The 144,179-nt window shown below is 48.0% G+C and overlaps 1 protein-coding gene across 2 annotated transcripts; it reads right to left on the bottom strand.

Annotated features, from left to right (window-relative positions):
* Window positions 1-29,987: 29,987 nt before the first annotated feature.
* On the bottom strand, window positions 29,988-130,360 carry SNTA1 (syntrophin alpha 1). Of its 2 annotated transcripts, XM_006277256.4 has the most exons (8): window positions 129,993-130,358; window positions 113,817-114,002; window positions 41,277-41,478; window positions 37,290-37,497; window positions 36,282-36,412; window positions 32,936-33,132; window positions 31,489-31,676; window positions 29,988-30,706 (listed from the first exon to the last, which is right to left on the bottom strand). In XM_006277256.4, the coding sequence occupies exons 1-8, from the start codon at window positions 130,255-130,257 to the stop codon at window positions 30,614-30,616; spliced, it is 1,470 nt and encodes a 489-aa protein (XP_006277318.1). In that variant the 5' UTR covers window positions 130,258-130,358; the 3' UTR covers window positions 29,988-30,613. The 2 variants fall into 2 exon arrangements, with proteins under 2 accessions (XP_006277318.1, XP_019337879.1); XM_019482334.2 differs by lacking the exon at window positions 113,817-114,002 and having other exon boundaries at window positions 129,993-130,360.
* Between the last annotated feature and the right edge of the window lie 13,819 nt (window positions 130,361-144,179).

Here is a 144,179-nt window from a genome sequence, read left to right as displayed (position 1 = left end):
TTGCCTGCAAGAATGCTGTGGGACACCTTACCAAAAGCCTTGACTAAAATCAAGGTACACCACTTCCACCAGTATCCCTGCAACCACAGAGCCAGTCATCTCATCATAGAAGGCAATCAGGTTGGTCAGGCATGACTTGCCCTTCGTGAATCCGTGCTGACTGTTCCTAATCACCTTTTTCTCCTCCAAGTGGAAGGAAGAAATGGATTCCTTGAGGACCTGCTCCATTATTTTTTCAGGGACTGAGGTGAGGCTGACTGGTCTGTAGTGCCCTGAATCCTCCTCTTTCCCTTTCTTAAATGTGGCCACTATGTTTGCCCTTTTCCAATCATCTGGGACCTCTCCTGATTGCCATGAGTTTTCAAAGATAATGGCCAATGGCTCTGCAATCACATCAGCCAACTCCCTTAGCACCCTCGGGTACATCCCATCTGGCCCTATGAACTTCTACACATCCAGTTTTTCTAGGTAGTCCCTAACCTGTTCTTTAACCACTGAGGGCTGTTCACCTCTTCCCCAAGCTGTGCTGCCCAAGGAGTCTGGGAGCTGACTTTGGCTATGAAGACTGAGGCAAAAAAGGCATTGAGAACTTCAGCCTTTTCTGTATCCTGTCACAAGGTTGCCTCTCCCATTTAGTAAGGGACCCACACTTTCCCTATCTTCCTCTTGCTACCAATATACTTGTTGAAACCCTTCTTCTTATCCTTGACATCCCTCGCTAGCTGCAACTCCAATTGCGCTTTAGCTTTCCTGACTTCATCCCTGCATGCCCAAGCAATGCTCTTATATTCTTCCCTAGTTATTTGTCCAAGTTTCCACTTCTTATATGCTTCCTTTTTGTGATTTAGTTTACTGAAGAGTTCCTTGCTAAGACAAGCTGGTTTTCTGCCAGTCACTCATTCCCTCACCTCATGTAAGAAACTGTGAGCAGGGAACAGTGACAAGGGAACAAGAAACTGAATGAATGCCTGAATACTGACAGAACTGACCTGCTATTCATAAAACAGGGCCACTTAACACTCAAGTGGGCTCACAGAGAGCCACTTGCAAGTTTTACATAAAACTGGAGAGTGAATAAAGGGTGCTCAGGGGACAATTATGATGTGCTCTGTATAATTGCTCAAATAAGGAACTGCCTATTTTTCTGGTATTGCATCTCTAAATCCTGTTTGGGCCACCACACAACATCATGCCTCTGTGGCCCCAGGGGAATTTCCTAGACACCCCTGCCAACAATCTTGCCCATCATAGAGTGCAGGTGGAGGGGAGGGGAGGAGGTATACATTGCCCACCATAGATGACAGCATTCAGCATGGCAACCTGGGCCGTGCTGCCTCTGTCACCAGGCTCATCATTAACAAGAGAACCCTTGGCCCAGGCCCCCGTGGGCCTGTGCATTAACCTGACACTGGCACAGAATTAATAACTGCTTCTCCGCTTTAAGTGGGCTCCCAAGCATGGTTTCACTTGGCATTTAAAGCAGTACAGGGTTGTCCAACTCACTGATTGCAGGTTTTAGCATGCAGCCATCAGAGCAATTTTGCCTGGTGTGCACACCCCTACTCCTCATCCCCCACCCACTAACCTTTAGTTTTACCAGGGCATACATAAGCCAAACATGAGTCTTGTGCCAGGGCCAATGCCAGGGAAGGGGCAGGCCTGGTTCTGGTTGGTCGGGAGATCAGGCAGGCAGTGGACTCCAGTAGCAGTGTCTGGATCATTGGGTCACAGTGCCCGAGTCAGTGAGGTTGCCAAAGGTTCTTTTCTTCAGTTTGACTCTCCATAATCGGCCCCCCTCTCTTCCCACCGGTGGCACCAAGTGCTTCAGAGCATACCACTCACTGGCTTCAACAGACCTTGCAACAGTTACTGAAAATATGTTAGCAAAGCATAGCTCCCCAGACTTCGCAAGAAACCAGCCGCTTTGAGGAACCACTGCTCCCCTCCACTAAAACATCCCTTTTTGACTTGCTGGGGCTGCATTTTTCCCCCAAGTCCATTTATTCACTTGGCAGTTTTACAGAAACCCAACAAGCAGTAACAAGCAGTTAATGAGCCTGCAGGATCATTAAGCATGCCTGCCCGCTTTAAGAATATGGAGACAGTTCTGTCTGCATTCATTTCCTCACAGCTATGACAGTTTCATAGTTGGAAGGGTTGCAAGGGACCTGAGCAGATCATCAAGACCAACCCCCTGCCACGGGCAGGAAAGAATGCCGGGGTCAAACGACCCTGACAAGGTGCCTATCTAGCCTCCTTTTGAACCCCCAGGGTAGGAGCAAGCACCACTTCCCTTGGAAGTTGGTTCCAGATCCTAGCCACCCTAACTGTGAAGTAGTGCATCCTGATATCTAGCCTGAATCTACTCTCCGTCAACTTATGGCCATTATTTCTTGTTACTCCCAGTGGTGCTTGGGGGAACAGGGACTCTCCCATTGCCTGCTGGTCTCCCTTGGCTAGTTTATAGATGGCCACCAGATCCCCTCTCAGCCTTCTCTTGTGGAGGCTGAACAGGTTCAGGTCCCGTAGCCTCTCCTCATAGGGCCTGCCCTGCTGCCCCCTGATCATGGGAGTGGCCCTGCTCTGGACCCTCTCCATGTTGTCCACATCCCTCCTGAAGTGCGGCACTCAGAACTGGACACAGTACTCCAACTGTGGCCTGACCAGTGTCACATAGAGGGGGAGGATCACCTCCTTGGACCTGCTCGTGATGCCTTCCTGACTGCATCCCCACACTGGTGGCCCATGTTCATCTTGGAGTCTATAATGACTCCAAGATCCTTTTCTGCCTCTGTACTGATGAGAAGGGAGTTCCCCAGCCTGTAAGTATGCTGCTGGTTCTTTCTCCCTAGGTGCAGTACCCTGCACTTGTCAGTATTGAATCCCATCTTATTCTCATCCGCCCACCCCTATAACCTGTCCAGATCCAATTGCAGCCTATCCCTCCTTTCTAGCATGCCCACTTCTCCCCACATCTTAGTGTCATCTGTGAATATGAACAAGGTGTTTTTCACCCCCTCGTCCAAGTCGCTGATGAAGATGTTGAACAGTGCGGGCCCAAGGACCGAGCCCTGGGGGACCGCACTGCCCACATCCTTCCAGGTCAAAAATGACCTGTCCACCACCACTCTCTGGGTGCAGCCCCCCAGCCAATTGGCGACCCATCTCACTGTATAGGCATTGACACCACAATCTCTTAATTTTTTAATGAGAATGAGGTGAGAGACAGTGTTGAAGGCCTTCCTAAAGTCCAGAAAAACTACTTCCACCGTGACACCTGTGTCCAAGGATTTTGTGACCTGGTCATAGAAGGCCACCAAGTTGGTCTGACAGGACCTGCCTTTAATGAACCCATGTTGGTTGCCCCTAAGCATACATTCCCCTGCTTGCCCCTCACAGATGTGCACCTGGATAATTTTCTCAAAGAGCTTCTCCAGGACCAAGGTAAGACTAACAAGCCTATAATTTCCTGGGTCCTCCTTCCTCCCTTTTTTGAAAATGGGGACCACATAGGCCCTTTTCCAGTCCTCTGGCACCTTGCCAGAGCACCATGAGTGCTCGTAAAGCTGTGCCAGGGGTCCTGCAATGACCTCTGCTAATTCCCTCAGCACTCTTGGGTGGAGGTTGTCAGGATCTGCTGATTTGAACACATCCAGTCCCACCAGAAGTTCTCTGACTAGGTCTTCTCTGACCCTGGGCCTGGCTGTGTCTCCCCTGGGACAATCCTGGTGGGATCCTGGTGAGGGGGGATGACCTGGTCCCTGCTCAGAAAAATGGAGGCAAAGAAATTGTTAAATAGGTTAGCTTTGTCGTCTGGTGAGACCACCAGATTTCCAAGCATGTTCTGCAAAGGTCCACGTTAACCGGAACCTTCTTTTTACCCCCTATGTATTTAAAAAAGGATTTCTTCTTATCCTTGATTCGGGTTGCTAGTCCCAGTTCTACCTCAACCTTGGCCTTCCTAACAGCCCCCCTACAATCCTGAGCAACGGTGGTATAGTCCTCCCTGGTGATGGCCCCTCCCTTCCATTGGGTGTACGCCTCCTTCTTAGCTTTGAGACGTTCCTGGATGCTTTTGGTGAGCCATGGGGGCTTTTGAGCACTCTTGCCCCCTTTGATCCATGTGGAGATTGTCACCCTTTGGGCTTGGAGGATCGTCTCCTTCAGGAACGACCACTCTTCTTGGACTCCCAACTCCCCACCCCTCTGGGACCTCAGTGCCTCCCTGACTAGTCTTCTTAGCTAAATGAAGATCAGATTAGGATGGCATTATGGGGCAAGACAATTCTTGGGCTCCCTGCCTGACCCAGCTGCACCACCAAGGGCCCTTGTTTCCACCAACACAGGAAATGTATAGGCATGACAACATTTACAACTTTATTTATCATCCCATTTCCCCATAACTGGGTGAGACCACACCACTCACATGCCAAGGAAGGCATCATTTCCTGCTGCAATGTCATCCTTGGTATCAGGGGGCAGGGACATGTAGCACCGTGAAAGGTATGTGTCCAGCCATTGACAGAGGTTGCGTGGCAGTGCCAAAGCAGGAGTGCAGGTGCACATGGGGTACAAGCAGGATCAGCAGCAGCAGGGCATAGTGGCTCGGGCAACCTCTAACCTGCAAAAACAGCTCATTGTGTACCACCTGGGGCACACGCAGCAGTGGCATGCTCGGGGCACATTGGCATTGCAGGGGACGACTGTCCCCGGGGCACCTCCCTGGACAGGCCCCCAGAGGGGATGGTGGCTGCACGGCCAGTCCCTCGCATCAGTAGTCCTGCAGCCCTGTATGCCCTCAGCCCAGGCACCAAGGGCTGGGCAGCAGTGGAGCAAAGCAGTTGGCCTGTATGGGCAGAGAGGGTGGGGTGAAGAAAAGGATTTGAAGCAGCGGCAGCAGTTACCTGTGGTCATCACCCAGTGGTCTGCCAGCATCAGTGGACCAAGCTGGAAAGGGGAAGCTGATTTGGCAGCCAGATGGCCAGTTGACTTACCATTTTCACTGGGCACCCCTTTGCATAGCCGAGACCCGATCTGAGGAAAGGCAGTGGAAGGCATATGGAGCAGAGCATCTTATCTGTGAAATACTGCCAAGTTTCACAAAAGGCTTCTGTCCCTTGACTCTGCAGAGCCAATATCTGTACATGGAGGAGAGTCCAGCTCAGGGTCCTGAACACCTCAAAGATGCATGCAGAGAGGCATGGTGTGGGGTGGTCCAAGAAGGCTTTCCACCTGTAATGAACATCCAAAAGCCAGTTCTTTTTTTGAGTACATATATTTAATACAGTCATCATGGGGGGATTTGGGCAGAGGAAGACTTCCCCAGAGGTTTTCATGTAGCCTGAACAGAAGTGTTCTTTTTGCCTGAATGAGTGTTACAGGTGACTGTGGCAGGGCACTTCCAGTGCCTGCCACTTTAAGGTTTTTTGCTGGCAGTAGAGCAGCTGGCAGGTGGGTGCTAGCCTCATTAAAGCTAGCACATGACCCTAGGAGGACCCTGGAACTGGTTGAGGAGACGGAGCAGCCTCCATTTTAACCTAGGCCCTCAGAGAAAGAAGGCAGTTGGTGCTGAGTGGGCCAGCAGGCAACATCAGGCTGAGCTGCACCTGGAATATCTTGGACATAAGGGCAGGAGCTATGTGGATCGTTTGGGAGCTCCTGGTCCTGAGCATGACTTGAAACTGAACCCTGTTGGGAATAGATGGTCTAGTGGGGCTGTTCGTGGTGGAACAGTCCCCCAGAAATGCCAGGCCAGTTACCACCCTGGTGAAAGGTGAGGAGGGGTGCCTAAAAACCCCAGCCCCTGCCTATGGGTGGCTTACCAACAAGGGAAGAGCCCTGGGCCAGGCAAACTCACAGGGGGACACCTGAGCCCAGTGTAGTGGCGCCAGGCACGGCAGCAGCCACCTGAGCCCCATGGGATGAAAGACCCCAGTGGCCCAGTGAGAGGCTGGGAGCATGAAGCATACCAGGGAGGGGATGAGTGTGGCCCCAGGGAGGGGCAGAAGGCCCAGTGATGGGCCGAGTGTGTAGAGTGGCCCAGTTAAAGACTAATGGCCCTAGTGAGAGGTAGAACCACTGACTTGGGGAAACAGATGTATTGGATGGAATAGTATGGAAATATCGGATGTGACAGAAATATTGGAATTGACCAAATGGCAATACTGGATGTAAAACAGAAACAGCTGCTAGGAATGGGACATGTGTAAGGGGAGGTCCGAGCATGTACTTAGGCCCTTGTTACTAAGAGGTCGAACAATGGACAACCTCCGGCCTGAGAAATAACATTCATATTAATTTCATCAAGGCATGACAGGCGAGTGAGGTCGGGGGTTAGCCCAGAACAGGTGGGCGGCCAGCACTGAGACCTGACCCTGAAGGGCCAGCCTGTTAGTGACCAATTCATGCTTAATATATCAATCATGTTTAATTATTGAAATAAAAGTTTCTATGTGCTTAACTTCATGTTCCATGTGTATCAGTTTCAAGCCAGGCTCCTTGGATTTGTTCTCCTCACTTCCAAAATAATAGCAGTGTCGCAGGGCACTTAGGTGCCCTGCTCCTAAAGAGGGGAAACTGCCGGGGAAAGAGCCCTAGCAGTGAATAAGGAGCCCAGGTGTTCATTGACAGGGCAACTGGAGGAAGCAAGAGATCATACCTGCCAGCGGTCAGCTGACCAGAAGGGGCAGGGCCTGGCTCCCTTATAAACCCAAGGAGCTGAGGCCAGAGGCAGTTCCCTGCCAGCAGCCCAAGAGGAAGGAGCTCTCTGCTGAAGAAGAGAGGAAATGCCTGCTGAAGGAGTAGTACATGACATGGCTGTGGGATGAAGAACCCCGGTAGGCAAAGCGTGTTTATAGCTGGGTGGCTTCTGTTTATGTTATAGCCTATGGGCTCGAGTTTGTGCTACTGTTTACCACCGGTGGTTTGGGTGAGGTTATTAGGGGTTGGAGGAGGCCTTATAGGGGACTTATGGTAGTGTGAGAACCCCAGCGCCAGCAAGGGTGCAGCATTCAGGGTGCACAGACCCCAGCCCCAGAGAGGGGCAGTTGAGAAGCCCCAGAGAAGGGGACAGCTTTACTGGTGAGCCCCAGAGAGGGGGCATTGCTGAGAAACCCCAGTGCGGGTGCGGTCAGCCCCAGAGAAGGGGGTAGCAGTGCGGTGAACCCTGGAGAAGGGGGTAGCAGTGCGGTCAGCCCCAGAGAAGGGGGCAGCATTACTGAGGAGGCCCCGAGAGAGGGCGGCATTGTAGAAGAGCCCCGAGAGAAGGGCGGTTTTACAGAGAAGGCCCCGAGAGAAGGGCAGTTTTACAGAGAAGGCCCCAAGAGAAGGGCGGCTTTACAGAGAAGGCCCCAAGACGGGCGCGGAGAGAGAGAGAGACAGGGCTGCCGAGAGCCCGAGTGCCAGAGGGAGTGGAGACAGAGACCGAACAACGTCTATTCCAGCTGCGAGGCTTGGGGCATGGTGAGAGGGGTGGTTGGAGCCATGCATAGCCCATAAAGCTAGGGTGCCCGAAGCACCCATTTGCAGGTCAGGACCCACAAGGAGTCCGGGAGTCCACGGGGCCAGAGATTACAGCAAACCATGTCCAAGAAGACGTAAGGCAGCCTCCCTAATATACTGAAACATCAAAGACTTGGCGGGCGAGAATCTGAGGGTGCCCTTGCGATAACTTGGCATGGGAAGGGGGCCTTGAGATCATGGCCCTCCAGTAGGATCCCACCTGTGACAAGCAGTTAACAGAGTGGTTTAACCCGTTAACCCATTGAGGGAGTTGTAAAACTAGAAAACCTGTTAAAATTGCAGGTTGGACCCGGGGGGGGGGGGTGATAAAAATAAATTTGGGGAGCTGGGGGAGCACAGCCTAGGTGAGCACCCTGGCCAGGGCCATGTGTAATGGGTGCAGGTGACCATGCAGGCAGCGGCTGCCCATGGCTATCTGCTGAAAAGCCATGTGGAGCCCGCATAAGAATAAAAAAGTTATGATGACTGGGTGCCATTTGCTGTTAAGGGCAAATTAAAGCACTCCTGGGTGTGCACATTAGGCACCCAAGTGGCTATTAAGCCCTTGCAGGAATCAGGGGTGGATTAAGGGGAAACACAGCACACTGATTCACCCTGGCTATGGATATGAGGGGGTGGAGGGGGGGGGGGGGGGGACAGGACAGAGTCATCCATGCCTACAGATGGTGGCAGCTTTCTGGGGATGTGTGCTGCCTGCAGACAACATGGGTGGTCCTGCTGTTTGTGTTCAGCCACCTGCACTAGTTCTGCTATGGAAGTACAGGACAGCTGGTGTTGGGTCTACACCCCTACCACCATCCAAACTCCATTCCACCACACCCTGAGCTACTAAGGTACCCCATTCTGTGCAACCCCTTCCCCTAGCCATCATCTACAGGTGAAGCAGTCCTCTTGCATTACTGCAATGTGTCTGAAGCAAGCCAGGGTATGTTTGGCTTGGTTATGTCACCCAGCACCCAAAACCAGACATGTACAAACTGTTCCCATTACAGCTAGCAGACATGGATAAAAATTCATTTTTATTAGACAACAGCAGGTAATTTATCAACAATAATCTTAGCATACCTGAAATAATGCAGCATGCCCACTCCCTAATTTCCTAAATAAGCAGAAGCATTACCAACTAAGAACACCTCTCCCAATATATGCTCTTCTTTCCCAGCCATGCACCCTCTGTCTGACCCTCCCCTTCCTCCCTAAAGTGTAGTGACACTCTCCTGGCCCTGCTAGAACTGGGGTGCCCTTGCTTGCAGACAATGTGTGTGTACCTGAGGTTGTCGCTGGGGGAGGTTGGGGAACAGGCTTAGTGGTGTCACTTTGGGTCACCTCCTGGATAGATGCAGGCCTAATGGATCTCACATGTTTGTTCCCAGAGGGGGAGGAGAGCGAGGAGGCTGCTTACAAATCATGGCCTTGGTCTCATGCCTAAGGATCTCTTATCTAATCATTGCACAGGTCTCAAAATTGGAATGGCACCATAAGGCCAGCTCAAGGAATTATTTTGTGCTGTCAATGATATCCTTTTGAAATTCCCTAGTTCTGGTCATGCTTTCCATTTTCCTCTGTTTAGCCTCTCTAAGTACCTCCCAGACTTCATCCCGCTAATATCTATGGTGGTCACTCGTGATTCCGCAGTCACCACCAAAGACTCCATCATGCTTTCTCTGGAGCATTGCTGCCTGCAACAGAATTCACGCATTTGCTCTGCCCCAGTGTGAGCTGGTGTCCATGGTTCAGGTGCATTCCTTGGCTTCAATTGGGTGCAGTATCTTGTAACAGGAATGGGAAAACAAAGTATTTGTAGTCAAAGTTATCGTCCCCGCTTGCTAAATGAAGAGAAGCTTAACCCTCACCTAAGCAACTTGCAGAAAACCCACGGCACATCCACCCCACTAGAAGCAAAACATTGCATGCCTGCTATAGTCCCACAAATCAATATAATGCCCATTCCCTAAAAACTTACAAGTCCCCAGGCGTGGATCCTCTGGTGTCTCTGGAACAGAAACTGATTTTTGGGTCTCTGGAACTTCGGCTGTGTCACACAAGTCCCGGTGGGGTGACAGCACAGTTGCATCAGGTACATTCTCCTCCTCCTCTGCATTCATTGGCCAAAGTACTGGGAAGACTGTTTCCATGTTGAGGATAACTTGATCTTGGATGTCCCCATCCACCAGCTCCTGCAAGCTGTCGCCCCATGCCTACAACATGTTTCCTGTAGAAGTGTTAGAACAGGAGGTGGACTCTTGGCTAGGTGTGCCCTTCTGAACTCCTGTTGTCCCGAACAAATGGAAACAAGCCTCGTCTGCATCCTTGGCAAGAATGATGGACAACTGTTCACAGAATGGTGAAATTGTGCGTCTTAACCCAGAATAAGAGTTTTTGTCCTTGGCCAGATGAAAAGCACATTTCAGGGCCTTGATCTTGCTGTGGCACTGTGTCTAGTCCAGTTGTGCCTGCGCACCTTCATTTCTTTGGCAATTGCCATATAGATGGGCTTATTTAGTCTGTTCTCCAGCTGCTCAGTGATCTTTTCTTCCAGCCAAATATTGATCAAGTCCTTAAGTTCTTCCCGGGTCCAGTTGGGGCCACAGTTTATAAGTGTATCTGGATCCTGCTCCATAGCCTGCAGACTTGACTTGTTCTTTGGCATCGACATCAAGAATTTTTTCTTGGCCAAAATGAGTCAAGAGAGGGCTAGCTGTGGTGTCACCAGAGTTGCTAGATCTGGAAAAGTTTTTGAGCAGTTATATAGACACATGTTTAAAGAACCTTTTCTGAAATTCCATGTATGCATATCTATGAAGGTGTGAACTGTGTCTTAGTACCAGCAGTCAGGGGAATCTGCTCAACTAACCTTTCCTAACGAAACACCAGTGATATGCATAGCCTGCCCCAAATTGTCCCCCATTGTTCAAAAGCATAGATCATAATGGCTCACTGCCAATTGGACCCAAAAGTCTTTGACTGGCAGCTCTTCCTTCATGCACACATCCCCACCGTCCCACCTATCAACCACTCAACTGTTCTGAGGGTCTATTTGGTGTGAAGTGAAGGAAAAATTGGGGTTTATCCATTCAGTGTTTGGCTCAGCGCCCCACTTTTTACCAATGAGCGATTGTCAGATTTTGGGGGGTATCACCCAAAACCCTAAAACCCCAAGTTTTTGGAGGAGGCTGGCTTACAGGGACCTGGTGTGTGTATCAATAGAAATGGAGCAGGGCTGTTAATGCTGCCCTATTCCAAAACCAGGTGTGGATCAGGTTTTCTTTGGACCATCGTCACTGCGAGATCACCTGATGATTCTGGCACCTCCATGCCTGACATAGGTATTGATGTGGTAATGGGAGTTATTCAAACATAGCTCTGACCCCACACACCCAAATTTTTTTTTTTCTTGGCTTATTCCAAGATGGGGTACATTGATGGGATGATACTTCTTAGTATGCCTATTCATTGGTCCAGTAAATGCCAGTATCTGCTCACCCAGCTGTATGACAGTTTTCTGGGGTCATTCTACAACCTGCAAGTTCTTAGTGGATGGGCAGGACATGACCTCTCCCCCCTCCCCCCAGAGGCCAAAAGCTCTGTTGAGCCTACATCCAGCCCACAGCCTGACCTGTGTTAGAACTGAATTGTAAATAGCAGGGCAGTTATCATGCTAATAGATTCTTTTCAACAGACCTAGCTATTCAGCTGACACCCCCCCCCAGCAAACCTTGGTGCTGCTGTGTGCTAAACAGCCACCCTTTGATCAACCCTGAAGGAGTAAGGAGGACCAAATGCTGTTGGATGCCCTGGAAATGTCCATGGATGCAATCAAGAATCACAGGGTCTGGGCCCATGCAAGCAACTTTGATTGGTGGGACAGAATCGTACTATTGCCTTGGGGTGATCAACAATGGCTGGAGATATTCTAAATGAGCAGGGAGACATTTCATCACAAAATCTCGATGCTGGGGCCACAAATTGTGAGGCATGAGATTGTCATGCACCAGCCCATAGTGCCAGACAGGAGGGTGGCCATGGCCATCATGAAACTGGCCACCCCAGCAGCCTCTGCTACATTGGGAACCAGTTTGCCATGGCTCCCTGCGTAGTCAGGCTGGCAATAGGTGAGGTATACCAGCTGCTGCAGGATGTCATAATGAACAACTTTATTTGCCTCCATAACCCCATGGAAGTTGTTGATGACTTCTAGGCCATAGGGTTCCCCAACTGCATGGGTGCATTGTATGTCCCCGCCACCACCTGCGGAGGGTTTGGGATTGAGAGTATGGTCAGGGGTAGAAAGGTAAGAAAGATTTATTGACTTAACAAAAACACAACTACGTGTAGTAACAAAACAAACAATAACAGACAAAAGCAATTCACGTCCGCAACTTATCGGCAGTCCCCTCTGATGCCTGATACACAGCAAGCTTCTCTTTCCACAAAGTTCAGCAAAGTCAGGCGTCCGTGAACAGCACTGTCTGAAGGGTACTGGGAAGGACCCTGGAATGCAGTCTTTGGGCTCCTCGAGGTCCACGGGCCCACTGATCCAGGCAACAGCTAACTAATCCTTTTCACAGAGCTGTATCTTCCTTCTGAATGGTTTCCAGATATTCCAGTTAATTTATAGCTTCTGAATGATACTGATAACAAATGACCACTCAGATTCCCTTTACTTCAACTGTCCTTAGACTGACCAATTAGCAATACAAGCCTTGCATTTCTTTGATAAGGTCATTTTAACTGCACCACAGGGCCTTACTACTTCTAGGCTTTGCTAAATTTACTAGGCCTTACTTTATACAAGGCCTCACTACATCTTAAACTTTAATTAGGCTTTTAGCAACAACATATAGCTTAATATCTAAACAAATACAGAAAAACACTTGGTATAATCTTCGTAGAGCCTTCGGCAAGCACCTTTATCACACAGGCACACCTTTCAGCTGTCACAATTGTACAGTGCACACATCCTAGTGTTATCCCCACTGCAGGAGAGGCAGTCAATCACAAACAGGAAGGGATTTGCCTCAGTGATCCTCCAAGCCATGGTGGATCACCTCGGCCATTTCACTAACATTTATACAGGCTGGGAAGGCAACGCACATGATGTGTATGTCCTTAGTAACTTACCGCTGCCTCATATGTTGGAAAAAGGACAATATGTGCCTGGAGTCCCCAATAGAGTGATCCCAGGTGTTGTCATCCCCCTGCTTAGTATAACAGATATAATCTTACCCCCTCCAGCCTTGAATCGTGAGGCCATATGGAGGACATGTTACAGACCCACAAAAGATGGCATTCAACTATCATCTCAGCAAATGAAGGATGACTGTTGAATGCACCTTTGACCATCTCAAAGCATGGTGGAGGTCACTGAACTATTGGCTCAAAGTGGAGCCAGAAAACATAACAGCTTTCATTGTGGCAGCCTGCATGCTCCACAGTATTTGCGAGACCAGGGGGGAGGTATTCAGTGAGTCTTGGGCTAAGGAATCATGGGAGGCAGTGGGCAGACAGAGACATGGGCAGGCAGCACATGGCACCCCCCTCCTCCCCCATCAGTATGCAGATGCTGGTTGGGTGGCCATTGTGCGGAATTACCTGGCTACACATATGGCAGCTGCAGATGGAAACAATTTTCTCTATGCTGATGAATATGTTACCATTACCTACCGCTGAGTGTTTCTATGAATAAAAATAAAATTTTCATTGCAACACAACACTTCTGTCTGCCTCATAAGTACATTGTCTGTAGTGGCGGGGAGGAGGCTGCAGTGATGGGGGGGGGGGGGGCAGGGGAGGGGCAGTGTGGGGCTCCCTGCAGGCAGCTGCTCCTTCCTACAGTTACTTGAGCTATGAACAGCTGCTGCTGGGGCTGTGGCAGGGCATGGGGGGAGGAGAGGAAGATGGTGCCTGAGGCAGGCAAGAGGGTGTCAATTTCAGGTTGTCAGCTGCAGTGCTGGAACCACAGCCCATGGTGCTGTTGGTGGTGGCCCACAGGTGTTTCCAGCCTGTGCCAGGACCCAACTCTCTGCTGCTGCTTGACACCTGGCCCTGCCCAACACCCATAGCTTCCCTGGATTTGGGAAGTCCTGGGACCAGATGGGCACCATTTGCTATGAAGTGTTAATGAAAGCGCTCCTGGGCGCACACATTAGCTAGAAAAGCGCTTATTAATTCTTTGCAGGAACCAGGGGTGGAGTATGGTCCAATGGGGCAACTGACAATCAGGGCCTTCTTTGGGGAGCCAAAGGCAGCATGGCCCAGGGGGGCACCCTGGCCAGGGCCATGCAGGAGGGGCAGGGTGGATGACCACGCAGGTGGCTGCAGCTTGGCCGGGCTGCCTGCTGCCAGTCCAGGAACTCCCATGAGTCTGTGCTGTGAGCTCATGCACTTGTGACCGCTGTGGCAGCACAAGGAAAAAAAAGTTATGATGCCTGGAAGCTCCAGACTGCAGTCCTGTGAATGGGCAAGTGCCACTTTCTGTTAAGTGTTCATGAAAGTGTTCCCAGGAGCATACGTTAGCGGGCAAAGCACTTATTAATTCCTTGCAGTAACCAGGGGCAGGTTATAGGCTGACAGAGCAACTGGCAATCAAGCCCCCACCTTGGGGAGCCAGGGGCAGCATGGCCCAGGGGGACAACCTGGCCAGGGCCATGAGGGGGGAGGCATATAACTGTGGTCATGGCTTGGCGGGGCTGCCTGTTGCCAGTCCAGGAACATCTATGGGTCTGACAGTGCAGTGAGCCTGTGCACTTGTGCCTGCCATGGCATGAGTAGTAATGTGTCTCCAAATTTCCCTTATTGTCCAGAAAGCTATCTTTAGCAGAAAATCAGTTCCTGTTGAGTGTATTCTGCTCTGAGGCTTTAACATAACACCTAATTGGACTTCAATAGGTCCTCAATGTTCTGTTGCTATTTGTAAAGCTGTCAGGCTTTTGCAACAACCATGGACTCTATGAACAGAACAACCAATTCTGCTCTGAGCAATTAACATGCCAATTGTAGTTTAACTGCCTCCCAAAGTTCAATGGTCTAGCAGCAGGCTTGGGTGGAACAGATCCAAGACATACAGCTACCCCCCCCCCAGCCATGCATTGAGGCAGGTGTGGCAACAAGGGCCCTTATTCCCCACAACCCTCTCCCCCACCATATTCTTGTCCTGCTGTCCCACACACCCTTCCCCCCCCTAAAAATTATTACCGTGTTGATGCTGCTGTCACCCCCCCCCCATAGTAGTTATCATTCAGAGACCCACTGTGGTGATGCTTCCCCCAACCGCACCCATCCTAGTACACACCCCGCCACCTGTAACATTGGGAACAAGAGGCAGAAGTGCAGCAGGTGGTATGTTCGCCATTCCAGGGGGAGTGGGTTCCTTGGCACAATTTAACATGTTAGCATTTCAGGGTAACTTGTGTCTCTCTTACAATTGCCCTGCAAACATCCCTATCTTGAGGCGGATGGTCGATGCAGCCAGCCAGACACCTTCAACAGTATATTTAGCTGCAAAAAGAATGCATAGGTATGGCCAGACAATGCTTGGAGAAATCTCCCATGGGAGATTTTGTAGCCTCTAGGGGGAGGCAAAAAAAGATGAATTTTGGAGTATGGGGCAACCCCACGTCTTCTTTCTTGCCCTACACTGAGACAACTTCCCTGAATAGTGTCAGTTGTTCACTGATCTTCAGGGACTCCAAAGTCGTCTGCCAGTTTAAATATTTATTTTAATTTATTTGTGTGTAGTTGTGGGATAGGGGAGTGGGTATAGGGTTGTGTTTTCTTGTTATGCATTTTTGTTTGTTTATTTATAATTAAAATAAAGTTTTATTTTTGTAAGTTTCTGGCTTTACAATCAAGGTACACTTAGCATTGCTTTACCGATATGCAGGGCATCTGTCTTGTGGGTTGCAGCTGATGTTGGTGGTGGGGGTCTCCATAGAGAGGCCACTAGTGTGATTTTGTTTGGTGTGGGGGATGCTTCTGGCCATGCTTTTGGCCCATGGGGAGAGGCAGCTGGCTGAAGGAGTCTGCTGAAGGCAAAAAATTTAGTAGCAAATCAACAGCAGCTGGCAATGGGACCCACAGGGGCAGGAAAAAAGGTAGAACCAGTAAATCTGGTTTAAAAAAAACAACTGGATCATCTGGGAGGGATGGGGAGGGGTGACTGCACACTAAAAAAAAATTAATTTAATATGATGCCTACAGGCTACAACCTACAGTCCTGGGCCCAGGCACCCAATTATTGCTATTAATGGCAAATGGGGTGGATAACATGCCAATGGGACCCCTGGCAATAAAGACCCACCCCCCATTCTGGAGCCAGGGGCAGCACGGCCAACCCAGGTGGGCATCCTGGCCAGGGCCAGGCATGGGGGGAATGGTTGGCGGGGGCACAATTGCCCATGCAGGTGGGGGCAGCTTGTTGGGGCTGCCTGCTGCCAGTCCAGGGACACCCATGCATCTGACTGGGCTGTGAGCTCATGCCCTTGTGAATGCCATGGCAGCACAAAGAAAAAAAAACTTATGATTGGTGGCTACAGGCTGCAGTCCTGTGAATGGGTGCATGCCATTTCCTGTGAAGGGCAAATGAAAGTGCTCCAGGGTCCCCTTGTTAGATGCCCAAGTGGTTATTAATTCCTTGATAAAACCAGGAATGGATTATGGGCTGATGGTGCTGTTGGCAATCAGGGCCCACCCCTTTGGGAGCCAGGGGGGCACCCTGGCCAGGGCCATGTGAGGTTGCCTGTGAAGCCAAGAGGTAGCTTGGTGGGGTTGCCTGCTGCCAGTCCAGGAATACCCAAGGGTCTGACTATGCTGTGAGCTCATGCACACGTGAATGCCATGCCAGTACAAAGGGAAAAAATTATGATGACTGGTGGATAAAAGCTGCAGTCCTGTGAATGGGCAGGCATCATGTGGTGTGAAGCGTAAATGAAAGTGCTCCAGGGCACCCCCACGAGGTGCCCAAGCAGTTAATAATTCCTTGATGGAATCAGGGAAGATTATGCATTGATGGTGCCATTGGCAATCAGAGCCCCACTAAGGAAGGCAGGGACAGCATGGCCCAGTGGGACACCCTGGCCAGGGCCATGCAGGGTGGAGGCAGGTAACCATGTAGGCATCAGTGGCTTGCCAGTGCTGCCTGATGCCAATCCAGGAGCACCTGTGAGTCTGACTGTGCTATGATATCATGCCCTTGTGCTTGCACAATGAAAAAAAAACAAGCTATGATGCCTGGAGGCTACAATCTGGGGCGGACAGTGCATGCCTCCTCATCTCCAGCCAGGCCAGGGCCAAGGGCTAGGAGCAGATGTGGGGCTCCCTGCAGGCAGCTGCAGCTTTGGAGAGATGCGTTTCAGGAGTGAGAGGATTAGCAGTTTGCCAGTGCTCCCTGCTGTAATTGAGTACCAAAGAGATCAGTAGGGTGGATTGTTAGGTGGCATCTCCTGCTGTTATTTGCCATGAATAGCACACTGAACTTTATTCGATTTAAAAGCTGTCACTTGTACACAGTGATGGAACAAATTTAAAACATACTGTGTCAATTTTAATAAACCCATTTAATTTAATGAGAATCACACCCCCATCACACGTACAAGCACCCTAGAATGAGACACAATAAACAATCCACCCCAGAGTACCATTTTTACAGTGTTGCTTGTCAGAGAAGGATTGAATTTTAAGGCCTTAAGTACTACCCACTGGGTGCATCCACACATGCAATTAATGTGAAGCCATAAACTCTGGAGTAGTTAGAGCTACAGTAAACTGCCTCCGGGCACAGCATCTACATGTGTGCCCAGGAGAGCAACGATTTGAGCTGCACCTATTCAGCCAGACTCTTCTGTGTGTTTAGGAGAGGTTCTTGCTAGAGCTGGTTAAAATCCCTTGACTCAAAACTTTTTTTAGATAAAAAGTAGGCTTTTTGAAAAAGAAATGTTGCTGTCTTGCAAAAAACAGAAGTTGCCAAAACCTACACAAGCTTCTGACTTTGATATTTTTCATTGAGCATTTTTTTTAAATAAGCTAAAGTCTTGTCTCCTCTCTTTTTCTTTGTTTCTTGATATTTTAGGTAAAATATCACTTTCTAGCACTTCTTATTCGCATTGGTATCCAGGAGCGGAACTTTTCATTGTATTAATAATTGGGGCGGGGAGTGGTGGTTGTCTATGCATCTTTAGTGGATAAGAAGAAGGCAAGAATTCTGGCCTTTCTCCTAAGCCAAAGTCATTCTAAAGGTTAGGCAGCAGGTCTTCCCATCAGGCTAATCTCTTGAATGGCACTGACTTTGGAGACTGTGTTGATTTGGAAGATGATCAGGGACTAAACTAGCCTTTGACCCCACCGTGCTTTGTGCCTGCCGTGAAGGCAAAAGGATTTAACAGCTGGTCAAATACCCTTGAATTTTATTATGAGGTACAAGTGCCACCATGAAGAATATAATAGGAAATTCAAGAAATGGAAGAAACTGTACAAATGGTTGTTTACTTTGTTTAATGTAACAGTTACCCAGGTCAGTGTGTCTCCGATTTTGTCTTGTCTTTGGAATTACTGGTTTATTAGCCTTTAGTAACTGCACCACACAAAGACTGATCTTTCATAAGTCAGCATTTGTGCCCTGTGACATGCTTTTAATTCTTCATTAGATTCTTAAGCAATAGAAGAATAGTTACGAGTGAAACCACAGGCCTTTCCTCTTCTTAGTACGTCTCACCTGGGATGTTCTGAATAGCAGCAAAGGATGAGGCCCAGAACCTCTGATCCCAGCTCACCTCAAATCCTAGCCCTATGTCTGTCTGTGAGGGGATCATTAGGACTTGGAAACTGGGAAACAGAAAAATGTACTGTATTTATTTGAAAATGTTTTCAAAATGGCATATTAAGAAAAAAGTTTAAGAAATTGCCTGAGCAGGCAACAGCTCAGCTATAGTGTAGTCCCTTCCAGAAATACTTTGCAGCTAGAGTCAGTGCTCGTTTCCTCACTTCCAGGCTCGCTTTCTCTCACACGGATAGAAATCCAAATGAAAGAAGGATTCTGAACTTTTACTGAGCATGAAGGAGTTGAGGGCATGGGGCTTGGTCTATTGTAAAGAGGGGAGTCAGACTGTGAACCGTGGGGTCCAGGCATCTCCAACGTTCTGGGAAATTTGGGTCTGGGGGTTCATTTTGGCCCATGTCATGAGTGCTGTATAGTGGCACCTGTTACAGCTTTATAATCCCAAGGCACCACGACTGTAGCCAATTGTATCAGTCAGGTGCTGGGTCTCTCTCTCTCTCAGCATCCACAAGCCCTGGAGTCAGTTTTGCACACACATCTTCATCAGGTCTCTGCTAAGCTCTTGTAACTGCCTAGCATGGCAGCAGAACCCACTGACTCCTCTGGCTCATGAGCTGCACTGCTTAGACGTGGAAATAAAAATACTTTTAGATTACCTTTTGCCAGGATGTTGGGATTTATGAAACCTGCTCATCAACCCTCAACAGTTCAAGGAAGAAATCAAAGTCCCTTTTCATTCCACCTGCTATTTAACAAAGACCAAGTGTCCCCTAAGGAAATATCACTCTCTGAGAAATGGCAATTTAAGGCTGGTCAGCTGAAGTCCCTTATCTTCCCAAGAAGGTTCCTACAGACAGGCTGTGTGTGGCACATACACTGAACTCAAGTAGAATAGTTTGTTAGAAAGACTTGATATGTCAGCACGTGGGCTCTGGTGAGGAAAAGGAGAGCATAGGTGTAGGTCTTGGTGACCACAGGAAACACTATAGTCCTGGGAAGTGCACACTTTTGTCCAGAGTCAGGAGTTTAACCTCAAAACTGACTCTGTAGCACCCGACTTCCTGCACACTGCATACATCAGCCTTATAGAGACTTGCAATTAATACCCAAACAAACGTGATATGGGATTTGCATAAGTTTGCATCTGAGTGTATAACTGAAATGTGAAGAACAAAAACTGCCCCACCCTCCCTGCAGGCTACAGCAGTGTTATATTATAGTTTACAGATGGGGAAAATGAGGCACAAAAAGAGGAAGTGACTTGCTCAAGGAATCTCTAGCCAAACCCATATGTCCTATTTCCAAGTTCCTAGCTGTAATCACTAGACCACATTTCTTACCCAAAGGCCATTTAAAGAGTAATGTAGCCTGGAGCAGAAAACAGCCTTAATAAGAGTTTCTTCCGAGACCATTTCCATCCGCTCTTAAGAGACCCCCCGCCCTAGCTCAGCAGCTTCCAAACTATGGTACATGTACCACCAGTAGTATGCAGACCTGGAAGTGGTACGCAGAAGTCCAGGGGTAGGAGCCACACACACCTAGAACCCCTAAGCAGCTTGCTGCACATGGCCAGGAACACAGCACCATCTGTGGAGTAAGTGTTTTGGGGGGAGGGGGGTAGATCAAGGCCCCCACAATGAAGGAGATAGGGGTTTAGAGGCAGGGGCTGGGATGAATGGGCCCCCGGGGAGAGTGGTGCAATGGTCAGAGCCCAGGCGGCTCATCCACAGGGGGGGGGGGGGGGGGGACTCCCTGCCATTGCTCGCACTCCAGGGCAGGGGGCACATGACCCCCCCCCCCAGACCCATGCGTGGGGCAGAGGAGTTGCTGCTCCACACTGCCACTGGCCTGGGAGCCTCACACGATGCCACGTGCTGAATGCACCACATTCTCTTCCTGCCTGGCAGCGGCAGCCCACTGCTTCCCGGGGGTTTTCTCCCCTTGGGCCGGCTCGCCCCATCCCCACAGCAGGGCTGGTGCAAAGCCAGCCTGGGCCTTTCTAGGAATGCAGGTGGGCTCCCCTTGCTGTGCGCACCTCAGGGCAGGCATAGGGAGCACATGCCCCCCTGATTTGTGCGCAGGAGGAGGCAGGCTATGTGCTGGGCTCTGCACATGGCGCTGCCTTCAGACCTGCACAGGACACTAGGTGCCTGCTGCTGCTGGGCAGCCAGAGGCACTCAGCCAGTGTGCGGAAGACACATGGCGTCCTGCGCAGGTCTGGAGGCAGCAGCAGCATGGTGCAGAGCCCAGCATGCAGCGCACAGCCTGCTTCCACCCATCTGGGGGGCATGTGCCCCCCATGCCTGACCCAGAGTGTGCACAGCCCCTCTCCCCCCACTGCTGCAGCTGCCTTCAGACCTGAGCGGGACACCGTGTGTACAATGCACTGACCAAGTGCCTCTGCCTGCCTGGTGGTCGCAGGCAGATGGTGTCCTGCCCAAGGAGTCCCTGCTGTGGCCCAGAGGGCTCCACCCTGCTTGCACTGCATCTGAAGCACACAAGCTGAGCAGATAGCCTCCCCGAGCCTGGTATCCTGCCCGTCAGGCAGTGTTTCCGTGGGCAGGGCGGCTGCGCCCCACCCCTGCACAGCTGCACAGCCTGAGTTAGGCCCCACCTCCTGTGCCACTGAGCACCCCCACTGCAGCCTGAGTCTGCAGAAACCCAGGGCAGCCCTCGCTACCCACCTAGCCCCCACTCTCCTCCAGCTGCCGCCTTCCCAAGGGCTTGGCCGGGCCAGCCTGCCCGCAGTGCCCCTGCACCTGCTCTCCCGGCACCTCTCTCCCTCTCTCTCTTCCCTCTCCCTCCTTTCTCTTCCACCTCCTCTCTTTCCCCCTGCCTCTCATCCCAACATGCTTAACAAAAAAGAATACACAAGAACAAAGGTAGTACATGAGGTTTTATTTATTGTCACCAGGTTATCCAATTTTTAGAAAACCTGGTATTTACTGCAAAGAAAAGAAGCAATATTTATGATGATTAACTCTAGTATGCAGCTCATCCTGCCGTGTACCCTCCGCCCCAGTTTTGTTTTTCTGGTGTACCCACACTCCAGCACCTTACAGGGTACACATTGCGGTTATTTCGGTACTCTGGCCAAAAATGTTGTCTACCCCTGGTTTACACTCTCTTTTTTCCAATTTGCAATTGTTTTATATGGCTATCGTAAATGATAAAACAATGTTTTATGATTACTAAATGTTTTGATGTTGTTTTAATACAGGGGTTTTCAACCTTTTTGACCCCCAGTGGCTGGTCGAAAAGTCAGGAGTCCCCTAGTGGCCAGATGAGCAGGTAGTTCCCCAGCAGCCATTTGGCAACCAAGGTGGGGTTCCCCCTGCAGCTGATTGGCAAGCGTGCCAGCAGCATGGTAGCAACAGAAGTGCTGGTGGTGCAGCAGCATACCTGCTGCTGACTACCCCCTAAGGCCATCCCAAGTACTCCCAGGTAAAATTTGCTGATGGTTTGTAAGGCTGTATTGTTTCAAATTGGTGGTACTCAGTCTGTCAGAATTTGGGAAATGCTGCCTTAGCTCATTATTCACTGGCTAGAAGCTGGAAGTATCCCTGAGAAATCAGTGTCTCTTTCACTAGTGTCCTCCTTAAGTAAGGAGTCAGAATGCAGATAGCACAAAAGACTTGTGTGTTAACTTCTGCAGAGAACTCCATTTACCACCAGATATCCAAGCCTCGATACAAAATTCAGAGCACACAACCATAAACAAGACACATAAATGATCAAGGCTGGCAGACAGGCCAGAGCCGAAGTGCCCTTATGCATCTAGAGTGGTGGTGCTCAGTCCTGACAGGCTTAGGAGCCTCCTGAGCCATCAGTGTTAACACAGGAGACCACAAAACATGCATACATCCCAAAGTGAACTGTTGTATGTTTCATTATCCATGACTGCAGGAGATGTATCCTCAGGGTATATACTACTAGAACACTCAGATAACATTTTTCACAAAGAACCGGATAGTTCCATAGTAGCTAGGGCCAGGAGGGACCTGAACAGATCATCTAGCCTGACCCCCTGCCACAGGCAGGAATGAATGCTGGGTTCATAAGACCCCAGACAGGTGATCGTCCAACCTCCTCTTGAATTTGCCCAAGGTAGAGGTGAGGACCACTTCTCTGGGAAGTGAGTTCCAGATTTTGGCCACCCTAACTGTAAAATATTGCCTTCTGATCTCTAACCTAAACCTATTCTCCATCAGCTAATTACCATTGTTCCTTGTCATCCCAGGTGGTGCTGGGGAGAAAAGGGATCTGCCTATTTGCTGTTGATCTCCCCTGATGAGTTTGTAGGCAGCCATCAGGTCCCCCCTCAGCCTCCTTTTGCTGAGGCTGAACAGGTTCAGGTCCTTCAGTCTCTCCTCGTAAGGCCTGTCCTGATTCCCTCTCACCAAGCAAGTGGCCCTCCTCTGAGCCCTCTCCAGGCTGGCCACATTCCTTTTGAAGTGTGGCGCCCAGTACTGGATGCAGTACTCCAACTGCGGCCTGACCAAAGTCGCATAGAGGGGGAGTACCACCTCTCTGGACCAGCTTGAGATGCATCTCTGGATGCATGACAAGGTATGACTGGCCTTGCTGGCTGCAGTCTGGCACTGGTGGCTCACGTTCATCTTGGAGTCAATAATGATTCCAAGAACCTGTTCTGCCTCTGTGCTTTCAAGAAGGGAACTCCCCAGCCTGTATGTATGCTGTGGATTCCTTCTCCCAAGGTGCAGCACCCTGCATTTATCTACATTGAACCCCATCCTATTCTCATCTGCCCACTTTTGTAGTCTGTCTAAATCTCCCTTCAAGTGTGTCCACCACGCCCCACATCTTAGTGTCAACAGCAAACTTGGACAGTGTGCTTTCCACCCCCTTGTCCAAGTCGCTGATGAACATGTTAAACAGTGTGGGCCTGAGGACTGAGCCCTGGGGTACCCCACTGCTCGCATCTCACCAGGTTGAGTACAACGCGTCCACCACTACTCTCTGGGTGCGCCCCATCAGCCAATTTTTTACCCATTCAACTGTGTGTGCATCGATGCCACAGTCGCTTAATTTATTGATGAGGATGGGGTGACAGACAGTGTCAAAAGCCTTCGTAAAGTCTAGAAAAACTACGTCCACAGTGACACCATCATCCAAGGACTTAGTTACTTGGTCATAAAAGGCAATCAGGTTGGTCTGGCAGGACCTGCCTTTGATGAACCCATGCTGATTGCCCCTGAGCATGATCTCCCCTGCAGGCCCCCCACAGATGTGCTCCTTGATGATTCTCTCCAAGATCTTCCCGAGCACCGAGGTGAGGCTTACAGACCTATAGTTATTTGGGTCCTCTTTCCTCCCTTTCTTGAAAATTGGGACCACATTAGCCAGTTTCCAATCACCCGGCACCTGGCCAGATGACCACGAATGCGCATACAACCAGGCCAAGGGCTCCGCGATGACCCCTGCCAGCAAGTCATCCAGCAAGTTTGCACATACTATCAACTGCAGGGATACATTGGCATTAATTAGGTAACTAAATACCTATCTGTGGACATAATCATGGAACGAGACACCTCAACAGCACTTCACTCCCTTTTGGACACCCAAACGACCCTTATTTTTTTACTTTTCCCCCTTTTCTAAAATGTGAAGATTCACCCTAACCCGCAGATGGAAAGGAATGTTTAATTTTTTCACATCTGTATAGTGAACTCCTTCCCCAGAGATTCCCACCCTAAGGCAGTCATGGCACTATATCATAGTTCATCAGACACTGTTTTCTGGAGGGAGTTGTTAAGAGCCATATTTTACACCCCACCCCCACTCCAGCCTCTTCCCATGTAACACTGTATTTACATCCCTCCACCACCCCCTTACCCTTATTTTAGTTTTAAAATGTTTTTACTTCCATATTTTCCTAATTATTGTGGTTCCCAACATTGCTGTTTTATCCTTTGTTCCCCTTATAATGTATCCCATCCCTTTTTTTTTCTTCTCCCTCATATTATTCAGTCCCACTCAAATCCTTTTAAATATCATTACGACTTCTCCCAGTCTCCTTGCCCTTTGGTATCTTCTTTCTCCAGGGCTGAACAGTTTGCCATTCAGTATTATGGTGTTGCTTCTTGCTGTCTGTGTCAATCTCAGGCTAGATTCCAGGGTGATTTCCATTTACTTTAGTTTCTCAAGGATGTTAAGACATTTTTTTTCCTTCTTTATAATGTCCTGCTGTTTTTGATGTATAAATGTAAGTTTCAAAGGAAAAGTCCATCTGTATCTTATATCTGCTTCTTTGAGAAATATTGTAATTTCACTCAGTTTCTTCCTTCTCCTTAATGTTGCCTATGACAAGTCTTGAAACACTTGTATTTTATACCTTCCCAGAACAGGATCAGAAGACTCTCTAACCTTAATTACAATCTACTACTTTTCTTCAAAGCAGTGTAAATGCAGTACATGTCTCTGGGTTTGCTTGAACTGGGAAGACTGGAGAGAGCTCAGTGTGCTCTGTCTACAAGGACTGTTGCCTTAGTTCTTAGCTGTAGGAAGAAATGGAATACCTGCTTTAAATACTCTGCTGGATTTCCCTTTTCCACACCTCTTTTATTCTTACATTATTTCTTCTCCCCAGCTTCTTTCATCTCTTCTTTGATTTAATCAAACTTTGCGTCCAAGGAAGAATTTAAAGTTCTGATTTCTGAGATTAACCCACGAAAGTAATCTCTGGTCAAAGAGGCTGTTCTGTCTCTCTTCTAGGTAGCCTGTTCTGTCCTGTTTCCCGTTGCAGCAGCCATCTTTGATTCTCCAGGTCCTGCGAGCTGTTGTGAATGAGGATCTTCCAGGAGGTTTCAAAGGAAGCAATTTTTCAGAGTGATCCCCTTATGCAAGGAACACATTCTATAGAGGAAGTGTTTTTGGGGGAGTTAAGAGGTTTGGGAATTAGTGATGTTGGTGGATTGTGCTGCCTCTCTTCTGGAAGTCTAGCTTCAGGCAGCTGGGGGTGCAGCTGCTCTGGTAGTGACATGTGACTCATCATTGTATTTAATATGAGAGACAAATAAGTGACCTTGAAAGGGGCTAGTCTGGTACCTCAGGCCAGCACCCAAGCTAAGACGTAGGCAGCTTTGTGAGTGTGCAAAAGGAACCTGCATATCAAAATGCAAACTTGTTGTTGATGGAAAACGTCATGTATCCTGCATTCATAGAACAACACCCCTGCTAGTCCACCCCAGCCAGAACACTGCTCCTGGCAATAAATGGAACACAAACAGAATTAACAAGTTAGGCCAGTGCAGGGCATTGATTTCCACATTTCCTGGACATGGTCCTGTTCTTCCTATCCTAGTTGGGGAAGACTTCAATCTTTGTCTCTTTCTCATCAATTTCTGGGATAAGCCTGGACAGGGAGATTCTGTCTCACAAGTTAGGAGAGCATGTTAAGAAATGGGAACACTTTATAAGCTTTCTGTGGGTTGTATCTGTAGTCTTTGCTCAGGGATTTTGGTTCTCCCAAAATGATGAATTCTGCTTCTAGCAGTTTGGTCTTGACTCATCAACAATTCAAGCTGTTAATGACAGAATGAAAATGTGACAGGATGAATATTGGGGTCCTTCACCCTGAGAAGCAGCTTCCCAAGAGGCTACAGTACAGTATACTTGCCTACTGCAGGCCCCAGAGCAGTTATTCCTCTCTGTCCCTCAGCCACATAGGGAGGGTGCTCCTGATACTTTCCTCTGCAACAGTGTGAGACCCACTTACCCAGGGTGGGATTTCCACTTTATCTTCAGTTTCCTAACACAGTGCTCCTCCTACCACGCTACAGGTCAGACAGTGTCCCAGGGGTGGCCAACCCACAGCACAGGAAGCCTATGTATCACACAGCAGACTGGGGAAGGAAAAGGGAACATGACAGCAGATAGTGCAGGGAGCACCAGACAGGGAGGAGAAAGCAGAGCAAGATTGAGCAGGGGAGAGATCAGAGTGCCACCATCCTAGCATACCTGCCAAAAAAGTGGCCCACACTGAACCTTGCATTTACTATTCATTACATAAAGAGCAGGGCAGAGAAGTTTCTGCTTCACTGGGAGAAGGGTCCAAGTTAGAGCCCAGAGCTTACTCTCTGCTAAAACAGCAGCCATCACACTAAGCCACACAAAATCCAGCTCCTGGCCCCATAACTCTCCCTCTCCTTGCAGTCCAAGGGGTCATTTTCAAAAAGCACTGGAGAGGCTGTTTAGATCATGCGTAACTTGTGGTGCCATGGGACAAACACTGTACTTGGGAGGAAGAGTGATGCAGGTTCCAGTCTTCTCTGGGGAAAGCAGGGAACTAGAGCCTTGTCTCCCAGGCAAGTGCTCTTACCACTCAGGGCAGGGCTCTCCTTCTCCTTCCCTTCTCCTAGATTAATACACAACTGGCCACTGCTGAGCCTGCTCTGCATGCTCAGTCCGAGAAGCTCATAGTTCTTGTCAGGAGTCAGTGCCAAAAACACCCGGGAACGTAGCTAGACTGGCACATCAGCACACAATGGGAAACAGAATCCTGCCTTAAGTCCTTTTGTCAATCTAAATCCTAAATTCGCCAACTCCCTTTTGAAAAAATGAGATTTATGCTGTTACTGAAGCACTTTTGTAACTGTCCCCTCCCCGCTTACCCCTGAGCAATGCTTTGCTTTGTTTTTGTTTTTGAACAAACTTCCCACTTTTCACTTCAGGTTTATAAATAGCCCCTCCTATAAATTACATGAATGTATGTGATAAGCAAGATGTGCATTTTCTCTTCCCCAGCCTCTCACAATAGGGAAAAACATGTGGATAGCCGCTGTAGCATTTTGCTCCCCATCTGCTCTCATTCCTCTCTGTCATACTACAGATGCAACAAGTGAGGCATCGGCTTCAATGCAATGTCACCTTCTCTTCATAGGAGTAATCATGATCCTTGCAATTAAATACTGAGCGGGGAGGGAAACAGAAACGATAAGAGAAAGAAGCTGGATAAGTACTGTTAAAAACACTTTTATAAAAACCCAGAGACAAAAATAAAGCAGCCATGTCAGTGCTCTTAGCTGGGATTAGGCTTTTCTGTGGATCTGATGCCACACACGTGGTGGGGAGAATATTTTACATGTCATGTTAGTTATTAGCCTAACTAGTCCCAAGTGCAATACAATCTGCAGGTGGGAAGAAATGGCTTCACCTACCAGAGATATAAGCACTTGTGGTGCACAACTTAGTGCTGTTCAACACCATGTGGCAACAGCCCACACCAGCTGAGGACAGAGTGAAGAATATCACACCCAGCTGAAACTGTAGAAGGAAGATTCTGTTGACAGAACTGGAATTTAGCCAGGACTTCAGGAATACTACTGCTTTTGATATAGGGTGCAGTGAGATCACAAGTTATTCGAATCTCCCTTCTATGTTTCATCTGAACAACAGCCCTCTACTAAGACCCTGGACCCTACTCTTTGCTAGTGGATTGGATCATTAAAGAGAAAAAAGATCCCCTCTCTTAAAGTCACAGATAGTTCTCATGGATGTCTCCCATGCTCATTACAACTGGACTCACTCCTACTTTGTTTTGGAGAATGAGTAATAGCACTGCACAGAGACCTTTGGTTTTCAGAGCTGGTTGTTCTGAAGCTATACTAAATGAAATGATGCAATGTCAAAGCTCTGTAAATAGCAGTGGAAGATTTTTTCTTCCTATTATAATGGAAAAAATAGTGGAGACTGATAGCTTCCAACATTATGTGAGCTTTGATTCAACGTACCTGCTTCCTTTAAGGTTCTTCCATATAGCAAGTACTTCCACACTTTCTCATCCCTCCTGAAGCACAGGTGGAACAAGAATGTTGCTGCACCTCATTTCTGTATTTACCACCCTGGGAGAAGGAGTCCTCCAGGCTGGGGACTTTGCAGGGTTCAGCAGGGCTCCAGATAGTGCCCTTAAGATTCTTAGTTGCAAGACTTACTAATTTTTTTGTTGCTAATAGTTAATTTTTCCCTAAACTTTCAACAAACTCTTTCCATTTTTCCTTGAAAAATCGGAAATCATAACATTTTGCTGAAAAAAGAACCTGTGGAAAACATTTCAGTTTCTCCGTTTAACTGAAAGAGTGGATGAGTTCAAGGCAGATGAAAATTCCCCCTGGATATTTTTGTGTTGGCCAAAAAGACATTTATCATTTAAGTAATACTTTAATGGGTAGTTTCTTCCAAACTTATCTACTGCCTCAAAAATGACCCTCCCCTTAAGAACCTGTCCAGCACAGAACCTCAAGGACTCTTTGTTTTGCAGAAAGCAGGCTTGACAGAATTTCCATGCTGCTTGAAGCCAACATCTTCTATAGGCCTAGCCACTGACTTGGCTAGAAGCTGAGGGCTTAGGCCAAAAAATCTAAATTTTGCTATAACAAATGAAGTGTGGAAGCCTAAAATAGCTTAGCATCTCTAAAAATAAACTAATTAAAGCACTTCAATATATATTTACCTGATATTAGGCTCCCCATTTGAAAATATTGACCTCTTCTGAAGCCCTCCTTCAAATTGCAGTGTCTGCAGAATTAAATAGGGGTGAAGCTGGGAAGAGGTATGAAAACAAAATAGGATTCTGAAGGAATGACTCTGAATATCTTTTAAACGGCCTGGGGTAGCATGGTTGTAAAAATGCAGAATTCTACAGAAGTAGAATTCTGTAATTACCTGTGTAGACTCTTGGAACCATTTATTTTCCACAATAGATGTGCAAGTATCTTTAATGCTGATTATCATAAGTACTACCATACTGTATCAAGCAAGAGTGAAACTAGCCCACAATCCTGTTCCTGAGAGTGACAAGTAGTAGATTCTTCAGAATGGAATAAGAAACATGGCTTGGGTAGAATGCCATACTCTTGTCATTTTCTTCCAGGCACCAACAATTGGCTACAGCCCTGTCATGTATAATAGCCTCTGACAGAATTCCATTAATTTATCTAGTCCCGCTTTGGAGCCAGTTATGCCACTGTCCTTCATAACGTCTTGTGGCACTGAATTTGTTTTAAACCTGACACCTGACTATTTCATGAGGTGTCCCCTAGTTCTTGTATTATGAAGCATAGTAAATAATGGTTCCCTACTCACTTTCTCTAGTTATTCAGCACTTAATCCAAATCCCTAAATAGCTCCTAAACTTTGCAGCCCAGTAATATTAAAATCAGAAACCTCCCCTCTCTTGAAACTTCTCTCTCAAAAAAATCTACGGATAACTGACATTTTAAGTCTCTTGAACATGTTTGTTGGAATGATTTTTGTGCAATATTTAGAAACCCTTCTGATTAGAAGCTCGCCGTTCCTGTCACATGCCTTAAAGTTATACAAGTTATCCTTTGGCAAAAAAATATTTGAGGCATTAAATTATTTGGCATTTGACTTTGAAATAGCTGATTGCTACCATGCAGAATAAAACAGGAAACAAATCTTAGCTTTCACTGCTTGTGAATTTGTTATGTTTATTTCCCCCCCAAAAAAACATTTCATGCATTAACTTTTGGTTCAGAAAACTATTTTTGCTCACTCCCCCACCCCATCTGACAGTTCCCCCCCCCAAAAAAAATTAAAATGAGAAATGAGATTATCAAGGGTACAGGAGTTAGCTAAAGAAAAATAATCCTACAAAGCTAATTAATAAAAAGAGTTTTTAAATTATGGCTCCTATAATTAGCTACGAAGTTGAAAAAGTTGGCAAATATATTTAATACTTTTTAGTTCACATCTGTTAAACAAGACAAAGTTGGCTCAGGTCTCCGGTCTGGGTGTTCTCTAAATAGGTTTCTGGGAAAACAGTGAAGTGTATCTAATCTACCACAATTTAGGTTTACAATGGGGCTAGACATAGAGGGACAGAAAGCTAACACTTCATCATTTATAACTGGGCCATATAAATATAAAACATTGATACAAACTGATTCTTTGTACAGAAAATATCATCTTGCAAGGCACTAGAGTGGTGGGTTGTTGGGTGGTGCTGTGACTTAAATGGATATTTTTCAAGCTTGTTTTGAGTGATGCTATCAGAAATGAAAACATTCGCTGCTGTTGAATAACATCCCAGAGTTGTCCCATCTCTATGGTCAGTGAGTGACTCTTCCCATTCCAATGCTGCCTGAAAGAATCCCCATCAATGGTGCTTATTACTTCAGTCTTCCTGGATGGTTAGTGGTTTTCCTTGGCTGTCATGTGTTACCTGGTCATTCTAGTCTCATCTGAATGGTTTTTGTTTTGGTTAGGTCATGACAGAATCACCATAGTGCACAGATCTTGTGCGAGTTGGATTCTTCTCTCTGGCTGCTTCCTGTGTCCCTATGCCAACAACCCGAGCCGGGTCACTTTGGCTGATAGGAATGAGTGGATAATGAAGACAATGGTCTTGGGGCAGGAGTGAAGGTCCAGTTGCTGCAATAAATGGGATATTTGCAAATGGTGAGTGCTTTGCTCAGAGCATTCAGCCTTTGCTCTGTTAAAATCAATGGGAAGGAGGACATGAATGATCAGGAAAGTTAAGTTGGTGGTTTAACAGCCCAGAAAAGGGCATTCTGCTTTAGAGCCTCACAGGCTGCTTTCCTCTCATGGACACTGCCCTGAAGAGATCCAGGAGCCCCTCTCCAGGGATTCTGAACAGAGCAACTAATACCTCCTCCCTAGGAGATGGGAAACTGCTGCCTTCCTTCATGGTGCAGGTGTGGGTAAATGTAGGCTATAGGTCTCTAGTAAAGAAAAACTGACAGCCCAATGTGATCTCACCTCACTGTAACATGCCCACAGCAATGCTCCAGCACATGGACTTCTCTTTTGTACTCTCCCTCTGGAAGCAGTTCCGGGAAATGAAGTCATCTCCCTGTGCCTGAGCCCAGCCAGCACAACTGCTCTCCCTCCTCACACTGCACCTGTGCCCTGATGGGGCACTGCTGCTTTGAATGCAGTGAGCCTGGTTTACTTGTACATCAGCAGGATTGTTAGCCATAAACATCTTGCACTGTCCATTGCCCAGTTAGTGCCTGGCTTCCTACAAAGGACCCTGTGGCATGGCAGCTACCCTCCTTCCCCATGACCCCTTGCCACTGGACATGCACTCTGTCAACTCCTGCTGCCTGGCCCTCCCTCTTCCTCTCTGAGACTCCAGAGGGAGCACACAAACAGCAACAGCAATACAGAAGCTAGAAGCAAAGCCAACGCACAATCTCTCCCTCTGAGGCGCCAAAGTCCAGGTAGAGCATCTTGGTTCCATCGTCTGAGGACATCTGCAGCTTCTCAAATGGCTGCTGCAGCAGGATGGTCTTGCTGAGGCCAGGCTCCATTGTGAAAATCGTGAAGCCCTTGTCTATGTGGATGGACAAGGTGCAGTCCCGCCCATTCCATGTACAGGCTGAAAGAGAAGTGAATCACCCAGGGTCAAGGCTCTAGCATGTCCTGGAATCTCCCCTGCCTCCACCATCCCTCTTGGCTGCAAGGCCTGTAGCAGTTCATAGTTACAGAGCACCTGGGGGTTGTCCAGGACTGGGGCAGAGTCTCATTCAGCATACAGTAAATTGTGATGGTAAGGTGAGATTGGGCCCTGCAGGGCTCAGGGGAACACTGCCACTGATGCACTTTGTCCTGAACCAAAGCCCGAAATCAGAGCTTTAAAGGAAAACTGCTTACTGTATTGCACCAAGACTGGAGTTAAACTTTTGGCCCCAATCTTCAGCTGGCAAAGAGTGGCATAAAGCCCCTGATCCTAGGGGAGCTGCCTGGATTTACCTGAGCTTTGGATTTTGCCTATCCTGGTTTTAAAGCAACAACTACATCAGCCATGGGGGTCAGAACTAAGTTTGAAATGGGCCCCACCCTGAGCTTCCTCCCTGGGCTCTCTCCAGCAGGCAGCTTGTCAAGCTGTTTTGTTCCAGTCTGTTTGGGGGTAAGTTTGATACTCGGCCCCTCCTTCCCCCAGTAAATCCCAGCTGAGCTGGATTCATGCCTGGACAGCTTCTCCCTATGTTGGATTCTCTCAGAGGCTTGGAGACCAGGATGATTTCCAGTAGCATGGGGCACTGTCTGTTCACTTCTGGTTAAATGCTGGCTAGGCTGGAGTAGATAACAAACTGCCCTGCTGGTCACCACTGATGGCCAGGTGGCAAAAGGTCCTTACTGCACATTGCTCAGTTCCTTACCTGCAGGAAGCAGTTCTTTGCCACCCTGGAGCTTAACAGTTTCACCCTGCAGCCCAATGCCCAGAGCCCCAAATTACACTGTAGACCAGCAGAGTATTACTCCTGCATCCCTCACACTAGATGCCCCACTGCCCTGCTGCCTGTTACCCTTTGTCTATCCCAGTGCCCCAAGCCCGTTGGCTTCTCACTGCCACTGTTCCTGATTGCTGGCATTCTGAGGGGACCCCCATGGCAAAATCCCTAACTCACTTTACACATGTGCCCCTGACCTTCCACCTGAGTCCAAGCTGCTTGCCTGCAGGAGCAGAGAGATGGGGAGCTGAGAACCCAGGGGACTCATTCATAACACAGTGAGACTGGGACAGCATGACCTTTGTGGTATTTGACTTCTCCAAAATCTCTGCAGACCTGTCTCTGCCGCCCTCCCTCAGCTTGACTGTCTCACAAGCTCCCCAGAACCTCCTCACTTCCTGACCTGTTGAGACTTCCTGAATGAACTCAGCCGCGCTGTGACAGCCGTCCACCAGGATTCGTGTCCATATTGCCAGGTCGCGGTGTGTCTCCACGCTGAACAAGTGGGTCTCCACCCCCTTCTTGGTTCCAGTCCGCAAGACAAATGAGAGCTCTGAGTCATAGAGGAGGGAGCTCTTGGATGGGCCAGAGTGCACAAGCCTGTGTGAGGAGTGGAGAAGGGCCCTAATAGTATGTGACTCACTCTGCACATAACCCCTCCCTAAAGTCACTGACTCCACTTCCAGGAGTGCAATGGGGAGAGCTCAGTATGCACTGGAGGAAGAACGGCCTGGTTTTTGGCAATCCCCAAGACTCAGGTTATCTGGGTTCAGTTCCCTGTTCTACCTCTGTCTTCCTGGGCAAGTCACTAGGCCTTGTGGGCCTCCATTTAGCATGTAGCAGTAGGGAAAGCTGCCATGACCTCCCTCCCAGGAAGCCATTCAGGTCAATGGGTTAGTAGTGGGAAGGTTCTCCAGGGCATATGGCAGACGGAAGTGGTCTGTAAGGCACCCATTACGCTGCTTATTTCCTTTCTGCACTTCATGCTCTGAGGGGGGAGGTGACTTGACCAAGTCAGGAGGTCTGTGGCAGAATGAGGAATGGAACCAGTTCTCCTGGCACCCAAGTTAGCAGGCTGGCCCCAAGTCAGCCACTGCACAATGTTCATGCTGCCCCCCAGTGGAGAGAGGGGCATCCAACTAGAACACAGTTTTCACTGAGGTTTTGAATTAATAATGACAACAGTTGAAATGTGATTAAGTTTTTAAAAAGCAGAAGGCCACAATCCCCTAAGTAGGGCAACTCTGCCAGCCATTTTTATCCTGCAGTGACAAAAAAATTGATTTATAAATATACAGCAATGCTATGCTCTGGGGAAAGAAATCTACATTTCACAGTGTCCATCCATACTGTTGGTTCCTTGCAAGCAGCTTGAAACCCAGCACTGTAAATCCATGTGAGCAAGGAACTACCAGCAGACAATGCCTGCGCAGTAGGGCTGTGCAAAACAGGCCCTACTCGATTCGGATTCAGCCCAAGTCAAGGGCAGTGATTCGATCTATTGATTCAGATCACTGTCCCCGATTTGATTCGGTCGATTCTGAATCTGAAGATTCGATGCTGATTCGGTGAATCAGAGATTCGGACACAGGCACAGCTTTAAAAGTTTTTTTCTACATACCTTGAGGTAGCAGCGTAGCTCATAATTGCTGCGGTGCTGGGGCAGATGGTGCATCCCACAGCAGCGCGTAGGGCTCTCCAATACTTCTGGTCCACTTTTGGATCTGCCGAGGAGCGCACTGGGGAGCCCCCGGTTCTTCTGTGGGACGCTGCATCTGTCCCGGCACCACAGTGTTCAGAGCCTCTGCTACCTGGAGGTACATAGAAAAAACATTTAAAGGTGTATCTACGTCCGAATCGCCGAATCTGTCCGAATTGATTCAGATAAATTAAAGCGTCCTCTGATTCAATTCATATTCAGAGATTCGTCCACTGAATCAGGCCAAATCTCCGCCGAATCAAATCAGGGACCAGAACTTTGCACAGCACTACTGCACAAGTGTGTGACTTCCTTTTCTACCCTCCTCTAGTTCTATTCATTTGCAAATTGTTCCTGCAATACAAGAAATTCACCAGCAGATGCCGCTATACCACCAGGCATGTATCATACTCCATACACTCTGCTTGTACAGGCCTGTCTACTGGATCTTGTTAACAGGATGAATCCTTGTCCCTGACTACATGTGCCTCTGTCCCACATAGAAATATACAAAGAATGTGAAACTGAACCTCCAGCAAACTTTATATCCAAGCAGTGACCCTGACACATAGCTTGGGCCCTGCGTTTTGAGTCCATAATGCACTACTTCCCTCACAGTGCTTTTCCTTTGAGAACCTTAAATACATGAACTTTCAGATCCACTTTCCCCCCAACCCAAAACATCATTATGTAGGAATATCTAATCAAGAAACAGAGACCTGCATCTGACTATGTTATCACAGAGCCCCCACAAAGGAGAGGAAGGATCATAGCAAAAACTATTCTGAGCATTTTGGGTGGAACCCTCCACCCCTTGGACTGGACAGGCTGTGACACTTGCTCAATCCATTTTCCATTGCAGGAGGAGAGCCAACATTAGCAACATGGCTATATTAACATAGGTGTGGACTCGGTTGTATGTGGTTGCTTGCGGCACCCAGGTTGTTAGTGTCTGATTTTACTGAGTGCTGCAGCAGTTTATTCTAGAGACACTATTACTTTTACATTGGAAAGCTCCCCTTGTCTTACAAGCCTGTACATGTGTTGCCAGTATTTTCAGGCCCTGGCCACCAGAGGGCAATTTAGTCTTGGAAATATGGGATAAATGACCAGAGTTTGTTTAATCTTTTCATTTACATTAAACCTTAAATTCAAATTAAATTTTAATTCTTCTCTTAATTTCATTTCTGTTTCTCTATGAAAGAAACTACTGACTGAGTGCATGAGGGGAGAGGGCATCTCAGAGCACTGTGCTGCTTCCAAGGGTAATGGGGAAGCCAAGTTTACTGCTTGATGAATAGAAGCTACCTGCTAATCCAGATACTCTGCAGAATCGTGGTCCTAGCTATGGGTTAGATGAAAGACACCATGAAAGACACATTTAGGGGAAGGTCTGCCTGAGGAATCATAATGAGGCTGGTTACCACAAGGTAGTTAGCAATCACCAGCTGTAACAGAGCCCCACACTCCAAAATGACCCAAAGCTGGCTTATGTTTCCACATCTCATGCATCCCAGGTCTCTGCTTGACCCTGCTTTGCTATCTGAGCCTTACTGGGATCTGAAACCTGGTTCAAGATTTTAGGGTGGTAAACCCTGTGGCCTGCAGCTTATGGCACAACTCAGGCAAATTCAAGGTTTAACTCTCTCCCCTGAGGTTCACTGGCTTGAGCACCCTGTGGCCAGGCCCTCTGAAAATGCTTAGGCACCCCCCAGGCACACTTGTTCTTCTCTCAGTAGAACAGCTGATACTTCCACAGGGTTGGAATAGCATCCAAGCTCATAGCCCCTAATCCTGGGTGCTACAGAGCCACATTCCTTGCTGAACTGGCTTTGGCAACATCAAAACTACAATTAACCTCTTCTCTGCAGCCAGACCTATCAAGAATATGTAGCAAAACATACCCAGTAATGTGGCAGGACAGGGGCAGGAGCAAAGGCAAGGGCTATGGTGGGAACCAATAGCCATAGCACATGTTGTCCTGGCACACACAGCTGGGCCAAGGATAGGTGGCTCCCTGCACCTGTAGCATCAGAGCAGGCTCACATACCTGGTGGCTATGAGAGGGTAGTTGTGCATTGGCTTGTTCAGGGTGTCCCTGTGTTGTGGGAGGCTGCAGTAAAACAGAAGGTCCTTCTCTGTGAGGATGGCAAGAATGTTCTTTGTCCCACTGCTGGGGAGCTAGAAAACAAAAGGTAGGCGGAAAATGGAAGGGCAGAACCAAGGTGTCCTGGGAAGAAGCTCCTGTCTAGAGGCACGTAACAGGAAATGACATATACATGGCAGTGGGAAGCCCACCAATGTGTGTGATGAGCAGGGCTGCAGTGGGAACTGGAGAAAGGGAGGGAAGGAGCCCAGTGTCAGGGAGTGTGGGGGGTGCAGCTAAGGTGGAAATGCTGTTTCCTGTGACAACACCCAGGAGCTCTCCCCCCCTGCCCCTGGCCAGACAGAGTTAAGAAAGGGCCATGCAATGTATTCAGTGAACTGGGCCCCTCTACAAGGCAGGGATAACCCACAGAAATATCCCTCTGCATCAGAGCACTGAGGTTTCCACTCTGATCTCCACCCCAGCTGCACCCCAGCACACCACAAACCGTGGAGCCCAATTGGCCATACTAATGTATGTGCACAACTGATCCACCTCATTTGCCAACTGCAGTGAAGCCACCTAGCATTCAGTCAGTGGCATTCAGTTGCCATGAAAAACTGGGATACTACAGACCCTAGAGACCTCAGTTTGGATGGGTATGATCCCACCAGGATGAGTCACACACTGCTTGGGTGCCCAGGGCTGGAATAGAAGAGGCTGTTGGTTGGGATTGGGGTACATCAGTGGTGCTGTGAAGGGGCCCAGGACAAATATTGCAGGGGCTGTAGGTCAGGACTGAGGTGCACTAGCAGAGCGCTGGGTATTGTGGGAGGCACAGAAGATGTTAGTGACAAGGGCTGGGCTACCTGCCAGAGCTGTGTAGGAAGACCTGAGCTACCTCCTCTTCTATGCATCACAATTTCCCCCCGCAACCCAGGAATGTCCAAACCCAGCATATGGTGGGGGCACCTGCTCAGTAAGCCAGCCAACATGCTTGATCTCTTTACTTCCAGCAACCCCAGCCCCTGCCAGCAGGGCTCGCAGCTCCTCTTTGACTCTGGGCAGCAAGGTGTTAGCGCTGGTCTGAATAGCGTTGAACCAGGACTGGGCATTCACTTCGTCCTTAGCTCTCAGGAAGAGGGGAATACGTCCATCTGCCGAGCAGACTTCCAAGTACCTGCAAAGAAGCAGCACGCAACAGAGTGGGCTGGTGGCCAGGCTCCACTCAGCAGAACTGTGGGGCTGGGAAGTGGGAGGCAAGTACATGGGCTGTAATCAATACTGCAAACCCCTCCCACTGACACCACTCCCCTCTCCAGCTCTGCTGACAAGTTTCCCTTTGGAAGCCCCATCACTGCTGGTTCAGGGCACCCTCCAATTTTCTCCATAGATTAGTGGCTGGTAGATGCATGCTCTGAGATCTTCTTCTCACACAGGCATAATTTGGAACATTCTCTTGGCCCAGAGCCCATCACAGTCAGCAGAAGTTGGTGTAGCAGGCCTCACAGATTCTAATAGGACCCAAAGCAAGACAGGGCACCTAGAGGTGGTCTCTTAGCATGTGCTATACTTGGTCCTGAGGCCTCCTGTGGTGTTTCTCCTGCCGGGGACTCAGAAATGTGTTGCAAGAGAGAAGGTCTCCATTTTGCATTAGTCATTCTTGTTATGACAGTCAGAGGGGCCAAAGCAGCACAGGACCTGGAGCACAGGGTGACCCTGGCCAGGGCTAAGTGAAAAAGGGGAACTGGGAGTGTAAAGCTCAGAGGAGAAACCATAACACTGCTCAAACCCTTAGGAAACAGGGTCAGAGCAGAGCTCAGATCATCTGTCCACCAAGTCTAATACTTCACTTCCATCAAGTACCTGCAGGTGGTATTTCAGAACCTTCCAACTCACAAACGGTGGGCTAGTAGAGGGAGAGCTTCCATCCTCACTCGTTTTCATTGTTCCTAAAACATGAGGTTGGCTTAACTCAGCTTATGAAGAGTCAAAAACTTGTCCAACCACCTCCTACCTGGCAACACTTAACTGCCAGCAGCAGCAAATTTGGTGACCTTCAGAGTTATCACCTGCGTGAGGACAAGCTGTAATTAGATGCCACCCCTTCCATTGGGCCTTGACTTCCTGACCATCAGTTTTATCTCACTTATCCTTGTCTTCAGACTGCCTGAAGACAGACCCAGGTAACAGAGCCATGCGGAGATCATAACAAGGCAAGTTGTTCATGTGCTCCCTGACCCAAAACCTTTTCTTCTGCTTTTTCCCCTTCTCATTTGCCTGATCTTCTAGACTTGCAGTAAGGCTATAAACTGAACTCTCCACCAAGCTCTCAAAAAAGGATTCTGCCAAAAAGTGGAGAAATTGACCAGGCAATGTCACCAGCTGGCCTTTGTATTGCAGGGAGAAATGCTGCCTTACTTGCCCTCATCTGGACAGATAGGCATTTCACTGGAAACCCCCATGAACTGTTCATATCATCTTCTGCACAGACTGGTGACTTGTGTCTTAATGTTAAGCTGAAGTGAGGGAACTTCACAATGGAGCATGAGTTTGCACTCAAGACACAAACATACAAACTGCAGGGCAGTTGCCTGTTTCTAGTATTTCTTCCTGCCTTCCATCTTCACCACCAGGTGGCAACAATGTCTGTGGATGTTTGTGCTCTCCCTCTCTCACACAGAGCACAGAATGCAACTACCAGACATAGACTGTTAAACACAGCTAGAAATTACCTCAAATTGGGGCAGATTCTATTTCACCTACTAGGAGCATAAGTAGATTTAGACATCTAAGTGAGATTCAACTCCATCCTGCTTGCACCCCTGAAGACTATTAATGCAAAAGCTGGGTGGGTGTTTCTCACTGTTTTTCTGAGACTTAATTTTGAGGGTAAGATGGTAAGTTACAAAAGTGGATTCACTAATAGATTTTTCAGGATTTGAACAGGGTGGAACAGAATCACACTTAGGTACCCGAGTCCACTAAGATGCCCAGTAGATGAGGAAGAAAATCTAACCCTATATTCCCATTCAGAATGAATCTGACTGTCAGTAATAAAATACACAGAAATGGCAAGAAAATGTAGAAGAACTTATTTCCCCTGCTTTCAGCTAGGTGTGATTTGTAAGGTCATGTTATCAGGGCATAACTGATGACTGCCATGTACACAAAACAATGTTTATGAATCCCTAAAGTGCCAAGGGTTTTGGTCCAAACAACAATTCTTCTGCATAGTCCCAATGGAAGGCACACTATTTGCTGTGTGTTGTTTTCTCATTTAAAAAGTTTTGTTACTCCAATCAAAGAGGGAAAATGGCATCAGCTGACTCCTGTGACCAGTCCCAATGCATGCATATCAGATAACAAGCACTGGAAGGACATACTTCACAGACATGTTGCTGTCTGACAGATTCTATGCAGACCACTTAGCAAACAGTAGAGGAATACAATTTGGTCTAATTTGATTAACATTTTTGTCAAAAAAGGGCAAAACCATTCTGATATTTTTTCCCAAGATTTTATTTTTGGCCAACTATAGTAAATCTTTGTGATAATGAACACATCCCCCCAAAATCAAGACAAGCTCAAAATGCAGCCAAATTTCCTCATTTGTAGAAAATAGTCCTAACGAGCAGCTTGGTCTCCCCTTCTTTCTTCATGTGGTCTGATTCCCAATAAAAAAATCACTGGGAACTGAAAGCCAAGAGTGCCCAAGTGCATACATTGTCACTAAAACCTAAGAATTCAACAATTTAGAAGCTGGGGCTGATGGGAGTGCTATGAAAGGCTTGGAGGAAGCTTCACTATTTATTTTTTCTTTTCCTTGGTAGCCAAGTTTTCTAGCCCCAAGCACATACAGTAATGTGATTCCAGTGGAGATCCCATTTAAATGTCATTTCCTCTGATGTATATCTGTTTGCCTTGTTTGCTAATACATATAATTCTCTTTGACTGTAAAGATGCCCCCTGTTAAAGTATATGCTTCGAGGCACATTACCCAGGAGAACCTATACATAAAGGCATAGTTAGAAGAGTAACAAGGGATGGGTGAGCAGGGCCCCAGACTTAGAGGGGACACCAGAATGGTGGCCGCTCTGAGGAGTCTGTGCCATGGCAACAGCAGTCATAGCAGCCAAGAGGCAGGGACCCCATAATGCTGCTGCAGAAGCAGCAATAACAGCAAGGCATGCAGGCTGCACTGCAGCAGCTGGAGACTTTGAGTCCTTGGGGCAGGTAAGGCTCCTCCCCCCCTACCCCCTTCCCAGAACTCTGCAACCTGTTCTGTGCTCAGCACACCCTCCCTTCTGGTACTTGGTGGTGATGGCAGGGATTTGCCCAGGGTGAAAACCTTGCTGGTTCCACCTTTGGACGCAGCTATTCAAATCCCATTAGCTGGACAGACAAGAAAGCATGTGACAGGCAGACCCTGGAGTGCCACACACACAGGTCTCTTTCCTGGACAAGCCCAGGAAGTGACACACTCAAATGCAATCCCATGGAGCTGGAGGCTTGAGCCCGATTTCCCTCCCATTGGTTTTACACCAACCTATAACCATTGCCTTTCCTGGCTAGCTTTATAATTGCTCATAAAGAGCATTTGCATGACCCCAGTATTGATTCAAGATTGTGGCATACAGGATTCAATGGGCCTTTTGCATGTGCAGCCTGAACTCACTGGGCTCACTCGCCTGTACAATGCTGTCAGCAAAGCTGCTGAACTTTTTCACTAACATGGGGAGGGACGTGGTGTGATCCGGTCCCCCATCCCCCCTCCTGTCTCCTCACCACTCTGGAGAGATACTGACCAAGGGCCAGGACTGCTTAGTCATCCTCAGACCAGCATGACTCTCTGCCTGGGACAGGTAATGGCAGGGTTTACAGGTTGGAGCTGGGAATCTGAGCAAGAATCCCCTCCTGGATGCCTCCCTAAACATGATTGCCCTAGGACCAGGTTACCTGTGCTCTGGGTCGTTGGGGAGACATTTCCTTGACACATAGCACATTTTTAAGGGGATGTTCTTCCCTTCCTTGAGGTCTCGCAAGGACAGGATGGGGGAGGCTTGCTTCTGAAGGGAGGCAGCTGGCAAGGGGTCCCAGCTGACTGTTGCCCCAGAGGAGGAGTTCTTGAAGTACGGTGAGATCTCCCTCATGTATTTCACTGGAACAGAGACACATGGACACAGTTACAGGCCAGTCACCATTCAGAGCAGGTCCACACTAAAAGTGTTCAACCACCACAGCTTCCAGGGATTCACCCTGCTCACAGCCACAGGGCAGCTATGGTTTTGTATGTGTGTGTTGAACAGAACTAAGCATGTTGCATGGATGATGCTAGCTTTACAAGGAAACTCATGGAGTAACAGGGAAATACTGGAATGTACGCTGCGACCAGGCCACTTGGGGGCTGTCTATGCTGTCTCCCTGGTGTTTCCAAGGAGCATCTCTTTCTCAGGCACTCCTATCCACCCACTCCCACTCACATAGGTTGGAGACAGAGCAGGTAAGAAGTGGAAAACCCCCAAAGTGGCTGCCCTGCCTCAGTCAAAATTGGCACATGCAAGTATGCATGAGTAGGCATAGTATATTCAAGAGTGATACTACCCAGGAGTACTGGGCACACCCTATAAACAGACCCTGAGTAACCCTGGGGCTCTGCATGATGAAGCCTGCTGGCCCCATAGGCTGCTCCCAACAACAGGGGCCATGGGCAATTCAGGCTCCTTGACAAATCCTTCCTTACTCTGCACACCTCCAAGCCTGGTCCCAGAACCTGCCTTTTCTCCAATGCCTGTCCTGGATCTTACCTCAGCCTTGTCCCCCTCTTTTCTATTTCTGCCTGACTGCCTCCAATTCCTTAAATTCCTAAGCTCCTGGTCTCTGGCACCATCATGACAATTTCTGGATCTCAGACCCTGGCTTGGTTCCTGCCTGGTCCCTGCCTTCAACATTCTGATTCCTGACCACTGGCTCACTCCTGACTCTGACTCTACCCACCGTACCAGACTGCCCATAGTTTGACCTTAACATCTTCAGCTTCTTAGTTGGCCTTGGGCATTTACCTGCTATTGGAATCTTCCCTGGGTTTGGGTCCACTGTCACCCATTGACAAATGCACTTGGTAAAGACAGACATTTACCGTTGCTACACTCACTTGCTGATGCCCTGGTTCCATTCATCAGTCAGAATTTCAAGCACAAGGCACCCAGAGTTGGAGTCAGGTTTCTAGCAGGCTCAGCTCCCACACAAGTAAGTGGTCAAATTTTTTAAAGAGTTTGGTACATTGAGTGCAGCACGTTTGTGAAAAACTGGTTCCACTCAGGGCAAAAATGTAAGCATCTACTTTATTTTTTTCTATAACCAACTAGAAGACAAGAGGCAAGACAACCAACACAACAAAACAGATCTCCAGAAAACAAATTCTGTGGTGTAACCTATAGAACCACCCTTTTTCTCTTTCTGAACACTAATCCAGGATGAGTGACACAAGTTCATGGTCTTGAGCATGCCTATAGTGGTCTAAACAATGTTTCAAGTCTCAGGTGATCACAGCTTTTAATGTGCCATATCATTCTAGTGAATTTCTTACTCTTCTGTCCCCACTGCAAATGCAATGTGATTTTAGCAGCTGGATTCTCATAAAGAGCTAGAGCAGGGGTAGGCAAAATACGGCCTGTGGGCTGCGTATGGCCTGCCAGGCCATTCTATGTGGCCCATGGGGCCCCTAAAAAATTTAGAAAATTAATATTTATCTGCCCCTGGCTCATATCAAAGATGACAGGGGGCAGGGGCAGTAGGACCCAAGGGAAACCCTGGCAGGCTCCTGCAACAGCAGATCCTGCCCAGCCCCCCCTGCGCGAAGCCCCTGCCTAACAGGGGCTTCCAGCCTGGGACTGTGGGGCTGTTTGTGCGCCAGCATGGGAAATTCAGGAGAGAAGGGGGCGGGGCAGGCAGGGAAGGACCCTCAGGGCCCGGCCGGTTCCTGCTGAGCCCCACAGTCTGGCCGTGCAGCCGGGAACCAGCGGGTGGGTGGGAAAGTGGTGGTGGGGGCAGGGGGAAGTGGAAGCAAGCAGTGTGTGGGAGCACGGGGTCTGTGCCAGTGTCCCAGGGCCCCGAGCAGGGCGGTAGGAGCATGGGGCTCGGGCTGGCAGGGGTCTGTGGAGCCGGGCTGGGCTGCACCAGCAGGGAGAGGAGGGAGCTGTCCCAGCTCCATAGAGCCCCTCCAGCCGGGAACCTGCGCTCCTGCTGCCCTATTCTGGGCCTCGCCAGTGCTGGCCCCAGGACACCGGTGTGGGCCTCGCACTTCTGTCCGACTGCCACTGGCTCTCACGTGCCTGCTCACTCCCAGTGACCTGCCCCAGCCCCTCGGTACAGGTGGGGAGCAGTGCACAGCCCCAACCCTGTGCTCGCCCGTGGGGAACGAGTGGTGCTGAGTGCGAAGAAAAAGTGCACCTCCTCTGTGGCCGGTGCTTCCTGCTTGCAGCCACTCGCAGCCTGTGCAGGGCTCTCCTGCCTTTCTGCCACATCACCGCCACCCCACAGGGCAGCGGTGGCAACAGAGAGCAAGCACTGGCAGCCTCATGTGCCCTTGGAGCAGCTGCAGCATGGGGCGCCAGCCATGGGGAGGGGGGCCCGCTTTTCCCCTATGTTGAGCATCAGCTCATAACCCAACACCGCTGCTAGCCTGGGTCCTGTGCCAGTTCTGGGGTCACCCGTCTGGGCTGAGATGTGGCAGCAGCAGCTTGGCAGAAGCTTCTGCTCAGCGTGGAGAAAAGCGGCCCCTGCTGCTCAGTGCTGCTGGGCAGTGTTTGCCTTGGCCACCTGCCCAGAGCCTGCACTGCACTAGGCTGTATTGTGGCTACTTCACTACCGCATCTCTACTGACCAGTGGCTGCTCCACACAGCCACTGCTGCCATGCTGGGCAGCAATGAGGCAGCGGTGAAACAGCCACACCACAGCCTAGTGTGGTGCAGGCAGCGCTGAGCAGCAGCTTCTGGGGAACAAGCTGGTGCTCAGCGTGGGGGGAAAAGTGCCCCCCGCCCCCTGTGGCCAGCGCCCTGTGCTACAGCTGCTCCGAGCCCGTGCAGGGCTACCTGTGCCTGCTCTCCGGTGCCACCTCTGCCCTGCAGGGTGGCGGTGACATGGTGGAGAGGCAGGACAGCCCTGCGCAGGCTGCAAGCAGCTGGAGCAAGCAGCACTGGCCCCGGGGGGGGGGGGGGGGGGTGCTTTTCCCCCACGCTGAGCACCAGCTTGTTCATCGCAGGTGAGCATGGGGTTGGGGCTGCACACTGCTCCCCATCTGTACTGCAGGGCTGGGGAAGGGGCAGTGGGAAGGAGTGGGAGCATGGGAGCCAGCAGCAGCCGGGCAGGAGCACAGGGCTTGCACTGGTGTCCCAGGGCCAGCAGGGCCCAGAGCAGGGCAGCAGGAGCCCGGGGTCCCAGCCAGCAGGGGGTCTATGGAGCCAGGCCAGCTCCCCCCTCTCCCTGCTGGTGCAGCCCAGCCCGGCTCCACAGACCCCTGCCAGCCCACGCCCCAAGCTCCTACTGCCCCACTCTGGGCCTCACCGGCGCTGGCCCTGGGACATAGGTGCAGGCCCACACTCCTGCTCTCTTACATTCCCCCCCTGCTGCTTTCCCCACTTTCCTGCCCACCCACTGCACCACATGGCTCCCATACCCACATCCATAGCCACACACACATCCCCACAAACCCCCATATGCAATCACTTCTGCATATACACCACAAATGCCCACAAATCAGGACAAAAATATATTTTTTAATTAAATTAAAATATATTATTATGGATATTTGATTTTTAGTATATTTTTTTCCCCCCTAAGATGGCAAACCCTCTTCCCCAAAGGTGTACTTCCAGGGGCAAGGGGAGGGACTTCCAGTGGCAAAGGTCAGAGGTTAGGCGGCAAGACTTCTGGTCCCAAGATGGCAACCAGGGGGCAGGGCACCCATCAAGGGGTGGGGCTACCCATGCAGCCCTCAACAGCTCGCCAAAACTTGGTAAGCGGCCCTTCAGCCAAACTAATTGCTCACCCCTGAGCCAGAGTTTCATATTAGGGTCTCTTAAATCAGCTGCAGTGATTTTAGTGCCTGGCTCCTGTGGACTAGCATCGTTTGAAAGCAGTGCAAGCTGCTGCGAGACAGGGCACATAAAATCTGATCAGAACTCAAAGGCAATCAGAATGCTGTGACTGGTAGAGCCCCATTTCCTACCAGTTACAAGCACTACAGAGGAATGGTGGATGCTTCTGGGAAGCTGAGAATCAGATATATCTAGCCCTGATGCTTGGCAAGATACTGAACCTAAAGACAATTGCTTGTCTTAGCAGTGCTTTCTTGACACCAGTCCATGAGGAATGTAAGCAACACCAGAGCCTGAAGCAGTGTCATTCTTAATCCCTCCAAGGGTATAAATTTGATTCTGGTCCTAGGATGTGGGAAATTCATTCAGGCTTTCCAAAGCCCCACTACTTCTGCCCAGAATTTCCACTATTGCTCTGTGAGTAGTTTGAGAGTCACCTCTCTGAACTCCTTCCTTTCACTTGTTTAATACATCCAACCACCACTAGGGGGCTGCTATGAAAATGACCTCCTCTATCTTCTGTGCTCAACAGACCTGCTGATAAGCAGCTGAAATCTGCCTTTCATGAATAAATGAGTTTTAACAATCTGTACTTTTGTGTAGACCAGAATCTCACATGCCTTGAGGTCCCCACCACAGCTAGGTGATCCCAGAGGTGCAAGTGAATGGGGTAAGAGTGGGAGGACCTGACTACAGGGCAAATGAAACCAGCAAAGACTGCAAGATGGAGTGCAGAAGCCTCTGCCCTACCAACCAAGGGAGTAGGGTTAACAGTGTAGCACACAAACAGGATGGCTGAGACCTCTGGGGATACACTGGCCTGGTGGGACAGGGCCTTTTCAGCCTGGAAGCTCAGTGAGGATTTGGGCAGTGGTGACTACTAAAACCTGTCGCTAAACTCCAGCCAATTTCAAACTGGCTTCAAGTTACGGCCTCTGGCTTTCTAGGTAGGCAAAAGTAACAGTGCTCATTGGAAGGGGCAACAGGGATACAGAGCAAAGTGTACCTTACCCCAGGGTTCATCTGGCCCAAGGGGCCTCTCTTCTAGGTTTGGTAGCAGCACATCGTAAGCTGTTTCATGGAGAAGTTGGACCTGGATCACTGGAGTGATGTACCACAAGCTGCCTCCTCACAGGGAATGCGGTTACAGAAGCCAGGGAGTGACACATAGTTTATTTTTGTTCCTGCCATAATTATACCAGCCCCAGCCAGGCTGCCAGCTTCTCACTGACTTGTCATTCCTCAGCTTCCCCAAGACGGGACATTGGGCCCTCAGGTTTTTTCTTTCCACCTGCCCTGTCCGGGGAGCACAACTTGCTCTGCAGCCTGGCCTGACCCCACCCTGCACCTGTTTGTCCCAATTGTTCTGGGGAGCATCTGATGTGCTAGAGTGTATAACAGCACAGCCCAGTCCAGGGCTGAAAAGCATGTTGGTAAGCTGGGGGACTCTGATTTACCTTAAACCAGGAAGGGGTCTGGGACAGAAGTTCCATAAACCGGTTTGATACAAATCTGTTAAGTCTGACACTACATTCAACCAGGTTTATCTTAAACCAGTTTTGGCCATTTTGAAACTGGTTTACATGCGCTGAACTTGTGTTCTGTTACAGCTTTAAACCAGTTTCTGATCACTTTAAACCAGTTTATGTGTAACTTCTGTCCCTAGCCAAAATGGCCGAAACTGGTTTAAGATAAATCTGGTTGAATGTAATACCAGACTTAACTGATTGAGATCAAAATGGTTTATGGAACTTCTGTCCCAGAACCCTTCCTAAGTTAAATCAGAATCCCCCAGCATCCCAGCATGCTTTTTAGCCCTGGACTAGGCTCTGCTGTCTTCTCCAGAGAGCAGGGCTGGCCCTGCCCCTCTGCTCTCTAGATGGAATAGTGAGAGCTGGCTGACAAGGGTGTGGAGATGGAAAACCAGGCTGGGGACAGCAGCCAGGTCTGTCTGAGTGTTTGGGGCAGACCCTGCCAGACCTTTCCCCACTGGAGGAGAGGGGGCATGGGTGGGGGGCAAGGCAAGGCAAAAGCCTGAAAGGACCTGCCCCCCCACCAGGCAAACCCCTGATGGGGTCTGGGAGGGCCTTTAATCCCTCCTTCACCAGCTTAGTGTACTGGCTCCAAGCCCTGCAGGACCTGACTGAGAGGTGGGAGGTGTTGGCAAAGACCTAACACAATCATCACATATAAGTGCTAGAGACAAAGGAACAGGAGAGGATCACAGATAGCTTGAGCTAGCATGACCAAAGAAAGCAGAAAACTACATTGGTAGCAGCACATAGTAAGCTGTTTCATGGAGAAGTTGGGCCTGGATCACTGGAGTGACATACAAGCTGCAAAGGCAAAGTAAAAGGTGGGAGACTGGAATATCTAAACAAGGCCTTTCTGAATACCTGGCTGTAAGGGGACACTATGCCCTCAGGATTATGTAACACTTTTGCAAGGCTTTCTCTTGTCTTTTTGGTTTATTACATTCCATTTTAAGTTAGACCAAGCTGTGTACTCTCACTGTGTTTTACTGACCTGTATCTTAGCTTAGGCAAAGGTTTTTGGTTGTTCTGTCTTGTGCTTGAGATTGCAAAGTGCTGTGTTCAATACATGCATGCTTCAGAGATAGGACTATTCTTGTTCAAGCTTTTATGAATTCAGTGCTACTACTTTTTTCCACACCCCCACCTCCTCAGTCTGGCAGCAGCTCCCCCCCCCCCCCCCCCCGCCCAAGCAAACAAAAGGCAGGAGCAAGATATCAGCTTTCAGGTTTCCAGTTGGTAGATTTTGCTTCTTTCTTGTAAAATGATGAAGATTTTAGTTAAAAATTGGCTAAATTTGATATCTTCCATGTTTCAGGGATACAGGGTTTTTTTTAAATGAAGACTTCACCATTTTACAAGAAAGCAAAATCTACCACCGGGAAACCTTAAGATGACACCTTGCTCCTGCCTTTTGTTCAAACTAAATTGGCATTTTCACAGAGCTAAGAGAAACCTCAACACAATAGAAATTCCTTGCCCAGAAAAAAGTTCCATCTTAGATTCATTGATTGTAAGGCCGGAAGGGACCTTGGAAGATCATCAGATCCAGTCACCTGTACCAAGCAGGAAAGATAACTGGGGGTCAAGGTGACTGTCTAGTCTCCTCTTGAAGATCTCCAGGTTAAGTGATTACACCACCTCTGGAGGGAGCTTATTCCACAGTCTGGACACCCTGACTGTGAAGAAGTTTTTCTTAATGTTGAGCCTGAATTGGTCTTCTAGGAGTTTGTGGACATTACTCCTAGTTTTTCCCTCAGGTGCCCTGGTGAACAGTTGCTCACTGAGCCCTTGATGTGCTCCTTTTGTGTAGCGGTAAGCTGCTACCAGGTCCCCTTCTCAGCCTTCTTTTCTTCAGGCTGAAGAGTCCCAGATCCCTCAGCCTTTCCTTGTATGGCTTGCCAAGAAAGACTCTGATTATACGGGTAGCTCTTCTTTGGACTTTCTTAAGCTTGTCCATGTCCTTGTTAAAGTGTGGTGCCCAGAACTGGACACAGCACTCCAGCTGCAGTCTCTCGAGTGCTGAGTAGAGCAGAAGAATCACCTCCTTGGTTTTGCTGTCAGAGTATCATTTGCCCTACTGGCTACAGCATCACACTGGCGGCTCATATTCATACTGTGGTCTATTAACCCCCAGGTCCCTTTCACTCATGGTGTTAGTCAGTTTGGTGCGACCAAGCCTGTAGGTGTGTTGGGAGTTGCTTGTCCTGAGGTGGAGCACTTTACATTTCTTGACATTGAACTTCATCAGATTCCGATCCGCCCAACTTCCCAGCCTGTTTAGGTCCACCTGTATCTGTAGCCTATCTTCAAGCATGACCATGCTTCCCCATAACTTGGTGTCCTCTGTGAACGTGGCCAGTGAGCTCTTCACCCCTGCATCTAAATCATTGACGAAGATGTTGAATAGTACTGGACCAAGCACCAAGCCCTGCGAGACACCACTGCCCACTTCTCGCCAGTATGACACAGATCTCTTCACTACAACTCTCTGGGTCCTATCCTGCAGCCAGTTTCTCACCCACTTGACTGTCTCGGAGTGAAGCCCACAATCCTCCAATTTTCTCGTGAGGACATTGTGGGATACTAGAACAAAGGCCTTTGGGAAGTCAAGGTATACAGCATCAACCTGCTCTCTCGTGCCCAGGTGACAAGTTTCCTGGTCATAGAAGGAGATGGGGTTGGTAAGGCAAGACCTGCCTGCGATGAAGCCATGCTACCTGTCATTCAGCATCTTACCTTCTGCAAGCTTATCACAGATAGACTCCTTGATTAACTTTTCTAGGATTTTAGGAAGTTAGGCTGCTTGGCCTATAGTTACCCGGGTCCTCTCTCCTGCCCTTCATGTGCATGGGCACAACACTGGCCCTCTTCCAGTCCTCAGGGTCTTCTCCAGAGTGCCATGAGTTGTGGAAGAGTTTCACCAGGGGTTCCACAATGACTTCAGCCAGCTACTTCAGCACTCTCGGATGAAGATCATCTGGTCCCATGTATATATCTAATTTTTTTTATTGGTCATACACCAATTCTATGGTAATAGTAGGAAGACGATTATTCCTACCATGCTCTGTACTCTACCTGGCGTTGTTTTCCCCTTGGTTCGGTGAAAGACTGAGGCGAAATAGTTATTTAGGAGTTCAGTTTTCTCGTGGGTGCCGGTAACCAGCTCTCCTGAGTTGTTGAGCAATAGCCCCACACTCCCATTTGTTTTCCTCCTGTTACCTATGTACCTAAAGAAGAACTTCTTGATTAGCAATGATTCCCATTGCTAATCTAAGTTCAGTTGCCACGTTAGCCTTTCTTATCTGTTCCTTCCAAATGCAGGCTGTCGTGGAATAAACCTCCTTGGGGCCCACCCTGAGCTACCATTGTTTATAAGGCTCCTTCTTCTTTCTTAAGAGGATCATGATTTCCCTGTTTAGCCAAGATGGCTTCCCAGACCTTCTGTTACGTTTTCTCCACATGGAAATAGACTTCCTTTGTGCTTCAATGATTGTGTCCTTAAGGAACAACCACGCTTCATGCACACCTTTCATCTTTGATCCCTCATTCTGCACCAGTTCCCCTACTAGTGACCTAAGCTTGTTGAAATTTGCATTTTTGAAGTCCAAGACTTCAATCCCGCTCTCAGATTTGTCTGCCTGACATAGGACAGTGAACATGATGGTTTCATGGTCGCTGTCACCCAGATTTCCTATTATATTTAAGTTGGTCACCAAGTCATCTCCTTTGGCCAGGACCAAGTCTAGGGGAGCGTCACCTCTGGTTGGCCCATGCACCTCCTAACTTTCCTATGAAATATGAAACATCATAGCCAGAAGGAAGCATATTTCTACATCCTGCTTGCCACCAGACAACTCTGAGGTAAAAAGACTGCTCTCAGAAGCTGCAGTGATGCAAGTTCACATCTACGGCGCTTGCTGAAAAAATGTATTTACCTAAACTCTGTGGAATATTGAACCAGGAAGGGCTGAGAGCTGGACCTGATGTGGTGCTCCCTGTGAAACAGCTTGGCAGAGTAGTGGGAGGAGGCAGGGTCCAGGAAATGAGTGGGTGAGTCAGACCCAGGCAGAGCACAAGCAGAAGAAAGATGCTTGAGGATGTCAAACCCAGAAACAGATAGGACCCGGAAAGCCTGCAAGAAGGGCTCTGCACTACTGCCACTGCACAGTTCCTGCTTCCTGACACTGGAGGTTGCAAGGAAACCTCTGACCCAAAGCAACGGCCCACTTGAGGGGGTTATACTCTTGCTGCTGAGGGATGGGTTGCACTCTTGTTACACTCCCATTGTTGGGGGATGTGTTCCCTGACCCCATAGCTCCAGCCTCACAGGAAAGCGTCCTTTCTATTCATCACCACAGGACCAGATTAACGCATAGGCAAAGGGACCTAAATGAAGAAGGGGCCAAGTTGTGCTTATTTTACATAATATAATTATTGAGTGAAAGAAAGTTATATAAAAAATTAATCTTCAGCTGGGGGCCCACATGTTTGTCTGTCTAGGGCTCACTAAAGGGTTAATTCAGCCCTGCATCCTCCATGACAGCTCTGAGGATAAGCTGGCAGGTGCTGAAAGGAATAGACTCCCAGTAAGTCTGGCAACATGGGGACACATAGCTGTTGCAGTGGAACTCTTCCTCCTGTTGCACAGCTCAGTCTTAGCTTCAAACTGACTGGTCCCATCCATCTGCTTAATTTACCTCCACAATGTTTGGCAGCCTGAAGAGCAATAAACCCAATCCCGCTCCTTATTCCCAGGATCTTTAATTACTCCAACGCTGCTAGGTCCTAAGCTCCAGGGAAAAAAAGTAAATCCTAAGAATGATCCAGTCAGCCAATACCAGATTGGTGCCTTCCCTCCTGTTCATGAGTAAAACTCTACACTTCCACTGTAGCATGACTGATGGAGCAGGAGTGGCAGCCCACAACCAGACACCTGACTCCCTCTATATCATATAGGTCTGCAAGGCTGCAACAGCAGGCTAGTTCCCTGGCTATGTTTAGGTCTTCGTAAATATAGGGTGACCACCTTTTCAAAATGGAAAAGCAGGACACATGCCCCCCTCCTCCCCCGGCCAACAGCATGGCCAGAGTAGAGTGGAGGCAGGGTTGGGCTGCCCCCTGTGGACTCAGAGCTCCCTGCTCTGCTACCTTTCCCCTGGGAGCCCCCACTGGCCAAGTGCCTCCTACCCACCCAGCAGCAGAAAGGGGCACAACTCCACAGCACTGCTGCCCCCTCTGCTGATGGGTGGGCAGGGGGTGCCTTGACATGGTGGTGCAGCAGCATGGTGGGGTGGGAAGCAGAGAGTCTATGGGGAGAAGAAGCATGGAGGGTGGGGACAGATTGAGGCCCCCCCCAGTGAGGGAGTGGAGCAGAGACTGGGGCTGGGGGTGTTGCCGAGCTAGGGAAGTACATGGGGCTGGGGCAGGGGCATGGAGCAGGATTGAGTCACAGGCAGCTCTTCTGGGGGAGGCAGCTCCCCACCACTGCACACCCCCCTGAAGGGTGGCATGGGAGGCACGTGCCACCTCCAGATCATTGATGAAGATGTTGAAAAGCACTGGTCCAAGTACCGAACCCTGTGGGATCCCACTGGCTACCTTCCACCATGTCGACACAGATCTGTCTACTAGTACTCTCTGGGTCTGACCCCGCAGCCACGTTCCCACCCATCTGATCATTGAATTATTGAGCCCATAGTTTGCTAGTTTTACCTAGAGAGCCTCATGGGACACCAAGTTAAAGGCCTTCCTAAAGTCCAAGTAAATGACGTCGACTTCACCTCTCTCATTCAAGTGGTGAGTAACCTGGTCGTAGAAGATGAGGTTAGAAAGGGATAACATACCCAAAACAAAACCACGCTGGCTGTCATTCAGAATTTCACCTTCTACTAGCTTATCGCATGTGGACTCCTTGAGCAATTTTTTGAGGATTCTTCCTGGGATTGAAGTGAGGCTGATTGGCCTGTAGTTCCCTGGCTTCTCTCTCCTCCCCTTCTGAAGATGGGCACAACATCAGCCCTCTTCTTCTGGGACCTCTCCTGAGCGCTACCAATTCTCAAAGAGGTTTGTCAGTAGTCCTGCGATGACTTCGGCCAGTTCGTTCAGCACTCTTGGATGGAGTTCATCCGGTCCTGCTGACTTACAGATATCCTTCCACTCTAGCTGTTCTTTCACCAGCTCTACATTGACTGTTGGTAGGTGATCATCCCTACTGTGACTATTCTGCATCATATTTGAATTCGGCAGGCTATCACTCCTAGACTGATGGAATACAGATGTAAAGTACTCGTTCATGAGTTCAGTTTTTTCCTTGGTGTCAGTGATCAGACATCCATATGCATTGAGCAGTGGTCCCACATTTCCACTGGTTTTCCTCCTGTTATCTGCATACCTATAGGACTTGATTTCAGTTGCTAACCTGAATTCGGTCACCGCTTTTGCTTTTCTAATCTATGCCCTACAGGTGTGGGCCAATCTTATACAGTTTTTCTGGATCTAATTAATAGCAATGACCTGGAGCTCCCTAAAGACAATGCTGGATAAATACCTAGGGTAGCAATAGAACCTGTCTGTGACTGGGCCTATGACCAGTCCCTTAGACAAATGCAAAAGGAGAAAGATGCAGAAGGAATATCATTTTCTTTTAAAAAGAGTTCCTTCTTTTCTGGTAAGCAAAACCAGAGATCCAGATTTCCACCCCCAATGCCATGCTATCCAGCCAGCAAGCAAGAGTGTTTGGACTCCATTTACATTGGGTTACTCAAAATTTTGTGAAAGGACAGGCACTCAAAAAAAACCAAGGCTGGCAAGAAATGCTTGTGTTTCACATACAATGGGCAGGCTTTGCTGTCTCTGCAATATGAAACCACCACCCCTAGCAACAATAAACAAACAAACCACACAAACCCCCAGCCAGAGTTTGGACACAGAAAGGGCCCAAGTACTAGAGACTGTTGCCATGAAAGTTATGGGAAAGGTGCTGACTAAGGCTAACTAACAGATGGACAGATGTATGGACAGATGTGTGCCTCTTTATGTCATATGGATTATATCAAGGATTATTCTGCTCACAAACAAGCATGTTCTGGGTGTTGTGTTTCTTTTAATAGCTTTTAATAAAGTCAGGTATTTCTGGATGGGGAAAAATTGGAAGAGCTCTGGCTCTCAACACCATTGTGCTATCAGAGCAGGGTTTCAGGTACCTCCTCTCCAGCTGGAGATTACTTCAGGGAGCACCCAGTGTACCTCCTCATGGATTTCACTCTGGAAAGGAATGATTTGTAACCGTGTTGGGAAAAGAGATACATGAATGTCACATAAAAGGGAACCAAATCCTGTTTTGTTCTTTAAATGGCCATGCTTCCGGCTTACAAGATCAGGGGCAACCACATCATCAGTGGCAGGAAAGGTAAACCCTCCTGTGACGTGACAAAAGTGTGTGTCCTGTATGTATCCACACATGCTTGCACTTGATCCACATGCTCTATGCACCAGCTCACACATGTATTTTCCTGCATGCTCTGTAGCTTTGTCTGCAATGACCTTCACTCTTTGCTGCTGTCACTGCAGCTGTGCTAGAAACTGCCCCTTGTAGGGGAGTGTACAGCAGTTCTCCCTGCACTGCTTGTACTTAGGGATGCAGCAAGGATGGAAGAAGCTCACCACCCCTTCTGCATTCCAGCAGTGCACATGCAGTGTCTACAGGACCCCTAGCCATTGATAAAAAGGCCCCAGGGCTCTCTACAGAGTGCTTCTGAGCATGGTTGACACATACAGCAGAGGGGAGTTGGAGTTAGTGAAAGAATCTGGTCATTTTCACTACCACTTCCCTTGTCTTTTTTCCCCCACATTAATTCTTTCTTTTAACCAGAGTTCCTACCTCCAGGGCAGCCTGCATGAGCACCATGAGTGTCACACAGTCTGGCGGGCACAAGCCAGAACATAAGCACATTTGTTTTTGCTGTCTGAATTTCTTTCTCCCTCACCTCTTCTCACAGAGTCCCCCAGGTACCAAACAAGGCCAGAACTGTTGCCATTCAAGAGGCACATTCAAGCCACAGTGGTTAGGTGGGTCTGAACTTAGCCCAAAAGAATGTTCCTGGAGGTTTGTACATGCCACAATATTGGCCTTTAAAGCAGCTTAAAAGCCCTTTTGCACCACTTTAATGGCACTGCTGTTTACACTGTCAGCAGCACATTGCACATTAAATGACTTTGGGACGTAACAAAATAAAACATGTCCGAGGTGTTTTAGTTTGCTACCTTACAGTTGTGGAGGGAAGCACCGGACCCCGTGCAGCTCAGGGGCTGTGCAGGCAGCCTGTGCAGGCAGCCCAGTGGCAGCCTGTACAAGCAGGCTCCACTGAAGAAAAAAAAAAAAAAAAACCCCAAAAAGCAGTGAGCTTGATTTTTTTTCTTTCCCCCATCCCTGGAGCCTATCTGCCTGCCTGTCTGAGCCACGCGGAGGCCCAGTGCTTCCCTCTGCAGCGGCGGTGACCCCCGGGACTACCCAGGCTGGGTGCCTGCAGGCTGGTGCCGCCTGGGGGGTGCCACCGCTGCCATGGAGGGAAGCACCACCCTGCCCCACGCAGCTCAGGCACCACTCAGCCCGCTTCCCAACCCCCCCTCCACCACCGGAGAGGCAGGTAAAGATTAGGCCCGACCCTTGTGTACTACTTCTGTTTAATTTGAAGCGGTGTTTTTAAAAACCCACTGCTTCAATTTAGGGAGAATCAAAGTGAAGTAAATCCCCATGGCACATACAAGCAGCCCGTCTCTAGCAGGTAGTGTGCCAGTGTGATGTATGTTTGTATGCCGTGTGTGGTTAAGCGGGATGTACATGCATGTGGCAATGGATGCATGCCTAGTTTGATTGTCATTTGCATGTGTGTGCTTCCATGGGGGCATCTCATACTATGTATGTATGCATATACCACGTGTCTATTCCCAACTGCTGTCCATGGGGCAGGACATTCTTATGCTTGTGACATCAAAGAAAAACCTTGCTGGGGTTTGGAAAAATAGTGGGGAAACATGAGACGAGTTGAGTGGAAACTATTTCAAATCATGATGTGCACTTACTTTGCCAAGAATTAAGTTCTGAAAACTTTTCCAGCGCTGCCTTTTTGATTTGGGTAGCTGATGAGGAGCATGTAAGGCTCTGATCTGAAGAGAAATGCTGGAGAAGAAGCCTAAAGTTTGACACTACAGTAACTAGAGTATTTCTTACACTCATTTCCAAGCCATGATGAATGTTCTGCCTGTGCAATCTGTTCTTAGACCACCAACAAACTGGCACTTCAAAGGCACTAGGATGCCAGCCAAAATAACTCCAGTATGGCCTAGCAGAGATGCTCTAAACACTCAGACTCCCCTGGCTGATACAGAAAAGAATAGTTTGTGTATGCAAATCCCCACATTTGTATTCATTTTTGTTGGAAAGGGATATCAGGTTAAAAGAACTGGAGTTGGAAAGAGGTTCACATGTCCAAAAGTCGATAAACCAGAGTCACCTTGCTCAAGGATAAACCTTCACAGAGCTACAGGATGACACATTTGTATCACAAGAGGAATTCACTGGGGTTAACAGCATCACACAGTGGTATAGGACCAACTGCAGAAGCTTCTTCAGCCTGATGAATGGTGTTTGTACCTGAAAGCTTGCAAAGAAGATTTTTTCCAACTATTTTAATTGGTCTAATAAAAGATATTGAATTTACCCAAAGAACCTTGCCTGGCAGCATCACACAAACACCCGAAGAAAGGAGTCTTTGCCATTTGTTGGCAATATTGTCTAGCAGTTGTAGTGGTGGCCCAGCACTCAGGACTCTTCTACAAATGCCTTTCTGCTACCGGCTTAATGCTTGACCTTGGGCAAGACACTTCACTTCTTGATAATTCTGTTTCCCAATACTATGAAGCTTATTTCACTGGTGTTTCAAAATGCTTGGAGCAGTTTGAATGAAAGATGTTACAGAAGTGCAGAGAAGAACTACTGTGCAAGATAAAGAGCAAAAAGAAAAATTAAATTGATGAAATGCTATCAAAGAATGCCATTGTGTTTCAATACTAGCTAGCCTGTGGCAAAGCGCTGCACTTCAAATGATACAAAGGCTTTTCTTATCAGTAACTTCTCACTCAGACTGAATCCTCCCTGTGTAGGGGAGTAGGCCTTAGTTTCTCACAATCTGTCTAACATCCATCTGTGCCTAGGTTCACTTGAGAAACGTAACTACAAAATTCCCAATATTCCCTCCAAGTTCTGAAACTCCTGTAACCTCCACCAGAACCTCAGCTCCTCCACACACTGCCTGCATGCCATGGAGATGAGACAAGACTGTCTTTCAAAGCCCTTCTTTTTTCCTGCAACTTCACCCATGATCCCAGCAGAGTTTAAAATCTGGTGATTTGTATGGAAATAAAGAGCTGACAATAAACTGCAATGATTTCCTACCCTATGGCACCAATTTGCTTAATACATAGGAGAGAATCCAATTTCACTTTATACACCCAATCTGGATTTACCCAACTAGACTTATCCAGCTGCACTATGGCCAAGGAGGTATGTAGTTCTGTATGCATGTAATAGAGCATAAATCCCAAACTTGTAGTCTGACAAAACAGGAAAAGCAGGAGGTCCCTTCTACCTTTTAGCCCAATAGCCTTGGGCTAAAGAAAACTAAGAAGCAAGAAGTACAGGTTCTAGACCTCCCCCTTCCCTTGCCCAGAGATATTTAGACCCCACGTCTCTGACTTCACAGCACATTAATTTAATTACCAGGCTACAAGTCAAGCATCAGCCAAACCCCTCTCCAGCCTCCCCCCCCACCCCGTTGAAGCCAAGCCACTGCACCATGCATTTACTACTATTCATTACTTAAAATGGATGAAGAGCAATGGGGAAGTTTTTACCCCATTGGGTTCAATGGTTCAAGTTAGAGCCAGGTCCCATTCCCTTCAGAGCAGCAGTCATCTCAATAAGCCACCCAGAATCTGCCTTAGTATCTTGTGTCTGGCCCCCATGTCTCCATCTCTTGGCTTCCTGAGCTGAGGGGAAGCCTCAAGAAGGGGGCTATCTAACACCAGATATTCATGGGTTTTTGCTTTGCTACAGTTTTGTGATTTACACTCACCCAGATACATGAGTACAGAGCCACATGCCTACCTGGCCAGACCACAGCCTACTGCACATGCTCTGTAATCATCTTTATACTTGAGTGTCCATATTGAACATGAGACAAGATTTCAAACTGTGCCTAAATGCACAGCATGGCACTTCTGTGGCTGGCTAACATCCATCTGTGTGTGTAAATTGCAATGAGATTCAGCCTAGGAGATTCCTAAGAGAAGAGCTGTGTGGGAGTCCTACAAGTTATTAGGGTAAGCTCCACTATTCTTCCACCCTGCTAATACCATAAGTAAAGCATTATCTTTGTGGATCTACTTTCCCACTGTCAGGAGGGCTGCTGGCTGGCTGAGAAATTAAAGAATTCACTTGGTAGCTAAAAACAATGAAGTCTTTGGAAAATTATTCTGATTCGCTATACAGTCTATAGAAGATACAAGCCTTTGGGATGTGATTCTTCTTTTGCACCTGTTGACACGACTCTACTGCCTTTCTCAGAATTACTCATGGTTCATGTCACTGAAAGGGACAGAAGAACAGACCCTTCACATATGAGAGGTTTTGCACTTCAGTGAGCTCTTTGTAGCACCTCCCTATGGGGAATCATCAACTAGAATAGAAAAAGCAGCCTGGGAAGCAGAGGGCAACAGTGTCACTGATGAACAAGCAAAAACAACAGTGCAGATGGGATGTCCATCACAAAACAGAAACCCACTGAGCTCCAGAGCACCACAGAAATGCACAAGGTGATGCCTAATGACACTCAAGCTAATGGCACACTATTTCACCAAACTACATGCTACGTCTTACCATAAGAATATACTAAAAGCAAAATCAGAGCTAGGCCCAACCCACAGCCTGGCTCTGAATGCTGAACTACAGAACTGCTGTAAATGAACTTTGCAGCTAGCCAGTTCCATGAATGGGCTGAATCTGTTTCTTCCTCCATCTTCTGGATGTTCTGGTCCAGACCTAAATAAAATCCAACTGTGATCTTGTTGGTTTATTTCTTTGCCAGCACACTGGGTACATCAGTGGTGATCAGTAGATATAAGGTCTGCTCCAGGCCATTAAAGACAAAGAACTCAAGTTTATGCCTGAATCCATGGCCCAATGGGTGAAAGTGACTGTACTGTTACATTTTTACCTATGCAGTTGGCCAAAGAGCATGAGTGCTCTTCCAGTGGCAAACAGAGCATGCCTGTGTCACAGAGGAGTCAGCGCACCCAAATAACAGTGGAGGAGCTGAAATTACCAGGATTAGTTGTGTGGAAGAAGGGAAAAAATGGAGTTGAATCTCCATTATGTGTAAAGGTGCAAAACATGTATTCAGCTTAGGCTAAAGTCAAAAAGACATGACCCGAAACTGCCAGGCTAACACAGACTGAGACCATCCTGTCCTAGTCTAGTAAAAAACAAAAACTTAGCACAAAAGTAACCACAAACCAGCCTGCTGAGTCAGCCCAAAAAGGGAAGTGACCCCTGAGGTTACAAGTCAGGAGACCCTTAAATCTACTAACAAAGATAAATTGAAGACCTGCGCGTTACTAACAAAGTCATGGCAAATGCTGATTGGTATATGTCGTAGCTATGCTTATGATGTCATATTTTCTATATGAACTCGCCTCACCTGTTGTACGGGGTCAGACCTCTTCACAATTCTTCAATTGTGTATGAGTCTGTCCAGAATGCATTCTCTAATAAACCAAGCTTCTGCTGACCTGACCTAAAGTTTGCTGCATGTGTTTACCACGACGATTTCCTGGTGCCGTGACTCGGATCCACGACAGATTGAGGAAGGAGGATTGCAGACTGCTTCCCCCGAACCCTATGGCGCCAAACTTAAGAGGTGAGAGACCTAATTTAAAATCTCTAATGGGGTTTCGAAGGAAGGTTGCCTGTAGGCTCCTGACTTAACCGTGGTGACTGGATCCAAACCTTATTGAATACAGGTCAGTTTAGAACCTTACTGCCGGCTAGAATTTTTGTCTGGTAAAGGATCCTATCGTTGTGTCTGGTAATGTACGTTGTATTCGGGGAGAAACTGTTTAAAGCACCTTCATCCAACAGCACATCGGGCTTGTAGTTAATTAACTAAAGGCGGTGTGGGGGAGGAGGTCGGGCTGACTGAATGAATGTGTGGGGTGTGTGTGTGTGTGTGTGTGTGTGTGTGTGTGTGTGTGTGTGTGTGTGTGTGTGTGTGTGTGTGTGTGTGTGTGTGTTCAGAAAAATGAGCCACTGACCAGGTCTGGGACTAAGGCTGGGTCTAGCCGCCCCGATTCTGCCTGATAAGGTAGCGTTGAAAGCAAGGGGGCCCAGCTGAAACCTCGTGACCCAGTGGACAGGTGTCTGAGTGATTTTGTCTTTTCCAAACCCCTTGTCCCAGTAGCTTCTGCCAAGAGCAGGAGTGAAAGGATCCCTTTTGTGTTTCCCTCCCTGCTTCCACTGTATGAGCCGGTGTCGGGTCAGAAGCCTTTTGTCTGGGCAGTAAGAAACTGCGGGGCAAGGCACTGAGCAGCCCAGACTTCTGTGGCAGTGCACTGTGTGTGCCTGCCACTTTAAGGGCCTGGAGTTGGCAGCCTCCAGGTGCCTGACGAGGGCAGCCATTTTATATAGGCAAGGGCTGCCTATATAAACAAGGCAGTTTGGCTGCAGGAGGCCAGGCAGCAACATTGCCTGGCCAGAGGGCTGCTGAGATCACCTGGAGGTAAGGGAGAGCTGCAAGGGGTTGGTAAGGAGGCTCCTGGTCCTGTGCATGACTTGAAACTGCACCCTGCCAGGAGTGGGCGGCCTGGTGGGGCTCTCAGTGGCGCGGGAGCCCCCAGGAAATGCCAGGCCAGTTATCACCCTGGTGAAAGGCAGGTTGGGGTGCCTTAACCCCTAGCTCCCACCACCGGGTGGGTAACCCTGTTTGTGGAGGGGCCCAGAGGGCGGACCCTGAGAGAGTGAATGAGTACTGGGCGTGGTGCTGCAGTTGCCCCTGGGAGAAGGGGAGTAATGGCACGGTGTGGCCCGGATAGAGAGTGAGGGGCTAGAGACCCAGCCCGAAGGAGAGAGTACCCTTGACTGGCCCAAGCTGGGGCCAGGACCAGGAGGGTCAAAAGGGCCAGGGGCCCACTGCGAGGGATACCCAAGAGCCGGGGACCTGGGGTTCCGACTGGCCTGGAGGTGGGCCAGGGCAAGTGGCTGAAGGTCCCGGGGGGACCACACCCGAGGGGAAAGTAGCTTCAGGGGGGCTAGGTAGCCTGGATGACGGCAGAGAGGCCGCCTGATAGGAGGGGATCATAGAGGGGTCCTGTATGGATGATTCTGGGGCCCAGTGTGGGGCGGGTGACTATGTGAACACCATGATGCCATCTGCGAGGCTTGGGCTGCGGTATTGGGGAGGTAGGAGCCGCAGAGAGTGCCCCCTGGCATCAGGGCACTAAAATGGGTAACCTCCCGCTTAATTGACATCTTAATTGAATCAATTAACATCAAAGGCATGGCAGGCGAGATAGGTGGGCGGTTGCCCAGAGACAGGTGGGCGGGCCATGGAGATCGGCCCCCAGGTGGCCCCCTGTCACAACGTCCTAAATAAGCCTTTCCTGTGTCTTCCTATGTGATTGAAAATGGGGATAGGTCAGTCGAGGAACTCTGGCATACTTTATGTATACACACTATTCTCCCGAGATTTGCAAGTATCTGGATAAGTGAAACCAGTATACTAGGGATGATCCCGTGAAGCAATTTCCACAGGAAGGAACATTTGATCAAGATAAAGTAGTGCACTTACAGGGGGCTTTAGAGTCCCAGAGATCTAAGACGTCACAAAGTCAGTGGAATGTTTTGTTTTGTCTTGCTTTTGTTTTTTGTTTTTTTTATTGGTATGAAGAGATGTCTAAAAGACGTTCTAAATCTCAAAATCGAAGTCTAAAAGATTCTCAAAAAAAAAAAAATTGAAACGGCAGTTAAAAGCTGTTCGGGAGAAATTGGCTGCTCCCCCAAATTATATGCCGGCCACCGCTCCATTGTATCCAGCTTTGCCTGGGGCACCCCCTTCAGAACCAGCAGAAGACATCCTTGACTTCTGTCCAAATCCCGCTCTTTTGGGACTCCCACATCAGCAACAACCAGTTCAACATCAGGCTGCAGCCCAGGCTAGTAACTCATCAGCTGAAATTCTAATACCCACAGAGTCTGTTAGTCCAGACTCAACTACCTCTCCTGCTGCTCCGACATTCAAAAGGATGAATTTGGGCCTGGAGAGATCCCCTATTAATCTTAGATCTAGTAGTGCACAGGTTTATCCATTAAAACAAATGCCAGGCATCAGCACGAATGGAGCAAACATAATAACTGTGCATGCACCCTGGACACCAGGTTATCTTTACAATTTAACCCAGAAATTCCCTAAAATCAGGGAGGATCCAGAAAAATTTCAAGAAGAATTACAAATTGTTATAATCCAACATGGGCAGATATAGACCAACTTTTACAAGCCATTTTGCCCAAAGAAACTAAAAGGTGCCTCTACGCTTCCTGTTCATAGCCAAATAAAGACCCGGGAACTGGTCAGGACTTTATTGACAAAAGAAAAGCTTTGGTTCAGGCAATTACAGTCTGCCCGAAGAGGGCAGACTAGACCAAGATAAATACTTGTAAGCTACTGAATTTCTTTTTCTACCTCATTCTCCTAAAACCATAAATGCAGTTGGTATAGGTGGACAACCTATCCCACATCCCGTCTCTGAACCTGTATCTGTCTCTATTGGTCCTTTGTCTGAGAATCATGCCTTTCTTAGTCCCTGTGCTCCTGCCAACCTTCTTAGAAAGGATTTGCTGTGTAAACTGGGATGCGTAATTTATTGTAGCCCAAAGGGTGTTTACCTTGAAGTACCGGAACATAAGGAAACCGAGGTTGTGGCTTTGCTAACTCAGGCGTACTCTGATCCTGACACTTCCGTCTTGCAAGAGGAACTGTTGGCTCGGGTACCTCCACAGCTGTGGTCCACCCATGGGAATGAAGTGGGGCACATGCTGAGTGCTGAACCAGTGCGTATTACTTTAAACCCTGCCAATCTACTTCCTCGTGTCCCGCAGTACACTATCTCAAACGAGGCTGAGGAAGAAATTAAGCCTGTCATTTCCTCACTCCTTGAGCAAGGGATTATTGTCCCAATACGCTCCCCTTGCAACACACCTATCCTACCTGTTAAAAAACCTAGTAAAAATACATATCATTTTGTACAAGACCTCCGAGCTGTAAATGCTGCTGTTTTACCCGCTTTCCCCGTGGTCCCTAACCCTGCTACTATTCTTTCCTGTATCCCTTCTGACACTGCTTATTTTACAGTAGTAGACCTTTGTTTTGCTTTTTTCTCTATCCCCGTCCATGAGGATAGCCAGTATCTGTTTGCATTTACTTATCAAAGACTCCAATATACCTGGACAAGACTCCCTCAGGGATATACAGAATCTCCCACTCTGTTTTCCCAGGTCCTAAAAAAAGGACTTAGATTCTATCATGTTCAAAGGGGGGTCCACCCTTGTTCAGTATGTTGATGATCTGCTGTTAGCCTCACACACTTTAGAAGCCTGCAAGCAACATACTTTGATACTCCTTACGGCCTTAGCTCAGAAGGGCTACAAGGCCTCAATCTAAACTACAGCTTTGTAAGCCTAAGGTACACTATTTGGGGCATGATATTTCAGCAGGAGAATGCCACCTTTCCTCTGGTAGAATTGAAGCTATCCTTGGCATTCCCAAACCTATGACTAGGAAACAAATGAGGGGATTCCTAGGTGCAATGGGTTATTGTAGACAGTAGATCCCAAGTTATGCTGCCCTCACAAAACCCTTGCAGTCACTTACCCGTGATACCACTCCAGAACCTCTACCTTGGACTCCTGAAACTGAGCAAGCATCTGCAGCCCTTAAACAAGCCCTCACTATTGCTCCCGCTCTTAGACTCCCTAATTACAGGAAACCTTTTATTTTGTTTTGTCATGAACGGAAAGGAATCGCTTTAGGAGTACTTACTCAGCTGCATGATAAAAAGCATCGCCCAACTGCGTATTATAGTTCTGCCCATAATCCTGTGGCTACGGGATTTCCCCCTTGCCTCCGTTCAGTAGCCACTGCAGCTTTATTAGTTAAAAGAGCCAATACTCTAGTTCTAAGACACTCTTTAACCGTTGCAGTTCCTCATGCTGTAATGACTCTTCTTCTGAAGGGCAAGACTCGGCATATTTCCAATTCCCGTCTTACTAAATATGAGAAACTTTTGCTGTTAGCTGCAAACGTAACCTTAAATCACTGTTCAATTTTGAATCCGGCATCACTTTTGCCAATTGCCTCTGATGGTGAACCTCATGATTGCCTATCTGTCACAACTCAATTGTTAACCCCTTGAACTGACCTTAAGGACATTCCTATCCCAAACTCTGACCTTGTTCTGTCTGTAGATGGTTCCTGCCTTAGAAATGATGCAGGCAAACTGGTTGCAGGATATGCAGTATGCACTCAGTATGCTGTTTTAGAAGCCTATTCCTTACCTCAAGCTCATTCTGCTCAAGTTGCTGAACTCATTGCTTTAACACGTGCCTGCATCCTTGCGAAAAATCAAATTACAACCATTTATACTGACTCTAAGTATGCTTTTGGTGGTGTTCGTGATTTTGGACAAATTTGGAAACAAAGAGGATTCCTCACTTCATCGGGAGCCCAAATCAGTCATGGCTGTTATGTCAAAGAAATTTTGGAAGCTGTTCAATTGCCCTCTGCTATTGCCATAGTTAAATGTAAAACTCAAGAAAAACCCTTTGATGTCACACGAGGAAATGATCTGGCAGATCGTTCTGCCAGAAATGCGGCCCTTTCTGGCCCGCAGGCTCCTAACTCTGTTTTTGTTTATTTTTCAGCAAACCAGTCTCCTCTGGCTAGTCTCTCAAACCTAGCCTTTCTTCAAGATCAGGCCACGAAAAAAGAAAAACATGACTGGTTAAGTGCAGGGTGTTCACTGCACCCTGACTCTGTATGTTGAGAGTCAGCCGCCTGGTAGCACCTAGAGAGCTTTTGCCATACCTTGCTTGTCTAACTCATTCAGAAGCCCATACCAGCAAGGGAGGCACGATTGCTGCAGTACAAAAGGATTGGTTTGCCCCAAATTTTCTTTCCATGGCACAACAGTACTGCAGCTCCTGTCCCATCTGTTTAGCTTGCAACATTGGGCAACGGGTAAAAACGACACCCGCAGCCCATCCCCCTCCATGGGGACCATTTGTGAACTTGCATATTGATTTCCTGCAACTACCTAAGTGGTGTTCTTATGAATATATTCTTGTTATTATTGATATGTTCTCTGGATGGGTAGAAGCCTACCCATGTGTACATGCTGATTCTATTACTGTAGCAAAAAATATTGCTCAAAGAATTCATCCTTAGGTTCGGATTGCCCCTTGCAATAGATAGCAACAGAGGCACCCATTTCACAGGACCGATAGTAAAAAAACATCTGCCAAGCACTCAACATACAGCAACATCTACACTGCAGTTATCATCCACAGTCAAGTGGTGCTGTAGAACGTAAAAACTCAGACATGAAAACACGCATTTCAAAGATCTGTGCTGAAATAGGTCTCAAATGGCCTGATGCACTGCCCATTGCTCTTATGCACATTAGAAACACTGTCAACAGAAAATATTGATTAACCCCTTATGAAATACTCATGGCACGACCCATGAGAGTGCCAGCTACACCACCTGTAGCCCCACACCAAGCAAACCTACAACTGACTGATAAAACTGTGCTAAATTATTGCAAAGCATTAATAAAGTATGCTAAGTCTGTTCACTCTCAGGTCCAAGAAGCTTTACCTCAACCACCGGATGTTCCTTGTCACAGCCTTGTGCCAGGAGCTTGGGTCTACGTAAAGGTTCATCAACGGAAAAACGCACTCCAACCCAGATGGAAAGGGCCCTTTCAAGTGCTTCTGACGACTAACACTGCTGTTCGTTGCCAAGGTCATTAGATGCGGACTCACGCCTTGCACTGCAAGAAGGTATTACCACCAATGAACCCTGAGGCAGCTGTATTCCAACCAAGATTGGAACCTTTCCCTGAGGCCAAAGACAAAGACCGTCAGGACCTCACTCAAGCAAGTGAGGAGTATCAAGGCGCAAGTGATAGTGACCTCATTGATAAACCTAACACCCTGATCCAACTAACCCCATCAGTTGGAGAGCCAAAGTATCATCTGCGTCCTCGGAAGACATAAATGTTTCCATTTGGAAGATCCCCACCTCAGCCCAGATCCAGAGCCGAAGATATCAGCCGTCTAGGCAACCTAAGCTCAGAAAACGAGAAGAAACTTTGGTTGCCATCTCGGGTGTGGTTAGTAGTAGGATTTGTTCTACTGGTGTGGGTATTATTCGCTGTTGAAATATTTTGTCCTTTATGTCTTTAAGACTGAATCAATGCTATTAGCATCAAGGTGAACAAATAGACAACGAAAACCAGAAGAATTGCCTGCAGAGACAAGCCAAACAATACCTGCCAACATGTTTTGTATAATAAGACTGTTCAGATTACTATTAGCCTTGCCATTGCCAGTTTATTCTAATGTTTATCTGCACTTCCTACAAAGGGTAGCTATGGCCTTAAATGCTTCTGACTGCTGGATTTGTGGACTCACCCCCAGAGCCCATGATGAAGGATTTTTAATGATATCCGCGGCCCTTAACTTTCATGAACCTAACTGCACATCCTGGGAGTCTCAACAATAAAACCTGGAATGATGCAGAGTACCTTAAAGTAATTCCAGAACAAGGTTATTTTTGTTGGGTCCGAAACCAATCCCAGGTTCAGAATTATTCAGTAGGACTTAGCAGTTGTAAACATTATTCCACTTCCAAAGGTATTTGGATGAACAATCACAGACGTAACAGAACATGGTGTATGAGTTTCATAAATTGGTATTCCTTGTACAATGAATCACGCCCTGGATATTCAATTAACTGTACCAAAATCTGCTTACCCAATGTCACCCTGTAGGATTGCTCCCTACCAGGAGGACACTGCTTTCGAAATGGCTTCTCCCGTGAGAATGATATATTGGGCCGTCCTAGCCCCTTCAGCGGTTGGTTTGTAAAATATGTGAACTGGAGGGTTGATAAACATACAGCTAACACTCCCTGGAGAGCCTTAAAGGGAACTTATTGGGTATGCGGCACAAAGGCTTACCATTTGTTGCCAAAGAAGTGGTTTGGCTCTTGCTATTTGACCTGGTTAACTCCAACGGTAAGAGCAACAAAGTTAATGGAGATAGAAGTATGAGACTGTTAAGTCTCAAAGGGGGGATTGTGGAAGAAGGGAAAAAATGGAGTTGAATCTCCATTATGTGTAAAGGTGCAAAACATGTATTTAGCTTAGGCTAAAGTCAAAAAGACATGACCCGAAACTGCCAGACTAACACAGACTGAGACCATCCTGTCCTAGTCTAGTAAAAAACAAAAACTTAGCACAAAAGTAACCACAAACCAGCCTGCTGAGTCAGCCCAAAAAGGGAAGTGACCCCTGAGGTTACAAGTCAGGAGACCCTTAAATCTACTAACAAAGATAAATTGAAGACCTGCGCGTTACTAACAAAGTCATGGCAAATGCTGATTGGTATATGTCGTAGCTATGCTTATGATGTCATATTTTCTATATGAACTTGCCTCACCTGTTGTACAGGGTCAGACCTCTTCACAATTCTTCAATTGTGTATGAGTCTGTCCAGAATGCATTCTCTAATAAACCAAGCTTCTGCTGACCTGACCTAAAGTTTGCTGCATGTATTTACCACAACAATTGGATGACTCAGGATTTCCTGAAACTGACCCAAACCACGCCATTTGCTGCTGCTTCCTTTGCAGCTACATGAGACTCCTCTGCTTACACTGCTTCTTCCCAGCACAGCCCCTCCAAAGCGTCCCCAGTTCCGGGGGTTGGTGCGGACCAGAAGGGCTGCTATCTCACCAAAGGGAGGGAAGGGGGATGGGCTGGAAAAAATTCCATTGCCAGGAGCTACCACTGACACGTTTTGCTGGTCAGTGCACATTGGAAGCCCTGTTCCCAGCATCCCTCTCTCTTTCTGCCCAATGCTGATTTAAGAAGCTTCAGTGTTGATGTTAAATACTGAGGACCAAAGGAGAATGACCAGAGGACATCAGCCCAACCACGCACCCACTCCACAAAGCTAAGGCCCCAAGCTGGCAGGACCATTCAGGGCATCTAAACCATTATCCCCAGAGAGGCTGGGAGAGCAAACGATGACGCATCCCCACCACAGTCCCTCCACTCTGGTGCCAAGGCAGCAGGCCTAGGGGGGCATCAAGGAGTGTTTTCCCCCAGGAAAGCAAACCAGACTGGTTCTGGACTGACAGTGCTGTGTATGTGTAACACCCCACTGGGTCCAGGGCACTGCTCTGGGGTCAGGCCAGTGCAGCAGGGGAGGAGAGAGCTGGGCTGGAGCCAGGGGAGTCGGTCCTTGCACCCTGAAGGGACTGAGGCAGTAAGCCAGAGCTGCCTCATGGGCTCCTGGGGCATGACCCCCCGCCCCCAACCCTGGTCCCAGGAAACAAATCCCATTCCCACTCTACTCTGCAATGCACAAAGGCATGGGGAGTGGGGGACTTGCCCATGGCCATGCAGGATGGCAGTGGCAGAGCTGGGGCCACTGGTCTGGGGTCCCAGTAAGAGACTGAAATAGCCCTAGTCTGGGGTCACAGTAGGAGACTGGAACAGCCCCAGGCTGCATTGACCCATTAGCAGCAGCCACATGGCTCTGCCCAGTGTCTGAGAGCTCAGGTCTGGAAGAGAGAAGCTCGTTCCTCCCAAAGACGATGTCCGAAGGCCAAATCACCTCAGATCCCCCTCCCAGCACTCCCCGGTTCTCTGTAGGGGCCAGATCTGGATCTCCAGTGCCCAAGCTGCTCAAAACCATGCCCCAGCCCCAGCCTCACAGTTGTGAGCCCAGAAGCTCTGGGACTGGAACTGACCAAATAAACTCAGGAATAAGGTTCCTGGGCTCTGGGCAGCTGCAGCCGAGAGGCTGGAAACAGCTGCACTGGGCTCCGGAACCCAGTCATCAGCTCTGTATGGGGGCGTGCATGCATGCCTTGGAGCAGACGGTGGGGAAAGGGCTTGAGGCAGTCTCTCCCCCACTCCTGGCACAGAGCTAATGACTGGGCTCCGGAGCCCCGTGAAGCTGTTTATAGCCATTCTGGGCCCTGGGCAGCTGTAGCAACAGGCAGGCTGCAAAAAGCTGCACCAGGCTCCGCAGCTCCAGCGTAAGCTCTGCGCTGATAGCGACTGCGTGCACACCTCGTGGTAGACAGCAGGGCAGTGCAGCAACGCGCCCATACAGAGCTAATGACTGGGCTCCGGAGCCCAGTGCAGCTGTTTGCAGCCTCCCAGCTACAGCCAGCCCCGGCTCTCTATAGCTGCTGCCAATCATGGAGCCTGGGCTGTTTGCAGCAGGCCTTGCAGCCTCCCAGCCACCTGCTGGGAGCAACCCAGGCTCCATGGCTGGCAGCAGCTACCCAGAGCCGGGGCTGGCTGTGGCATGCTGAGCAAAATGGCCTCGCGTGCCATGCTCGGCACACGTGCCAGGGGTTGCCAATCCTTGATCTAGACAGAGACAGAACATTTTTTTCTGATAAATGTATGCAGATGATACAAAGATTGGTGAGAGAAAAACTAAAGAGGATCACAGGTTAATGTTACTGACCAATCTGAATCACCTGGTTAAAAGATCACAGTCCAACAAGATACATTTTAACACAGTCAAATTCAAGGCAATGCTTCTGGAACCCAAAAGCAAAATGGAGGTTCTGGCTTGAGAGCAGAAACTCAGAGAAGAACTAAGGGACCATAACAAATTATCACCTACACAAGAGCTCTCAGTGCATAGCTCTAATGGTAATCCTTGACTACATAAAAAGGAACAACAAGTACAAAAAGGAGAGTACTCCTGCCTCTGTATATGACTGGTAAAAGGTAACTGCTAGAATACTGTACGCAGGTCTGGCATCTGCAATTTTCCAAGGAGGTGGAAATACCAAAATGGGTGCAAAGGGTACTACAAAAAAAGATTCAGAGGACGGAAAATCCAGCTTATCAGAGAAAAGGTTGAGAAGCTATTTGATCGCTAAGTATAAAAACTTCTACATGGAAAAGATACCTGATAGTAGGAGCATTTCAACCTTGATGAAAAAGGTATAACCTCAGTGGCTCAAAGATTAAGTCAGATAAAATCAACCTTGAAATAAGACACAAGCTCCTAGCCACGAACGTGTTTACATTTTTGAACAGCCTACTAAAGGAATCACCATCACTGGCAGACTTTAAGATGGGAGTGTCTATCTTTCTAAAAGATACACCTTAATCTAGCTTCTTGAAAAACTGTCTGGCATATGTATACAAGAAATCTGACAGTCAGTCACAGTGGTCTCTTTTCAGAGTTAGAATCTATATGACTCCTGACAGACAATACGCTTAAAACATGATTAGCGGTTAATTTTGTCTTAAGTAGTGACTTGGCCACACATTCAATTAGTTAATGGTGTGATAAAATGAGTAATAAGCCACAAAGTTATTACACAAAATTTGTGCAATAACTTTGTGGCTGGTTATCATGTTTTTAATTGAATGTCTAGCCAATGTCCAGCCTTTGAAATACACAGGAGCCTGTCAAGACTACCCATGTGCTCCAGAGACTAGAAGGCCCCTCAACTGACTGATGCTCCGCTGGATGGAGCTGTTAGATCAGGGGCAGACAAAATATAGCTCGTGGGCTGGATCCGGTCCACTAGGCCATTCTATCCGCCCCATGGGGCCCCTAAAAGATTCAGAATATTAATATTTATCTGCTCCTGCCTGCCTGTCAAAGATGACAGGAGCCCAGGGCAGTAGGACCCAGGGGAAGCTGGCAGCAGAGCCCAGAAGCAAGGCCCACCCAGCCCTGCCCCCCCAACCCCACCTCCAAGCCCCGCCCTCACCAACAGTCTTTACCTAGCAGAGGCTTCTGGCCTGGTACCCTGGGGCTGTTCCTGCCTCCCTCTACCAGAGAGGGAAACTCAGATAAGAACCAGGGGGGGGGGAGGCAGGAGCAGATTGCAGGCAATCACCCCCTGCTGAGTCCTGTGGTCATGGCCATGCAGCTGGGAGCCACTTGGTGCTGGAGCAGCCAATAACAGGCAAGAAAGCAGGGAAATGGCAGCTACAGATGGGGGGGGGGGAAGGGGCAGCAGCACAGTGACAGCTGGGTGGGAGCACGGGGCCCAGGACCCCTGCCCCCCCTCCAGCACAGCTGGTGCTGGACCCTGCACTCCTGCCACCCCACTCTGGGCATGGCCAGCTCGGGCTCCAGGACAGGAAACTGGCACAGGCCCCGCACTCCCACCCAGCTATCAGTGCATTCATGCGCACCTGGTCACTACCCCTTCCCCTCACCTGCACCTGCCATTTCCCTGCTTTCCTGCCCGCTGCCGGTCGCTCCAGCACCACATGGCTCCCAGCTGCGTCACTGGGCCATGAGAGAATGGGGCCCACACCGGTACCCTGGGGCCAGGAGCAGAATGGGGCGGAGGGGTGTGTGCAGATGTGGGGAGGGAGGAACAGAGTGTGTGTGTGTGTGCGCGCGCACGCACATAGGGTGAATCCCACATGAACCCCACCATACATATGCATCCACACCCCCCTCACACTGCCATAAACGCAGACCCCCATACCCCTCACACGCCCCAGGCACACTCCCCCCCCACACACAACCCCCCACAAACCCACACCCCACATATCCACACACAAACACACACACTCCCTCACCCCACACCTGCACCCACCCCCACACCCCCCCACAAACCTATACCCACCCCTCCACAATATACAAGAGTAAGATTTCATTTTAAGATATTGTGCAATCACCTCTATGTACACTACATAAACACATGTAAATCAGGATTAAAATATTTTTTTAAATCAAATTAATGAATATTGTAGATGTTAGGTATCCAGGTATCCAGCTATAAACTGACTGCCCAGAGGAGTTTTCCACCTATTGACTGACTCCTCTGTGAAATCCTATAAAATATGAACTTTCATTTCTACAAGCAGAACTTTTACAATCTTTTCTCCAATGTCTGATGAAGGGTGTTTGCGCCCGAAGGCTTGCAATTAAAGAACATTTTTTGCAAAAATCTTGGTAGTCTAATAAAAGATATCATCTCTACTACAAGTTCTGATCACCTATTGTAAATGTTCGGTTTTTTAGAATATAATTGTTCTGGTTCTGAGAAGGCAAAACCCCTTGCTGAAAGGAGTACTTCTGGGAGAAAGGGGAAAGACTTCAGGTGGCAAAGTGGTTAGGGGCTGGGACTTCTGGTCACAAGATGGCAACCAGGGGGCGGGGCACCTGTCAAGAGGCGGGCCATCTGTCAAGGGACGGTGCTACCCATACGGCCCTTAGCACCTTGCCAAAACTCGGTAAGTGGCCCTTCACCCGAAATAACTACCCACACCTGTGTTAGATGGGTGCACTCAGAGCCAAGCTTCCTACTTCCTGGTGCAGGAGGAGCCATGTGTAGCATGGCAGGAAATGTGATTGTTGGGATCCCACATCACATCCCATCATGCCTTTACTTTATCATCCATCAGGAGCCTATGAATCCATGAGAGTTGGTCTTTATGGCATGTCATGAGATAGGAATAAGGAAAGACTGAGCCAGCTGGATGCCATCTTTAGTGTTGTGAACAATTTTTAGCAATATCCCTAAAGCCCTGGCTCCTGGAGTCAGGTGGTTATGTGAGACTCTCAGCTTTCAGTAGATAAACATCATTGTGCAGCTATCATGGGTGTAAAAAAAGCCAAAAAAATTTCACGCTAAAGGCTCAAAGCCAAGTCAAAGAAAAAGAGCCCAAATGCATCATTTAAAAAACTATAACGCTCCCAATTCTTAAACTAACTCTGTAATTTCTGAGGTCCTTTTTCCTGGTTTTAAATGACATGGGAAGGTGAGACTGGCATCCTTGACTTGGCATGTCCTTTAGATCCCACCTCAAGGGCATGTGTAAATCACCATTGCCTGTATGGCTCAGGTGTTATCTGTGGAGAGGGAAAAGATCAGCAAAGCTATTCTAAACCAGTTCCCTGGGCAAACACTCCTTGCCAGAATGAAGGTGGCTTTATTTTGGCATCAAATCACTTTTATGCTGGGATGGAATCCACCCAGCTATCCACCCTAGAATAAATAAATGATGGCAACAGTTATCCCAGAACAGCTCTGTCAGGCAATTTTCTCCATGTAGACAAAGCCTAATTTCCAGCCCTCTCACTGTCTACACAGTTTGTGACAAAAGCCTAAAGTGCTGGGATGATACCAGAGATACACCTTGGGTTTGTATAAGCTTCTTGGTTGCCCACTCTACTGAATGAGTATGAAGAAGTTATTAATGTGCCCACAAATCATGCTAAATCTCCAGAATCACCAGAAATCCCCACTAACAAAGCATGGTAGAGCCTGCTACAGTAGTGGGGATTTTCCAGTTGAACCAGCATGATCTGGTAGAAAGTACCTGCCTTTGCCCTGCCCCCCACCCACCTCCCTCTGCACACACACCCCTGCCTTAGAGGAAGGAAAGATAAAAAGCCATAAAAGTAAGTATGCATGTAAAATGCTTTACAAGGGCAGGTCAGTATGAACCTTATTCTACATACGAAGAAACTGAAGTAGAGGAAGACAAAGCAACATATCCAAGATTACAGTAGCAGTCAGTAACAGAGCTGAGCTTTCCCTACCCTGTCTACCAGGCCATGCTGCCTCCAGTTACAGGCCTCCCTGTGACACACCATCTCCTGTCCCCATCTTTGCTACCACCAGCCAGACTCAGAGCAATCTCACATTCTCTCCCTCACAAGCTCTTGCAGAGGTCCTTTTTACTTTTCATCCAGCCAGGTGCTTGCAGCAGCCCTTTATGAATGACCACAACATCCAAATGCTTCCCAGACAACTTCTCCCTCTGCTTGTGTCTCTGTGCTATCATATGCAACCTCCCTCAATTTCAGTGTGTTACTGCTAACACTCATTATCCTGGCATGTTACTATAATGGCCCTGTCTTTTTGTTTCCCTCTCCAGCTCCCCTTCTTCACTGCATCAGACACAGCCATTGGTTTGTAAGGCCCTCTATAGCCTAGCCTAGCCTTCCTTGCCAGCTATTAGACAGTACTAAATCAAGGGTGCCTGCCTTTGCTCTGCAATGCCAGGCCTCACTACTTTTTCCTTCCATGTTCCTCTCCAGCACCCCTTTTTGTGAAGCTCCTCCCACAGTCCTCTTTGCTTGGAAGAAGCCATGCAAAACAACCAACATGCAGTGCAGTGAACCTTTGCAACACCTCCCTGGTTACTGTTCTGATGCCTCAAACTCTGATGAGGGCAAAGCAAGTGGGCAAGAGTGTAAGTGAGATGTGCTTACGGTGCTACTCAAGACTGTTTCATTGTTTGCTTTGTCCCATTCCCTGCACAGATTCTCAGCTCTGTGGGGCAGGAACTGCCTCTTTATTATATTGGTGTCATGGGGCTTGGTTCCCAACTGCAAGTTCCAGCTCTTACTGTAATAGAGACCCAGCTGGGCCAGGAAAGTCATGATATATAGTTAATCAGGTTACTTTCCTCTGGGAATATGTCTGGGTAAAGAGCAGGAGAGGTCACAGGCATGTCATGTGGTGAATCAGGGTAAGTGTGTTCCCCTTGTGATTGATGTTCCTAGCGAGGCCCGCATGCCAAGCGTGATGCCTTTTGGAACATGCCCGGCGTGACCTGATACACTGCCAGAGAAAGGGATGATCTATAAAAGGAAATGAGCCTGTGAGGCAGCTAGATGAATTACTCAAATGTCCCACTACCTCAGGGTGGAGCAGAGTGCTTGATGAGGTGATGTCTAGGCTGGGATCCTCATGTTCTGTGCCTCCTGTTATAAATAGCAGGCTCCTGCTCTGAGACATTTGATCTGTTCTCCAATTTCTCCCTTAGTCATTAATCTTGGCAGATAGTACCTGTCAACAGCACAGTGCCTGGGAAGTAGCAGGGTTTCAAAAAGAAAAAAATCACATTTTGAAACAAACAGAACTTTTAAAACTGCTCCAATGAATGGCATGGCTTCCAAAGGAACCCAGGACTTCACTGTGCATTTATGCTGGTGTAAATCAGGAGTGGTTTTACTGAGGTCAGGAGACCTACATTGGTGTAAGTGAGATTAGAATCAGGCCCACTGATGAGAAATTAAAAAGTGGAAACAATATGCTAAGGCCATAGCCTCCATCTATGGACTCCTGGGGGAGTCTATACGTGAAGGTAACACTTTGATGTGCAAGAACACAAACACAACTGCACGGGTATTTGCAAACACAAATATTTAAGTTGCATGTGCAATCAGCCATACCACCAGCTCTTAGTGAAGGCAGGTTAAATGAACCGAGGACTCACCATCAGCACTTGAGGAGAATGGCTAGACAGGCAGCTGTTTATGTACATAGTACATAATTTTAAAACATTCTGTTTCCCATGTTAGCTAGACATAAGGAAGCATCCTATGGATATTTAAAGGGAAGGAATCATTTTACCATGAACCAACTCTTAAGTTTCCGAAGATTTACTGTTTTCTGCTTCACAGAGTTTCAGCAGGAAGTCCAGGGTGTAACTCATGTTTTTCGAGTTACTGCTTTTCATTAATGAGGCTTTCAAAGAACTGTGTTAAGTCCACAAAAAATCTCAGGGGGAGAAAAATGATGGTAGAATCATCATAGAATATAGTAGTAGAGCTGGAAGGGACCTCAAAATGTCATCTAGTCCAGGGGATGGCCCATGGTCCACATCCATCCCTTGAAACAACATTATTCAGCCATGGAGCTTGGAAGCTTCTGTGGCATTTTGGCAATCAGGGATTTCATCCAGGCAGCAGGGAGGGCAGTACTATGGAGGGGAGGGTGTGGGACAACAATGACTTCAGCTCCACATCTAGCTCTTGCAGTAGCGGTCTGGGCCAGGTTGGAAGCATCATGCGTTCAGAGCTAAGCTCTGTTAAAGCAACCCCCTTTCCAAAACATTGCCAATCCTTGATCTAGTCCAATCTCCTGCTCAAGCAAGGATCATCCTTGACTAAACTATCCCAACCATGTGTATGTTGTTAAAAATGCCCAAGGGCAGAGATTCCACAACCTCTCTGGGTAGCCTTTTCCAATGTGTAACTACCCTCATGGTGAGAAAGTAGTTAAAGGCTGCTATCAAATCCTCCCTCAGTCTTCTCTTCTGCAAACTAAGTAAATGCAGTTCCCTTGGCCTTGTCTCAAGAGTCATGTGCCCCAGCCCCCTAAACCATTTTCACTGCCCTCTGCTGGACACTCATGAACTTGTCCACATCCTTTCTGTAGTGGGGGCTCCAAACTGGACGCATACTCCAGATGTGGTCTCACCAGCGCCAATAGAAGAGAATAATTACTTCCCTCGGTCTGCTGGCAATGCTCCTACTAATGTAGCCCAGTAAGCTGTTAGCCTTCTTGGCTACAAGGGCACAATGTTGACTCATATCCAGCTTATTGTCCATTGTAACCCCCCAGGTCCTCTTCTGCAGAGCTACTGCTTAGCCAGTCTGTCACCAGCCTGTAGTGGTCCATGGGATTCTTCCATCCTAAGTGCAGGATTTTGCACTTGTCCTTGTTGAACCTCATGAAATTTCTTTTGGCCCAATCCTTCCAATTTGTCTCAGTCACTCTGAAACCTAGCCCTACCTTCCAGCATATATATCTACTACTGCCCCCAGCTTGGTGTCATCTGCAAACTTGTTGAGGGTGCAATCCATCCCATCCTCCAGATCGTTAATGAAGATACTGAACAAAAGCGGCTCCAGGACTGACTGCTGAGGAGCTCCACTTGATACCACCTGCCAACTAGACCTCAAGCCATTAATCACTACCCATTAAGCCTGATGATCCAGCCAGCTTCCTATCTATCTTTCATCCAACCCATACTTCCTTAGCTTGCTTGCAAGAATGCTGTGGGAAACTGTATCAAAAGCCTTGCTAAAGTCAAGGCATATCATGTCCACTGTTTATCCAAAGACCCAGTCATCTCATCAAAGAAGACAATCAGGTTGGTCAGGCATGACTTGCAATTCTTCTCCTCCAAGTGCTTAGAAATGTATTCCTTGAGGACCTGCTCTGTGATTTTTCCAGGGACTACAGTGAGGCTGACTTACCTGTAGTTCCCTAGATCCTCCTTCTTTCCCTTTATTCAAGATGGGCACTATATTTGCCCTTTTACAATCGTTCAGGACCTCCCCTGATCACCATGAGTTTTCAAAGATAATGGCCAGAGGCTCTGCAAGCACATCAGCCACTGATGACGTGTTGAGCCACTGATCACTACTTGTTCAGCAGGATGATTCAACCAGTTACGTATCCACCCTACAGTACATTCATCTCTTCTGCAAATCTTTAGCTTACTAATGAGAATGTTGTGACAGACAGGGTCAGAAGCTTTGCTAAATTCAAGATATGTCATGTCCACTGTTCTCCCGTAATCCATACAGCCTTATCATAGAAGGAAACCTTCTTATGCCAACTGCCTCACATGCATTTCATGTCACGTCTTCTGGCGTTGGCTTTATGGATACAAACAAGAAGTCACAGGCATTAGCTCTGCAGAAACAAGAGCATGAGCTGGAATTTCTTCTTGTTCATGCATCTCTGGCAAACTCCACTCCACAACAGTTACATTATGAAGGATGCTTAGTCCTGGAAGGGACAAGGAAGGAGAGTCAAATCCAGCCCTGAGGACTAGGGATCTGAGTGTAAAATATTAGCTGAACTGTCAGAAGAAATCTTGCTGGAACCTTAAGATCCTCGGCACTTCTGGGTGCTGCAGGACACCATTTTAAATGAAAATCCCATGTATTTATTCACTGTTATGTTATCAGGGAGCAGTGGTGTTTGGCACATCCTTCAACAGCTTGTCGCAAATAGGGTAGAAAGTGCACAAGCGACAGATCTCTAATAGATGATTCTATTAGAATCAGCCCACAGAGCGCATGCTATCAAAGGCACTGGCAACTGCTGCTGCTGTTAAATCAATGTGTAGGATTCTATGATACAAGATGTTAATGACTTAAAGCCACTTATAAAGTACAATGTAGTTTAATATATAGTAAACTGATTCTAAATGGAAGAATCATCAATGAAATCTGCCACTGACTTCTAATAGTGAGACACAGATAAGGACTGCAATGAAAACTGCACACTGCAAGACACTGCTGAGGCCAGCCAGCCAGAGTAACAGTCATTGATGAAGGGGACTCAACCAATTCACCTGAGATGAAAGGGGTAAGAAACACACCGTATCTCCCTCCCCAACTGCTCAGGAAGAGGCAATCCCTGAACAACATACCCCAGGAAACAAGACCATACCATGTAATGGCAATAGCTTTCCCCTGCCTGGATCAAAATGCACAAGTTGCCATGGAAGCGGCCTCAGGTGGACTGTCTATGCCTGGCACCTGCATTTGCTACCGAACTCCATATCTATGCCAGGCAATATGGAAGCCGACAGAGAACCAAGATACACAGAACCTCAGAACAGGGAGCAGGTGGTGACCCTAGCAGTCGGCCCTTGGCTACAGAAACTCAACAGAGGCACTTGTACACATGACAGGGCTTAATCCGCATTAAATTAAATAGGTTTACTAAATCTGAAATGGTTTATTTTAAAACATTGCATTAATGTTTGCACGTGATAGCCTCAACAACAAATTAAGCCTGGTACACAATTCCACAGACACAATGGTACAATGTGTACATTGGTACACAATGTTTGCACAGACAATTAAAAACAACAAGTGAAGATGTGAAGCTATAATGAACTGACTCTCCCACCCTCTCCCTTGGCCTCTGCAACCCCAGAAAATGTCCACAGTCAGCTTGGGATGCTGCCCATCTTTGTTGCCTTGCATATCTGCAAAATGCCAAAAGACAAACAACTCCTACTGAGAACAGGCAGGAATGCTCTGTGCTGGAAGAGCACAGGCTGGGCATAATGCTGGCACTGGCAAGGCACTCCCCAGGGAGATTACTCCCAGCACAAAGGGTATGGAGGCATGCAAGATGCACCCAGAAGGGAAGGAAGAAAAGAGAGAGTTGATCCAGTGCCTAGAGTTCTAGCCTACAAGTCAGGACACCAGGCTCCAATTCCCTGCTCTCCCATAAACAGGAAATTGGAGCTTGGTCTCCTGACCTGCACCTCGGGACCTCTGTTCCCACCTATATAGTGGGAATAATAATGTTCCATGCCCTGCAGGAATGCTGCAAGGTGGAAAACACTGAAGGCTAAAGAATTGTGACAGTACAGAGGGGAAGACTGAGTACAGGAAACAACAGTACTCCCTGGCAGCAGTACCAGGGATGGGGTATTGAAATCAGGCTGCCAGCACAGAACAGGAATGCAGGTGGCTATGGTGGCTTGATGTTTCATAGGTTGTGTGCCTAAGAAATCATCAGATGAAGGGAGAGCACAGCTCAACAGGCAAATCCCCACCTTAGATCATTATGAGATCCTCAGCTGCAGGACACTGCATAAATGCCTGGTGTGACTAACACCCTGAGCTGATGTCAACTCTCATTCCATGAACCATATGGGCATGAGCTCACCTTGCTCAACACCATTCTGTAGCCCTGTCGGTGGGGGCACAGGCACAGAGAAGCTTGCAGGTAACCTGTTCACCTCTGTCCAGCCCTTCACCCACCTCCCTCCCCCCACTGATCATTGCCTTGCCCCTTCACTCTCATAGAGAAACCTGGCTTTAAACCACTTCACTTCACTAGCTACAGTAGGCTCTGTACAGGGTGTGGTGCCAGAGCTGGGCTCTGCTGTGACTAGGGTTTGATGGAAACATAGGGAGAAGATGCAGTACTGGTTGCTCTGACTGAGCTCCAAAGGGCATCAGCAAGGGTGCGCTGCACCCCTGCCATTCAGCAGTATTCCAAAGCTCATGGCAGCTGGCTCAAGATCACGCAAGGGCAGTACAGCAGAGCTGTACTGAAAATATACTCTCAGTCTCATGGCTCCTAGCCCATTGCCTTTGCTTCTGCTTTCTTCCCAGGAGTAGGAACTATAGCAAGCAGGCAAAAGCCCAGAGAACAGCCCTTTATGTCCATTTTGTTGGAGCAAGTTCCCCTGTTGGCTACAAATGTCCAACTCAGGATCCTTAAAATTCTGGTTTATTAGGTGGATTGAAACACTGTAATGAAGTCAAATCATAAACCTTGGGGCTGGTCCCCCCCCACACACACACGCACATGCGCACACACACAGTAGCAAGCTACAAGAGTCAGGTATGCCTATCCCACAGGCACTGGAGTCTGCCGTCAATGGCCATTCAAGGCTTCTTTCAGCATGGTGTTATCCTCCAGAAGGGGGTTGCCAGCTGGTCCTTCTGGCTGGACAGGTCGGGTGCTGGTCAAGTTGGAGATCAAGAGGGCATTGCTGAGAGTCACTTTTCACTGCTTTTTATCTGTCCTTGGCAGACTTTGGTGACTCCCCAGTTTTCAGGTTTGCCCAATCCGGGGTTGTTGACCCTTGTGGGACTTCCCCCTCAGTGGCTACTGGATGGCATCTGTCAGCCCCAGGGGTCGTCCGCATGTATGTGCAGGTTTGGAAGTCCGTTGATGAATTTCGAATAGGGCTCTGGGAGTGGTCGATCTGGAGATACTCAGCCCAAAAGTTGGTCCCTGGCATTGATTAACTCAGACCAGGGCTTCTAGCCCTTGAACAGTGACGTTTAGAGAATTCCCGGTTGCTACATTGTCTCCTATTGATTTCTTCCTTGGTTGATCTGCGGTTTTCCTAGGTATTAATTGCTGCCTGCTACTGTGTTACCCATTCAATCACGGATTCAATCGCTCTTTCAGGGGCCTGCCTGATACAGGGAAGCTGCAGTTTGATTCCTGCCCTTGTTAACATTGTTACAATGTATAACTTACTTCTGAAACTAAACACATTTAGTTAAAAGGTGAGGAGTATAAAATATAAGCTACAAGAGTAATGCCATGGCACACAAATAGATAAAAATACCAAAATACAAGGGGAGATATAAAATACACACATACAAACTTTAAAACACAATTCCTTATCTTATACTGAAAGAAAGAGGAAGGAAGAAAAGGTAGAAGAAGAGAAACATATCCAAAGAGGGGAGACCAAATGCAGGCAAGAGGAAAAGGGGTCTTTCTGCAACATTATTCCCCCTCTTCTGCTACACCCCTAGTCAGTGTTTCTGGAATAGAAAAAACTCAAGACTCCCTCCACTCATGGCTATTACCAAGTTAGGAATGCAATGGCAAAGTACGTTTGCTATCATTCAGAGGTGCTGCAGCAGTGATGGCATTTTGAAATCTGTTGTACACCAGGATGTGTTCTAGTTGGATTCACAAGATTATTGTTTATAACCGAGCTCCACAGGTTAATGCACTTAACGGGTACTATGCACCAAAATGAAATTACGTGAAGAAGATCCTGCCTCCCTGTGAAAGACGCTTGTATCATATTGTCCACTGCCAAAAATGCCAAGAGAGACAATGCTGGCTACAATATGGGAGTACAGCCATGTGGCATTCTGCCACTGATAGGAATGGGGGGGGGGGGGGGGGGCTGAGACTCTCTCACTGTGCTCCCAAACCATTTCTCTAATCTAATTCCCTGCACACGTTTCAGTTCTTTGAAATACAACCCTTCGAACACAGAACTGTTGCATTACTAAAGAATCTACATTCATTTGATTGCCAGACCTCTTCTGGATGCTTTGATTGCAGTCCTCCCTCATAAAACACTACTTCTCCCCATAAAAATTTCCCCCAGATCCAACCCAAATATAGGCTAGTGAACAATTCCTTAATACTGTTCTGTAGCAGTATTGTTCCAAGCTACAAATCAAAAGATTTATTCAAACAGAGATGCACTAGAACAGTGATTCTCAAAGTGGCGGTCCGTGGACCAGTGCCGGTCTGCAAACCACCGGTCACCAGTCCGCAGCAAGTTGCCAGGAAAGAAAAAATATATTCGCCGTTCCACAGCGAGTTGCCAGGAAAGAAAGATATATATTTTCAAAAACATAACATTGATATGTCATAGCGCCACAGTTCGTACGTTCCAACACTCCAGGTGACGTCACATTGTGTGAGGTAAGGAAAGAGAAAGAAACAGCCGGTCACGCATTTGTGTAGCGCTGTTACATGCAGTTGCTGCCACCGGCTGAACCGGGCACCGGTCCCTGACCCACTGGAAAAAAAATTGCCAGTCTGCAACATCAGATAGTTTGAGAAGCACTGCACTAGAACATGCACTGATCTCATTAGATTTATGCTATACAGGCATCCTAACTTGTTACTATGCTTATACCTTGAGTCTAAAAAGTACTCTGGAAAAACAGGGCCCTTCCCAGCCAACTTCTTCCCCACACGTAAAGCTGGATGTGGGCTTTATACGAGTGTAGGTGCTGCTGCAATTGGAGTAGGATGCAGAATGCCCCCTGCAGGCTGAGGAAGACTGACACAGCTGCTCTGTGGCTGCTACACACAACTTATTTATTTATTTATTTATTTATTTTTACTTATTTTAGATAGAAGCAAAAAGGACAGTGGACGAGAGCAGTGATGCTCAACCTTTTTGGCCGGCAGGTTGGATGGTCAATGCCCAGGCTGTCTGCAAGTTGGATCTGGATGGTGGTCCCAAACTGGCATGGGGCAATTGTGGCAGGGCCCTACCTGGCCACATGGAGGGGAAGGGGGCATCCCTGGTGGGAACGGGAGAGGGAGGGACATGGCCCAACCCTACAGGGGAAAGGGGCATGGTCCAGCCCCAACCCAACCCCGAAGGGGAGGAGGCACGGCCCAGCCCAAACCCACCCTCCAGGGTGGAGGGAGTGTGGCTCAGCCCAGGGGAAGGGGTGGAAGGGGACATGGCCCAGCCTCAACCTGGCCCTAAGAGGGGGGACGGGGGGAGGGGGCTTTAGTCAGCCCCAACCTGGCTCCACAAGGGGAAGGGGGCAGGGTCCAGCCCCAACCCAGCCCCATAAGGGGAGGAGGCATGGCCCAGCCCAGACCTACCCTCCAGGGTGGAGGGAGTGTGGCCCAGCCCAGGGGAAGGGGTAGAAGGGGGCATGGCCCAGCCTCAACCTGGCCCTAAGGGGGGGACGGGGGGAGGGGGCTTTAGTCAGTCCCAACCTGGCTCCACAAGGGAAAGGGGGCAGGGTCCAGCCTCATCCAGTCATGGGGGTGGAGGGAGGGGACATGGCCTGACCACCACCTGCTGCATGGGCTAGGGTTTGCGAATTTGGTAGCGGGGGAGGGTAGCTGTATTTATTTTGGTGAAATTGAAGCTCTTGTCACTTGCCCTGCTAACAGCATCTAGGAAACTGACAAAAACATCAATTTCACTAAGCAGCTCTAGGACTCTCCCATCATCCCTGGCTCTAAGACAGGCCTGCTAGGTGCCTCCATCCTGGAGAGAAGGACACAGCTTCAGTGGTCCCCAGCTCTGAAGCAAACCAGACTGCAGATGTGCCAGAACAGGAGATCCTAACACTTCCCCTCCAGGGCAGATCAACCAAAAATTCAGATGCAGGTTCTGGAAATTCTGCCTTGATTTCAGGGAAAGATCAAACCTATGATATACTGAACAAACTATTTCAGGGCAGTAAACTAGCATTTATATGAAAAAAACTGGCAAGAAAATCTTATACCAGCTCTAACAGAGGATACCTGACGAAGGGTGCTTGTGCCCAAAAGCTTTCAAATAACTTTTTTCCAACTTTTTAGTTGGTTTAATAAAAGATATCACATCTAGCCAAAGAACCTTGCCTGCCTGTACCTTTGACATTCATTTGCTATAGAGATGATTGTGACATCACAATCTGATAATAAGACTAAACATGTTATAAAAGCAGAAGCTGAGGCTCTAAGGTAAAGTTAATCAAAAAAGTCAAGAGTTTTTCTTTATGGTTCTTTCTCAGCAAAGTGTCCTAACCACTAGTTCAATAGTGAGGCAAGACCAATAAATCCCTCCACCCTTCTAGTGAAGCAGGGCTGAAACTGATACCTTGGGATCTACGGGGAGACACCCTGACCTTTATCCACAGTACATATAATAATCCTAGATGGTCCAGAGAATAAACAGAGTTAAGAGAGAACAAAGCAGGCAGCCACAAATCTTCAGGGAATGTATTATTCCAACAAAGATATATTGTTGGATCAGCCAGAGAGACTTAACCTTCCTGCCAGCCGCCAGAGTTGCACACCATTGTTCTGGAGTATGTTGTTGTTTTCCAGTACCTGTTTTCTCTCTTCATGTCAGTTAAAGCCATTATGCAAGACAGAAACTTAACTGTGTTTATTGGCTCTTGATTAAAGCCCAAGTGGCCTCCAGTACAAGCATGAAGTGAAACAAAGTAACCACAGGATTCACTTAAATCTTTAATGGCTTATTCAGCAGTTAAAGCCAAATCAACAAAATAAACAGTACAATGCTGCTCTTGCAGATGTGCTATTCAGTGAGTCTAGGAAGCTCTTTAATGAGGAAAGGTAATACTTGAATAATATTCTCAAGCACAGGGACAGCATCTAAACTTAATCATTAATAAATAGAAAATAATACTCAAATGGATAGAAGTCATCATGATGTAGATTGGTGACATAAGCAAATCACCCGACATGTAACACCACCTGTTACAAAATATTCTATAGCAGTGTTTCTCAACCTTTTAAGTAGCAAGTACCCCCCTAACTTCTGAAAATTTTAATAAATACCCCAACACTCAATTTTCTAGGGAATTTTATATTTACAGACATATATATATATATTTTACATATGTGCCATATGTTGGAAAAAGGGCTGTATATATAAGGCCGTGATATGACAGATGTCCAATCTGCTGTGGGTAGGGTTGCCACCTTTTATGCCAGGGGTGCACAACTCAAGTATGTACCTGGGCTAGAGGCGATATTGGCCAAAGCTAGGAGGGCTGAATGCCAAATTATTACTAGGGGATTTAAAGTGCCACACACCAAAATTTTTCCCATAGTTTTGAGAGAAGGAAGGGGTGAGAGAGAGAGGAAAAGAGAGCGAGACAGAGAGAGAGTTTTGGGGTACCCACATACCCCCCGCCTGTGTCTCGCATACCCCCAGGGGTATGCATACCACAGACTGAGAAACTATGCTCTATAGTATTTAGAAAGCTATGTAGAGATGCATGTGGCAGTATAGCAGAGTTTTGGGAAAAAGAGATGGTATCTGACAATTTGGTTATCATGGTCACTGCAGAGAGGAGACTCTCTGGTCCCATCTGCTTCAGGTAACCCTGAGTTGTAACCTGAGCTGGATATATTCCCGAGGGAGGGGGTAAACCTGCTCCCTCTGCCTACGTGACTGGCATCACATCCCTGGGTGGGGGCCTTAAACTTGTTATTATTCTAAGATATGCCAACTTGACTGGGAAGGGGCTAAAGATCCTGCCAGTCTACCCAGCAACCAGTGATGCATTTCAAATTGGTTGGCTGGCAGCCAACAGTTGCTGGCCTTCATTGGATCAGGTAAATGAGATCATAAGGGCTATGTAAGTGAAGGACTGCCCAAGAGGAGGGGCAATAGCCATAATGAGAACTCAGAGAGAAGCTGGATTATCTGAAACTCGCTCTCTCTCTTGAAACTCATGGTCAAGGAACTGTTTGCCTCCAGAGAAAATCTCCACCTGCCTCTGGATGATACTTGTCTGTAAATTACCTGATATCTAACTAGATATATAGCTTGCAGTAACTCAGATGCATGATCAAAGGCTACCATTCCACTGTTTGCTCTAAGGTATTTCTACGATATTGCTCTAATCTGTACCCTATTCCAAACCTACTCCTTGTAACCAATACATTTCTCCTTTGTACCTAACATGGGAGAGAGTCTAGATTATGCCTCGGGGTCCCCTTGGTTCAGCTGACTGAGGGAGACCACTATTTGTGTTTCAGACTGAGGGAAGCACCCCAAGTTCTTGTAGTAGGTCAAGTACCCTCAAGGACTACTAGGCCTGTGTTTCCCAGAGGGCACAGGTCCCAGATCAGTCCAGACTCTGGATGGTGGCAGTGTTACCCCCAGGCTTGTGGGTGTGTTTCAGGAAGGGGGTCGGCCAGATGTAAGGCACCCCCAGGGAGGCACTCGGAGCCTGGAAGGTGGTCAGGCACAGTGGAGTGGGTGGCTCAATGCAGGAGCATCCTCTACTGGCCCACCACAATGCACACAATTCATGAGAACACACAAGCTCCAATAATCCAGTTGATGAATTATTCAGAAGGCAAGTTTCTCTATGGCCTAAAGGCATTTCTGAATGGCTCACCCAACCAAGCAGGTAGGAGCCTAGTCATCAAATGAAATAAAACCAAGTGCAGAAGGTCAAAGCTCAAAGCTGTCTGGCAAATTATACACAAAACTCAGATTCCATGTAACACATTTCTAGTCGAGGTGCCAAAGGTCCATTCTTCTCACTCACAGGAAGCATGGCTCTCTATCAGAGGGCAAGCGCAGAGGCAAAGTAGAGAATGCCAACCCAAGAGCTTGGGTTTAAATCCTGAATGAGACTGTAAATGGATGTGAACATCCCAAATGGAAGTGCTACCTTTCCCTGCCCCCACCCAACAAGGTCCCAGAGTGTGTCACAAAAGCACCTCCCAGGTTGTAATTGCTGGCTGTTAACGAGGAGATGGCCAAAACTGGGAGAGAGTGCAACAGAATTAAGTTAACTTAATGTACATTCCCTATCACTGATGTGAGATATGGGGATGCATTGAATTTGCATGTGTGAGTCTAAAGTTGCTTTCTGTTGAATCTGCAAATACCAATGCAGGTATAGTTTTACTTCAAGTTTACAGCATACGCTGTGCCTACCAGTCTGGCAGCACTTTTTCACAAACACATGACATGCCTGGAGTCATATTTTTATGGAGGCACTGGAACAAACATAACTGACTACAGTGCAAAGCTTCAGGTCTATAGGTTGGCTGTATAAAGTACAGACATAAGATGGTAGTGATGATGAGAAAGGTTCCTCCTGCACCAAACTGTCAGATATGCAGAAATACAACATTTCTTTTCTTCAGTCTACCTGCTTGTATGAAAAGACAAGCCCCTGCCCCAGGGCTGCCATTATCCCATCCCTTGTGCTCTGGCCAGTTTACAAGCACTGAGATTTCTAGACACAATGGTGAGATCCTGCCAAGCTACTTGGGAAATCAAAGATCTGCTAGTCATCTGATCAAACAGGGTTAGGACCTATCCTAAAGTCTGGTAGTTTTAACTGTCTTCCAACCAAGTCACAGACTGCTTGGGGGCTCGCCCTTTATTTAGAGGAAAGAGGAGGAGAGGGCTGGTATGCAACTGGACTTACAGAACTCTTGATCTGGTCTTTTAAGGCTGTAGAGGTGTAGACTCCTTACACACAATCACATGTAACAGAGTGGGGCTATGAGGTTGCCCCACCTGATGTTATACCCAGGGCCGTACCAGTTGATGTCACTCCACTTCCCTACTTTTCAAACACATTGCAATGTAGCAACTGGGTGATATTCCCTTCACTAGTCACACTGAAAGTTTAGGCCCTGATCAGCAGAGCATCTGGATTATGAGCCTCCCTCTCCAGTCTGAGTGTTGGAATATAAAGGTTTCCGGTGACCTGGGACAGAAGAGGCAGCTAAAGCTGGAATTTTCTGATGTTTGCTCCCTCTTCCCAAGTAAACAAGCTCGTCTATATGAAGAAGCCTACTACAGTTTTTACAACTGGCCTAGCTCCAGTCTTCTCTCAGGAACAAGAAGACCCAGCCACGTATTCAGCATGAACACATTACATTTCATTGTCTGGGAAATGCATTTTGGATCTGACTGAACCAGAAAAACTTGCTGTGGAAGAGAGCAAGCTCTTCCCAAACTGAGATCCCAGGGGTGGAACTCACTGCCTCCTGGGAAGGAGCTGTGCAGGTTGCTGGGAGCTAAGCTCACCAAACCAAGCAAGCCCAGTCTAAGAAGCCATTATTGGAGGAGCATGGGAGCCCCCTCCAGTGCTCAGCAGCAATGATGAGGTTAGACAGATGGGAAGCATGGCTTTCACCCATTTGAGTTCATGCTTTAAATAACAGGCCTACACACAAGCTCACAGAGGCCTAAAGATGAGAGCAGAAATATATTTGTCACTCAGAGAAATGCCCCTGGAAGAATGTGAAAGAGATTAACCCTTCCATTGCTGGTCCCTGGCAGACCGCTGGCTAGATGGGCATTTAGGAGTATTTAGATGGGGCCCCTCTGAGGCAACATCAGCATCTTTCACAGTGCCCTTCACTGCAACACTATGCAGCAGTGAGACTTGGCCTATGACTCCACAAGGCAATTAATGTGTACATCTCTGAGAAGCCTGAGGTTCACAGGAGCTTCTTTTTATTCTGCCTGGATCAGACAGAGTACTGACTGCAATAGTCAATCACACTAGGGTGATACTGCCCCGTGGACCTGCCAGTGGCTTGGGAAGGAAGAAAGAGAATGGAGATACCTTCCTGACCCTAACAGCCAGATGGGAAGAAAGCTACTCAGTCTGCAATCCTTTAAAATGGTCACATGACAACTCCCTCCCAGGAACTTTGCTGGTTTAAAGCTAAGGTTACATACCTACAAAATGTAATCACACAACCCCTGAAAAAACAAAGACCTGTCTAGGCTTGGGTTCTTCCTTTTATCAACCACAGACTGGATTACTTTGCCATTTTCACCAAGCAATGCTGCAGAAGATCTGCAAGGTCCCGTCTGACCCTACATCTATGAATCTATGAAAGGGAAAAAAGGAGGGAACTCACATTTCCTCTCTAGTGCCTGGGGATACTTAAGTCTCAGATGAATCACCACACAAAAGCAAAGCAGCAGTATGAACTAGAAACGGAATGCACACAGTAGTCATACACTAAAACACTTTCTGAAGTGAATGAGAAGTACATGTGGAACAGAAAGAAGGAGGCCAAAGGAGGAAGGTAGACAGAACTGTTCTATATATTACTCTGTGAGAGTATTAGTTAAAGTAACTCACCTTTCAGCAGTACCTTAAAAGAGTAAGAATTTAATAGTCACACAGGCTGGCAGGAGAAAGAGGGGAACATGTGCTCTGGGCTTCACACATTCTGCTTTATTTTAAGGTACATTCCTTTGCTAGCAGAGTAGGAAAAATAAAGCTCCCTTCCCATACAGCTACTTAACTCAGGAGGGGAACAATCTGCAGATACAAGCCCTTGTTCTGATAAGGAATCAAGACTCAAGAGTTTCTCCTTCCTGCATTGCTCACACAACAGTAGCCCTTCACACTCAGTAGTGTGCCTTGATAGGCAAGGGAATAGATGGGGTGGAATCCATGTCACCATTCCTCTGATCAAAAGGCAGCAGCTAACTTTCTCTGCAGTACACATCAGTTGGATCTTCCTTAAAAGGAAAATACTGTACCGGTGCCATGTAACATTTTCTAAGTACCACATCAAGGAGAGTAAGGGCAGTGACAGATGCATAGCTCCTCACTTTCCTCACTCCAATCCACCTCCCCGACCCCTCCCACCCCCAGCCCAGGCTGGGCAAACCCTAGCCTGCAGCTCCCTTCCCCTCCCTTCCTGCAGACAGCACTGAGGGAGAGGCTGCAGCCAACCCTGATCTTACACAAAATCAGACAGAAGTTAAATGAAAATGCTCCACTTTGGAGCGCCTTCTTCTCAACCCTAATTACATAAGGGTTAATTTGTCATGTGATCGGGCACTTTTAAAACGCTCTGCAGCCATGCACTTCTGTCAGGGCACAGCTGTAGAGTCCTTTCAAGGGGCTGATCACGTGACAAATGTCACTTCTATCAGTGCCCTAAGTTACTGAACATACTGCTTTTTTAAAGACTATAAAGAACAGTCATGCAGGAAGCTGGTAACACCAATCTGATGCTGCCAGTCAGGCAGCCCAACAGAAGTAAGGACAATACCTGGCTTGGATCAGTTTTGTTTTGAACAAGGGAGCTGCTGTCCTTACCACCACTTGGAGGGTCAAACTTTTAGAAATAAATACCTGAAATCCATATACCACTAAGCTGTTCAATATCAAACACTTCTGACGTGTAACTAAATCAGGTGGAGCCATCTAACTAGATACACCTGAAAACATACCTCTTGGTGTACATACCCTGGCTACAAAGGGCTGGGAAACCCCAGAAATCTCCAAGGACAACTCCTTCCATTTTTAAATAACTTAGGGGAGGGAGTAAATGTCAAAAAAATGTCAATGAGGAAGTAGAATATCATAGAAACAAGTATGTGATTAAGTCAGTTGGAAGCAGGGAGCTCAGAGACCCTGTGCCAAAGGTTTTTATCTCCCAAGACCAAGAGCTGGGTAACAAATACGATGGGTATAATACTATTTCCCTTTGTGCATCTAAGTGGCAGCTTTCTATCTACCTGGCCATTTTGGGCCCTCACTTTATATGGTGGATGTAGACTGAGCATGTGCAATATGACTATGAACTGGGCAGGCATACACGCAACTATGTGCACATGTACCTGTACACAAGTTCCACAGAAATAATGGGGGCACAAGGACTGTCTCATGTTTAGGCCCTAGAACTGGGTGGTTATGGCACCTGTCCAGGAAGATTCTGAACATTTCTTCTACTTTCCAGTGTTCTAGTCACCGCACCACAAGTTCAGCATTATCCAGACCCATCTCTAGCATTCTTTTTGAAGCTGAGGCACTGCCCTGGCATTTATCAGTCATAATCACTAGGTAGAATGGATGGAGAGCAGTGCAGTGGAGAAGTCTGCATGTCACTGGAGACACTGGTACAGGCTAGAACCCTGGGCCTGCTCCCTTCCAGGCAAGCATCTATCCCAATAAGCTTAGCTTTCCTTCCTCTTGGACCTACATGTCTCCCTCTCTTGGTTGCTCAGGGGGCAACATCAAAAGGAGAGCCATAGATGGGTCCTCCTCTTCCTAAGTCTATCACCAGATAGTAATAGGTTTCTCATCAATGACATTTTGGAAACTCCATGAACGTGAACATCCAAAACAGGCATATGTATGAAGCCACATATGTACCCAACCACTACCAAGGGCGCTGTACAAGCTTGGTCTGTAGGTTACACATCCACAATTGAGGGAAAATAGAATCACTACCTGCACGTAAGTGCCAAAAATGCCACTTAGATGGCTAGAAAGCTTCCATTTAGATGCACAAGGGGAAAGAGAATCCCTTCTTATGTCTCTTCTTGGTTAATATTCATGCTTAATCCATGAGAGTTTGCACAGTGTTTGCTAGAGCTGCATCTAGCTTGGAAAAGGCCAATCATGTCTGCCAGTGGCCATGGCACTAGGGCTACACAAAGGACAATAAGTCTCCCCTGAGGACTTCTAAGCCATATGTTCTCAGACTGAAAATTCAGCAGAAAACAGAGGATTTTTGTATAAAAAAGACATCTCCCTATCAGCAAGGACTGAAGGACTTCGTTAATGGGGAATCAATCTGAGCCATGAGCCAAGTCCCCTGCCTTTCCATTCCTAACTAAAGGGAAACTAAATTTTCCTTCATCCCAGCTGCTTGACTTTCAAGCTATTTCTAGCACTGGAGACCTTTTCTTGTGGGTCTAAATCCTAAACAGCTTTGAGAGAGACTCAAACCGCATCTTTGGATAAGGAGCTCAGCTCTGGACCCTCTCCCAAATTTGCTGGCTGGCTCATAACTGCATAACGGGCGGATCAAACCAACTAGGACAGCTCAACAAGGAGCACCATAAAAGGCATCAAATTAATCCTGTTCCAGAGCTGAACTCCAAGTCTAAGGCATTTGGATATGGAACTCTGCAAGATACTCTAACCCCTGGGGAATGCCATGCAACAGAGCACTGCTTTACTTTGAAACCTCCTCTTTCCAAGTGGTTTAAGTCACGTATTATTTCTTTCAGTCACCAGTATTCTAGGAGTATTTTACATTAAAAAAACATGCCTTTTCCCCCTGCTCTCCATGGCATTCTGCAATTCCCAAAACTAATCCAATTAGCCTAGAAGCACTGTATAATCCAGTGGTTCTCAACCTTTTTCAACTCAAGGCACCCCTCAACAGAATTATGGCATCCCATGGACAATGCCAGCTCTTCGTTTTCACTCATTTTTGACTACAGAAAAATAATAAGGCAATTCTTTTGTTGCAAAGAATTCAGAAAGAACACAACAGGGCAAAATGTTTTTTAACATTATGGATTCCTATTTCAAATCTCTAGGCTTATCTTATGAATCACATTTGCATACCTAACATTGTCTGGCACCCTGCAGTCCACCAAAAAACGGATCTCAAGGCGCTAGAGGGTGCTGTAGTACCCTGGTTAAGAATCACTGGTGTAACCTGAGAGTGTCCCACTCTCCCCAACCTCACATTTCTAACTACTTGGCCAGCTAGGGACCTGTGATCATTGATCAGTAACATGTAAACCAGGGGTGGGCAATTATATTGGGCAGAGGGCTGCTTACTGAGCTTTGGCAAGCCATTGAGGGCTGCATGACAGGCAGCCAGGGGCAGATATATATTAATTTTCTACATTTTTAGGGACCCTGCAGGCCAGATAGAATGGCCTGGCGGGCCGCATCCAGCCCGCAGGCTGCATTTTGCCCACCCCTGATGTAAGCCTAGTATGGAAGATCTGGGCTGCTGCTGCATGTTTTCAAGCACAGACCATGTGAAAGACAAAGAGCCACATTTACAAAAAGGGGTGAAGAAATTGGCAATGAAAACCACGTGGACACATACATGCTCCCAGATACGTGTACTAGCAAAAGGCTGATTAAACTTCTGCTTGCAAACAACCTGCTTGCATACACAGATACATGATCTGCTCAGATTTCACAGGTACAGCTCAGGCACCTGGCTTTGAAAAGGTGCCTCTTAAATTTAATCCAGTTTTGGAGCATATGTCCAAGTTCTTCCACTTCCATTAAGTCTAATCTTACATGTGCGCGCACGCACTTCACAGCTGAGTACTCTGTCGATCAGCTCTTGCTTTTTTGTGAAAATCTACAGAAAGTCTTAGTTTGATCCCATTGTTTCAGAGGACAGAAAAATTATTTTCAGTCCACCTCTAATCTGACCCCATAGTAATGATCACTATCTTCCCAGAAACCAATAACACATTATGCTCAGTCACCATTTTTCATCCACATTTCTGGTACATACTGCAATTTTAAAAATATTATATATACAGCTATCAAGAGCTGGGAGAGAGTGAGATCACTACAAAACTGAGGGGAATGTTTTTTGGGTACAATTTTTTTCTGGGAATTCCATCAGCTACAGCCTAATTAAGGATGTGCGTATCCCATCCTTAAACACATGGTTGCCAGCTTCACCTCAATCCCCCAGCACAGCAAAGAATGCCCTTACCAGCCAGGAACACCAACCACTCAACTTCTACTTCTCTCTGTGCCCAGAGGCAAAAACATTATCTAACAGTCACTATTCCAGGATGAGTCAGACCTAATGTGCTTTACCCACATACAGGCAGACCAGACCTCTCCACACATCAGTACTTTTTTAATGGAACAAAGATACCACAGCATAAGAGAAGGACAGAATGGGCAGATACACTGGGTCAGAGTTAAGGTTAGTTATGGGCTTATAACAGATTTTCCACATTGAAACATGCTTTAAAGAGGATCTTGTAATAATGGTCTATTCACTTATGGGTTTGGCTCTCATAAGGTTTTTCTAAATTAGGTATCATCATGGGACTATACATGCAGAGACAGTGTATTTTAGGACAGTATATACAATCTGTCTCTTTAATGGCAAGGAGTCTGGTTATGGGCAGTGAAGCAGAGCTGCTCATTAGGGGTCAGGCTCCATGGTGTGTGGGCTGACATGATTAGAAATTGCAGAGAGCTGACTCAGGTTTATTTTTGCTTTGCTGTGTATCATTATGGAGATGGTGTGGTCTTGGGCGCATACGGAAAATTTTCAAAGTTAATTAAAAAAACATGGGGCTGGCATGGGAGTAGCGCAATGAACTGGAAAAGGAACTTAAGCAGAGCCCTCCTGGAGCTGAATAGGTGAGGAGCTGGAGGCACACAGGGGGAGAACCTAGTCAGAGAGCAGCCACCTGTTACAACTACAACTGTGCCCTTTAAAGTTGCTTTCACAACATCCCAATCCCTGTGTCAGCTCCATGCCACAAACAGTGAACCTGTAGTTCCCACACCAAAGCTACAAGCCAAGGGGACTGCCCAAGAGGAAGGCTAAACCTTGAATACTGGCTCCATTTGGTTGGTGCCAGAAAAGTCAAGTGATGGGCCTTGTCTATACCAGGAGCTTGTATAAAGAACCACTTTTGAAGAAGATAACCTCATCCTTGGTCTGGCCACAGGAGACGACCTGATGACCAACTTCAACATAGAAAGCAGCCTGGGCTATAGCGACCATGAAACCATTATGTTCACTGTCCGTTGCAAGGCAGACAAATTAAATAGTAGGCTCAAAGTTTTGGACTTCAGAATTGCAAATTTCAACAAACTCAGGTCACTAGTAGGGAAAGCACTCCAGGACCAGGGACTGAAGGTGAAAGGAGTACATGAAGAGTGGTCGTTCCTTAAGGACATGATCCTTGAAGCACAAAGGAAGTCCATTCCCACAAAGAGGAAAGGTAGCAAAAGGGCTGGAAAGCCCTCTTGGCTAAACAGAGAAATCATGGTCCTCTTAAGAAAAAAGAAAGAGACATCCAGACAATGGAAGCATGGGACAGGCCCCAAGGAGGACTATACATCAATGGCCTGCACTTGTAGGGATCAGATTAGAAAAGCTAAGGTGGTGACTGAGCTAAAATTAGCAACAGGAATCAAGGACAAAAAAAGTCCTTCTTTAGGTATATAGGGAACAGGAAGAAAACAAATGGGAGTGTGGAGGCACTGTTCAGCAACTCAGGACAGCTGGTTACCGGCACTCAGGAGAAAACTGAACTCGGGAATGACTACTTCGCTTCAGTCTTTCACCAGACCACAGGGAAAATCACGCCAGATAAAATACAGAATGAGCAGGGTAGAAATGACCACCTTCCTACTATTGCCATAGAACTGGTATGTGATCAAAAAAAAGTTAGACATATATAAGTTATACTTTCATAGTAGCTAGGGCCAGGAGGGACCTGAACAGATCATCTAGCCTGACCCCCTGCTACAGGCAGGAATGAATGCTGGGTTCACAAGACCCCAGACAGGTGATCGTCCAACCTCCTCTTGAATTTGCCCAAGGTAGGGGCGAGGACCACTTCCCTGGGAAGTTGGTTCCAGATTTTGGCACACCTAACTGTAAAATATTGCCTGCTGATCTCTAACCTAAACCTGTTCTCCATCAGCTTATTACCATTGTTCCTTGTCACCCCAGGTGGTGCTGGGGAGAAAAGGGCTCTGCCTATTTGCTGTTGATCTCCCCTGATGAGTTTGTAGGCAGCCACCAGGTCCCCCCTCAGCCTCCTCTTGCTGAAGCTGAACAGGTTCAGGTCCCTCAGTCTCTCTTCATAGGGCCTGTCCTGCTGCCCTCTCACCAAGCAGATGGCCCTCCTCTGAACCCTCTCCAGGCTGGCCACATCCCTTTTGAAGTGCAGCGCCCAGTACTGGATGCAGTACTCCAACTGCGGCCTGACCAAGTCACATAGAGGGGGAGTATCACTTCTCTGGACCAGCTTGAGATGCACCTTTGGATGCATGACAAAGTATGGCTGGCCTTGCTGGCTATGGTCTGGCATTGGTGGCTCATGTTCATCTTGGAGTCAATAATGACTCCAAGATTCCTTTCCGCCTCTGTGCTTTCAAGAAGGGAACTCCCCAGCCTGTATGTATGCTGCGGATTCCTTCTCCCAAGGTGCAGCACCCTACATTTATCTACGTTGAACCCCATCCTATTCTCGTCTGCCCACTTTTGTAGTCTGTCTAAATCTATTTGCAGTCTCTCTCTCCCTTCAAGTGTGTCCACCTCGCCCCACATCTTAGTGTCATCAGCAAACTTAGACAGCGTGCCTTCCACCCCCTCGTCCAAGTCGCTGATGAAGATGTTAAACAGTGTGGGCCCGAGGACTGAGCCCTGGGGTACCTCACTGCTCGCATCTCACCAGACTGAGTACAACGCGTCCACCACTACTCTCTGGGTACACCCCATCAGCCAATTTTTTACCCATTCAACTCTGTAGGCATCAATGCCACAGTCGCTTAATTTATTGACGAGGATGGGGTGAGAGAGAGTGTCAAAGGCCTTCTTAAAGTCTAGAAAGACTATGTCCACGGTGACACCATCATCCAAGGATTTAGTTACTTGGTCATAAAAGGCAATCAGGTTGGTCTGGCAAGACCTGCCTTTGATGAGCCCATGATTGCCCCTGAGCATTATCTCCCCTGCAGACCCCCCATAGATGTGCTCCTTGATGATTCTCTCCAAGATCTTCCCGAGCACCGAGGTGAGGCTTACAGGCCTATAGTTACTTGGATCCTCTTTCCTCCCTTTCTTGAAAACTGGGACCACATTAGCCAGTTTCCAATCACCCGGCACCTGGTCAGTTGACCACGAATGCCCATACAACCGGGCCAAGGGCTCCGCAATGACCCCTGCCAGCTCCCTCAACACCCTTGGGTGGAGGGCATCTGGACCTGCAGATTTAAAAATGTCTAGGCCTTCCAGAAGATCCCTAACTACATCTGCACTGACTGAAGGCCTGACAGAGCTATCCCACAGACTGTCCCTACCTCTGGTAGGTGGGATGTCCCAGTCCCTGTTCAAGAAAACATAGGCAAAGAAACTGTTAAAAATATCAGCTCTCTTGTCTGGTGTAGCCACACGAATACCGTTTGCGTCTTCAGGGGCCCTACATTGCCTGGTGCCCTCTTCTTGCTCCCAATGTACTTGAAAAAGACTTTTTGTTGTCCTTAATCCTGGACACTAGCCTGAGTTCCATCTCTATCTTGGCCTTCCTAATAGCCCTCCTACACTCACGGGCCGAGGAGGTGTACCACTCCTTGGTGATAGCTCCTCCCTTCCACTGGTTGTACCTCCACTGTTTCCCTTTTAGTCCTCAGGCATTGCTGAATGCCCTTGCTGAGCCAAGGGGGTTTCTGAGCACTCTTACCCCACTTGCTTCTCTCAGGGACTGTTATCCTTTGGCACTGTAGGATTGCCCCCTAAAGGTACAACCATCCCCCGTGGACTCCCATCTCCTCTACCTTCTGGGCCCTCAGTGCCTCCCCCACTAGTCTCCTAAGCTCATTGAAGTTGGCCCTTCTGAAGTCAAGGGCTTTAGCTTTGGTGTAAGCCCTTGACACCCTGCGTTGGATAGTGAAATCCAGCAGGTGATGATCGCTATTGCCCAAGTGGTCAAGGTCCTGCAGTCCCCTCACCAGGTCACGCCCCATGGCCAGAACCAGGTCCAGCAAGGCGTTACCCCTAGTGGGGCTGTGCGCTTCCTAGATAAGGTGAAGGTCCTGTAATACAGCCAGGAACCTACACAAGCTGTCAGACCTGGCTGTCTGCTCCTCCCAGCAAATGTCTGGGTAGTTTAGTTCACCCATGACAATAACATAAAAAGTCAGCAGGACTGAATGAACTTCATCCGAGGGTGGTGAAGAGGCTGGCCAAAATCATCGCAGAACCCCTAGGGAAGCTCTTCCAAAACTTGTGGCGCTCTGGAGAGGTCCCTAAGGACTGGAAGAGGGCCAATGTTGTGCGCATCTTCAAGAAGGGGAGAAGGGAGGACCTGGGTAACTATAGGCCAGTTAGACCAACTTCTATCCCAGGGAAAATCCTGGAAAAATTCATTAAGTACTCTATGTGCAATAGGCTTGCAGAAGGTAGGATTCTGAACGACAGCTAGGATGGCTTCATTGTGGGTAGGTCTTGTCTTACCAAACTCATCTCCTTTTATGATCAGGTAACTCACCACCTGGATAAGTGAGAGGAGGTTGACATTGTATACCTTGACTTCCAAAAAGCTTTTGATCTGGTATCCCATGATGTTCTCATGAGAAAATTGGAGGATTGTGGGCTTTACTGCAAGACAGGTGGGTAGGAAACTGGCTGTGGGGTAGGACCCACAGAGTTCTAATGAACGGATCTGTGTCATCTTGGTGAAAAGTGGCCTCAGGGGTTGGTGCTTGGTCCAGGACTATTCAACATCTTCATCAATGATTTGGATGTGGGGGTGAAGAGCTCACTGGCCAAATTCACAGAAGACACCAAGTCATGGGGAAGCGTAGTCACGCCTGAAGATAGGCTGCAGATACAGATGGACTTAGACAGGTTGGCAAGTTGGGTGGATTAGAATCAGATGAAGTTCAACATCAAGAAGTGTAAGGTGCTCCACCTGGGGATGAACAATCCCCTGCACACCTACACACTTAGCAACACCAATCTGACCAGCACTACGAATGAAACGGACCTGGGGGTAATAACAGGACAGTACAAATGTGAGCTGGCAGTACAATACCATAGCCTGCAGGGCTAATAATAACCTGGCATGCATCAATCGATGTATCTCCAGCAAAATCAAGGAAGTGATTCTTCCACTCTACTTGGCATTGGTGAGACTGCAGCTAGAGTACTGCATCCAATTCTGGGTGCCACACTTTAACAAAGCTTGAGACAGTCCAGAGAAGGGCCATCCATATGATCAACGACTTACATGGCAAGCCATACAAGGAAAGGCTAAGGGACCTTGGACTCTTCAGCCTGACAAAGAGAAGGCTGACAGGAAACTTGGTAGCAGCTTACTGCTACAACAGGGGCACACATCAAGGGCTCAGTGAACAACTGTTCACCAGAGCACCCTTGGGGAAAACTAGGAGTAATGGTCACAAACTCCTTAAAGACTATTTCAGGCTCAACATTAGAAAAAATTTCTACACCACTAGAGTGTCCAAACTGTAGAATAAGCTCCCTCCAGAGGTGGTGCAATCACCTACACTGGAAATCTTCAAGAGGAAACTAGACAGTCACCTTGCTGGGGTCACCTAACCCAAGCTGTCTTTACTGCTTGGTGCAGGGGCCTGGACCCAATGATCTTCCAAGGTCCCTTCCAACCCTACAATCTATGAATCCTGCTTCCTGCTATCTGTAATGTGGATGATAGTCCCCTCCTAGCACCCTATATAGGTCCCACCTTGAGTTCTAATCACAGTAAATGAGAGAATACAGATATAGGAAGTCTGACCCCTAAAAAGGGAATGCCAATTACCAATTAGCAAAAGTCCACACCAGTGTCCAGACACCAGTGAGGAGATGCACCTAAAACTCTGGACCAGATGTGCTCCATCGGTCAGGTTCTTCCCTGAAGGTCAAGTTCTTCTCCCACAGGTTCTTCTCTGTACTTGATCCAGGAAGGACATACATCTATTTCAGACACAGCCAGAGTGACTCTTTAGCTTACACGGTAAGAGATTACGGGGGATTTTTAGGCTCAATGGTTGCAGGTTCAACCCCCGCATACAGTCATGTTAGCAACATCACAAGGACATGAGTAGTTTCTGTATTACTCAACAGTCAAGACACCCACACAAACTGTTCCACCCTGTTTGCTAGAATGGAAAGCGAGCAAACCACTCCCATCCTGAGATCTACCATGGCCAAACAAATATCTGACCCACTAGACCATCAGCTAGTAGTGGATGTGCCTCATACTGGAGGATAACTAAAACTGCTGCAAAAGCAGCAAGACACCAAACAGAGGAAACAACTAATACAAGTCTGTCAGAGTCCCTGAACCAGGTAGATATCATGGTGGATAAGAAACTGGCTTGGACACAACAAATCCTTGACTCATTCCTCGATGCACTCTAAGGCTCCAGAGTCTGCTTAATTGTCATTCATGTTCAGCTCTCTAATGCCTGACCCTGACCTAGAGAAAGGGCAGCAACACCAAACAAAGCTCTCTGCAAGGTTACCAAAACACACCTAAGGGAGCACCGGAAATCTCAACTTATTTCTCTTCCCATGTGGCTCCCAGCCACATTTCCTGCAGATTCTACAGGCCAATTATTCTGAATAAAGCACAGGTCAGAGCAAGATCTGAGCCAAGAAGCACAGGTCCAGATCTGAACTGCCCCAGAGCTCAGATCCAGGCTCTTCTATTGAGAAGAATCATTGAAACATCTGTGGCTACTGACAGCCATTCTCTTATTTAACTCCTCAGGCATTAAGGGCAACCTGCTTCCACTCAAATATCACAACCCTACACAGTGAGTGACAGTACTCTGCTTACAGCAGCAGCTCTGCATGGGACTGGATTTTGATTCTGTTTTACCTTTCAGCACCAACTAGTTTGAATCAGGTGGTTAAATAAGCCTGCCTAACCCCTGCCCTTCTACTCTGCACAGAGCACGCACAGGAACCTGAGACTTCGTGGCTACAGCCAACCCTTCTGCATTCAATGCATGGAGGCTGAGCACATTTTCTGGCAAAGCCAACAATTCAGCAGGTTTGCTTTCCTCTCCCTCTTGAGAGATGAACCCAGCACTCTTAGCTCTCCTGCTTTCAGACAAACAGCGCCTTTCAGAAGGCTGCAGGCTCCCATCTGCTAGGCCATGCCTGAGAAGGCTCAGCGAACTGAAAGCACTTGCATGATATTAACATCATTGTTACTTTTCTTTCAGCTTTGGAACAAACACAGGGCACAGCTGTAAAATCAGGAAGCTCCTCTCTTCAACAAACTTCAGCCTACACAGTTCAGCAGAGCTCTCAACAGCTATTTGAGCCAGCCTGGTTCACTGCCCCAGCTTCAAGTGTCCTTGCCCTGCACAGGTTGTTGGCCTGTTGCAGTTATAAAAGGGGATTACTTTACATCCCTAGTTTCCGTAGTGGATATGAAGAACAGGTGGTATGGACAAACAGTTGAGACACTGCTAGTGACACCAAAGATATAATTTCATCTTTGGAGGCACAGAAAGAAACTGCTTGGCCTAGAACTGTCTCACACTACAATCATTGTATCCTCACTTGTGATGGTCTGGCTGCTGTGTGATGAGCTTTTTTCTACTCACCATGGGCAGAATACCACACTCCAGAAATATGACGACTTTTGCCCCTTGTTAGAATCACTAGAAGGAAGCGAATAATGCGCTGCTCATGAAGTGCTTGGATATCCTGGGATGGAATACTCTGCAGGGACACTAAGTGCTTTTGTCAGAGGCCCACTCATGCACAAAAGATCCAACCACTTGCTGGCATCAAAAAAATTATGCTATCTGAAAATCTGGCCAACTGGGGAGAAGGAAAATGATTCCCAAACTAAACCTAAAGCTACTGACTGGATTCCTCCACTCCATGGCTAGGGACAGACATTCAAAAAGCCTGAGTCTGAATTGATTCAATCTTTGCAGGTTAATCTAACCTGGCTAGGCTGACCCAATTTGTAACCACACACACATCCCCTCTGGACTGAGGAAATTCAGGCACATGCCTGCAGTGGCTCAGGCTAGAAGTCGGGAGGCACTAGAGCAGCCCTCCCTTCCCTTCCGCAGTGCTAAGCTGAGGGGGACATGGCCAGGCCCCAGCAGGATGCTCTGATTAGGGAGGGGTTCCCCCCACCTTGTTGATAACACTTATCTAGAGATGCACCAATACATCGGTCCAATATTGGATTGGTACCAATATAAAGAAAATTGGCTGTATCAAGAATCGGCCTGAAGTGGCTGATAATTTGGCCAATAAGTTCCCATGCATGCCTCCCACACACTGGGAAGAGCCCGGACTGTGCCAGGCGGGGAACGGCGGCACTGGAAGCGGGGCTATGGCAAAATTTGGGGTGGCGGCAACCCCCTCCATAGGCCCCCTCCCAGTGCCGCCACCACCCACCCTGACCCCAGCCCCAGCCAAGGAAAACCCAGCACAGCCCCAACTCCAGCCTACATCTGCAGCCCGCCTGCCCCACCCCACCCCATGCAGATCCAGTGGCACACATCCCACCCCTATTCCCTCCCAGGGTGCACGCAGCAGCAGGAGCCACACCCCCCTCCGAAAAGCTGCAGCTCCATCCCACACCCTGCCCCACCCCAGCTGGGCAGCTCTCCCTCACTGCAGGGGGCATTGATCTGTCCCCCCACCTCCCCTCCCTCCACCCTCCCCCTCCACCACAACAGACTTACCAGCTGCTGTATCAGAAATCGGATTGGTATCAGCCAATATGCCTCCTTAAATATCAACTATTGGTATCAGCCCCCAAAATCTCTATCAGTGCACCCCTACATTTAACAGATCTGTTATTCAGCACTTAGCACCCCATCAGAAAAAAAGCCTCTTTCATTAATTCAAGCTCTGCCTAAACAGCTTTTTCCAAGGAAGGAATGGAGGGACATTACCAGATGACCTGTTGATTAGCTCCAAAAAGCCCTAAGCAGACACTGTCCTGTCTGCCGTTATTGTGTCTGCCTTACACAGACACCTCTCAGCATTAGCTAGCATACCACATGATGGCAACAGTCCGTGTTGTGGGAGAGAGGAAGGAGTGGGGATCCCTGCTTGTGTAACAAGTGGTGAGGGTGGGGATGGGACAGAGGGAAGCCAGGCAGAAGCTACTGTGCCTACAAGTTTCTGCCAGAGCTCCAGCGAGGGAGCAGAGGGGGAGGGGTCAGCCCAGCTCTCTAAAGCAGACAGCCCAGCACAGCCCAGCCCAGACAGCATGCTGGGATGGAGGGAGACTCTGGTTTAACTTAAACCAGGAAGGGTCTGGGACAGACATTGCATAAACCGGTTTGACCCACATCAGTTAAGTCTGGTACTACATTCAACCAGGTTTATCTCAAACCAGTTTCAGCCATTTTCAGACTGGTTTATATGCGCTGAATGTCTGTTCTGTTACAGGTTTAAATCAGTTTCTGATCACTTAAACCAGTTTGTGTGTAATGTCTGTCCCTAGCCCATAGCTTCAGAGTACTTCCCTGGAAGGAAACTAAAAACCACAAGCTTCAACCTACTACTTTCTTTCATGTGTTTAGGGAGGGGATCTTCTGGAAAAAGAATTCAGTTTTGACTATAATCTAAGACACTTGCTCTCTGCCTGCTACCCAGGAACTTATCACTAACCAGTTCATTAAGAAGACTACACCTTTCTTAATCACCTCCCCACCCTTTTTAGGGCTGTGTAATATTTAGGACTTGATTTAGAAAGAATAACTGAAAACAAAACAAAGCACGTCTTTGTTTAACATTCCATTGGTAGCTGTACAATCTCAAACCGCAATCTCATCTGATCACATCAGCTATGCAGGGATGTGCCTTGACAGAATGTGGGTAGGAGATGATCTGGAGTGTAGCAGGTGGAGAAAGGCATATGATGCTATTGGGTTTAAGAAAGCAATGAAACTGCTGTCCCAGCAATTCTCATTCCTGACCCTCTCCTCCATGCCACCTTCTCTAACACCCCACTTTAACTGTTCAGGGAGAGGCAGATCTGAATAAAGGCCAAATATTGCACCTACCCCAAAATCTCAGACTTATAACAAGGTTATTTAGTGGCTCAAAGTGCTGGAGCTGTCACACCAGGCTTTGATATCTCATTAATGTGAACAGACACAGAAATGAATGTACATTGAACTTAGAAACCTCATCTTCTCCCAGTTCTCTCCAGAAATCTGAACTGGATCTTCCTTGATGAACTGAACAGGGAAGAATCATTGAAGCTACCTACCTCCAGCCCAATTACACTTCAAAGGCACACTGCACCAAGGGAAGCCAATTCTTTCTGCTGCTTAGCCGGAGAGGTGGCAAACTAATGAAATAAAGATGTAAAGGCCCCTGAATGTGGGAGCATAACCATTACAGCTTCTCTTTGAAATTTACCTGCTGGGAGTTTTAATTTATTCAGGAAGTCTAGTGGGGCACATCTGATCTTAGTGAACTCCAGCAAAACCTTCTCTGCAGGTGCCTCATGGGATTGGGACCCTGTGCTGATTTCTGCTCATTTTTGGTGCTGTCCTCTTATCAGTAAGCTGTTTAAGTCTGGGAGGAGTCCCCTGTGATTTCTGTTTCTGTAGAGAGAAAGCAACATAGCCCTGCTCCATCCAGAACCTTTAAAAGAAAAGGGAAAGAAATCCATGCCAAAGTAAAGAAAGAGAAATAATAGAGAGAGAATGGCTCATCCCCAGCGGCTTGAGGAAGGAATGTCATAGGCTCTGAGAGAAAGAGGTTCTTGTGTTTCTCTGTGGTTAAAAAAAAAAATCAACTTCTAAGACCTGTGCAGAGCAGCACATTCCATGGGATGATGTGTGGTTCTGTGGGTTCCAGAGAGGGGACAGCCCAAGCAACAGAAAGGGCTGAGCAAAGCTAAAAGGGGTTGAATAAAACAATTTGACAGTGGGGGTGGGATGGAGAGAAATGAGTAGGAGGCAAATCCAAGGAACACAGAAGGCATTTGGAACAGAAAAGGGTAATGCTCCCCTGGAGCACTCCTTGTAACTCAGCACCCGTTTAGGCTCCCTACTTAGCAGTTTCCAGCCCAAAGACCTCATATTCTCCCTCTTCATCTATTCAAGGAAGATCCAGCTGAAAAAGTGTATTTACATGTGCATGGAAAAAGGCCCTGTTCCTATTCTGTGCTGTCGTGTGGGGCTGATGGGACACAGATGGAAACAGTATAGTTAGTTTATTGTTTCACAGACTGAGAAGCTGAAAACAAGAGAGTCCTTTCCTCCCACACACACTTAGCAGGTTTTATAGAATCTCCACACAGCTTCTGGTCCACTAGATCTCCTCCCCTTCATTAATCGCTGTGGTATTTCACTTGCTAAATGCCTCTGGTCCCATCAAATCCTTGCTATACTTAAGATACATTGATGACATCTTCATCATTTGGACTGAAAACCTACAATCTCTGATTGAGTTCCATCAGAAATTCAACAATCACCATCCCTTCATCCGACTTTCTTTAGAATACTCCAGCACCAACATCTCCTTTTTAGACACAATGATCAGTATCCAGAAGGGTAAAATACAGATCACAGTATACAAGAAACCCACAGACCAACATACATATCTGCACAGAACCAGCAATCACCCTAAACACACCAAAAAGCTGTGATATACAGCCAAGCCCTCAGATACCACCGCATTTGTACTGAAGAGAACACCCGGGATTGCCACCTCACCAATCTTAAAAAGGCTTTCACCCAGCAAGGACACTCGTCCAGAGAGGTAGATCACACGTTTGAAAGAGCCACCCGGATACCACGTGAAGAACTGCTGCAGTACAGAAGAAAAAACCCCACAAATCGCACACCGCTGGTTACGACATATCACCCCTCCCTTGAACCTGTACGGAAAATCCTCAAAAAATTGCAACCCATACTAGACAGAGACCCTATTCTTAAAACGATCTTCCCAGAGCCACCCATCCTAGCCTTCAAACAAGCACCGAACCTCGCCAACCTCATCACCAGAAGCAAATTTCCTCAAGCCCAGAACATGCCAAAAGGATCCAGACCGTGCCAGGACAAGAAATGCAAAACCTGCCAACACATCTCCACCACCCCCACAATTACTACACCCCACAACAGAGCCATCAGCATCCCTGGATCTTACAGCTGCACCTCCAGAAGTGTAATATATCTCATCCAATGCACCAAATGCCCCGATGCAAAATATGTAGGAGACACCAAACAACAACTGCGCACCAGAATGAATGCACACTGGAAATCCATCAAAGACAGAAATACCCAATTACCGGTGGGGGCACATTTCTCACAGGAGGGCCACTCTCCAATCTCTCAGTCCTGATCCTCAAGGGAAACTTACACAACACTTCCCAGAGACGAGCCTATGAGCTCCATTTCATCTACCTCCTGGATACTAGAGATCATGGACTAAACATAGACATTGGATTTTTGATACATTATAACTTGCCTGGCAACTGACTCCCCAGCCCAGCCCAGCCCCTGGCTTCTTTACTTTTCATTCCATCCAGGAAGAGCACACACCAACTGCCGAAACTTCTTTAGCCTGACGAAGGGTTTTTGAACTCGAAAGCTTGCTTATGAACTATTCTCCAACTATTTGGGTTGGTCTAATAAAAGATATCAAATTCACCCAAGGAACCTTGTCTGCCTCTGTCCCATCTATTTACTTAATAGGAACCACTTCTCACTTATGCCATTTATTCATTGTTGTAAGAACACATGACAAGGAGGCAGAACTCCTGGATTTTGTTTCTAGCTCTGCCAGTGGGTGACCTTGGGCAAGTCACTTCATTTCTTGTGCCTCCAAAGGGATACAGCAAAAATAGAATAGGTAGGCACAAGGAAGCATGAGGAATAGGATGAGAGGTCTGGAAAGACTGATGTGAGAGGATTTAATTAAATAGCTCTTACTTCTTATGGGAAAATGATAGGGAGATACAAAATAATGCCTGGTATAATGAATACATATCTCAGGGGTTTCCATTAGCTTTTTGTTATATTACAAGAATAAGGACTAAGAGGCGCACTATTAAAAGGGAATAGTCCCTTTATGCTACACTTAATTAGCCAAATGGAACTCTGTGCCACAAGCTCTAGTTCAGGTGAACAGTTTAGCAGGATTCTGGAAAGCACTGGATGTGTACATGAATGATAAGAGAATTCACAGCTACACCTGTGGGGATTACAAACGAATCAGGGATCTCGGATTCATGGCTCAAGATGGAAAACAACTGGGCACCTGGAGTCAAAAAAGAAATTTCCTCTACAGTTTGTCAGTGTCAGGTTATCTTTTACAGGGGCACACTCACTGGATGACATAACACCATCCTCTGAAGCAGTGGATACTCGCCACTGCCAGGATCAAGATACCAGGCTAGATAGAAAGTACTGTAGAACTTAAGTGCAGTAGAATTGTTGTTGTAGGCCAGTGGAGTACAATCTTCTTGGCCGACGGGCCAGATGGGCAGTCCCCAATCCCTCCGTAGGTAGGATCCGGCAAGGCCCCATCCAGCTGCTAGAGGCGAAGAGGAGCAGCCCAGCTCCAATCTAGCTGCATAGTGAAAGTGGGCTTGGGCCAGCCCCAACCTGGACCTGCAAGGGGGAAGGGGCCACAACCTGGTCCCAATCTGGTTGTGGCTCAGCTCTGCCCTGCCCCACTGCCTTGGGATTTTGGCAGTGGAAAGGGGTGCTAATAGTCACTGCTCCCCTGCCACTAAATTTCCCAACCCATGGGATGCTCTGCAGGTCTTATTCCAAGGCTCCACAGGCCTCATTTGGCCACAGGCTAGAGGTTGAGCACCCCACTGTACATAGTGTTACTCCCAGCTTGTCCCTACTTCTGGACACATTGCAGGGTGATGAATTGGTGTAGGAGCATGACCAAGCACTGCTGCCAGCTAAGGCAGTTATCCTTGGGCAAGTGGCAAAAAAACTATTTCTGGGGCATTCTCTGCATCCCACAGATTCATCATATCCCGACCTGAGCTTTTCATCAAGCATGCAACCACAGACACAGTCTCACACTGCCGTGGTGCTCCCAGAGGGGCCCAAGCCCCATCAGGAGAAAGATTACTCATAAAGGCATTTAAGAACTAAGCCAGAGAGTTCTCTCAGGATGTGCACAAGGAAAGGACACCCCAAGACACCCCTATTTGCCTCTGTCTGCAGGGAAGCAGGGAGCACCCCTTCTGCAGCACCATGCCCTGTCCCCATGGAAGGCTTTCCAAGTATCCACATGAGTGGCAGAGATGCACAATGATCATTCTCTCCTCTGGAAACTGGAGAGGAACCTTTACAGAAGGTTACTTTTCCTATGACTCTGTCTGTCTGTGGAACCTGGCTCTACAGAGAGGCAACTCCTTCAACAGCATGCCCAAGCCTCCAGTGAATCCCGGGGAGCCACAAGGTCTCAGGTCCCAGGCATCTACTGGTTCATCCTTTGAAGGAACTTTCCTCCACTGAAGTATTTCTGGTTGGTAAAAGGCTTAGACCTTCTGGATTAGCCATTCCTCTACAGCTTAAATGGAATACTGTCTCCAGATCAAGCAGACAAATGACAAGGTCACAAAAGCCACTATCTCTGCTTGTCCTCTCCACACCTGGACCCAGGAGAGACCAGAGACTGAGCTACCAGTAGGGCTTGCAGAGCCAATGTGGCCACAGTGCACTTATATTCTGTCAGAGGTCTCTGATGCATGCTTGCAGGATGGTATGACACTGCTGCTACACATGCCAGGCTGGGGTTGGGTATAGATAGAGGCTTCTTCTGCCTGACAGGATGTCACACTCAAGGACTTAGCTGCAATTTTTAGCATTTATACCAGAGGTGCATTGATAGAGATTTTTGGGGCTGATACCGATGGCCAATTTTTAAGGAGGCATATCAGCTGATATCAATCCGATATCCGATATGCAGCCCAGCAGCTTGAAGAGCAGCGTACAGCTGATAAGTCTGTTGTGGCAGAAGGAGAGAGAGAAGGGAAGGGGCATTGGGGGGGGGGGGGGGGGGGGGGGGGGGGGGCAGATCAAGTCCCTGGTGGTAAGGGCGGGAGTGAGGCTGGGACAGGGGCCAGGGAAGGCGCTGCACAGCCAGGACAGGGCAGGTTGCGGGATGGAGCCACAGGTCATCCAGGGGACAAGGGGGCGGGAAGGGGTGGCTCTCACCACTGCATGCACCTCGAGAGGGCACAGGGGGCAGGTGCCCCCAGATCTGCACGGGGCAGGGCTGGCTGCCACTGCAGGCTGGGTCCAGGGCAGTGCCGGGCTCTTCCTGGCAGGAGTTGGGGCTGGGCTGCACTCGGGGTGGGTGGTGGCAGCGCTGAGAGGGCAGCACCTGCTGGGCAGCACCTGCTCCAACCCAGCCCCACTCCCTCCCTCACTGTGGGGACCTTGATATGCCCCTACTCGCACCCCTTCCCTCCCCCCTCCCCTTCCACCACAACAGACTTACCAGCTGAATGCAGCTCTCCAAGCTGCCAGGCTGCGCTCCTCACCACCTACATGCTGCGCTGCAGCTGGACTCATGCACACGGCATTTATTGGGCAAATTATCATGCTGCATTAGACAAATAAGCCAATTGCCAATACAATCGATTATCTTTATATCAGTGCTAATCCGATATTGGACCAGTGTATTGGTGCACCTGTAATTTATACCCAGGTTGGATTCTATTTCCACCTGTGGCAGAATGAGACTGCCCAAGTATGCACATGCCTGTCAAAAGTTCTGGCCCCAGATTCTGCCCACAGTGGGCAGGATTTTGTCCAAAGGTTTTATCCAAATAAGGTTAAGTCAAATTGCAGCACAGTCATCATAGACCGAGACCAGAGCCTAGGCTCCTGCCCTTCCAGGTCAGCAATTAATCTCAGGTTATGGACAAATGTACCTTGAAATGCTTTAAAAGTGCAGGGAAGCTAAACTCAGGAATGTGCAGCAGCTGTTACAGTCTGCTACCTCTGCATCAGCATGAAGCCATACAGGTGAACTAAACTGCCCCCATTTTGACCCCAAATAAAACAGGATTAAAGCTGGAGCCATCTTCCTACATTTGTATCACTACAGAATCAGGCTTATGCTTCAGGATGATGCAGAGGAGGGATGGAAAGAACTCCAGGCAAAGCTTGGGCCCCACAACTTGTTGGTTACAGAAGTGATTCTCAACATTTTTTGTGCCAGGACCCATTTGTAAACATCAATAACCAGTCCCAACCCAGTGCCCCTCATTCCCAACCTGCTGCCTCCTGCCTCCAGACCCCAGACCCCCAGTGTGTGAGGCAGGGGGTGTGTGTATGGGATGAGGGGCCCCAAGCAGCCCCTTGCAGGCTGGAACTCTGATAGCCTACAAGGGAAAAACCACAGTCTCCCATGTTTTTCATTTTTAAAGTTTCCTGATCCATTTTTAAAGTTTGTTCATGACCCTTTCAAATATTCTTGCAACACACTTTGGGTCACAACCCACGAGTTGAGAAACACTGGGTTAGAACATTTTCTCTAAAATGGGAGATACAGGTTCAAATCCCCTCTCCATGAACAAGTCTTAGAACCCAGGTCTGCCACTCCCTGAGCAAATACCGGGCTAAAAGGAGAGAAGATGGCTACCACCACCTCCAACACATTTTCTGCAACTGAAGTTTTGGGACTTACCCAACATCATGCACACACGCAGGTGAGTCTATTCCATCCAGGAGCCTATGTGGCCATAGTACAGCCTTCTAGATACTCAGAAAGGAAAGAGAGACTGAGAGTAGCAACAAAGCGGAATGAGAAGCCAAAGTGTGTATAAATTGCAGTTAGGTGATTATGTAAGTGCCACTTCAGTGCATAAAGGTGAAAAAGGGGTTGTGCTAGTTCACTGCTCAATAATTCTGGTTTGCTCAGGAGGAGGCAGGGACTCACTCACTCCTTTACATGCAGGGCAGACCAATTACTGGAAAGCACAGACACCAAATACCAAATGATCTCAGCTCTTCCAGCCCACTGCCTGGAGAACTCATGTTTCCAACTGATACAGTATTATTGACCTATTCCAGCTCCCAGAGAATATACAAAATCCCTCATTTGTGTACCAGTCACACCACATTTGACACTAGTCTCTCTCCACCAAGTGTAGGGTTACACTTCCTGCTGCCCGGCATTTCAGTCCAGTGGCTCCAGGACTACCTCAAAAGCCATATTAGCCGATATCGATCCGATTGCCAAATATGCAGGTCTGGCTGCTAAGTCTGTTGGGGGGGGAGGGGAAAGGGGAGGGGGAGGGGGAAGGAAAGGGATGAAGCAGGGCAGATCGAAGCCACTGTGGTAAGGGAGGGAGTGGGGCTGGGCTGGGGCTGCATAGTCAGGAAAGGGCATGGGATGGAGCGGTGAGCAGCTCGTCCAGGGTGTGCAGGGAGGGAGACTGGCTCCTGCAGCTGCACGCACCTACAGAGGGGGCTACAAAGGAGGTTGCAGCCACCCCAGAACTCAGCATAGTCCCTCGCAACCGCCCTTCCCAGCACTGCCACTGCTCAGACAAGTCACTCATGGCTCCATCCCACACTCCACCCCAGCTGTGCAGCACCTAGCCCTGCCCCAGCCCCACTCCCTCCCTTACTGATGGGGCCTCTATCTGCTCGCCCCCCCACACCCCTTCCCTCACAACAAATATACCAGCTGGACCCAGGTGCTCTCCATGCTGCCAGGCTGTGCTCCTAGCTGCCTGCATGTTGCACTGCGACTGTGCATACACAAATGGCATTTATCAGCCACATCAGCCAAAAAAAGCCAATTTTCCTTATATCAGTGCCGGTCTGATATGGGACTAATGTATCCGTGCCTCTCTAGTGTTTTCACAGTTCATCAAGTCAATATCGTTTTATGGATCATGCAGACTCTGTGTTCCAAGCCAACAGCTTGCTTTAAAACTAATATCACCTCAATATACCAGATTTTCATTCCCCAGTTTCCCTTCCCATGTGGGGCTTGGGGTTGTTTTTTAAACTTATGCTTTTTTCAGGTATCAAAGCCAATCTATTCATGTTGCTGTTAGTAAGAACCAGTGAACAGGTTGACTATTCAGGAGGAAAGTTGCTGTTTAAATGTCAAACATTAAGGCTATCACTTCCATTATTAAACTTTACTTTTCAAGGGTTTTTCATTTGACATATTTATGCCATAAGCCCTAAAGACCCAAGGCTGCAACCAGGGGTGGGAATGACACTAATTGGGGCAACTGCCCCGGACCCCGCGATTTGGGGGGCCCCGCAGAGCCCGGCAGAACGGTGCTGATAACACCCCACACAGGCTGATTTGCCCCAGGCCCCGCACCCTGCTCGGGTTGTCTCTGGCTATAACCCACAAATTTGCCACATTATCTGAAGTGTCCCCTGTAGATTGTGGGACAGATTCCATCCCCTGCAACACCTTTACACTGTTCCCTTGGTGTAGGGGCCTGTTTCTCCTGTCTTTGGCAACTGCTAGCATGGGGGCCTGCCAGTGTGGGATGGGGCAGGAGCAAGAGTGGCTAGCCTGCTCTGTATTCCAACTGTTCTGAGTCTATCCTGGTTTGTTTGTTTTTTAAAGTAGCAGCAGATCTTAAAAGTCTATCTTTGGATGTGGACAAACTGCTTTAGGGAAGCTGCTGCTCGGGAAGGTGGATCCACTGTTTTGATGGCATGTATGCATGATTGTGTAATGATACAAGTTAGATAAACTGACTTACTCTGATCCTGAACAAAACAGGGTTCAGGCTGTAGTAGTCTTGCTATATTTGTATCGCTACAGATGCATTGACTGTATCACATCAGCTTGCATCACTAACCACATAATTGGTACAAATGTCTATGCCCTTTCAAGCAGTGCTTGAAATAGGGAGCTGACAGGCACACACAGGGCACTTTGTTTTCACTTGTGAATTGGTTCAAATCTCACCAGGTCACACACAAAAATGAGTCTAATGGTCTCAGAAAGTCTTGACAGTCCTCACTCTGACTGCGACTCCCTCTGTGACCTTGGGATAGTTATTCTCTTCTCCACTTCAGTTCATCTCAGAGTAAAAGGAGAATAACCTTCTGACCCTACCTCTCAGTGCTCTTGGGAGGGCCTGTTATTTCATGTCTGTGAAGCACCTGAAGACAAAAATTGATATCATCATTTCCAGATGTTTATCTCAAGCAAAAAAATCCCAGGGGCTATGGCAGGTCAGGCCTGGGTAGTGGCAGTGTGCCAAAGCTAGAAGAGTAGGGGAACTACTGGTGTGGCTTGCACTGGAGACAACAGTAAAACCAAAAGGCAGTCAGCACTGCAACTTCAGCAGATTAAGGTGATAAAATCAGCATGGTAAAATCAGATCAGGAAGATAAATATCCCAAGGCTTGAGGTGAACAAGGTGACGGAGTTAGACCTGAAATACTGCAGCTGACACAAAATGCAACCCTAAGCAGCTTGCAATCCCTCTACTATCTGCAAGAAAGAGGACAAAGCTTTAACTAAGGATTTTACTGATGATGGATACATAGAATAAGCAATTCTCTCTATCTGTTTGGGGAGAAGTCAGCAGTTAGTTCCACTCTCAGGATAACTTGTATATGATCCTTTTTAATTAAAAACAGTATTTAAATATAAATAGATTAGGTCCTCAGGCTCCAGACAAAATACCGAAGAGATGTTGAAAAGACTAGATACCCTGGCTACTTCCATACTGTAGCACATTTGGCATGTAAAATCCCTTACTGTTCAGACTGCATCTCACTAGCCTACCCCAGCAGGATGCCTCAGCACAGGGCCCTGTGGCTTTGGCAGGGACATCAAAACCCCTGGCGTGTTCTGGATGGCAAGGTAGCTGTGTGGGGCTTCCTTTCTATCAAGCATCTCAGAGTGGATGCTTTGTTTGTCACTGCCAACCACTTAACCATTCTACCTTTGTAACTGATCTTGCAAGGACCAAATGAGACCTATATGCCCTGCAGTTTGGACAATACTGTTCCTTTCCAACATAAGCTGGGGGGGCGGGGAGGGCTACGCATATACCTGTCTTTTGTGCAGAAATACAAGTTAATAGAAAATGCCCTTTGGTTATAGTGGCAAAGTTACTGCATGTCCAACAACACCCGAGGATAGGAGACAAGGATCTACAGAAAAAACATACACGTTCTCATTGAAGCATTTGTCACACTGAGACACAAATCTGCTCTTGTGCTTACCCTCAAGGATAACCTCCTTGCCAGTTTTTTTCAGTGCTTGCACAGCCTCATCATGCGTAGCCTCAGAAAGATCGGTCCCATTGACAGAGAGGATAGCATCTCCCACATACAGCGCCTCAGTCTGATCTGCAGCCAGCCCCTTAAAAATCTTGGAAATCAAAATGGGCATTTTATTCTCACGACCACCTTAAAGCAAAGAGAAAAGAAAGAAAGCAATTACAGGTCACTTTACTTATAAATCTGCATGCAGTGGTGTGGCAAATTCTACTCTAATACCAACCTGGCTAGATATATCTGGGCCTCTGTATAGAAAGGTGGCCACACTGTGGTTTGCAAGCCACGTATAGCTGTCAGGTAGTTTAAACGCAACTCACAAAGAAGGCTGTGTAACAATTAATTGTTACCTGAGGTGATGTACTAGGCACCTGATAACTGACTCTAAGACTGAACCTCTTGAAAGTTGTGTGTCTAAACACTCTTGATCAGGCTAAGTTTTGGCTTGCAGTTTGAAAGGTAAGAAGGTTGGCCACCCCCACTATATACAAAGACTTAGCTCATTTTTCCCAGTAGCAAATATTTCTGTCGATTTTTAAGTGACTGTAAAAGGGAACCCTAGCCCTGTTACCAGAAGGCAGGTCGGCCCCTTTAAGACCAGAACTTTCTGGGCACAGCGTGCTGGTAAGGTGAGGGTTAAAAGCTGAGCCAGGCCACCTAGTCAGGTGACCAGAAGGGGGCAGGCCAGAACTATAAAAATGCTGGGCTAGGTGGCAGTAGAGGGGAGCAGCCAAATGGGAACAACTGCGTATAAGAGCTCCACGGAGAGTCTTGGTGAGCAGTCCAGCTGCTGGAGGAGGGGAACTATTGAGGACCCCAGAGAAGCGGCAGCATCCCCAGAAAGGAGGACTGTAGCAGATTTGGGGGGGGGGGGGGGAGTAGAAGCACAAACCCCTGAGAAAACGTAAGCTGGTGTGCTGCCTTCTTTAATTATATTTTTTTGGTGGTGGCTATAGCCCATGGACAGACTTATATTTTTTTGATTTCATAGACATTAGGGCTAGAAGGGACCTCGGAAGATCATCAAGTCCAGCCCCCTGCCCAAAGGGCAGGAAGTCAGCTGGGGTCATAGGATCCCAGCAAGATGAGCATCCAGTTTGCTCTTGAAGGTGTTCAATGTAGGCGCTTGAACCACCTCCGGTGGCAGGCTGTTCCAGACCTTGGGGGCTCAGACAGTAAAGAAATTCTTATGTCCAGCCTGAAGTGGTCTTGTAGTAGTTTATGACCATTCGACCTAGTCGTCATCCCTTGGGGTGCTCTGGTGAACAAACGTTCCCCCAGATACTGGTGGTCACCCCTGATAAACTTATAGGTGGCCATCAGATCACCCCTGAGCCTGAGCTTTTCCAGGCTAAAGAGCCCCAGGGCTCTCAGCCTGTCATCGTAGGGTCTGCTTCCCTGACCTCTGATCACGCGCGTGGCTCTTCTCTGAACTCTCTCAAGCTTCTCCACATCCTTTTTGAATTGTGGAGCCCAAAACTGGACACAGTACTCCAGCTGCGGCCTCACTAAGGCCGAGTACAAGGGGAGAATGACGTCCCGGGATTTGCTTGAGAAGCATCTATGGATGCAAGCCAGCGTTTTGATCGCTTTACTAGCCGCAGCATCACACTGCAGGCTCATGTTCATCTTGTGGTCAATGATGACCCCCAAGTCTCTTTCTTGCATAGTGCTAGCCAACATAGCACTGCTGAGCCTATAAGGATGCTGCGGGTTTTTCTTCCCAAGGTGGAGAACCTTGCATTTATCGGCGTTGAACACCATCAGATTCTTGTCCACCCACTTGCTGAGCCTGTCCAGGTCAGCCTGGATCACCCGCCTGTCTTCTGGTGTGGATGCTTTGCCCCAAAGTTTGGTGTCATCGGCAAACTTGGCCAGTCCGCTTCTGACTCCAGTGTCCACATCATTAATGAAGATGTTGAACAGATTGATTAACACTGGTGGTTTGGGTGAGGCTTTTGGGGAAGGAGGAGGCCTCATTGGGGCCCCACTATAGCGTGGGGACCCCGGTGCCAGAGAGGGCACAGTATTCAGGGTGCACAGGCCCCGGCATCAGAGGGTGCAATCCTAAAAGGCCAGGGTGGCTTGGTGCACGTGGGTGGTTTTTTTTCCTGGCTGGGACAGTGGAGGTTCGAAGCCGTTGGCCAGCTTTGAACTTGCAACACCCTGGCTGTGGGGCTGTTGGATGGGCTTTTGGGCCAGAGAGGCTGGACTCCAGATCGGAGCAAAAAGGAGGGCCACGAGCCCCAAGACTAAAGAGCTAGAGCCTCAGAGTCAAACCCTATCTGGTGGGTTTAGACAGGGAGGCCTAGCTAGAGAAAGATGGGGTCAAGGCCCATGGTGGCAGAGGACCCCAACATACAAAAAACAATAGGCAGTCTCCTGCTTACAAGAACATCGGTATAATATTTCCCTCAAGACGTGGCAGACAAGTAGAAAGCGGGACACAAGAAACCTTAAGGGGACTCCAAGGGTGCCCCACGTAGGTCGCGGATAACGTGCAAGATGGTGCTGGGGAGGGCACCCTGTTACATTGGTGCATTGGCCAGGGAACTTCCTACGGTAATGTGTACCCTGAGAGGATGGTTTGCCCAAATGAAAGGAAGAACTCTTGGGTCCAAAAAGAAGGCAAGAAAGATGGTGCAGACCCAAGCCTCAGATCTAGGGCAACAACAACAGATACTGGAACTCCTGTGTCAAGTAGTTTGCAGGAACAAACAAAAAGACAACAGGCATTGTTAAAAAAAATGGTGAGGGGCATACAGACAAACCGAGTCCCCCCCTATGAGGGTGTTTGTGGGTATGGTGCCAGGGTTCACCCTGAGCCAGGAGAGGAACGGTCTGTACTAATGGTGGATATGAGGCTTGAGGGACAAAGGATACAGGCTATGTTGGATTCTGGCTCATCGCACACAATAGTGCGGAGAGACATGCTACCAAGAACACAGAGGGAAGTAGCAGCTCAGATAATCATTCAATGCTTGTGCCAGGAGGCCCAAAGTCAAGGCAGAGCGTGGGTTACTCTGCAAGTGGGCGAGAAAGCACACCGAATGCTGGTCGGAGTAGCTGAGCACTTACCTTATCTGATGATGTTGGGATGTGAATGGCTGGAGCTTCTGACAGGCATAGCCCAAGCATATAGTTTGAGGGGCGAGAAAAACTGAAGGTGCCCCACAATGCTACCCCCTTTGGACTAGGGTGAAAGCCTCTGAAGAGAAGTCAGAGGTAGGAGAAGTCCCCAGATGGAGACTGCTGGGAACAGGAAAAAGAGGATGTAAGCCAGCAAGGTCTGAGGTGGTACTTGAGGCTAAATGACCTCCGTCAGATGAAGAAGCAGAACAGGAGGTGTATGTGGCGCACTTGTGGGAGGATGAGCTTTTCGAATTGGAACAGAGCAGAGAGGAAGGGTTTCAGTATGCTTTCTAGGAACACCTAGGCCAGCGAAATGGGGAGGTGCTACGACCAGAGCTGATGAAGACCACCCTACAATTCGAAGTGAGGAACAATCTCTTATATAGAGTCAAACATGGAACACATGGGGGAGAGGAAGTAATACAATTGCTGGTACCTCGGCAATACCGGAAGGCCCTACTGAAAGTAGCTCATGAACTCCCTATGGGCAGACATTTGGGGCAAGACAAGACCAAAGCTTGCATTAGGGGAAGATTTTTTTGGCCGGAGTTAATACGGGAAGTGGCAAAGTACTGTGCATCTTGCCCCGCGTGCCAAAAAGTAAACCCTAGTTGTCCCCCAAGAGCTCCATTAGTACCACTACCTTTGGTGGAAGTCCCCTTTGAGCAGGTGGCCGTTGATATTGCGGGGCCACTGCCAAGAAGCAGTGCTGGGCACCATTTTATTTTGGTCTTCCTGGACTATGCAACGAGGTATCCAGAGGCGATACCTATGCGGACGGTGTCTGCCTCCAAGGTGGCAGAGGAGTTATTGAAAATATTCTCCCGAGTGGGACTCCCTAAAGAACTGCTGACTGACCAGGAAACAAACTTTACATCTTGTGTGTTTGAGGGAGTGTGTAAAACACTGGGAATTAAACACCTAAAGACCACAGTATACCATCCCCAAACTGATGGGCTAATGGAGCAGTTTAACAGGATTCTGAAACAGATGTTGAAGAAGTTTGTGGTAAAGAGCCCCCAGAAGTGGGATCAAATGTTACCGCCCTTGTCGTTTGCAGTAAGAGAGGCACCCCAAGCCTCAACAGGGTTTTCCCCTTTTGAACTATTATACGGACGGCAACCAAGAGGAATTCTTGATTTGATCAAAGAAAGCTGGGAAGAGGAACAAAGTAAAGACCGGAACCTGGTTCAATACATGATATAACTGAGAGAACGCCTGGAGACAGCACAGAAAGAAGCTTTAGAAAATCTGAGGGAGGCCCAAGAGCGGCAAACAACCCATTACAATTGAGGGGCTCGAGAAAGGAAGTTTGAAGTGGGAGACCGCGTATTTGTTCTTTTGCTGGACCAGGAGAGTAAGTCACTAGCACGATGGCAGGGCCCTTATGAAATAATATGCCAAGTAGAGCCTATAGATTATGAAGTGCATCAGTCAGACAGCAAAAGAAAAAACAGGTATACAACATTAATATGCTGAAGGTATGGCAAGAACGAGAGTGCCTATACTTGGCCCTTCAACCGGATGAACCAGAACTGGGACCCTCCCTGAGGGAGAGGGATGGGAGAAGTGAAGTGGAAGTGGCTCCATGACTCTCTGAAGAGCAGAGGCGACAGGCAATGGAACTAGTGAGAGAATATGGAGACGTATTCCAGGAGGTACCTGGGGAAGCTCGGGGAGTGATGCATTGAATAAGGACCCCTCCAGACCAGGTGATCTGCGAAAACTGGAGGCAAATCCCACAAAAACTTCAAGGACAGATAAAAGAGGAACTTTAGATGATGTTAACAAAGGCATAATACAAGAATCCCGAAGCGACTGGAGCAACCCCATTATGGCAGTGCCAAAGCCAGATGGAAAAATTAGGCTCTGTATTGATTTCCGAAAAGTAAATGTGGTGGCTAAGTTTGATGCTTATCCGATGCCAAGGGTGGACAAAATGGCGAAGAACATAGAGCAAGCCAGTTATATCTCCACACTGGATTTAATGAAAGGCTACTGGCAAGTCCCCTCAGCACCCGGGGACTAAGAAAAGACAGTTTTTGCCACACCATAGGGCTTATTCCATTTCTGACACATGCCATTCGGATTACACAGAGCCACTGTAACATTTCAGCAGCTAATGGACAGAGTCCTAGCTCCGCATGGGGGTTACGCAGCAGCTTATATAGATGACATTATTGTGTATACCACAGATTGGTCAGGGCATTTAACAGCACTGCGAGTGGTATTACAGAACTTAAGGAAGGTGGGGTTAACTGCCAACCCAAAGAAGTGCACAATTGGGGAGGAGGAAACACGGTACCTTGGGTTCCAGGTAGGAAGTGGTAAGGTATGACCACTGTTGGATAAAGTACAGGCATTAAGGAAGTATCAAACTCCGTGAACAAAGAGACAAGTGAGGGCTTTCTTGGGACTGGCAAATTATTATAGGAAATTCATTTCTCACTTCACAGATTTAGTGGTGCCTTTGACCAAGATGGTAAGGGCTGCAGCTCCAACTAAAGTGTGATGGACACCAGAGACAGAAACAGCATACCAAAAGGTGAAGGATGCACTGTGTACACAGTCACTACTATATACACCAGACTTCAATAAACCCTTTTTGGTATTCATAGATGCATCAAACTGGGCTATTCGTGTGGTATTGGTCCTAAAAGAGGAAGGAGGAGAACGTCCAATAGCATACATAAGTAGAAAGTTGTACCCACCTGAAAGGAATTATGCTACAATAGAGAAAGAATGTTTGGCGATCAAATGGGCCATAGAAACACTCCAATATTATTTGTTAGGTCAGAAGTTCACGTTAATCAAGGACCACGCCCCCCTGCGATGGCTACAAAGCATGAAGACTGATAATGCTAGGCTGATGAGATAGGCTCTCAATCTTCAACCATACCGCTTTGTGGTGAAGCATCATCCAGAGACCAAGAATGTAAGTGCCGACTTCTTAGCTCGACAATATGCAGAAGAAGAGAATTCAGAGGGGAAGGAAAGACCCCAGACAAAAGAGAAGGGGGGGGGGGTGTAACAGGAAACCCTAGCCCTGTTACCAGAAGGCAGGTTGGCCCCTTTAAGACCAGAACTTTCTGGGCACAACGTGCTGGTAAGGTGGGGGTTAAAAGCTGAGCCAGGCCAGCTAGTCAGGTGACCGGAAGGGGGCAGGCCAGAACTATAAAAACGCTGGGAGCGGCCAAAGGGGAAGGAGTGTGTATAAGAGCTCCATGGACAGGCTTGGTGAGCGGTACAGCTGCTGGAGGAAGGGAACTACTGAGGACCCCAGAGAAGCAGTAGCATCCCCAGAAGGAGGACTGTAGCAGATGCTGGGGAGCAGAAGCATGAACCCCTGAGAAAATGTAAGCTGACATGCTGCCTCCTTTAATTATTTTTTTGTTGGCAGTTATAGCCCATGGACAGACTGTTTTATATTTTTTTGATTGATTAACACTGGTGGTTTGGACGAGGCTTTTGGGGAAGGAGGCAGCCTCATTGGGGCCCCACTATAGTGTGGGGACCCTGGCGCCAGAGAGGGCACAGTATTTGGGGTGCACAGGCCCCAGTGCCAGAGAGGGCGCAGTATTCAGGGTGCACAGGCCCCAGCACCAGAGGGTGCAATCCTAAAAGGCCAGGGTGGCCTGGTGCACCTGGGTGTTTTATTTTCCTGGCTGGGATCGTGGAGGTTTGAGGCCATTGCCCCGCTTTAAACTTGCAACACCCTGGCTGTGGGGGCCAGTGGACGGGCCTCTGAGCCAGGGAGGCTGGGCTCTAGATTGGAGCAAAAAGGAGAGCAACGAGTCCCAAGACTAAAAAGCTAGAGCCTCAGAATCAAACCCTATCTAGTGGGTTTAGACAGGGAGGCCTAGCTAAAGAAAGACAGGGGTCAAGGCCCATGGTGGCAGAAGACCCCAACATACAAAAAACAATAGGCAGTCTCCTGCTTACAAGAACATCGGTATAATATTTCCATCAAGATGTGGCAGGCGAGTAGAAAACGGGACACAAGAAACCTTAAGGGGACTCCAAGGGTGCCCCACATAGGTCGTGGATAATGCATAAGATGGTGCTGGGGAGGGCGACCTGTTACAGGAACCCATTTTCATTACTTGTGTCATTTTATTATTTCCCAACCAAATGCAGTTCCACTGGGGTGACCTGCCTGTGTACACACATGGAGTGAGTGACCAACCATTCGTGCTCTGGAGAATTCATAAGCTAAATGGAGAGGAGAGAGTACTGGCTGGAGAGAATAACTGGGCACAGAGAAGGAAAGTCACTTGGATATTTGTTCTTCTCCATACAATACCTGTATTTGCCTGCTGCTTGCCATTTTTTAACCAGAAATGATGCTATTCAGATCTTACTGCAGCTCAGGTAGCAACATGCATGTGACTTTTTTAACCTGCAGAGAGATTTCTACAGCATTGTTGTGTGTCCTGAAGAATAGTTATGCAATAGGTCAGGATGGTTATTTGTTATATCTTTACTCTGCTTTTGCATGTTACAAGAGAAACAATATTAAATACAAATATTGGAATAGAGTAAAAGAAGCCCAGAGGTCCAAAAATGCCCAGCATCTAGAAAGAGGACTTGATGGGCATCATATCTTTTGTGATCGAATTAAGTGAAGCTCCCTACAGTGCTCCAGAATAAAACCCAAACACAAACCAGCAAACCCATCTTCCACTGCACATAAATCAGAGGAGCAAAAACATCAAATCCCATTAAATTCTAAGCAATCACCTTTTTCTTGTTTGAATTTCAAGAACACTGTTGTTACCATTGTCAAATTGCTGCTCGAAGAAATCCAGATGCTGGCTGCCTTTTTGGAAACAAGATATCCCTTAAATTGGGTTTCAACTGGTTGCTGAATATATCATTTTACAGTAATGGATCATAACCCATGTTCTAGGAAGTAGGAGTGGGACACACACAGGCTCCTATCACATTAACAGAGCATCTTTTAGACTCTCAGAGGCAATAGTTGCTGCTAAATGTACCCTATGTTATGACTCTCTGGACAATTTCCTGAAGAGACATACATGGCAACCATCAATCCTCCTGGATCACAGTGTATGCATCAGGGCCACCCAGACCTTTGATGCATATACCTGGGCAGAAATTTTTTTAGAGGAGTGGAAGCTGTCCAGCATCCTCCTTTTAGGGCACTGAGACAGAATCCAAAGACCAGACTGAGTCCAAATGTTTGCTACCTCCATGGCTGTAAATGTATAAGTGTCTGGGAATCAAACCCAGGTCTCCTGTGTGGTAGACAAGGATTCTATCACTGAACCACAAGGGACCCCCTGAAAGAACATAAATAAAACCAAAATGAAGAGAGCACAACTCTGCCCCCTTGGTGACTGCTTTGTGTGCATCTCCAATCAGAGTTTCTTTAGCACAAGTTCTGCTTGTGCTAAGAAATCAGAAGGTTAGCATATACACAATGGCCTATATCAAAATGGGAAATAACCAGAAATCAAGAGCATTAAATCAATGACCTTAATGGTAATGAATTAATCTCTTAGCCTACGAGTTCTTCAGGGCAGGGGACAGTCTCTTTGGACATGCTTAGTTATACAACCCTAAGACACTAGAGTCTAATCAAAACTGAGGCTGTTTGGGGCCTGTTGAAAGTAAGTTGCATATAACAACAACCAAATAGATCAGGGGCAGGCAAAATATGGCCCACCAAGCTCTTTCATCCAGCCCACAGTGCCCCACAATGAATTGCACCCTGCCCAGCCCTTCTGCCCGCAAGGGTGGGAGTAAAGTGCCCACATGTACACACACCCCCAAACATACCCTACCGTGTCTCGCTCCCACCCTTGTGGACAGAAGGGTGCAGCCCAGCCAGCACACGGTTTCTGTGCCAGGCTGCTGCTGCTGCTGCAGCCCCCAGAGACTTGCTCGGCTTCCCTGGTCTCCTGCTGGCTCTGGGCAGCAGGTAGGGAAGTAGCGGGAGTGAGGCTGCAGCTGGGCAGTAACGCGGAGAGTGGAGCTGGCGGCAACACAGAGCCTGCACCAAGGGGGTGGCAGCAGCGAGAAGCTTGGCTGGGCAGCATGTGGATGTGAGGGAGGGAGATGTGGGGGCCCCTGCCAGCAGGCAGTGGCAGCAGCAACTGGTGGGGTACTTAGGGCACAGGTGTCCGGCGGTGCGTGACTCCGGCCAGTGCTGCACATCGCACCCCGAGGGGCACAGCCTCTGCCAAGCCGCCTGTATCACCGTCACTCCTCACAACTCACACACAGCCCCTATACTTGCCAGGCACGGGAAGGAAGCCCCAGGCACCGGAACTGGCTCACTTCCCCCCTGGAGCTGCGCGGCAGAGGAGGGAAGCCCCAGGCACCTTCCCCTGGGGGGCAGAGAAGGCAGCCAGCTCCAGTGCCTGGGGCTTCCCTCCCATACCTGGAGAGTGCAGGGGTGGCACATGAGGGGCAGGGAGCACTGGCGATACGGACTGCCTGGTGAAGGTTGCGCCCCTCGCTGAGATGCGCAGCACTGGCTGGAGCCATGCCCCGCCAGGCACCTGCGCCCTGAGCACCCCGCCTGCTGCTGTGCCATAGAAGGAGAGTGAGGGGGGGGGGTCCCCCACACCCTCCCTCACACCCACACCCTGCCCCCATAATCCCCCACATATACACCCCCCCAACATACCCTATGCCCCCCTACACACTGCCACACCACCTCACGAACCCCCCCCACAATATAGAAGACTAAGAAATTTTTTAGTTATTACACAATCACCTCTATATACAATATGCAAACACAAATCACGACAAAATATTTTTCATAATAAAATGAAAACATGTTATAGTAGGTGTTTGATTTTTAGTGTATGATTTGTTTTTTTTCTGGTTCTAAGATGGCAAACACCGCCCCACCCCCCCAGGATTATTTCCAGGGGGCAAGTAGGAGGAACTTCCAGTGGCAAAGGTCAGGCATTAGGGGTAGGACTTCTGGTCCCAAGATGGTGACAAACAGGCAGAGCACCTGTCAAGGGACGGGGCTATCCATGTGGCCCTTGGCAGGTCACCAAAACTTAATAAGCGACCTTCCAGCTGAAATAACTGCCTACTTCTGAAATAGACAGATAGCACTGTGTCTAGGAATAATTTAGACACTGACGAGAGGTACATATTAGGTACATATATCCAAACAGCTGCATCTAGTGCATTAAAGCCAAATCATTTTCAGGTTGATTCCTCAATGAAGACCCAAGATAGTAAGATTCATTGCTGGTTCTTGGTTCCTCCATAGAAAGCTACCACCCTTGTTGCTAAGACCTACTGTGGGCTAGACAGGAAGGAAGATCCTGTTGTTAAGGTTCTAGCCAGGGTCATGGGAGGCAAAGGTTCAATTCCCTGCTCAGCTACAGATGAAGTGATATTTAACCCTAGCTCTGTTTAATCATCACTGACAAAACATGTGCATACTCTCCTGCTTCTGGCAGTCCCTAATGAATCCTGCCTCATGAAGGCAGGCAAGTGTCTGCATGTGCCTTTAGCCAGCTGCAACATAGTGGGAGAATCATACTCCACCTTCAATGAATGGAATAACAGAACAGAGTCCTGATTAGGGCACCCAGAGAGCTGCCCTAATTAAAATGCTGCAGCGTCATGTGTATTAAGCCCCTGCATGTTTAAAAATGGCCTCAGGATACTAAAATTAGTTAAAGCACCCCAGCAAACATTTTTAAAGCCACAGGGACTTATGCACATGATGCTGCGTTGATACTAGAGGATTCTAATTAGAACACAGAGCAGACTCAATTAATCAAGTCTGCTCAGATACGTTCTAATTATAATACGTCAGAGCACGTATATAGGTACCCATTGTTGGCAATCCTAGTTGTAAGGCCAAGGAATGAATGGGTCACAGAAGCTGAATTACACTCTTACTACCAGAAAAAAATCCATCCAGATTAGTGGATGGATCAGACTGGTGGGTCATTGTGGGTGGGTTCAGTCTGTTGCTACCTATGCCATTTCCTCCCTGTGGATAAAGAGGATTTCAGACAAATAAAAACTCTACCCATTGCTAAATTAAAAACATGCATCGGATGATATCTAGGTACAGCTCCCTGCCCATTGTTAAATGTATTTGTTAATTCCTTCATTCGAGTCCCCCAAAAATAAACCAAGTGCCGTATGAAAAATAAAATCAAACAAAACATAGTTTCTGTCTCAAGAAGTTTACAGTCTAAAATTTACGTGTGACACTAAGAGTAAAGAGGCTGGGGAGGGAACAGAGATAGGGAGGACAAGGGTTATAAAAATAAGGCTGTCACTGCTCCTGCATTCAAGAATGTACATCCTAAAGATTTTGGCAGACTTATTTCAATCATCACGGATCTGGCACGGATCTTCAAGAACTTGGGGCTCTCAGGCGAAGTGCCCGAGGATTGGAAGAAGGCCAATGTGGTGCCTATCTTCAAGAAAGGGAGGAAAGTAGATCCGGGGAACTACAGGCCCATCAGCCTGACCTCCATCCCAGGGAAGATCTTGGAGAAAATTATCAAAGAAACCATTCTTGACAAACTGGCTGAAGGCAACTTCTTGAGGGATAGCCAGCATGGGTTTGTTGTGGATAGGCCTTGCCTGACCAATCTCATCTCCTTCTACGACCAGGTGACATATCACCTGGACAAGGGAGAAGAGATTGACGTCATATATCTCAACTTTAAAAAAGCTTTCAATCTGGTATCCCACAATCATCTTATAGAAAAACTGGCCAACTGTGGCCTTGGCTACATACAGTCTGCTAGCTGGGGAATTGGCTTCAAGGTCGGACCTAGAGAACGGTAGTTGGCAGAAGTCAATCATTATGGTACGCCATAACCAGTGGGGTCCCCCAAGGCTCCATCCTTGGGCCTTTTCAACATCTTCATTAATGATGTGGACATTGGTGTCAAGAGCAAACCGGCCAAGGTCACTGATGACACCAAACTTTGAGGTAAAGTGTCCACACCTGAGGACAGGATGGTGATCTAGGCTGACCCTGACAGGTTCGGAAAATGGGCAGATGAAAACCTGATGGCCTTCAACTCCAAAAAATGCAAGGTACTCCACCTTGGGAAGAAAAACCCACAGCATGCTTATAGGCTTGTCAGTGCTACGCTTGCTAGCACCATGGCCAAAAGGGACTTGGGGGTCATGATTGACCACAAGATGACTATGAGTCACCAGTGTGATTTTGCAGCTGGCAAAGTAAGCAAAACTCTGGCTTGCATCCATAGATGCTTCTCTAGCAAACCCCAGGATGTCATCCTCCCACTGTACTCGGCCCTGGTGAGGCCACAGCTGAAGTACTGCATCCAATTCTGGGGTCCAAAATTTAAAAATGATGTGGAGAAGCTTGAGAGAGTCCAGAGGAGAGCCACGGGCATGATCAGAGTGCAGGAAAACAGGCCTTATGATGAGAGGCTGAGAGCTACGGGACTCTTCAGCCTGGAAAAGCGCAGGCTCAGGGGGGACCTGGTGGTTGCCTATAAGTATATAAGGGGTGTACATCAGGATCTGGGGGACCACCTGTTCACCAGAGCACACCATGGGATGACAAGGTCAAATGGTCACAAACTTCTCCAAGATCGTTTCAGGCTGGCCATAAGGAAGAACTTCTTTACAGTCCGAGCCCCCAAGACTTGGAACCAACTGCCGCCAGAGGAGGTGCAAGCACCTACTCTGGATTCAATTAAGAGTCAATTGGATGTTTATCTTGCTGGGATCCGGTGACCCCAGCTGACTTCCTGCCCCTGGGGCAGGGGGCTGGACACAATGATCTTCCGAGGTCCCTTCCAACCCTAATGTCTATGAAATCTATGAAAGTCATCATCTCTAGCTCATGACTAATGCTGCTTGTCTGTAGATCTCAAAACATTTTACTGAGTAGTTCAATATCACTCCCTCCATTTTACAGATGGTTATATGGATTATTAATAGATCCACTGAACACTTGAAATACAAATATACTAGATCAGTGACATATTGGGTGTCCAATGTCTAGCTTCAAAAAGTAAACAGCACAAGTTTTTGTGCAACAATGGGGTAGTCTGTGCCTAATGAATGCATCCATAAAGAAGCACTTCTACCAGGAAGGAAAACCCAAGGAACATGTGAAGTCATGAGGTGACAGGAGAATCAATTACCTCAACACTGTCAGTCTAGAAAGATGTTGTCAATGCTACCTATTCCTGTGGCCAAATTTTTGAGAGATCTCAGTTCCCTTTCAGACAGCCAAATGAAGTGGCCCCCTGAAAGCAGATGAAAAGCTGTCTGCTTTCTTTGGCTGCCAGAAAGGAATGCTGGATGTTGATCTCTTGCAAAGCTGGCCCCAAATATCCAAAATGCTGCTATGTCTCCATTCTTTGCCACTAGAATTTGGGCCAGCTGCTAGCTTTCTGTGCTTTATTCAGCTTGTGCAAATGTCCTGTCCTCTTCCCCACTCCTTGCCAGCCACAGTTCTTGGGAGACTGACCAAGTTTGTGGGTTGAGAACACCAAGGGCAGAAAGAAACTTAATTCACTTTATACACCCAAATGGCTGTTTTCCAGCTGTGCAACTGCCATTTGTGCCACTTACAAATTGTGAAGTTAGTCCACATGCACTGTGCAACCATCCATAAAGTTACTAAACACGTGTGGCAGGCTGCACTCTGGCTGGGTAGATATGCAGCTCCATACACACGTACTCTGCACAAGCCAAGTCATGGAATTCTTTCCACCTGCTACTCCACAAATAGCAGGTTATTAGATGCCAGAAAAGGAGGAGGGGGGCTCTCTCATGCTTTACATCCCATACCTGGGTAGCTAACACACTTACCCAGGAAGCAAAAAATCTAGTATATAGATCATGTTCCACCTCTTCAACTTCCCAAAAGCACAATGTTCTAATCACCAGGCCATATGTTATGCATTTATTTTATGGTCTGGCCCTCTGCAAGGGAGCAGATCCTATATTCTAATCTGGGCCCTTTCTCCCAGTGCACCAGAAATACCTGTTTATCCATTGAATATTAAACACAAAGTACAGCAACTCAGGTTCAGAAGAACGGCTGAATAATGCCTCACCTATACCCAGCGCGCCATCCTGGAAGTCAGAAAGATCCAGGTTTATAAGCCATCTTGCATGGGAGGAATGGGGGTCCATAACGTAAATCTCCTGTTTCTGATGGCTTTGACACTAAAACATGGGAAGGGGGCCCTCCTTTTTGCCAGACTGAAATTTTGGAACATATATACCTTCACATTAAACATGCTCAGTAGTCACGTGGATGCACATTCATGCTATATAGAGACAGGATTGCAAACTGTGTCAACGCTAAACTCTCAATTAGAAGGGTGGAAAATTGGCACTTGGGCACACAAAGTAAAATACGATTCTGCCCCAAATCTTCATAGTTTGGAGGGACTCTATTTCACTCTTGCATTTGGCTCATAATAAAAATATGAAAAACACTGGGTGTAAGTTTAAAGGAAGGACCTAGCTTTTAAAGGGGCATGGCAATAGATTAGCTTTCCTAAAATCACTTCCTTTCATCTTCTGTGAATGTACTCAACTTCCTGGAGAGGTACATTACCTCCATCTTTGATTCTAAAGGTCAAAGCTGCACTTTTTCCAGGTTGCTTGAGAAACTTTAACAGATAAAATAAATAAATGCGTCCTGCCGCTTCAAGAAAATTATACCTTCAAAACCTGGTTTATTTTGTGTTAACACTGTCTATTACTCAGAGCTCCTTCAACACACTGTGCCAACTTCTCCATTGTGTCTTAGTGCAGCAAACTTGTACAAATGAGGTCTTTCAAGTCGTGCTGATGGGGTTGACAGAGGTGCCTTTACAATTCAGTCCCCCTAGAAGGTTAAATCTGACAAGTGGTGTGGACTGCGGATTTTTCATCGTCACTTCTGATATGGGCAAGGTGTTATGGAGCAAGATCTGTTGCCTGGTGCTGGCTAATATGAAGGGATGCTAATAGGCTGCAAAAAGGTAGAACAGCCTTTTGGTTCAGTTACAAAGGGGAGGACAAATAACACCTTAACACTTCTGCAAAACACAGCTGAATTCCAAATTCAAAGGCACAGAATGGGAGAGAAACAGAGGGGGAGGAGGGACCTGCTACATGTGATATGTATCACGCAATTGACCGTGAATTGTGCAACAAATGTAGATGGGCCACATGTCCACAGTAATTATCACACTGAAGGACTCCCCTGCTTTAAAAAGACCCAATGAGCTACAAAATTAGTGCCTGAAGATGTGTCCTACTCTAATTGAAACAGTAGCAGAGCCCTGGGAGAAAAGCAATTCTCAGCTCTGCTTGCCCCAGGTATGGGGCATAACTGTGGTTTCCACAGGGGGCTGGGGGCCCAGACTATGTCTAAGGGGTCTGTGAAAGATGACTATGATCAGTCAAAAGTATGTGACCACCCACATTCACAGGTCAGAGGTGCCTGCACCGCCTTTCAACATTTTTAGGGGTCTGCAAATATAACGGTTGAAACCCGTTGTCCCTGGCATCTATTTTTAAACTTTTTTTGCCTGATATTTCTGAGCAGCAGCCAACCGGCTCAGCTGGGTTCTACCTCCAGCCTCAGAAGAGGCTGCATCAGGCAAGCCAAGAAGTCGGGTCGGAGCAGCCTGGGGATCTCCCAGACAGAAGCATCCTCCCGCAGTGATTTGCTCTTCCCACCCCCGACAAGAAGCGTCCAAGTTTTTGAAATAAAGACTGGTAACCGCCCCCCGCTGAACTCTGCGGGCAGCTGCCCCGCCTCGAGGGACCGGCGGAGCGAGCCCGAGCAGACGCGTGTCCCAGGCAGGCGGAGAGCGCCGCAAGGAGCTGCGTGTGGCAGCAGCGCGTTGGGGCCGCGGGCCAGGCCCGCGGCGGCGCCGGCACAGCAGCTCCGCGGGCCCCGCGCCCGGCACGCTCCCAGCACCCGCCGCAAAGTTTGGCCCCAAAGTTGCTCGGCGCCCCTGGGCCGCCCCGCGCCCGCACCTTTGATGCTGATGCCGAGCCCGCCCACGTCCTGCTTGACGATCCGCACCGTGCGCTTGATGTTGGCCAGCGCGTCGGGCACTGCGGCGCCGGACTCCGCGCTGTCCTGCGGCGCCGGGGCCGGAGGCTCCTCGGCGGCCGCGCCCTTGGCGGGGCTCACGCTCAGGAAGTCTTCGGCTAGAGTCACCAGCACCCGCAGCCACTGCTCGGCCGGGACGCGCAGCTCCAGCAGCCCGCTTTTGGGCGCCCGCCTGCCCGCCGCCATCTTCAGCGCATTCCGGGACCGGCTGCTGCGCCGCCTCCCGCCCGCCCGGGTCGGCAGCGACTGGGCCCCGGGCACCGCGGCGCCGCCTGAGGCCTCCCCGCCCAGGGTGCCGCCCCCCAGCCGGCCCGGGCGCCGCGAGCGGCCGCAGCACTTGAGCCCCGCCCCACCTCGCCCGAGCGCGGCCGCCGGGGCCCCGCGGGCAGCGGCCTCAGCCGGCGCCGCGGCCGCTCCTGAGCCAGGGCAAGAGGCCCCGCGGACTCATCCTGCTTCCCCGGCCGCCCTGGCACGGCTACGTGCGCGAGCTGAGACAGCGGTTCCCAGAGGCTGTGGCAGGACGCCAGCACCAAGTGTGTGTCAGCGGGGTCCGGCCGGAGGAGCCGTCACCCAGTCCCGGCGGCTCCGATATTTGGCCGCCGCTTTCCCGCCACCAAACGGCCACGCTCCGTGGCGCAGGATCGGGTTCTGGCAGAGCTGGCCCTACACAGCAGGTTCACGCTGCACCAGCCCCACACACCTCGGCAGGGTCCAGGGAGCGGATATGTGCCACCCATTTTACTCCATAAAAATGTGTACCCCCAGTATCAAAACTATGGGAAACATTAACTTAGGAGAATAAAGAGGGGAAAGACACCTGATCTCTCCTGGTGTACATTTAGTTAAACAGACAACAGGTTAGCAGAGAGCAGAAGGTGATGCTTAGAGCAGGGTGCTGGATAACCAGGCTTCTGAGTTCTGCTACTCGTGTAGTCTGACCTGCCTCAAGTCCCCTCTCCCTCTAAAATGAGGATGAGCATCCCTCAGACTTGCCCACCCCTGTGGAGTGTTAGGGTTAATTCATTCATGCCTCTACAATGCTTTGATCCTTGCATGGGGCTTTGGTCTGGCTGGTTCCCTGTACCTGTCCTCAGAATCTTGTGCTATGGGCCTTGGGGCATGAGGAGAGCCAGATGTAGGAAGCAGCTGGTCACAAAGCTCTTTCCCTGTAAACTTTATCCAGCTCTTTGGATGCAAATTATTCTTGGCTCTACAGGAGACATAACAGCACCTTGAACACACACAGCATCAAGAATATTAGCAGACTCCTAGAGCTGCCATATAGGTGATCCACTTAACTGGGAAGTGAAGCAGGATGTGATTGTATCTGTCCTTTGTGTCTTCGATATCATCTTGCAAGAGCTTGAGAAATCTCTGGACAAAATACCCACAAAAACTTCATAAATCCAGTGATAATTTAAATCAATCATCTTTGCGAAGGGTTCAATGAAAATGTACAGGATTCTGAAGAAACTAAACCAATGGTTCCAAGTACCCATCCCAAAGGGTGGCTTGGCTAGCCAGAGCACTCCTTATCAAATGTTGTCAGCATACATGAATCTGCTGTCTTATCTAGCTCTACAAGTTGGTTCAATGAAAAATATTACCTCAAAAATCTTCCTTTTATCCTTAACAAACAGGATCCACTCATCTCAGTGAACAACAAAACCAATATATTTAAGATTAACAGCATCTGTGTCTCTGGGTAAAACAGAAGGTAATTTGGTTCTTTTTCTATTTTTACAGATATCTAGCCATGTGGAGTCATGGCTCAGGAGTAAAGGATTACTAAAATCATTGGCAATCCCTTGATTCAAGGATGGTCTCTACCATGGTTCACTGATGGGTCTTGAGATGATTTAAGAGTCCAATTCTTGAGCAACAGATCCATCCGCAGGAGTTGTAGGTCTTTCTGCAGGGGAGAGTGGGCTGCAGGCAAGGATTCCTCTCCTTTTCCTTCCTCTACTCTGTCTTCTCTGCTTCGAGGGCAAGATGCTTTACTTCAAAATGGGTTGAGGTTGTGGTGCCGTTGGGGTCAGTTGGCAGCCAGCACCTCCCAGCTCTTGATGTTGCCATCTGTTTCTTGAAGTATGCCTTGAGTGTGTCCTTGTAGCATTCCCTTTGGCCACTGTAGGATCTCAGGCCATTGCTAAGTTGGAAATAGAGCACTTGTTTTGGGAGTCGAGAGTCAGGCATCCGCACACTATGTCTGGTCCAGTGAAGTTGATGCTTGAGGAACACTGACTCAATGCTGGTACCATTCGCTTCAGCAAGGATGCTGGCATTAGTGTGGTAATCCTCCCGTTTGATGTGGAGGATTTTCTGGAGGTATTGCTGATGATACCTCTATAGGCTCTTGAGATGATCATAGATCACCCACATTTCACATCTGCAGAGGAAGGTGAGGATCATGGCTGCATTGTGGACCTAGATCTTGGTGTCTTTCCAGAGATCTTGATGAATAAAGACACACCAAAGCAATTTCCCAAAGAAGGCACTTGTGCATCAGATCCTGTGCTGGAACTCTTCATTAATGTTCACTCCTTGAAAAAGGTGGCTGCCAAGGTAGGGGAAATGCTTGACTACCTCCAGGGTCTTTCCCTCAATTGTAATTTGGGGAAGGGGGTTGTCTTCATGGCCTGGTTGATAAAGCACTTTAGTCTTCTCAATGTTGAGAGGCCCACAGTTTAGTAGGCTTCTTTAAAAAGATCCAGCATGGTGTGGATGTTTTCCTCAGTGTGTGCAAGTGTGGTGTAGTCATCTGCATATTGAAGGTCAAGGATGGTTGTTTTGAATACTTTGATCATTGAGAGAAAAAAAAACAGATTGAAGATCCCTCAATGCATTTGGTATTCTGTGTCAATTTTGGAAGGAACATGGTTCTTAACGAGAACTAGGGCTACTGTCAAAAAATGGAGAACAGAGTTGGGGTGATGATGCATGATTGTGTGACAGGCTGACTGCTTTTGCCCAGCAAACCAGGCTTGGAGAAGGACACTTCAGATTGGTGGAACATTTCCACCAATCAGGTAACAGCTGGGAGGGGCATGCCCCACCCCTGCTCAGAAGCGGGGGGCAAGGAGCCCCTGGACATGATTGAAGACTGCGCTTTGCAGGTCCAGCGGACTTCGGGGCAGGGCCTCCAATGTAAATAAAAGCCCAGTGTGACTCCGTCATCAGGACTCCGCCTGAGTCTCAATGGTGCCTGAATCAGCGCACGGTGCTCAGGCTCTGGGAGGCACTCGAGGCAAATCCGGCAAACAGCTGGGCACCCCGGCCTCCTCAGCCAACTCTCCACGCATCAACCTGCGCACTATGTGGGGCCCGAGCAGCCTCGAGCTGCTCCCAGGGCCAGCTCTCTGCATGCTCGAGGCTGCTCGGGCCCCACATGGTGCATAGGTCGGTGCGTGGAGACTCGGCCTTGGGAGCAGCTCGAGGCTGCTTAAGTTAGCCCTGGGTCTAGGCCTGATAACCGGAGCCCCTCAGTGTGGTTCAGCATTAAACTAAAAGAGCCCCAGTGCCCAGACCAGGGCCTGGAAAGGGGAAAGACCCCTGGCATGAGGCCAGGAACTGAAGCCAGTGAGGGCTCGGCTTCCATAGAAGTTCCCTGGGTGCCGGGCACAGGGCCCAGAGGAAAGGGACCCCAACTCAAGGCTGACAGCTCCAGGAGGCCTGAGACGGTGCAGGGACCTAAAGATCAACAGCCCCCAGTGGAAGGACCATGAGTTACTGGAACATTAGAGTGAAGATCTCTGTTCCCCATTATGCAGACATCAGAGTAGATAATTATAACCATCCTTTGCACCCTTAAAATCAATGAACCTGTACACCAGTAACGTGAAAGATACAGTCTCTGGGCCAGGGCTGGTCTGTGGAACTTTATTATTGGGCTTTCTGGGCACCTGGAGGGGATGGGAGTTCTAGCGCAGGGTCCCACCACTGATTTGAGCGTATGGAGGCCTGTCAGGACATGTGTTGGCAGCAGAGGGGTGAGCAATGAGTGTATTAAACCATGAGGCACAGAAACCCACAATGGTTAATGCCATGGCCACTCACCCCACCACCAGAGGTGGGTCTGAATCTGGCCAGGGGGGAGAGAGGACCAAAGGGAGTTTGGTGCCCTCGCTATAAATTATGTGACAGAACATAAGATGCTTTTAAAATGCACAAACAGAAGCTTACAACATTCTGGTATTCCCAGTTATGTTTTGTTTACAGAGAAAAATGTGCATGGAAAGCTTATTCCTGATATCCCTATATCAAGAAAACAACCTTGCGTAGTGCTGCTGGTACAGCACGGTTACTGTGCACACCAGGCTGCATTCCAGTGACAGATTTTCAAAGACAGGAGCCAATGGCAGGATCAGGGCTTTCTTCTGCTACTGTTTTTCTCTGGGGCGGATATTTTCAAAGCCTGCTTGCAACATCCTCAGAGACTGGATGGAACTGCTTTGGAGATGGATAAAACAAAGGTAATTTTTTTCTCCTAGGCCATTGCAGAGATTTACACTTCAGTTGATTGGCTTGAGATGGGTTCTCAAATATGGAATATATTTTGTTTCCTGGGATGGATTTGCTTGAGATAGTTGAGTGACAGCAATCAGAAATTGAAAGTACCTATTTGTTCATTTATGGTATTCCCTTTCCATGCAGGATTACCAAGAATACCATATTTCAGACCCTTTTTATCTTGTACTTTGTGCAATTGCAGATGCCTCCAAGGAAGGGGCTTCATGGTTCACTGCTTCCTATTCATGTTCATGGAAAAAGATTTTTTTTTTAAATATATTAATATTTACAGCTAGTTGGGCAGGGCATATGGGGTAGATAGCCAAGCCCTCTCACTACAGCTCTAGAGCTACAAGTTTGAGCCTCACTCTGGACTTGTGCTGGCTGCTTCAGTTAATGGCTAGATATGGATGCTGGCTGAATCATTGGCACAGCACTAGCTCAATTTCTAGGCTCAGGTAGGTCACAGCAGTCAGTTAGAAGATTATGTGTATTTTACACCAAAGAAAAAAACATATGGAAGTATTCTAGGGTTAAGGAGGAAGGACATAAGATGCATTTGAAAATGTGCGCAAACAGAAGCTTACAACAGTCTGTTATCCCAAATTAAAAACCTGATAATTTCACCAAAAGCATGGAAACTGAAATGTCACAAATCTGCATTTCAATAAAAAGTCATTTTTGTTTTTAAAGAAGTTTAAGGGAAATTTACCTCCACTGCTCCACTGCCAATGGGCTCTTTGTGCAATCAAAACTTGTGATTAGAAACTGTTAGACCCCGACTCCATGCGGCGCCCAGTGACTAGGGAGACAACTAACTAATTGCCCATGGATCCTGTTACTCATTAGCCAGAGCAAGCAGGGAGCAAACACCAGCACACATTGCTCACAACAGCTTTATTCAAAATGGAGACAGCTTCAAACAAAGATCGCTCACAGACACACAGCCCATGAACCAGGGGACCTGCAACAAACAATAGTTCTTTCTACATTTATACACCTTGGTTTATGCTCATTAACATTTATTCCACCCTCGCTTCTATGCTCCGCCCATCTCTTCTCCTATCTTAAGCTCCGCCTCTGTTTACTGTTTGTTTCATTAACATGGAATTGCCTATGCATTTAATTCATTTACATGTCGTTTGGCTATGAGCATACGTCTAAGGCCATGAACTTACTTCTTCGGTCAATGGGTGGATTTTGACTAAAACCTGGAAGCTTCTGGAGGCTTCTTCACCAATCACCATTCACCTTTTGCATATGTTCATCTTGGATTCTGTTACTAATTACATGTTGTTTTTTCACATTCCAATCTGTTTTTCTGTCCCATGTTGTACCACCTTCCACATTCCTAAAGCTTCACCTCATTCACAGCACACAGAATCACACAGACTCACCTGCTACCTTTTCTCAGAAAATGGTTGACACAGTCAAGATGGTTACTTAGCATAAGCAAATGGCTGGCTTAGATATCATTCTGTCTTGTGATCAGCAGCTTTTGCTAACCACAGGTTAAAGCCTTCATTCAGTTGCAAATCCAGTGCTCCCCAAGTTCCAAATATTGTTAACAGAAACCTTTTCACATTGCAAGGTAGTTCTTTATATATGTTTGCTATACAACAGCGTGTATTTATATCCACAGTCCATCCACAGTGCACTGAAGTCTATTTACACTAGCACTGAATTTGGCCCTTTTGTGTAAAAGCTCTAACAGGGGTTCTTCCCCCCCCCCCCCTTTACTTCTGCTGGTGTTCACAGTAGTCACTACTGTAGCTGAGTGGCTAGGATTGGTGGCTTGCATTGAATATTTATTTTCTTCCCAAAGCATCCCATGGATAAAGGCCTCCACTGTCCAACCCCATAAACCCACAGAGACCGACATGCACACATGCCCTGCTACATGCCCTCTTTTCAGCAGCTGCTCCTGTCTAATTAAAAGGATGATTTATTCACCCTTCAGTAATGACATTTAAGATGGCTCTGAGTTTGTAGAAATTGTTGTCATAACCTATTCCCATCATCATTCCCTCCATTATTAAATCTTTCCTGAGCCCTAACTCAGCATATCTTTATTAGCTGAAAACATTGAGACATCAGAGCCAGAGGAAAAGTAAGACCCATGACACACACATCACTTTGTTGCATAAACCACTCATACAGAACCCTGGTGGCTGTAGATAGAAAAGCCATCCCTAACCTACTGCTGGACTTCTCCTTCCAGCAGGGCTTCCTCAGCCTTTTCATAGAGTGGACATCATATTGTCAGAAAGACTGTCTCATATACATCTCTTTTCCCTGTTGTGATCGCATGGGCTATTCTCTCCCATTTGCAATAACAGCATCCTGAGGCCACTTCACAAATCAATCACAGGTTAAAATAATATAACGATCGTACCTCAGGTGTTTTTAGCATCTTTTAAGGCAAATTAGAACCAAATTAGGAGTTTATGATGGGCCACAAGTCAGCAGTATGCTTATCTTGCCATATATGTATATATAGAGAGAGAAAAAGAGAGAGGGGGAGGGAGTATGATCCTTATATATATAAGAGCGCAGAAGGATGTAAAAATAAAAATTGTCATTAAGAGAGTGTCATTCACCAAAAAAGTTCCCAATGCACTCTGTAGCAGGGCCCCCAATCCCTGCTACTTTAGAGGTAGGGAACTAGCACCGAAGGGTTTACAGTTAAGCAGGCAGGTGAGCAAATGCCAGTTGCAGCACAGCATGCAGCCAAAGGAATCCACATGCAGTTAAAGGACAGCAGGGAAGAGAGCAGTGGCTGCAGCCCAGGGGCTAAGCCACAACACTTGGGAGCAGGTTGAGTATGGGGTCATGTGATATGAAGGTATGGGGCCCAGCCTACTAAAAGCCTGGCTCCTGAGCCAGAGGGCTCAGGTTGGCCCTGACTCTCACTGTTGACAGAACTCCTGCTAGCCCAGATGTAACAGAGGGGAACCTCACCAACCAGGTACCTGAAGATCTATAAAGACCCAGCAGCCAAAGGTAGGAGGTAGCTGGGACCCAGGAGGCATGTATACATGTGTGCTTTAATGCGCATTATTCTATTTTAATGTGCATTAAAACATCACTAAAAAAACCTGTGCTATTTAGTTAATGCACATTAAAATAGACTGATGTGCGTTAAGCATCACTTAAAAACTGTGTTCTTCTTTCATTAATGTGCATTAGAACAGGCTAATGTGCATTTTCTTAGTACCTCATGATGGAGGGCATTTTTACACATGTTCGGGGAGGGGGGAGGGGCACTTTAATTAGAGCAGTTCCAAGAGCCACTCTAATTAAAACACACCAAGCATCTCATGTATCAGTATCCCTGCACTTCAAAATGGTGGCAGGGTGCTCTATCTAAAGCTCATTAAATGATGTGGAGGCTGGCTGGAGCAGAGGTTGGCTGGAGTGTTATAATTACCACAGTCCAGCAGACTTGATTTCCAGCAAACTCAATTAATGGAGTCTGCTCTGACACACTGTAATTACAGTACATTGGAGCAGCCTCCTGGCTCATGTATAGGCACCCAGAGGTACTAGATGTAATGCACATTAACTAAAGTGCATTAATGCATGTGTAAATACACCCAGGGAGACCCAGAAGGGGTTTACCAGCAGCCGGCAGACAACTGAAGGACCAGGTGTGACTGATAAGGATGGTAGATGCCACAGGTCAGGTTCCAAGAAAGCATCCTGCAGCAGGAAAGGCTAAGACCCAAATAGAACCCTTCCAAGGTCTGAAATCTAGAAGGCTGTGTGCAGACCTAAAGCCAAACTGTTGAGAGACTGTGAGCAGCCTTGCCTGGGCCAGGGACTCCAGGGGAGTTGGGAGAGATTGTGAGCAGCCTTGCCTGGGTCAGGGGTGCCAGGGACCTAGAACAATGTGAGACAGGGCCAGAGACACAGAGAAAGAGATAGAGCCTGGGACCTAGAGAGTGAAGCAAAGATCAGGACTGAGGCCAAGAGATAGGCCTGAATAAGTGGACCAGGGCTAGAAGCGTGCTGCCAGAATAAAGTGGGGAATAAAGCTGAGAGGGCTGAGGCCTTTACAGGAAGACCAAACTGTGGACAAAGTAGCATCTTCGAGGCATGGATGTGGTTATAGGGGAGGATAGAGACAACAAATTTAGCCCTGAAGGAGATTGGGGCCAGTGGGGTTGGAGCTCTAAGGCCATGAGACTGTGGGGGGTGGGGTCAGAGCTTCAAGGCCATGAGACTACAGGTAACAAGAACCTGAATCAGGTGGATCAACGTGAACCCAAGAAAAGAACCAAGTATAGTGAGAGATTGCAAGCACCCAGAGCTCCCCAGCCTCTGAGGCAGAGGCAGGCAGTTATTTCAGGCAGAGGGCCCCTTACTGAGTTTTGGCAAGCTGTTAAGGGTTGCATGGGTAGCCCTGCCCCTTGACAGGTGCTCCACCTCCTGGTCACCATCTTGGGACCTGAAGTCCCACCCCCTAACCCCTGACCTTTGCCACCAGAAGTCCCTCCCCTTGCCCCCAGAAGTACTCCTTTCAGCAAGGAGTTTTGTCATCTTGGAACCAGAAAAGTACCAAATTATATTCTAAAAAGTGAACATCTAAAACATTCATTAATTTGATTTCAAAAAAATATTTTGACCCGGTTTACATGTATTTGTATAGTGTATATAGAGGTGTTTGTACAATAGTTTAAAATGAAGTCTTACACTTGTATATTGCGGGGGGGGTGGGCAGAGCCAACCCTAGTGGGGTGCAGGGCCACCTTAACACTGTGCAGGCCCATGGTGGGGGGTCTCCATGCTTCTTCCGCAGCACAGGGCTGGGCCACCAGCTCCAGGCAGGCTCTATGGGAGTGGCCGCGGCTTCTCAGCCAGGCTCTGCAGGGCCCCCCCAAAGTGCAGGGCCTCGGGTGGGTGCCTCAATTCACCGTACCCTAGGGACAGCTCTGGGGGTGGATATAGGTTTGTGGGGGGCTGTGGGTGTGTGGGTTTGTAGGGTGAGGGAGCATGTGGGTATGTGTGCGGATATGTGGAGTGTGGGTGGGTATGGGGTTTGTGTGGGGTTTTGTGGGGGAAGGGTGGCTGAGGAGTGTGATGGGGTGTGGGTGTGGAGGTCTGCATGTATGGCAGTGCAAGGGGAGGTGTAGGTGCATGTGTATGGTGGAGTGTGTGGCAGAAAGCCACATTTGCTTCTCCCCCAAAAACTCTGTTCTTTGACAATTTAATTAGGACGGGCCCAGCAGAGACACATCCTTACCCTATCTCTTTGGGTAACCTGAGCTGGATACATTCCTGAGGGAGTGGGGAAACCCGCTCCCTCTGCCTACGTGACAAAAGCCTGGTGCCTAGGGTGTGGTCCCTCTGGTCACCTGAGTGGGGGGAGGGAAAAGCCCCTGCTCATCTGCCCAGGTAACCAGTGATGCTTTTTAAATTGGTTGGCTAGTTGCCAACACTGCTGGCTTCTATTGGACTGGGCTACAGAGGTCAGAAAGGCTATATAAGGGCCTGGTCCAAGGAGAAGGAGGAGAGAAGCCATTTTACCAGCATGGCCCAAACACCAGGACACAGGGAGAGAGTCTGATCCAACCAAAACGCTCTCTCTCTGGAAATCTCCGAGCCAGATCTCTACCATCTTCTGGATGATACTTCTAAGTGTTTCTAAAGGGCTAGTCAGCTCATAGTGATGCATTTGCATATTAAAAGGCTACTTCAGCCAGACTGTTTTGCTCAATGGTTATCCCTTGATACCTCTTACCCTACCCTCCCTACCTCTTACCCTATTCTAACCCTACCTGTTGTAACCAATAAAGTTCTCCTTTGTGACTGGTGTAGGAGACTTATTGAGGGGTGGGTTTAATTATGCCTAGAAGGCCCCTTAGGTCTGCGGATTAAGGGAGACTATCCTTTTTGGCCCCTGACTTGAGGAGGTGCCCCAAGTGCTTGTATTGGGTTGAGTACCCATAGGACTATTAGGTCTGTGTTTCCCCGAGGACACAGAACCTAGAAGGTACCCTCTCGGGGTGGTGGCAGCACGTTACCCCCAGAATCTGTGGTGGGGCTCGAGAGGGGATCTGCCAGGGCTTAGGCACCCCTGGGGAGTCACGTGGAGTCTGGAAGGTGGATGGGTGTAGTGAGGTGGGAAGGTCAATGCAGGAACTCCCCATAGTGGCCCACCACAGAGTGTGTATGTGGGACTCACCCTATGAATGCACACACTCTGCCCCTGCCTGCACACACACATACATGTGCACACACGTACACATACACTGGCCCTCCCTGCACACATACACTCTCCCTCTCTCTCTCTCTGCCCCTGACTGTATGTGTGTGCACCCCCCCACCATCCAGCCATGCAGCTGGGAGCCACGTTGTGCTGGAACAAGGGTGAGGGCAGGAAGCAGGGAAATGGCTGGGGTGGGCAGGGCTGGGCTCCTGTCTCCTGCTGCCAGCCCCCCCTGGGTCCTACTGCCCGTGGCTCCTGTCATTTTTGACAGGCAGCCAGGAGCAGATAAATATTTTCTAAATTTTTTAGGGGTCCCTGGGGCTGGATAGAATGGCCTAGTGGGCCAAATCCAGACTACAGGCCATATTTTGCCTGCCCCTGCTCAGCCTCTCATTTCTAACATCAGCGCATGGCAGGCGAGGCAACAGGTTGAGACACAAGGCTAGAGTTAGAGCAGGGCAGGACTAAGGTAGCCACTGGTTGTGTCACAGCTGCCCCCATGGCACATCCTGATACATACTTAGGGTCTTGTTATAAGATAATTTCGAGCAGGTCCTGGAGCCCTTAACCCCTGGATTGTCTGCACATTAACACCTTACAGTGGTTTTAAGCACTCATTATGTGGCTTAGTTACATAACTCCAGGGCAGGATTAGTGATCCTCACTACCCAGTTCCCGTTCCATTAAGGTGTGGCCACTCCCCACATATGCCAAAGTTGAAGTCCTTCAGTATCCCAGGATTTCTCTCACCCTTGCTCACAGAGCAAGGATAGAAGCCTGACCTGACTCACCAGCCTTCTGGTGGCAACTCACAGCTCTTAGTCCTACCCCTGCTCACCAGGCCTCTAGTGGCAAGTCAGAGCTGTGCAGGGGGAGACAGCCAGGAAGCACTGTGTTTGCGATGACAACAAGGTCAATGCATTAACATGCCCTAGCTCAGCGATGGCCAACCTGTGGTACACGTGCCACAAGTGACGAGGGCAGCTTCTGTGTGTGGCACACAGTGGGTTGGGAAGGAGCGGGCCACACAGTGGCAGATAGGGCAGGACACAGAGCAGCAAACTGGGCAGAAAGTAAAGAGCAGAGTGGCAGATCACACAGCGGAAGGAGATTGGAGTGGCCCTTGGGACAGGTGCAGGTCTAATTTGTGGCACACCTGCCAAAGAGGTTGTTCCCCATTGCCTTGGAACAAGTGACAGGAGTGTTGAATGCTCCAGCAGATGAGGTACTGTGGTAAGGCAAGCTTGATAACTTGGTAGACAGTGAGTAAAGACACTCTGCATCCCCCCAGTACAGTGCCTATTGATAGAGCTGGATTTTTTTCTGCAAGATAACTCCAGGGCAAGCATTTTTCTACTACCTCCCTCTGGCCAGCAGCAGCTTTGTATCAATAGCAAAATTGAGGAAGTGCTGAAGGAACTGTTGAAACAGGACTTGTCCATCCAGATTCAGTGAGGGTTAGATATAGCAAGTGGTTTTGGATTCAAGGTGTTCTACAAGTACAGAATCTGTTTCAGGTCTTGGCTTCAGATTTAAATCTACAAAGGCTAAGGACAAGAACCTGTTTTACTTTACATGCCTTAATGACATTTACCCAGCCAAATACATAACAATTTTGCACTTACCCACTTTTTTAATTCTATTTCAACCTCTGGAGAAATAGAATCACCTTTGATAGCTGGCATGTACCCACACGGCGGCCTCTCCCATCATTTTGCCCTATGGTGTAGGTGTTTCTCCCACTCATCCAGCAAGTGGGAGATCTGGGTTTAATGCCTTGGTCTTCCAGAGGGGATGGTAATCTTTAGGGCTGTGTGAAATTTCGCCTCCCATTTTGTTTCAATGCTGTTTTGACCCATTTCGACCTTGAAACAGCAAAGTTGAAACAAAACAGGCAGTCTCAAAACAGCGTTAAAACAAAACAGGGCAGGTTGAAACATTTTGAAAAATTCAAAACACTTCGAGTTTCAACCGTGAAGCTGGGACTTAGCTTCAATGCCTTGCCTGCAGGAAAAGAGAAAGTAAAGTGAGAAGAGGGAGGGGGAGCAGGGGGGAAGGTGGCAGGTGAAGGAGTGCTCTTATTATTGACTGTGACTGTCACCCTTCCTTGAGGTCCCTTCCAACCCTAGTGCTCTAGGGGAGGGATGAAAAAACTGCATAAAAGCCAGCATTTTTTGAACTGCCCTGCTTTTTGCCTTGGATGACTTACTGAGCATTGTGTTCTAGCAGCTCAGATGGTGAGCTGCTAGAACACAAAGCTCAGTAGGTCCGATGAGACCACCATGGTTAGCAGCACTGTTTTTCTAAAGGATTACCTGCTTGCTACCCTAGCAAGAGAGATTTCAGAATACCTTTTTCTTCTAGGCACTTTTATTATTATATTCATTGATTTATTCTTTTGAATATTATACTTATATTGGATAGGATTACTATAGAATTTAATTTATATAGGAAGGGAAATAAATTTCTATTTTATTTCTACACATTTAAAGCTTTGCAGCATACCACACATCATACATTATAGAATTTATATAGGAAGAAAGATATATTTATATTTGTTTTTATACATTCATTCTTTGGACCACACCTATGCTAATGAATTTATATAGAGAGAAAGATATATTTCTATCAATTTCATAAATTTCTTCACTTCACTACATTTTTGAATTTGTATACGGAGCTAGATATATTTCTAGTTGTTTGTATACATTCTTCACTGCGGCACACCTACATTTTTTAATTTATATAGGAACGCAAATACATTTATATATTTGTAGAAAAGGAAGACATGAAACACACCGTGAAGCATGGTAGAAAGGCAGGTGGCCACACTGGCCAGCCTTCAGGGAGGGGGCAGAAGAGGGGGTAGAGTGAGAGCTGTAAGTTCCCTCCCCACCAAACTGAGACAAAGCCTCTTTCCTCCAGCTAAAAGGGATGAGGCTGCTACAAGCAGCAAGGAGAGGGGAGCAGTGCCACTGCCACTGCCTGTGCCCGAGACTGCATCCCCTCCACGCACAGCAGCCATAACCCACCCACCACCCCCACCACGATGACAACCACAACCAGCAGCACCAGCACAGCAGCCTACTCCACTCCTATTTCACTTCCCATGCTGAGCCTTCCAGTGCCAGAAGAAGAGCTGGCTCTGGCTCTGGATCTCAGTGCCCTAGCAAGTGAAACTCTGGGGAAGGAGGGGGAATCAGCTGAGTTTGTGCTTGATACCTCTCAAGTTTCCCATCGAGCCAGATCTCCTTTCCCAGAAGGCACTTGCTAGTGCCCTGGCCACTCCCAAAAGTGGGGGTAGGGTCAGATCAAACGGTTTGTAGTGCCAATACAGCAAATCAGAATTTTTTCAGATAAATGGGTATTTTGTTGGAAAATGCTGATT

This window comes from Alligator mississippiensis, chromosome 9 (assembly GCF_030867095.1).
Source record: "Alligator mississippiensis isolate rAllMis1 chromosome 9, rAllMis1, whole genome shotgun sequence".
Taxonomy (NCBI): domain Eukaryota; kingdom Metazoa; phylum Chordata; order Crocodylia; family Alligatoridae; genus Alligator; species Alligator mississippiensis.
Note: the sequence above shows the minus strand (reverse complement) of the source record. Positions and strands in the feature narration are given on the sequence as shown.

What these genes read in the sequence shown, in the direction of transcription:
- SNTA1 (XM_006277256.4), bottom strand. Translation starts at nt 130,257, where the DNA reads ATGGCGGCGGGCAGGCGGGCGCCCAAAAGCGGGCTGCTGGAGCTGCGC. An exon ending in CAAGGAGGTTATCCTTGAGG is followed by an intron (nt 41,479 to 113,816) that starts GTAAGCACAAGA and finishes TCTCTGTTCCAG; the next exon opens with TGAAATACATGAGGGAGATC. An exon ending in TACCCTCTCATAGCCACCAG is followed by an intron (nt 33,133 to 36,281) that starts GTATGTGAGCCT and finishes CTCCTCACACAG; the next exon opens with GCTTGTGCACTCTGGCCCAT.